This window comes from Lolium perenne, chromosome 5 (assembly GCF_019359855.2).
Source record: "Lolium perenne isolate Kyuss_39 chromosome 5, Kyuss_2.0, whole genome shotgun sequence".
NCBI lineage: Eukaryota > Viridiplantae > Streptophyta > Magnoliopsida > Poales > Poaceae > Lolium > Lolium perenne.
The window spans coordinates 127,321,766-127,441,849 of NC_067248.2; the positions used below are offsets into that span (position 1 = coordinate 127,321,766).

General features: G+C 42.8%; 3 protein-coding genes and 1 pseudogene across 3 annotated transcripts; 1 reads left to right on the forward strand and 3 right to left on the reverse strand.

The window, feature by feature from the left end:
• The first annotated feature begins 10,634 nt into the window (after positions 1-10,634).
• Positions 10,635-12,810, forward strand: LOC127299864 (uncharacterized). Its single transcript, XM_051329898.2, has one exon. The coding sequence runs from the start codon at positions 10,874-10,876 to the stop codon at positions 12,500-12,502; it is 1,629 nt and encodes a 542-aa protein (XP_051185858.1). The 5' UTR covers positions 10,635-10,873; the 3' UTR covers positions 12,503-12,810.
• Positions 12,811-33,495: 20,685 nt separating this feature from the next.
• On the reverse strand, positions 33,496-35,850 carry LOC127299865 (laccase-3). Its single transcript, XM_051329899.2, has 4 exons — positions 35,688-35,850; positions 35,177-35,573; positions 34,972-35,100; positions 33,496-34,838 (listed from the first exon to the last, which is right to left on the reverse strand). The coding sequence occupies exons 1-4, from the start codon at positions 35,796-35,798 to the stop codon at positions 33,691-33,693; spliced, it is 1,785 nt and encodes a 594-aa protein (XP_051185859.1). The 5' UTR covers positions 35,799-35,850; the 3' UTR covers positions 33,496-33,690.
• Positions 35,851-41,853: 6,003 nt separating this feature from the next.
• On the reverse strand, positions 41,854-44,258 carry LOC127299866 (laccase-3). Its single transcript, XM_051329900.2, has 4 exons — positions 44,074-44,258; positions 43,563-43,959; positions 43,341-43,469; positions 41,854-43,209 (listed from the first exon to the last, which is right to left on the reverse strand). The coding sequence occupies exons 1-4, from the start codon at positions 44,206-44,208 to the stop codon at positions 42,095-42,097; spliced, it is 1,776 nt and encodes a 591-aa protein (XP_051185860.1). The 5' UTR covers positions 44,209-44,258; the 3' UTR covers positions 41,854-42,094.
• Positions 44,259-60,470: 16,212 nt separating this feature from the next.
• On the reverse strand, positions 60,471-61,844 carry LOC127299867 (serine/threonine protein phosphatase 2A 59 kDa regulatory subunit B' gamma isoform-like; annotated as a pseudogene).
• Between the last annotated feature and the right edge of the window lie 58,240 nt (positions 61,845-120,084).

Here is a 120,084-nt window from a genome sequence, read left to right on the forward strand (position 1 = left end):
CTCCACATCATGAGAATCCCCAGAAGCTAACTTGTTGTCAACACCCGGATTTTTAAGTCCGGATGCCTATTATGTCATTCATCGCAATCCCAGGAATAATGTTGTTGCGAGGCATAATAGTCGAATATCATAGTCATCATTTATTACAAATCATATTGTCTTACAACTTGAATCACATGATCCATATTACACAAATAGTTGATCTATCGATCAACGAACAAACACAAGTTCATAGCGGAAGCGTAAAGATAAAGGGACTCTCTAGTCCACAGGCCAACGCTTGACGTCAGAAAACTCCTAGTTGTCGTAGGCGTCCTGCTGGTCATCTCCTTGGTAGTTCTGTTCATCTTCATACTCTGGCCATTTGAATAGCCAGGGACAAAGCCGTGAGTACTTTAAGTACTCGCAAACTAATACTAATGTAAGTGCTAACAATTTTAGTAAGGGGGTGCTAAGCTCTAGTTTAATTTGCATAAAACCAATTTTAGTTCACAAGTATTTGAGAAAGACTTATTTAGGTGCTAAACTAACTCAAGTGGGAACATTAGTGTCATTCCCACAATATTTGTTGTGATTCAAACCAGTCACCAATTCACCATTCATTTCACCAACATTTTCAAGAATCTGACACCGGAAACTGTATGGCCTTTCCAACCGTCTGTAACCGTGGACACGGCTATTCGAATAGATTTACACTCTGCAGAGGTTGCACACTTGTGCCACAACATTTGATTTCATCCGTCGGGATAACCCCGAATCATCGTAACACAGTACGCGGATCATCAACCATAACCTTTCACTTACAAACCCTAGTATGAGCACCTCTCCCCATGAGCTTGGCCTCCCAGTGAAGATCAACTGTCAACCTGGGAACTGCACAGGGCTTGGCCATACAATTCACCTAAATTCACATCATTTCTCAACAACGGAGGCAGCCTTGGCATAACCACTATGACGTGTGTTCAGAGGGAACCCATACTAAGATATATAAATTTCAAGTTAAGCCCTACCCATAATCAGGTATTGTGGGGGTACTCAAAAATTGGAAAGGTATCGCATCCAAACCAATATTAGTTTTATATCAAAAATTACTATCTTCTCTTGGTCATATTCATCTTCAAAAGTCATTCAATGGAATGATTCATCATTCCAAGGTTTCAAATTCAATTCAAGTCACATGTTCCCATCTAGAGTAGTCAAGTTTTTAGTATTTAGCACTAGCACTAATCATGAGGGGTGCTATCTTGCTTGACTAGCTTGAGACTAACTTTGCTACTCTAGTAATCTTCTTTACTGAGACCAAGTTAACTTATTAAAGTAACCCTTTAAATAAACAAGTAGCAACTTGTAAGGTAAAACTTGGGATAGGCTTGTGGTAAGAAAGGTAAGAATCATGGTGACTTGCCCCAAAGGGGCTTTGCACTTTGCAAGAATATTAGCTTGCCTTGGTAGTTCTCAAGGTTCTCCTCTTCCTCCTCTTGGTAGAATCCTTCCTCTTCCTGGTATTCTCCGGTGCTAGCGTCAAAATTCGAATACGAGGTATAATCACTCAACAAGTTCAAGAGCTATACTAATCACATCATCACTTCACACAAATTATGCTAGGCACACACTTAATACCATTAGGTGCATTGGTTTTTCTTTATTTAAGAAAAATAATTTCCTCTCATTACATATGTAGATGATAGTTTCCATATAGTTCTTGAGGAATAATTTCCTCTCATTGAAATATTCTTTAAGATTTAATTTCTCAAACAATCATACATGAATTCATGTTGACCTAAGTCAACCATTCATCATCATCATTTGAGAAAATGATTTAAATGAGGTAGAGATACCTCATACTATTTAACAATTTTACAAATGATTTAAAATCACCAAGTATTTCATGTGAGAGTATTTGACCAGGGTCTAAACTTCATATGAAAGTACTTGGGACAAGACTTAATGAAGTAAAATACTTCATATGATTTCCATAATAGTTTTGGACAATATTAATTAAGCAAACTAGCCATATTGTCCATTATTTAAACTAGGGCATGATCCGACAAAGTGACCACACCATTTTATTGCAGAAACAATTAGTGTAAGTTAAATGTGAGCTATTGGAGTTGGAATTAACTAAATATCTATTTTGGTTGATTTTTAAGATTTAATTGAATGTGCAAAAGTTCCTGAATTAATCTTTTTGTCACATTATTTCTACAAAAGATCTCACAGTGAGACCAGTGGCAAGTTGTAGATCTTTTCAGTAGCTTTCTAACAATATAAAGTTTGCTAAATTTGGCAGAGCCAAATAGATTCTATTGAATTTCAAAGTCAAGGCCAGTATTGAATTTAAATGGATTTGGAAAATTCAGATTTGAATTACTGGGCTGCGCGGGAAAACTAACTGGGCCGAAATGAATTTAACAACCCAAGTCCAGCCCACCACGTGTCCACGCACGCGTGGGCTGTCTGACGGTGGGCTCCACCCGTCAGTCACTCATAACGCCCGAAGCGGTACGAGCGATGTGGCGCGTTAGATTAGAACGGGATCGGACGGCGCAGGGCCGTCGTCATCTCCGGCGAGATCGAGCTACTGGCGCGGCGGCGGTAGGGGGTCAGCGAGCTCACCGTGGCTCCAGCTAGGGTTGGCAGTATGCGTGATGAAGGTGTAGACGACGGTGAAGCAGCCTGTAGCAGTGGCGGAGCTCGAGGTGGCCTGGATCAACGGCAATTTCTCCAGGGCTTCCGCGGCTCCGATCGTCCAATTGGGGCGGCTCCGGCGTCGATTGGGGTGGCTAGCGATGCGAGGAGAAGCAGGGATGAGAGGAGAGCATGGTGGTGTGCTTGGTTTGGTCCGGGGAGTCCTATATTTATAGGAGGGAGAGGGAGCTGCGGGGCAGGGTGAGGGTCGACATGGGCGCGGCGATTCCGGCGAGCTAGAGGGCTAGGCGATGACGCAACGGTGGTCACGAAGTTACGGCGAATCTCCGAGCGTCTACGGCGTGGCAAGGCGGGCCGTACGGTGGTCGGGTGAGCGCGTGTACTGCCGCGGCCATGGCGGGTGGGCGTGTCCTCTCCGGCGACGGTAGGCGCTAGGTGGTGACGCCAGCTTGTCCGGCGGACTCCGCGTGGCGCGACGGGTACCAGGGCGAGCGGAGGTGGTCGGGGTACGGCGGAGTACGGCGAACGACGCGTGCCCGGGTCGCGCGCGTCCGTGCGCTGGTGACGTCGCCATGCCGTTGGCGGCGTACCTGGAGCGTCGTGGGCGCGCTCCGTCCGGGTCGTGTCGGCGTCCTTTCGCCCAACAGCCTGTACTGGCGATCTCAGGAGATCCAGGGCGAGCTGTTTGGCATGGTGGCTCGGGCTGGAGAGGTAGGGAGAGAGGGGTGGCGCGTCGAGGGGGAACGTGGCCGGCATGGCCATGGCCACGCCATGTTTGGCCGTGTCCATGAGGTTTCCATGCATGGGCTAGGTGGAGTGGGGTCCAGGGGTCATGGCTGAGCCAATTGGTGCTCAAGAGATGGCATGGTTTGATCAAATTTTGAAAAGTGATGATCTTGCATTTGTTTCAAAGTCCCCTCTTTGCTTGCTCCTAACTTTTGATCCAAGATGATTTTGGTGTGATGATTCTTTATAGAAGTTGTTCACCTTGTTGTGTACTTGGATGACATGCAAAGAATGGGACTAGTTTAGTTTGAAAAATTTGAATTGCAAAGGCTCAAAGTAGGGACCAGATTATAAATTGCAGTTTTGACCATTATTCTATGTGATCCCATTTTGAGTTTGGATTTGATTTGTTTGGTGTTTATTTGATTCCAAAAGTTGTAGTAAGTGTTTAGTAACATAATACAACTAATGGTGGAGACCAAAATAATCTAGGGTAAAGATTTGCAAAAATGGCCTAAGCCATATGTTAGGGTTTTTAGGGTTTTATTCTTATTTGATTTCTTTCTCTTTTTGATTTATTTGGTTTGTGATCTTCACTTGATCACTTTAGGGTTTTAGATTTCATCACATAAACAATAGAACAATCATCATGGCATATCACTCAAAATGCACAAGTCCTATGCAGGGCACTATATGCAATTTTAAAAGTTTTTGTTGGTTCTGAATTTTGGATCTCTGGAATTCTTCTTCTCTCTTTTATTGAAATTTGGGATGTTACAAACCCTTCCCCCTTACAAAAGATCTCGTCCCGAGATCTTAAAGAAAAATTAGGTACTAAAGAGATCTGGGTATTCTTTCTTCATGTCTTCCTCCCGCTCCCAAGTGGCTTCGTCTTCAGTATGGTTGCTCCACTGTATCTTCAGAAACTTGATGCTTCGGGTGCGGGTGGTTCTGTAAGCTTCCTCTAAGATGCGAATCGGCACTTCGCGGTACGTCAAGTCTTGGTTGATTTCCACCGATCGTTGATCGATGTTCTTGAACACTTCGGTCTTCTCGGGGACTTCAAGGCACTTCCGGAGGAGTGAGATGTGAAACACGTCGTGCACAGCCGACATTTCTTCACGTAGCTCCAGTTGATAGGATACTTCGCCTCGGCGACTCAGAACTTTGAAGGGTCCGACATATCGGGGTGCAAGCTTTCCTTTCAGCTAAAATCTCTGCATTCCTTTCAGGGGGGGATACTTTGAGATAGACAAAATCTCCGATCTCGAAGGTCATCTCTCGGCGTCTCTTGTCGGCGCAACTCTTCTGCCTTGATTGCGCCGTCTTGAGGTATTCGCGGATCTTGTGTACCTTCTCTTCAGCTTCACGAAGAACATCAGGTCCAAAGACTTGGCTTTCTCCGACTTCCGACCAATTCAGAGGGGTACGACATTTCCTTCCGTACAAGGCTTCAAAGGGGGCCATCTGTAAGCTGGCTTGGTAGCTGTTGTTGTAAGAGAATTCTGCGTAAGGCAAGCAGTCTTCCCACTTGGATCCATATTCCAGTACACATGCTCTCAGCATGTCCTCCAGTATCTGGTTGACTCTTTCCGTCTGTCCATCGGTCTGCGGGTGATATGCGGTGCTGAAATTCATACGGGTTCCTAATCCTTCATGCACTTTCTGCCAGAATCTTGAGGTGAATTGCGATCCTCTATCTGACACAATCGACTTCGGGGTTCCGTGCAGGGCGACGATTCTGGAAATGTACAACTCAGCTAACTTCGGGCCTTGATATGTGGTCTTGACAGCGATGAAATGGGCTACCTTGGTCAATCTATCGACAACTACCCATATCGAATCATTTCCTTTGCTGGATTTGGGCAAACCTGTGATAAAGTCCATTCCTACAGAGTCCCACTTCCATTCTGGAATCTGTAGTGGTTGCAGCAGTCCTGCGGGTCGCTGATGTTCCGCCTTGACTCGTTGACAGATATCACACTTGGCGATGTAACTTCCTATTTCCCTCTTCATTCCATGCCATTCTTCATTAAACACATCACAACTTCACAAGGCACCAACGGAAATTACGACAAGCACTTGTTGCATTTCTTAATTTGATGTAGAATAAAAATCAAACATTCTTGAACAATGAGAAAATGATTCCATAACAAATGAAGATAATTTTATCTCTTCATGGGGAACAGGTGCAATAAATGATAAATAGCATGAAAATAAGATGTGGCAACCAACAAATGGTACTTACAGGTGGCTGCTACGTACAAAGGAATGGATCACAACTTGTGATCCATATCACCATAACAGCATACCGGAACATCGTTGACTTTTTTTATTTACTACCAATTCTTCTCTACAATCTTCGCCTTCTCAAATATGAACTTCCCTTGTACTTTTGCGGTTCCTCGTAGGCTCTCTTGTACTTCCAGCGAGCACCTCACGGCAATCAAGGGAGTGGATGCCAGCGAACATGTGAAGCCCCATCATGTGCTGGATGGTTTCTTTTGCCCCCGTAGTAACATTCATGGCTTGACGGAACATAAATGCATGTCCATTTCTCCCCCAAGGCCCAAACAGCGAAAGATCAAAGGATAGTATTAGCATTTATCCTCCAAACAAAATGAAAATTGAGATGCAAGTAATAAGTTCTTCATCTGAATAGATATATCACGGTATAGCGAGTTGTCAACAACTCATGTGACAGCCTCCCAGAAAAGACCACAATAACTCTAGTTAACTTAAACTCTCTATGACGCTACATGCACATTCATTGAAACACACATGCTTAACTCAACTACATAACACAAATGCAAGGTTACTATAATTTTTCAACAGCAAATGGCAGGCCATGCTTCTAGGATGATGCTTGATGGTGCAAAGATCTACAGAACACATTGGAAGCTTTAGATGCTTCAAAAAATCAGATAATATACAATTAGTAATCAACAATCAGGCTACTGGAAACTATATTATAATGTCATGAACGCAGCTGAACACACCAAAAAAAAGTCTATATAACAAATAATCAACGCCTCTACCTCAAGCTCAGCAAGTCATCAAAGTTAAACGCTGCACACAACTAAACTCATAAAATTAAACCCATGTGATCCGAGTCCAGCATGGGATATGAAAGTTGGCAATCAAGTTTCATGCTGTACTTTGGTTTAATGGAACCCAACGAACCAGTGCCAAAATACGGGATAAACACAATGCATGAGAAATTGCCACTACATCTGTGAGAGCAAATTAATCTTCTAATAATTATTTCCCAATAATTATGTGATATGTACAAAAAAATCAATCTGAAGATCAGCGAGCAACATTTCAGTCTAAAGATCAGTGAGGGCAAAGAATATTCATATGCTCCAATTATACATCTTTTTGTTCCTACAGACCTGAAGTACAAGCCATGCTACAACCTTCCTCTAGATAAGCATCATTTCTGAACCTTTAGTGATATGGAAAGTTTGACAGAAAGATATAACTAATGGAACTTTATTATATATTTTTTTAATAAATTTCCAAACATCAATGGATAGGGATCATAGAACTGCAACAATTACACATCTTTTCTCCTAGTTGCACATGAATTACACATGAAATTGGTGGCCGAGAATTAAGTTAATTCTAGGTTGACTGAGAATTAGCCGCATCCTTAATTTAAAACTTAACTATTTTGGTAGCCATGCAAAAAAGAATAAGAAAGTTCTTCATTCTTGTTTATGCAGCCATCAACATGTCTAAACACTGTTACAAAAACATGTCTAAACTCAAAACCCTGATTATGAAACCAACCTAGCCCGCAAAAGTGCCACCTGAACAGAGGGAGTTAAAGAGAGTGGCCCTGCATAATCAAAACATCTGCCCCAACCGTGTTGAGGTACAGGTCACAAAATTGAGGTGTTTATCAAATTTGGTGCAAACCAAGCTCTCAACTAAATACATTAACTTCCATTGGCTACGATTCCAGCATGAAGAAGGAAAATCTATCATCACTCTTATGTGCATACAAAAGAAATATCAATAGAGTGGGCAGCAGGCTGTAACGTGCATACCTGAAAATTATTCGCCATAGCAGAGGAGAAGGTAGATATTGCGTCCTTGACTACCTCTATTGTACACCTTGTCCAGCTCCCTATGCATGCACCCCTTCATCATGATCTAGTAATGTTGCACATGCAATGCACGTGTCTACTCCGATGATTAAAATTTTAGAGCACATTTTATATTTTCCTGAACATTTTGGATAATAATATGCATCTATGGTTAACAATAAGGAAAATACTAACGTGGACAGAAAAATTAGGCTAATACAATAAATTGTGTTAATATAGCAAATGCAAGAGTTAAGGTAACAGGTGGGAGTGCAGCAATGGAACAGAAGGCTGGCATAAGCTGGTGTAATATGATTCAGAATGCATCTAAAAGAAATGCAATATGTGCATGCCCTGCAAGGTGCTCTATCAAACCAGCAACAGCATAAGAAATCTTTACAACATCATATTTATTTTATAAGACCCTTTTTATTTTATGGCAGTCTGCTGCTTCAGGATCTCAGTGCAGTCTTGTGCCCATGCAAGCCATATTCCTTCAACCGATCTCGCCTACATCTGATGTAAGATAAAAGTGAGAATATTTGAAACTCTGTTAGTGAACTCTGAAAGAAAATCATGCATAAGTTTTGTACTTTATTTCTTGACCATGTAGAAGAGAACATAATACTACAATATGATAATTGTTTTGCTATACCTCTGAATAGATGAAAAGTAAAGTCGAAATCATCAAGTTACTGCAAGAGAAGACACATGGTGCTCTCTGTTGGACAATAGTGGAACATATACAGCAGTATCTGAAAACAGAAGAACAATAAGTAAAATTTCATACACCAAATGATTCGAATGGATCATCAGCTAAAGCTGAAGGGATTAATCATTTATGAGGTATATAATACCTGCAGTATACATTATACAATGATTCATATATGAGGTATAGTATTCTGTTAATCAGTATAAGAAAGGAGAGTCTGTACATGAGTTTGCCAATACTTTCAATTTGTCCACTTGCCCACAATTTCCTATAAATATAGCTCCACTATCATGCAGTCATACAATTAATACAAATAATTAAAAAAAGGCACTTAGGTATATATGGGTTTGAAAAGATCATAAGATTTTTCCATGCTTACCACCATCTATCTTTCAAATAAATTAGTTAACACGTAAGAAACCCACCCTTCAAATATATGTCAATCCAATGAAAAATATAATCCATCAGTACCAACTGAGCAGACGATAACAACAGAGATTATTAGTTTTAGGAAAACATGGAATTATCGATGATCGGAACAAGGGTGCAAACGGTAAATAGGGCAATTGAGCTTTCCCAGGGATCTAATGGATCTCTCGCCCTCAAGTCCGGATCATAAAGCTTCTGCAATATGAATCCGTAGATAAAATTTGGTACAATATCTACAATTGATGGGACACATAAAAATAAGGCATTATTATCAGATAAAAATATGGTTTAAAACTTTATCTGAACCAGACACCCTTCAATGTTTATACTTTCTGAATACTAAAGTAAATTATCGGCGATCATTATCAGTGTATGCGGACGTTGTGATAAGCAGGCTGTGTGTGCGGAGAGGCATACCTAGGGACACGCAGGCATTACTTTTCACACACATTCAACATCCCTTTTCAAACTTGAATGGCAAAGACAGCATTACCTAAGGATCTAAGACACCTAGACAAAACTTTGCAAATATTGAATTTGCTCCTCATATCTAAAATTCAGTTTAAAGGCTGAAATATATTAGAAGAATGCAATAGAGTTCTATATGTATTTAATTTAATCATTACATGAATATTTTTAACCATGGTATGGCAATTACAACAAAGTAAAATGAACTCATGTAATACACAGGTTAATCTAATGCTTTAATAAAAAAACAATTAGCATGTCAAGCCTGTACTATAAATGACAGCTGAATTGCCAGAATTGGTAGTCCAGTATAAATAATAGCAATGTCAACCAATGAATTAACTGAAACAATGGTGAAATAATACGTTGACAAAGAAGAAAACATATTTTGATTCAAGTAAAATGAGCAATGGGGTTTGCAATAAAAATATTTGGATAGTGGATGGATGTAGAGTGCATGTGATTTGCCCTGAGAAACCTTGAAGCCGAGTAGGCACATCCGCATATGGTATAGTCCTCTTCGCAAAAAAAAAAAAAGCATATGGTATAGTCCAACGCCATGAGCGTCTGTCTGAATAAAAGTCGTCTTGCAGATGAGAGCGGAAGGCGAAGGCAGGGGAGAAAGCATGAGGATGGGCCATCCGTCCTCGACAGGGAACAGGCAGCGCGCCGCCAGGGCGTCTCCTCGCTCTTCTTCCGATTCCCCATCCGTAGGAGCCATCTGAAAACGACAAAGAGATTACCCACCCACCAGATTACAGAGGCAGATCTTCTGTAGAAAATAATTACAGAATCAGAGCTTGAACGTGGCCATGAACAGAAAAGGAAATTAGCAATTGTAATCAACAAAAGGGGTTGAGTATGGCGGGCCGGGGCATACCCTAGCGGGACAGGGGGCTTACGTCCGAGGAGGTCGACCTCCGGCGGCGTTGGATAGTTCGGTGAGCGTGGCCAGTTTGGTGGCGGGCAGCGCGGGGGCGGGGATAAGGTCTAGTAGCGAGCAGGCCGGGCAGAACGGGCGAAAACTGCTATGAACGTGGGGACGTGGGGGATCACGAGCAAGCGGATATGTGACGAACTGACGGCGCTCAACGCGTTGAGTGCTCAACATTGGGCGGTTTTTGATCGTTAGATTCGCCTAGATGAACGGCCCAGATTATTTGGATCTGCCCCTCTCTCCCTTTTTATATTAGTGGAGATTTGGGAAACAAAAAACAGAATAGGCATTCCGAGGCTCCGTTTCCCTACACATGTTGAGCATGGAGGCACCGGGGGCAAAGGCAAGGCGCCAAAGCGCACGCAAGCAAAGACGCGAGTGCGGCGAGTTCGTGAGCGGAACCCACGGGCGACAGCAGAGGGTCCAAGAACCGCCCGCTTGTCCACTTCCGCCAATCATTGGGAGTGCCGCGCCGGCGAACATCCCGAGCTTCCCATCCTGACGCACGCAGCCACGCACGCACCTCATCCACACGTACGACGCACCACGTCCCTCTCCTCCACCCGACGTCTCCACGGCCCGGCAGGCCGGCACGAGCCGAATCGAATAATCCCGTCTCTCCGATGGTCTCTTTTCGGTTTCAACTCCCACCACCCCACCTCCCACCTTTGCTTTGCTGCCCACCCCTGTGACACTTCCTATGCGGTTGCAGCTGCGCAGCTATCTACCCCGCACTTTCCCGCTTCCCTAAAAACCACTGCCGCGCCGGCGCTTTTGACGAACGGAACCCAACCCCCATCACGCGCGCGCCCCCGCCGCCTCGATCGCGCTGCCACTGCCAATACCTCGGGAGCGAAGATGCGGAAGCTCATCACCGGCCGCGGCGGCGGGGAGAAGGTGGGGATGCTGGCGTTCGAGGTGGCGTCGCTCATGTCGCGGGCGGCGAGCCTCTGGCGCGCGCTCGGGGACGACCAGGTGGCGCGCCTCCGCGGGGACGGCGTCCGCCTCGAGGGCGCGCGCAGGCTGGTTGCGGACGACGACGCCGCTCTCCTAGCCCTGGCCCTCGCGGAGATGGCCGGCGCCTGCGGGGACCTCTCCCGCGCCGTCGCGCGCCTCTCCGCCCGCTGCGCCGACCCGCTGCTCCGCCGCTTCCCCGCGCTCTTCGCGGGCCTCCTCGCGTCCCGCGCCGACCCGCACGGCCTGCGCTACGCCGCCGCCAAGAAGATGGACCGCAAGGCGCGCAAGATGCAGCGCCTCGTCGCCGCCACGGGGCTCCTCTGCCAGGAGCTCGACGTGCTGGCGGAGCTCGAGCAGGCCGCGCGCCTCCGCCGCGCCGAGTTCGCGCCCGGGGAGGCCGCGCGCCGCGTCGCGCGCCAGAGGCACGAGGTCGACCGACTCCGCGCCGCCTCCCTCTGCAACCGGAGCCTCGACTACGCCGTGCGGCTGCTCGGCAGGTCCCTCTTCACCATCGTCGCCAGGATCATCCACGTGTTCGGCCTGCACCCCAAGACCCTCACCGCCGACGACGACTACCCCGTCGCCTCCCTCGGCGCGCGCCACTCCTTCTCATGGAGCAGCTCCTTCGCGGGGACCGCGAACTCCCTCGTGTACCCTTCCGATTTCGCCTCCGTCACCACTCTCCACAGGTCGACCAGCGCAGCGAAATCCGGCAAGGGCTCCCTGCTCTCCAGGAGCCAGAGCCTCAAGTGGCAGGTGCCCGGCAAGCGCCTCATCAGCTGCGTGGTCGGCGGGAGCAAGTCCCCGACCACGGACGGCTGGGTCCACTTCGACGACCAGGACCTCCCGCTCAGCTTCAGCGACGTCTCGCTCTCATCCAACGCCGACGATTTCAGCACCGTCAGCTGCCACGATTTCCCCGAGAGCGACGACGTTCACCACCACCACAACCACCCCAGCGCGAAGCTCACCACCTCGGTGTTCGAGTCCTCCTCCCACGACGTGCTGGCCAGCGCGCCGGAGACCACCCTCGGCGCGGCCGCCCTCGCGTCGCACTACGCCAACCTCGTCGTCTTCGCCGAGAAGCTCGCCATCTCGCCGCGCCACATCTGCGCCGACGAGAGGGACGCGCTCTACGGCATGCTCACCGACCGGATCAGGGCGTCCCTCCGAGCGCGCCTCTGGCGGCCCCCGTCCGCCGCCGGCAAGAAGAAGAGCGCGCCCTGCGACCGCGTCATCGCCGCCGAGTGGGCTGACACCGTGCAGGGGATCCTCGGGTGGCTGGCGCCGGTCGCACACAACACGGTGCGGTGGCGGTCCGAGAGGAGCTTCGAGCAGCGGAACGTCGGCTCCGGCACCAGCGTCCTGCTCATGCAGACGCTGCACTTCGCTGATCGGGACAAGACCGAAGCTGCCATCGTCGACCTGCTCGTTGGCTTGAATTACCTGTGGAGATACGGGACTGAGCTTTCTGCCAAGGCGAAACTGAAGTCAGCGGGCAACGATGTTTACCATGATTGCAGAGGCTGATGGAATTGACAACATGCTAATCTCCCAATTAGCATATTATTTGTGACTGCAGATGGCTGTCAAGTGTCAGCTGAATTGGATTATCTGGATTGGGAGTTAAGCACAAGTGGCATCTTTCAGGCGAGGAGATTACATCCCTTGTGATTTTGCTAGTACTTAATTCACTTGCTAGAAACAAACATCATCATCATATGCTTCTTGTAATCGATGTGTTGTTTTGTCCACAAGAGGAGTATTATATTAGTGCATACAGCTAGGTGCTTTGATGTAAACAAATAAATCAAGACAAATGTTAGTTCTGCAAAAGCGTTTGCCTAAGAGCATCTCTAATAGATGTTGTATTCTGCATCACAAAATGTTTTTTTTCGAAATGGGGAAATATCGCCCAGCTTCTGTATGCAAAGGATGCACACAGCTTTTTTTTATTAGATTATTCACAACACCTTACAAGAGTAATATAAAAGATCAAACTCGATGTCACCTCGCTAAACCTACAGAGGGATGAAGGGGGTGACAATTCACCAACTCACATCAACCAAAAACCAAATGCCTTCTCAGGCCGCCCAATAGCAGATGAGAAACACATCCAGTCAAGCAGACTCCCAGCATACGCCAATGCATACGCCATAGAAGTTGCTACCACCGTCTTTCTCGACTTCATCTTCAAGAGAGATCATCGCATTGACCATGTCAGGCCTGCCATCGATGCCGCCACGGCGCCAGACGACTCCACCATCCTGCGCGAGTCCATCATACTGCATCTGTCCCGAGACACCACTGCACCATGCCGCGGCAACTCGAGGACGCCGACACAGCGAAAGCACACCGCTCCACCTCAGCACCACCGCCATCTGTTGTCTGCTCAAAAACGATGCCCCCAACAGGGAAAACGGCATTGCGCGCCGTGATACGTCCAAAACGTATCTACTTTCCCGAACACTTTTGCTATTGTTTTGCCTCTAATTTGTGTATTTTGGATGCAACTAACACGGACTAACGCTGTTTTCAGCAGAACTGTTCTGGTGTCTCGTTTTTGTGCAGAAATCCAACTTTCGGGAAAATCCTCGGAATTTATGCAGAAGGCCCTATTTTCCCAGAATAATGACGGAGCCAGGAGGACAATTAAGGTGGAGGCCCGAGGGCCCCACACCATAGGGCGGCGCGGCCCAGGGGGGGCCCGCGCGGCCCTGTGGTGTGGCCCCCTCGGCCGGCCTCCGACGCCCTCCTTCGGACTATTTATCGGCCTCGACCTAAAAACGCACAGAGAGAAGTCGAAGTCGCCAGAAACCCTCCAGAACGCCGCCACATCGCGAAACTCCGTCGCGGGAGCCAGAAGTCTCCGTTACGGCACTCCGCCGGACGGGGAATTGGAGGAGATCATCGCCGCCATCACCGCCAACACCTCTACATCAACCAGCCATGTTTCCCCCATCCATGTGTGAGTAATTCCCCCGCTGTAGGCCGAAGGGGATGGTAGGGATTGGATGAGATTGGTCATGTAATAGCATAAGATTGTTAGGGCATAGTGCCTAGTGTCCGTAATTGGTACTTTGATGATATTGTTGCAACTTGTTATGCTTAATGCTTGTCACTAGGGCCCGAGTGCCATGATCTCAGATCTGAACATGTTATTGCTTCATCAAGATAATCATTGTTTATGCTCTTACCTATAAGTTGTATACACATGTCGCTGTCCGGAACCAATGGCCCCGAAGTGACAAGAATTGGGACAACCGGAGGGGATGGTAGCGATGTGAGGATCACATGTGTTCACGGAGTGTTAATGCTTTGCTCCGGTACTCTATTAAAAGGAGTACCTTAATATCCAGTAGTTTCCCTTGAGGCCCGGCTGCCACCGGCTGGTAGGACAAAAGATGTTGTGCAAGTTTCTCATTGCGAGCACGCACGACTATATATGGAACACATGCCTATTGATTGCTTTGTACTTGGACACCGTTTTATTATTATCTCGCAAATGCCCTGCTATGATTGTTACATGAGTTTCTCTCATCCATGCAACGCCCGTCATCCGTCCCCGTGCCTACGTATTTTAATCCTGCTTTGTTTACTAAAATCACTACCGCTGCCTTTGTTACTCTCTGCTGTTATTTCACTATCGCATCGCTATAAAACTGTTACATCGATAAACCCTTGCGAGCAAGTTTGTTTCAGTGCAGCTGAATTGACAACTCCGCTGTTAAGGCTTCCAAGTGTTCTTTGTCTCCCCTTGTGTCGAATCAATAAATTGGGTTTTACTTCCTCGAAGACTGTTGCGATCCCCTATACTTGTGGGTCATCAAGACTATTTTCTGTCGCCGTTGCCGGGGAGCATAGCTTTATAAGGAAGTTAACTTGGATTAATATTGTTCGCTGCAAATTATCCATAATTGGTAAACATCTCTATACTAAGATCGCCATATTACCATCCACTACAAGAAAAGGTACAATTCTCGAGTACCTCCGCTACACTTGATTCACCATCTCGTGATTGATAAACTTGTTTCACCGCCACATGCTTCACATGCTGGTACGTCCGCTGAATCTGAAAACTCTCATAATATTGATAATGTTTCTGCCGTGCTTGATGATAGTGGTTCGTTGGGATCCTTTCTAGATGCTACAATTGCTAGGTCTAGACAAATCGAAAATACCGAAACTCCTAATGCTACTACACTGTTAATTCACCCGAACTTGATTATTTTAGTGATGATCCCGATGAAGATTATGTGGAGCTTAATGATGATTTTATTGAAAAATGCAATGCTACTACTGATGCAAGAAAAATTAAAAAGTTGCTTGCAGAACATGCCGTTAGATATAAACTGTCCTCCGATCCTAAATTTGCCACATCTCCTATAAACATTAAGGATAAAGATTATGATTTTTCTCTTGATCTATCTCATATAGCTATTGTTGAGAAAACACCCTTTTGTGGTACTGAAAAAGAAAGTGCTGTTGAACACATGACTGAGTTATCTACTCTAAGTAGCTTGTTTTCTGATGATGTCAAGATGCGTACTTACTTTGTTGCTAAAATCATTCCATTCTCATTAAAGGATGACGCTAAAACTTGGTATAATAATTTGCCACCTAATTCTATTAGAAGTCCAAAAGAACTGCTTGATGTTTTCTTCCGTAAATACTTTCCTGCTAGTGCTCAACATATTGCTTTGCAGAGAATTTATAATTTTGACCAGGGAGATGAAGAGAAATTGCCTGAGGCTTGGGCGAGATTTTGCTCTCTTATTAGAGCTCGGCCTGACCATGATTTGGAAAAGCATGATTTACTTGATATATTTTATAGTGGACTAACCATTGAGTCTAGGGCATACCTGGATAGTTGTGCTGGTTGTGTTTTCAGAAAAGAACTCAGACGACGCTGAAGAATTATTGGCTAAAATAAGCCGGAATCATGATGATTGGACTACGCCTGAACCAACTCCAACGCCAATATTGAAGAAGAGGGGTTTAATTAAATTGAATGATGAAGATATGAGGGAAGCCAAGAAGTCTCTCAAGGAGAAAGGCATTAAATCTGAAGATGTGAAGAATCTTCCTCCCATAGAAGATATATGTGAGATAATTCCCCCTTCATCCATGATTGAGGTAAACTCCCTTCAACGCTTTACTAGGGAAGATATTCCGTATTCGAAACCTCCTGCACAATGCTTAGATGAGTTTGATAATTATATTGTTAAGCAAGAAAATTTTAATATGAGAGTAGAGAATCATTTAATGGAAAATTCTCGAGCTATTAGTGAATTGCATGATATTGTGGAGAGAACCTCCAATGATGTTAAGATGCTTGTTAAACATTTTCATATGATTCAAACTCAAATTGATCAACTCACTAAAGTGCAAAATGACTTGTTGGGGAATAATTCTAAAGAGAAACATGCTTATGAAGTAACAACTAGAGGCGGTGTCTCTACCCAGGATCCTCTATATCCTGAAGGGCATCCCAAAAGAATTGAACAAGATTCTCAACGCATTGAACCTAGTGCTCATTCTAGGAAGAAAAAGAAGAAGAAACATAAAAATGTTGTAGAATCCTCTGAACCTGTTAATGATCCTAATAGTATTTCTATTTCTGATGCTGAAACTGAAAGTGGTAATGAACATGATAATGATAAAGATAATGATAAGAATGATACTCCTGATAAAGAAGAGGTTGAAGAAGAACCTGAGAAGCATGCTAAAAATAAAAAGTACACTAAAGAAGATTTTATTGCTGAGAAACATGGTAATGAAAGAGAACCTTGGGTGCAAAAGCAAATGCCTTTTCCTGCTAAGAAACTAAAATCAAAGGAAGAAGAACACTATAATAAATTTTGTGATTGGATGAAACCTTTATTCTTGCAAATCCCTTTGACTGATGCTATTAAATTGCCTCCTTATTCAAAGTATATGAAAGATATTGTTACTAACAAAAGGAAAATCCCCAATGAGGAAATTTCCACTATGCTTGCTAATTATTCTTTCAATGGCAAAGTTCCAAAGAAGTTGGGCGACCCAGGTATACCTACTATTCCTTGTTCTATCAAGAATAATTATGTTAAAACTGCTCTATGTGACTTGGGAGCCGGTGTTAGTGTTATGCCTTTTTCTCTTTATAAGAGACTTTACTTAGATAAGTTGATACCTACTGATATATCTTTGCAAATGGCTGATAAATCTACTGCTATTCCTGTTGGTATATGTGAGAATGTTCCTGTTCAAGTTACTACTAACTGCTTGATATTAACTGATTTTGTTGTGTTGGAAATGCCTGAAGATGATAATATGTCTATTATTCTTGGGAGACCTTTTCTTAACACCGCAGGGGCTGTTATTGATTGCAACAAAGGAAAGGTTACTTTCAATGTTGATGATAGGGAGCATACCGTTTATTTTCCCAAGAAGATTGAGAAAGCGTGTGGAGTTAATACTATTTCTAATGTGAGAACTATCAAAGTGGGAACTATTGATTGTCCTATATATGAGCCTAAGGAAGAATATCAAACTCTTGTGATTGGATCCATATCAATACAATTCAAGGTAACATGATTGATTTGAGGTTTATTTCTTCTTATGCTATGTAAAATTTATTTGGTGACAAGACTTGATCAACCTTGTTAACAAATACCTTTTACATGCATAGAGAGGGTAAACAACATCTCTTTCTTCCTCCACTTGCTCTAGTTGCTGTAGCATTTTTAATTTGCAAGGTTCCTTAGTTAATCGAAGATTTCAAAAAATTTCCTGGCCAGTAATAATAAACTAAATACCCAGAAATGTGCGTTTTTCAAAGTTTTCAAAAATTCACAAAAATTATACCGTTGGTCCTATTTTTCGACGAGGCACCTGGGAGCACCAGAGGATGACCTGTGGGGCACCAGAGGGCGCCAAACCACAGGCCGGCGCGGCCAAGGAGGTGGCCGCGCCACCATGTGGTGTGGGCCCCTCTTTGCCCCACTTTGTCATCTCTTTCTCCCAGCACCTTCTCTCTCCCGAAAAAACTCGTACCAAGTTCCTCTCTCTCGCGTTTTTGATCCAGAGCTCCAGATTTCTCGATCTCTTTGCTCAGCCCAGATTTCTTGCTAAAATTTGGCACATTTGCTCCTTGGTATGTGACTCCTCCACCCATCCAAGTAGAATTTTGTTTGGTTGAGTATATCTTGAATATTTTGCTGCTGTAGGTAACATGTTTAGTGAGCTTGCATGCTTGTTCTAAGTGGTAGAAACTAGTTTTGATGCATGATTAGTACTCTAGCAAGTTCCTATGGTAGTTTCCCTCAATTATATGTCACCAAATCAAATTTTTATATTGTTTGTTGAAATTTCAGAAAATGGAGTGGAATAGATATCACTTGAAACAGCAAGAATTGGAAGTCCAACAAGTTATGAGAGTCAATCGTGAAGAGGGAGTATACCCCTTTTACTACCCATGCGCGGATTTTATGAGAAGCGCGGGAATACTTGAAGATGTTCAAAGTCTAATTTCTCGTGCAGGGCTGAGTGACTTTGTTGAAGGAGAGCCAAGACAATATGTAAAATTAACTATGTCTTTTGTGCAGGACTTCAAGTTCAATTGGTCGCGATCTAACCCCACGGTCCAGTATAAAATTTACAATAAAGCTGTCAACTTGCCATTTAATGCTTTTTGTGCATCAATTAGAGTACCGCAATGGGGGTCATGCGAGAAGATAAGGGGATCGCCGCAAGAACTCTTGGACCTCTTCAAGATGATTTGCGATGGAAGGAGATTCTTAGGGGATAATGGTAAAATCACCAGTATTCAGCTCCCGGCTATCCGCTACTTTGCCTATTTTATTACCAAATGCGTTCTTGCTAAAAAGATTGGTGGTAAACTTTCTATCCCGGATTTGGCTTTTCTAGCTGCGGCACTGCAAAATAGTAAGACTTATAATTTGGGGGCATTGATAGCTTATAGACTTGCTACTAACCGTGAGAAAGGTGGAATTTGTGGAGGTCTCATCGCCTCTCGTTTACTAGCTTTTCATAATGTAGAACCTCATCATTTTGATATTCCATTCCCCATAGAAAAACTTGACATAGCCTCTATGATTAAACATGAATTTGTTTCAGATTCCTCCAACTTGGGTAACCTGTTTTACAAGATGACATTTTATAAGAAAGTCTGGAGAATAACTAAGAAAACTGAGAAACTAGTAAGATTGCTGCTGTTTTGTCTAACCTTGATTCCAGGGGAGATTGGTCGGTCACAGAAGGTGCACTGGATGCACACATAGAGAGAGGAGGTCAACATGCAAGAGACGACACGGAGGTCGAGGAGCACCTCGACTCATCATCCGATGCAGCAAGTTCCTCGCATCAACATGGTGGATATGCGGAGCCTCCACGCTTTTCTTTTGCACAGGAACTTTACTATGACTACTCCATGGACTACCCACCGGCGAGGAACAACGACCCTCGTTGGGGTTGAACTCCACTTAGGCCAAAAGCCTAAGCTTGGGGGGAGGTATACCGGCATCACTCATTCTTTGCATATTATGATTGCTGGATACTTGTACATATTTGTTTTGTTCGTTTGAGTGGTTTTCTAATGAGAGGAAGATGATATTTGGGGAAGTGCTGCCTGAAAACAGATTCTGGACTGTTACTAGAAAAATTCGTGCGCACAGCCAGAGCGTTATTTTGAGCTGCCAATTTTTGTGCAGGTTCCCCAGGTTGTTATCTAACTTTCATTAGTTGAACACTTTTCGAGCTGAGCAACGTAAGATTTTTGTAAAAATCGATTTCTGTACTGCTGTCAGGTTTTGGCAGATTTCTGCCATCTCGCTTTTCTGTATTTCTTTTAGTTTGCTATTTCTTGTTTTTGTTTTGTTTCCTTCCCAAAACACAAAAAGACCAAAAATATTTCTGTTGTTTCTCTTCACCATTTGTTTGCTTTGGTTTCTTGCATTTGTTTCACTTTATTTGCTATTGCTAGTTTGCTATAAGAAAACCCAAAAAGATTTTGCTTTGTTTGTTTGTTTCCTTTTGTTCTTGTTTCTAATTCGAAAACACCAAAAATATTTGCTGTTCTTCTTTGGTTTGTAAAGTTCTTTATGAGTTCAATGGTCTTCGGTGGCTGGAGCGTGGTTTTCATTTCATATTATCCAAGCTACACAAGTGAAAAGGCAATAATGACGATCTACGACAATCTGATTGTGGTGAGAGGCTGGTATGAACTCTATTTGTTTTCATTTTTGTACATATACTCATCCATGTGAGCATGCTTAGTTGGTTCATGTGAGGTATATGTTATCTGAGAAAGTCTAGTAGTTTATGATCTCTCATGTTTAGCTCCAATCTATTAATATGAGTAGCATGTCATGGATGTTTGCTTGCATTGTTTTATTCATAAGTAAGTATGGCATTGTGGTATCCTCCTCTGAGTAATTCATTTATATCGACTTGGCACATGCTCACGCATGCATATGACTGAACCAAAGTCAATTAAGCCTCGATGATTTATATTGCTTCAGAGCTCTTGTATCACTTTTATGCCTCCGTTAATTTATTTTGCCGCAAGCATGATTATGACAGTTACTGCTCTCTTGATTTGTCGCTCCCTAGTCTATTGCTAGCCTTCACTTGTACTGAGCGGGAACGCTGCTCGTGCTTCCAAACACCTGAAAACCAAGTTGTTCCAAAGTGTCCACCATAAATACCTATGCATGGCATTTCAAACCATTCCAAGTAAATTCTCATGCGCTGCCTTTAAAACCTTCAAAATGCTTCTCAATTTGTGTTTATGTTTCATAGCTCATGAGGAAGTATGTGGTGTTTAGCTTTCAACCTTGTCATTTACTTTTGACGGACTCTCATATGGACTAGTGGCACATCCGCTTATCCAATAATTTTGCAAAAAGAGCTGGCAATGGGATTCCCAGTCCCGAATTAATTAACTTAAATAGACACTCCTCCATGGTTTGTGATTGTTGGACGGCACCCGAAGGATTCGGTTAGCCATGGCTTGTGTAAGAAAAGGTTGGGGGGAGTGTCATCATCATAATAAAACTAAAATAAAAAGGCACTCCTTCATGGTATGAGATTGTTGGCAGGCACCCGAGGATTCGGTTAGCCATGGTTTGTGTAAGAAAGGTTGGAAGGAGTGCCAAATAAATATGCAATAATTCATGGGAGCCGCTCTTGAAAGTCCGGTTGGCGAGGTAGTTGGTGTACCCATTACCATTCGTTGACAACAACAAACACCTCTCAAAATAATTTTACTCCTGTCTTTATAAAAATGAAAAGCTCTAGCGCATGTTAATCCCCTCGCTTCCTCTGCGAAGGGTCAATCTTTTACTTTTATGTTGTGTCTCCATTATTTCTTTGAGCACTATCTTGAGAGCGCAACTGTCATTCTTAGTATAATATGCTTGTCTCAAAATATGATTGATTGTGGTATAACTTTGATGCATTTATCTTTTGACAATCACTACTTCTAGTCTTTCTATGAACTCCAGAGGTGCCCGTGCATTTATGTTTTGCCAATCAAATACAGGCAAGCGAGATACCACTTTATCATACTCTCTTATGAACATTGCAATCCTGCTTATATACATGATTCATGATGCTTATTATTAATTGTTGGTACCTCTCCATGATTGACATAGCTCTTAGATGATTTTATTTGCATGTATCTCATTATGAATTGCTTAAGTACTAGCCATAGCATGAGAATATATACATCATATGAGCAAATGTGTTCGTGAAAGTTCTTTTATCGCTCAGTTGTTAACTGAATTGCTTGAGGACAAGCAATAAGCTAAGCTTGGGGGGAGTTGATACGTCCAAAACGTATCTACTTTTCCGAACACTTTTGCTATTGTTTTGCCTCTAATTTGTGTATTTTGGATGCAACTAACACGGACTAACGCTGTTTTCAGCAGAATCGTTCGGTGTCTCGTTTTTGTGCAGAAATCCAACTTTCGGGAAAATCCTCGGAATTTATGCAGAAGGCCCTATTTTCCCAGAATAATGACGGAGCCAGGAGGACAATTAAGGTGGAGGCCCGAGGGCCCCACACCATAGGGCGGCGCGGCCTGTGGGGCCGCGCGGCCCCGTGGTGTGGCCCCTCGGCCGGCCTCCGACGCCCTCCTTCGGACTATTTATCGGCCTCGACCTAAAAACGCACGAGAGAGAGAAGTCGAAGTCGCCGTAAACCCTCCGTAACGCCGCCACATCGCGAAACTCCGTCGCGGGAGCCGAAGTCTCCGTTCGGCACTCCGCCGGACGGGGAATTGGAGGAGATCATCGCCGCCATCACCGCCAACACCTCTACATCAACCAGCCATGTTTCCCCCATCCATGTGTGAGTAATTCCCCCGCTGTAGGCCGAAGGGGATGGTAGGGATTGGATGAGATTGGTCATGTAATAGCATAAGATTGTTAGGGCATAGTGCCTAGTGTCCGTAATTGGTACTTTGATGATATTGTTGCAACTTGTTATGCTTAATGCTTGTCACTAGGGCCCGAGTGCCATGATCTCAGATCTGAACATGTTATTGCTTCATCAAGATAATCATTGTTTATGGTCTTACCTATAAGTTGTATACACATGTCGCTGTCCGGAACCAATGGCCCCGAAGTGACAAGAATTGGGACAACCGGAGGGGATGGTAGCGATGTGAGGATCACATGTGTTCACGGAGTGTTAATGCTTTGCTCCGGTACTCTATTAAAAGGAGTACCTTAATATCCAGTAGTTTCCCTTGAGGCCCGGCTGCCACCGGCTGGTAGGACAAAAGATGTTGTGCAAGTTTCTCATTGCGAGCACGCACGACTATATATGGAACACATGCCTATTGATTGCTTTGTACTTGGACACCATTTTATTATTATCTGCAAATGCCCTGCTATGATTGTTACATGAGTTTCTCTCATCCATGCAACGCCCGTCATCCGTCCCCGTGCCTACAGTATTTTAATCCTGCTGTTTACTAAAATCACTACTGCTGCCTTTGTTACTCTGCTGCTGTTATTTCACTACTGCTACTGCTATAAAACTGTTACTACTGATAAACCCTTGCGAGCAAGTTTGTTTCCAGGTGCAGCTGAATTGACAACTCCGCTGTTAAGGCTTCCAAGTGTTCTTTGTCTCCCCTTGTGTCGAATCAATAAATTGGGTTTTACTTCCCTCGAAGACTGTTGCGATCCCCTATACTTGTGGGTCATCACGCCGCCATCGTCCGATCCGGGAGACCCGGGTCTAGGATTTCCCCCGGAGCAGCCCATGCGAAGAAACGCAGGCTGCAGAGACAATGCCTTCAACAAGGTAACGACGAAGCACGCCGCCATCATCCGCCATGACCGAAGTCCGACCGGCTTTCACCGCAGCTGCGCCTCGCCATCGGGGGCTTGGCGACGGATCGCGAGATTCGCCACGGCTAGCCACACAACTAGCCTATCTCCTCCGGTGAGAGAGAAGACCACCACCGCGGTGCCACGGCCAGTGGCACCAGACGCCCGTCACCTACCACCAGGTCGACAGCGTCTCCGCCATCCAGGGCCGCCGCCCTTGGTGCCGTGGTCCCAAACCTTGAGGAGGAGCAGTGCGAGATCCATCTCCATCACCGCTGGCCCGGCGATGCGGAGGCTAGGACGGAAGGAGAGGATCGCGCCGCCAGGTTCCGGGTCCGCTCCGCCGCCCCCATCACCGCCCGCCCGAAGGCCGCGGCGAGGAAGAGGAGAGTCGCGCCCCCAGATCATGGCCACGCCGCCGCCACCATCACCGACCGCCCGGCCAGGGGCCGCGCCGCCAACACCCTCCACGGGCCGGGGCCATCCCCCCATGCGGAGGCTAGCCTCCATCCGCCGCACGGAGAGATCACGCGAGGAGCCCCACCGCCCCAATCACCGGCCGCGCCCGGATTTGCCGGCGATGGCCTCCGGGGACGACGAGGAGGGTGGGAGGGGGAGGGGAGGACGGCGGCGGTGGCTAGGGTTTGCCGCCCCAGGTCGCCCAGGAGGGGGGCGACCCGAGCGGTTGTAACTGTCCAGTCACAACAGACGTGTAACTACTGATGGGCCAATCAGCTGCCACATCACAAAATGTGGTGATGCAAAATGATATAAGTAAATCAATTTGCCAAAAATTTACATCAGGAAAAACGTTCGCTGCAAAATACATCACCGCCACCGCCGGCCATGCCACCTCCAATTTTAACCATGAATGATGGTCACAAATGTATTAGCAACAAATAAAACTAAATGCATCATTAAGATCATCGCGCACATATAAAAATGGTCTTGACATCCACATTGCATAGCATATAAAATAGTTCACCATCGACATAGTTTACCAGAAACACATTCGAAATGCATAGTTCATAGTATAAAATAGTTCATCGACATAATGGACCACAAACACATAGTACATGGACATACTTCATGCATCATTGTCATTGTTGACCTCATTTGCATGTACATGCCATGGTGTCAGTAGCAACAAAAGTGTTGTCTCCGCCCATGCCACCTCCATTGCCGCTGCTCATGCCACCTTGTCCATGCCAATTCTTCCACCCGAACCGCTGGCCATGGCACCTCCCATTGCTCCTCCAAAGCCACCAACCATGCCACCAGCGCCGGCTCGTGGCTATGAAAACAACCATTTTTATTCGTGTTTAAATCGCATATTAAGTCAAGAAATTGATGAAATATCTCTCTAGCCTTGTTAATAATGACTAATTATTGCACAGATGTGCAAATCCTTGTTTTCAATGGTGTAGTACGGAAAAACAGATTTTTATCGCAAAATCTGGAGGAAAAAAAGGAAAGAATCATGAGTTGCCAATACTCACAAGTCAGGTGGGGTCCAAGAGGCGCATCCAGAGGTGTTAACGAGCCTGGAACTGCCTTGGCCTGGTCAATGGAGTAACTTTCGTTAATACGTCCATATATTTCGAGACTCCAGCGAGCGCACAAAGAGCCGACTTTCTCATATTGCATCAGAAACACCCCGAGGAAGATCCACCGCCTTTACCACCACCATAGTTCATCATCTCCATTTCCATCTCATCTAATAGTCATAGCCATAGCTTATAATTGGGATCTCCTCGTGATTGGCGACCTTGTAAGGATATTTGGTATTGATCTAAGTAATTCTACAATGTTTTCTATCATTAATCTTGTTATTATGAGTGAGCAGTCTTCACGGACTGCGGGTTAAGGATTAGCTTCGTAGCAATTATGTGCATCTAATTACATCAAAATATTTTGTGGTGATTTCATGGGATATTTTTATTTGTATCATTGTCTCTTACCTCAATTCAAGAACTTTTCAGGTACCCAAGCCCCGAGGATTAATCAAGGTTCGATGTGAGATATGTGGTAAACGGCCCCTACGCGTGAAACCCAGTGACAACAAGGGGTACAGTAATCGTTTAATGATCCACTTGGTAACAACGGTAACATCATCTTTATTAATCCTTTGGTTCGTATTTTACTTAATAATCGTTCATAGCCCAATGCTTCGTGGTATAACGGTTGAACCGATAAACTATATTTTATGCTTGTGGCTCGCAGGGGCTATAGTATTTATGGATGTGCTGCCCACAAATCCTATCTATTTTAGATAATTTACATATGAATGTACTTAACTTTATCGTTATCTCATATATATGCATAGCTGCGTGTGAAACTTCAACCCTAGCTTATCTCCATCCATCGACACAAACCAAGATACAAAATAAACTGGAAAAGTCTCGCAAAAAGTTAAAATAAACTGGCACGTCTTGTAGATGTTTCTTAACCAAGAACAAGTGCTTCCCAAGGCTCGATGAACCTAGGTCTTCTAGGGTAAAAGCTACTATACTGCATCCGTAATCCGGATCGAAGGTCAACCTTTTTTCTAGCATTGTTGTTGGGAAAGCAATTTCATTATCCTGGTGAGGTTACTAGAGACCTTGTTAGTTTTTTTTTTAGTTTATTTATGATTATTAATTTACTTGTTATCTATTGAAAACCCAAAAAAGTTAGTTACTTGTTTTATTAATCACCTTGTTGCGAAACACCCAAAAATTATCACTATGGCACAAAATAATCTTGGGTATTATGCTACCCCTAATGATGATTTTATGCATGCACCTGCCACTAAGCCCGTTATCACGAAGAACTATGAAATTAAGACTAAATTTTTAAGTTTAGTTCAAAAGCACCAATTTGGATGAAGTTCGTTTTGTTCCTCTGTGCATCTCCCAGCTCATCTGTTGAGGATTCAACGTTGCACTTTAATATATTTACTGAGATACCCGATATGATGCGCATAAAGGATGTTGGCCCCAATGTGGTCAAGTTGCATTTAATTCCTTTCTCACTTATAGGAAAGGCAAATTATTGGTTGCTAGCTTTGTATAAAGGAATTATTACTTCATGGGAGGAATGCACTAATATTTTTATGACTAAGGTTTTCCGTTCAGCTAAGACTATGAAACTTTGATCTAAAATTAGGCAGGAAGATTGCGAGCCACTAGCACTTGCATGCCAGAGGATGAAGGAATCCATAATGAGCTGTCCCAGCCATGGGATGGAAGGATGGTTACTTATCTATTTATTTTATAATGGTCTTAATCTTATGTCTAAGTCTATAATTGTTACTCAGCTAGAAGCACATTCATGGGAAATACGGTAGATGTCGCAGAACAACTTCTTGATGATATGCAGAGCAACCATGCCCAATGGCATGTAGAAAGATCCTCCTCAGTAAACGTGAAATCAATCACCGAGGGGAAAAATGGAGAGCTTACTGCAAATGCAGATGAGCTATTAAATATTATCAAGGGTCAGGAAGATACCCAAGTAAATGCCATCACCAATACTAATGTTATAGAAGTATACTTCATTGCCCATAATCCTTATAATCCTACATGGAAGAGTCAAAATTATGGCTCAAACTTTCAAAAGCAATATTGTAATCATGTAAGTGCTCCAAACAACAACAATTTTAATAATAGTAATGGAGCAAACCATGGCAATCTCCAACTTGAGAATTATTTCACATCATTTTTGCAAGTTCAAAATGAACCAAATAATATTCTTCGAAATCATGGAGAACCATGATGCAATTGTTCGTAAATCGTCTAATCAAGTTGTTCCTATTAGAAATGATGTGCACGCTCTATAGGAGAGAACAAAGACCGTGGAGGCACAATTGGGCAAAATATCTGAGAGCCAAACTCTCATACTTGCAAGGTTTTGCAGGAAAGCCCAAGCCAAATCATGTTGAAGAACTCAAGATGATAAGGGTTGAAAACAAATATGATTTCACTAAAGAGCTAGATTATAGCAATGTTCCATCTCGAGATTACACCGTGGAAGATCTCATTATTATAATCACCATGAAGGATCCCGGTATTAAAGAAGGTGATGAGACCATATACTGACAATTCATAAATGAAGTGGCCATAAAGGTAGGTTTTTGTTCCGTTTTTGTTGTTTTATTTTTGCATGCTAATAAGAGTGTTCAAAGATCCTATGTAGAGAGGAGAAGAACAGGTAAAATCTCGCTCCATTTTATTCACTAGCTTGTGGCCAATGGACTGCTAGTGTTATCATATATTTTTACTGACATTTTTGAAGTCTAGTTGATGTGCAAAGGCATGCAAAAAGTTTGTTGAGGAAAATCAAGTTTTGCATATTTACAGGGGCTTTATCGACCATCGGTACGGGCAGAGATGTTGTACCACATCGCGGATGAGAAGATATTCTGATTTTTATTGAAGGAGACTCAGGTTTTAACGAGCGCCAGTACAGACACACCCGACCATACCGCGCGCCCGACTGTTTCGGAAGAAAAACATCAAAACTACACAGACTGCGAGCGTAACAACCACTAGTACGAGCACACGCAGTTGTACCGTGTGCATGTACCAAGTTCATTGCCTATGAGAATGACCAACCCTCAGGTAATGGAACTCGGTACGGGTGGGCCGCAAATGTACCGCCTGCCTGTACCACGAATCGACCGCCATATGCACGTTCAAGGAGGAGGTAACTCTAACTAAAATCTCCAATATCTCTTTCTTCTTCCTCTCCACCTCAAAACACCTCATTTGTATCTTCACCTCCACCCATTTTTATCTGATTCTTCACACACCAACGACACAAGGTATGTTTCTCCTCCGACCCCTCACTTATTTGCATCAAAACCTTGATATTGATCAATCTCTTGCCATTATCAATCTAGACTAAGGTCTTGCCATGAACTATTTTTCTTAATGAGAGTGATTAATTTGTTATTTAGAGGAAATTATTTTGTAGAATGTGTAGAGGAATATTCATTGCCTATTTCTAGTGGATCAAAAAATTAATTAGATGAAATTATTACTTTTAGATCAACACAAGGAGCCGTTCACGTGCGGTAGCAGCACAAGATGTTACCCTTACATCAATTGGCATCGAGTTCACCAATGGTTTCCACCTCAATCGTTTCAACCATCTCAAGAACCAGGAAATTAAATTCACCAAATGGGCGTGTCCTTATACTCTCAACCAACTAGGCCTTGGCTTTGATTTTAATTTGCTTTGCAACAATGTTGGTTTATTTCATTTTCTCCTCCAGGATGCTGCCACTTATCCCCGGTTGACACTAAAGTTTCTTATCACTTTGTGACACATGGTGGGTCCGAGTTTTGCCTCCGAGGAAGATAGACTGGGATCCGACATCATAGCCTTCCATCTAATGAACCATGAGTATAACTTGTCCCTTGACCAATGTTTCCAATGCTTTGGAAACATCATCGACATCCGCCACACTAGATTCATTATAGATCACGCTAGCTTTCATGATAGATACCCCCCATACATTTATTTCAATAGGATGTGAATCTATGATCCTATTCCTAAGGGGAGTCAAAATGAATGTCCTCCAGTTTGCTATGTGTACTATGTTATTGCTAAAACCTTGCAGACCTATGGTTATTTCATTAGAGTTATGAGGAGGACATGATGATCCTGGCAAAAGTTGTTATCCCAGAATATAACTTAATGCTGAACTTGGGATCTCTTCTCTTATTTTATTTGGCGCATCACTCCTTCCAATCCCGTGGTCCCATTTCTTGCGGAGGAGTGATCCCCGTCCTCGCCAGAGCACTCCATATCAACATAGGTAACTTGCAACCGTTGGTAGGTATTCGTCATCTTGGTTTCACTACTCTTAATTCTTGTGGCATGGTTAGGAGGAGGCAAGGTAGATATTTTCTTAACATGCCTGGAGTTGATCACTTGATCGATGCTCCTTTATCTCACGGTCTATTCTCTATCGAGGATGGACGTTTGCATTATGATGCATAGGTTGAAGAAAATCTATCCCAATAAAAGGTGCCCCCAGAGGATGATGAAGTGGAAGAAGAACAAGCAGAATCCGAGCAGGAGCAGCAGCCGCCAAACCCCTACACCACGTATGAGTACATGTACGCGCTTGAAGGAAACATTGAGAATATGAGCAACCTCGCCATCAGCCTACGAAACTCCACCGCACACTTCTCGTCCCAGTTTGACCATTGGAGTAGTTAATGGAAGTTGGAGGACTTTGCTCCACCACCACAATGAGCATCCAGAGGGCTTGCAAAAGCCTAATTAAGCTTGGGATGAGTTCCCTAAGAAATTTGTTTATATAATAATGAGGTTGTACTACAGCTCCACGTGAGATTTGAAACACTCGTGTTGGACTTGCTCCAACACTTCATTTTTTCGTTTGTTTTCGTTTTTCGTTTGTTTTCGTTCTTCGTTTCGTTTATTTTTAGTACCTTGATTTTTCCCCAATCCTTTCTTTTCTTTAAACCCAATCTTCAAAAATACAAAATATTTTTTCCTTTTATATTTATTCAAATAAAGTATATTTCCATTTTCCTCTTTACTTTGATATTATTAATGAGAGTGATCTACTACGAGTTTTGAAGGAAGACATCACATGGAAGAGAATTGTGAAGTCACTTACGAGAGGTATGTCTTATATTTCCAACTTTAGAAGTTTAAATTGTGAAGTAACTTGCGAACGATCCTTAGGGCATGTTCAACGCTGGGCTCTTGCATGGGCGCTTGAGTAGAAAAAAGTAAATAAATATCCTAACAGAAAAGGCTAAGCGCCTGGATCTCCAACGGAAAACACTACTGCAGGCGCTAAAATGGTGGAGTTGGAGAACATTTTGTGCGCAAAAGAAGCGGAGCACCCGACATCTATTTTGGCAGCGACGATGGCCGAATTCCGGGAATCAATAGGGAATAGAGCATAAAGGACGCTTAAGATCCTAGCGCCTCCTTTAAGTGCTTGCATTGTATGCCCTTATGAAGGAAACTCTTGGATTTCATCTATTGAGTTGAGTGAACATTTGTAGCAGCAATTATATAATGGTTAAAAGTATGGCACTCTCATGCTCTGCATTGCAAACGGAAGATGAAACACCCTTTTCGACCATGAATGGTTACAAAAAAAAATCGTCCAAGTCTACATAGTCCGATTGAATTCACTAAGTTTGGCATGGTCTTGTTACTACTGAGTCGAAGTTCTTGGAAAGCAAAAGAATAGAAAAGAAGTACTTAATAGTCTTGACGTGGGTGCCAATGAGACACTCCATTTTTATGCTTCTTTCGACATTATCTCTCACACTTAATATGCTAATATGAATTTTTTAAAGTGTTTCTTGAAAAGCTGAGAGTTGACTAGAGGAATTGGAATATTTTCTTCATGTCTAGCTACTCATGCTTATAAAATCTTTATTATGATTGTCTTGATTTAACAAAGCTTGCATGATGTTCATGAGATTACTCTATCTATTCTAAGATTTCAAATGAAACTTGTTTTCTCGTTGTTTCAGTCTAAACATCGAGTTCCTTGTGATTTTTGGTTTCTTGCTTGACGACGATCAAGGTTTAAGCTTCGGGATGTTTATGGCTGTGAAAAAAAATCATTATTCGCATTTTACTCAAATATTAAGTCAAGCAATTGATGAAATGTTTCTCTAGCCTTGCTACTAATGACTAATTGTTGCAAATGTGTGCCAATCCTTGTTTTATATGGTGTGAGATACATCAAATCACATTTTTATGGCAAAATCTAGAGCAAAAATGGAAGAATCATGAGTTTTCAATACTCACAAGTCAATTGTGGTCGAAGAGGCACATCCAGAGGTGTTAACAAGCACTTGAACGGGCGGGGATCGTTCGTACCACGCGCCTGTACCACCTAGCACCGCCTTCGCTTGGTCAAACGGAGCAACTTTCATGAAGATGCCTATATTTTTCGAGACTCCAGTCTTCGCACAGAGAGCCACAATTCTCAGATTGCATTAGAAACACTCTGGGGATGATCCACCGCTTCACCAGCATCACAGTTCATCATCTCCATCTCCATCCCATCTCATTACTTGTAATTGGGATCTTCTCGAGATTGGCGACCTTGTAAGGATGTTTGGTATTGATTTAAGTAAGTCTACAATGTTTTCTATCCTTGATCTTGTTATTATGAGTTAATAGTCCTCACGGGATGTGGGTTGAGGATTAGCCTCTCGGAGCAATTATGTGAATATAATTACATGGGATTGTTGTGTGGTGATTTCATAGGAGATTTGTATTTATATCATTGTCTCTTACCTCAGTCGAAGGACTTGTCATGTACCTAAGACCCCAAGGATTGATCAAGGCTGGAGGTCAGATGCGTGGTAAGCGGCACCTACACGTGAAACCCAATGATATCAAGGGATACAATAGTCATTTAGTGATCCACTTGGGAACAATAGTAACATCATATATCCTAATGCTTTGTTTTGTATTTTACTTAATAATCGTTCAAAGTCCGGTGCTTCGTAGTATAACGGTGAGATCGAAAGATTGTATGCTATGTCTGTGGCTCGTAGGGGCTATAGTATTTAGGGATGTGGTGCCCACAAATCCAATCTATGAATGTGCTTAACTTTATCTTTATGACATATGTATGCATAGTTGCAGGTCGAATTTCAGCAAAGATTTCCTAGGCGTTGGTGGCGACCAAAGTTATCTTGTGCCTAGTGAGGGAAACTCCGCTCATGTTGTCGTGGAAGTGTATCTCCGGGGGGAAATTAGGCAAGGTACACATGAGATTGCGTTTCGATTTGACGAACCTAGAATAATTTGTTGTTTATTCATAATGATGATGTCTTGAAGGTAGACATGAGAGCTCACTCATTATTACTCTTCAAGACATACTTTCCATAGACTCGACCAATCTTTTGATCACTCCTTGAATAACACCTTGATCAACACTAGATCTTCTTCACTTTCTTCTTCTTCTAACCTTGAAGCCAACAAGTATGGCCTATGGATAAATCCCACAAGTATAACTCAATGTAAACATTACTCCATAGGGATTGTCATTAAATACTAAAACCACACATGTGGGTCCATGCACTTTCAATCTCCCCAAGCTTAGCAATTGATGACAATCACATCGAGGGGGTTTATATAAGTAATTTAAAGAACCAAACCGGTTGCACTAACATTAAACACTACAAAAGTACGTGATGTTCCTAGAACAACTATATATAGAGTAAACTCGCCCATAATCTATGCACTTATGAATAAATTTAAATTGTATTGTATACATTGCTAACTATTGTTGTTGGTGGAGTTTCCTCTATGTACTCAACCATGCAAACCAACAAACAAGATAGGACACAAAGAATGAAAGGGAATAGCTTATGCACAACCTAAAGCAAAAAAAAAAACCTTTAGACCCTCAAAATTTCTCCACCGTTGGTATCCATTGCCAAAATGGCCGGTTCCTCAATAAGGTGTTCATTTCTCATAAAATGAGTGAAATCAAATGCAAATATCCAACGATGAATACTCGGAGGAAATAAAACTATATCGATGATTAAAAAAAATTACAAAAAGATAGCATGGTGAAGAAGCTCCAAGAAATGAAGCAAGCAATCACAAGATCCAAATAACCAATTGGACAAAAAAAGATTTTTGATAAAAACAAAATTGTGCTCCAAAAAAGTAGGGAAGCGCCCCTATGTACATGCACAAATAATATTCTTTTGCATTTGAATACAATATGCACCACATCAAATTTTTACTCCATCTATATCATTTAGAAGTTAGAACACAAACCATGTGGAAGAGCGCATAGATATGAAATAAAGTTTAAAGTTGGATGTTTAATGTAAGCAACAAATAAAGTTTAACGTTGATTGAGCATTTAAAAAAACAACGTAAGCAAACTCTCAAACTCTCAGTGGAAGATGGTGTGAGAGAGAAGGCAAAGCTAAGTACATGCTCTTTTATTTTCCTCTTTAATTAAATCCGAAAAATACCTTCCTCTATTTTATTTGCTTGCTAAGTGTTGATGAAGTTGTGGCATTTCCACGGCAGCGTCACATTGGCACAGTTTTCTTTTCTTTTTTATTTTGTATTACTTACACACCATTGTCTCTGACAAACAACTTCGTCGAGTTGACAAAAAAAAAATCATTTGAGGATAGAACCACTTTTTTCGGAGAGCCAAGTCACTTTTGTGGAAAAGATTACACTTGCACTTAGCTAAATAGCCCAAATTGGAATGGAAATCCAAATTACAAAACCTAAATTCGAATCGCAAATAGTAGGTGGTAACATCATCACACTACTTACAACACAGACAGATTCACGTACGTTTCCGACCATGTACATTTGTACAGAAGTCACATGAAGAAAGGAAGCCTCTACAGACCGCAGATGGGCAGGTCGAGCGGCGGCGGCACCGTGGACTCGAGCTCGGCCTTGCCGTCCTCCACCACCAGCGCCATGGCGAGCCCGCCGGTGAGATGGGCGTCGATGTGGCAGTGCACCAGCCACACGCCCGGGTTGTCCGCCACGAAGCGTACCACGGCCCACCCGCCGACGGGCACGCCGATGGTGTTCCGGCTGGGCGGATCGACCATGTTGAACTTGGCCTCGTCCCGCCTCGGGTTGTAGTTGCCGAACCCCGTGGCGAGCACGTAGAAGTGGTACCCGTGGATGTGCATCGGGTGCTCCTCGGTGGCGAAGATGCCCGTGTCCTGGAATACGATCTGTACCACGGCGCCGAACTTGACGCGGTACAGCCGGGTGCCCTTGACGGGCTGCCACAGCGCGCGCGGGACGTTCTGCGAGGTGAAGTCGAAGATCACCGGCGGGGACGCCGGGAAGTCCTCGGTGAAGACGCCGGGGATGTGGTGGTAGTGCGCCTGCAGCAGCGACACGGTGTTGGGGAGCTGGAACGAGACGTTGTTCATGCTCGCGCCGAACCGGGTGTTGTTGGGGCCCTGGCAGAACGGGCCTGGCCGGCAATTGAACAGGCCGAACCCGATCGTGGTGAACACCTCCTGCGTCACTGGTCCGGGCACCTTCACCGGCCCCGGGCTCCGGATGCTGTTCGAGAACATGGTCGCCGCGTTCGTGTCGTTGTTCGCCGGCATATACGGGAGCATCGGTCCCGGCCCTGTGCGCCCCGGATGGCCCGAGGATCGGGGACGACCCTGTGGGCTGTTGGCGGCGCCGGTGCTGGTTTCGGCGCTGCCAGGTGCGTTCTTGTACTGGAAGATGGCGGTGGCTGTGGTGTTGTCGAAGGGGACGCCCTGGGCGGAGGCATAGACGCGGGCGGCGAGGTAGTAGCGGCCAGGGGCGGCATTGGCGGTGACGAGGACGTCCGTGGTCTGGCCGGGGCCGACGAGCACGACGTTGGTAGCGAAGGGCTTGGTGTACTGAGCGTCGGCGGCGACCACGGTCATCTTGTGGCCGGCGAGGGAGACGAAGAGCTCGGAGTTCATGGCCGCGTTGATGATGCGCAGCAAGTTTGTCTCGCCGGCGACCACTGGAATGATGCTCGTCTCTGTGGTGATGTGCAAGCACGGTACCAAATGTTTAGTGAAGAGATCATGCAAGGCCAACGTGTCAGCAGTAATTTCTGAACAAGCAAGGTAATCGATCCCTGATAAACGAAAGGGAACGGCGGACACACGTACCTTGGCTGGAGCACGGGAGGAAATCTCCGGGCTGGCCGTTGATGAGGATGGTGTCGGAGATGTTGGGCGGCGCGCCGGTGATCATGGACTGCCTGATCACCGAAATGGGGTCCCTCCTCCACCACTCCGCTGTGCACACAAACACAGATCAGAAACTAAGCTCATATGACATGATCAAATAACACCGATCAAGAAAGAAACATACCGAGCAGGACGGGGAACTCCTTGGCTGGCTTGGGGAACGGGTATGGCAGCCCCTTCTTGGGGTGGATGATGAGCGCGCCGTGGACGGTGGCACGGAGCCAGGAGCTGTGCGCGTGCCACCACAGTGTGCCCTCCTGCCCCTCGGTGGTGTACCGGTACGTGTAGCTGGAGCCCGGCCGGATGGGGCACTGCGTCACGAACTCCGGCCCGTCCGCCCACCCGTTGCGCAGCTGCCGGAGGCCGTGCCAGTGGAGGGTCACGTTGTACTGCGCCATGTTCACCGCCCTGATCACCAGCGTGTCGCCGCTGTTCACCTCGATGGTTGGCCCCGGGAACTGCCCGTTCACCGTGATGATCTTGTTCGTCTGGCACAGCCGCTTCACCACCGTCTCCTGGACCTGCGTGCATCACGACGGCGACGAGCACAAACACCAGGAAGATTAAGCACTAGCTAGGGATCAAACTCGATCAATTGAAGAAACAGCAGGAGCAAGTGTCGCTCCAAGACGTACCACGAACTCGTAGAAGCGCTCCTCGGCGAGGGTGCTGGGCATGATGAACGAGAGGAGAGCAAGAGCGGAGAGGCAGCAGCAGAAGAGCCTCGTGGCCATGGTCGCCTGCATTGCTCTTCCCGTGGCTACCTCTGCTCGACTGGTTCTGTGACTGCTAGGCGCTGCTGTGTTGTCTTGATGACAAAACGAAATGCGACACGGGCGACTATATATAGAGGTCGCTGGTCGCCGATCAAGGTCGATAAGCTAGCTAGCTGCTGAATTAAGCGCGGGCTGGGGTCGGTCAGTCAGTGCGGTTGTTTGAGATTTGGAAGATTAGGTTACGATTCCGTGCGATTCGTTGCCGCTTCCCTCCCTGCTCCATGGTTCAAAAATCAAAATGCTGACGGGGAGTTGTTGCACCCACTGGCGCCATGCGTTGCGTTTCACCATGCTCATGTTCATAGGAAGTGGAAATTGTTCCTACTCCTAACTCATGCAGAACTAGAGATACAAAGATCGGCTGGTGGAACAGCGACCACATTAACTCGGTCAATCGACAAGGTAGATATATCGCTGAAAAGGGATTCGTTTCCGCAGAGATGACCGATTCGTTACTGCAACGTCTCCCCGGAATGTATTGTTCATCGGTAATCTAAAGCCACGGCACTAAGAGCATCTCCAGTCGCGTCTCTCAAACCGTCCCCAAACGGTATCGGATTGAGCGTTTGGGGACGTGTTTTGTTCGTGCGGTGTTTGGGAACGTCGCTCTCCAGCCGCGCCCCCCAAACTCGCCCCCAATACTTAAAAATTAATTTTAATAGATAGAAGAAAATTCTTTACTAATATTCATATCGGTGCAACATAAACAAATTACATATAAAAACTTCAAAAAAAACATAATCAAATTACATATAAATTATTTTAAACTACTACTTCTTCTTCTTCTTTGATGATGGCCCCGCCTCGTCGTCCTCATGACGGGGGCGGTTCCTGCTCGTCACCTCTTCTGAAGAGGCGGTGTAGGTCGACGCGTCGGAGAAACTTGTGTCCTCCTCGTCGTCGCCGGTGCTCACCGGCTGCTCCTTGGCCTTGGCCTTGGCCTTGGCCTTCGCTTTCGCGTCCGCCTCCGCCTCCGCCTTCGCCTTCGCACGGGCACCACCGCCGTCGCCTCCTCAGACCCTTCCTGCTCCGCCTCCTCCTCCACATCCTGCCATTCCTCCGCGTTGTCCATTGGCGGCGGGGAATCATCGCCGCTGTTGGGCGTCTGGACTCTGTCCCACCAATGGCGCCATCTTGCCCTCGCTGGAGGTGTCAGATGGAATGTCAGAGATGTAGCTCATCGTGAGGAGAAGTTTAGATGAATGGCGGCCAGTTGAAGATCCGAAAGCACCTACGTACGGGTCTTATTGAGCGCGGATGAACGGCGGCGCAGAAGTCGAAGAGAGCGGCGGTTGCTCTTCCGAGGAGTTCGCGCAACAACTGCATCGTCGCTACGTAGGCGGCGGTTGAGCGTCCGAGCCGCTGACGCGTCGGGCCCGCGCCTCCTCGCCTCTCATTTCGTTGTGTCCGGCGTGCCCAGAGCGTCCCCTATGTAGCGGAGACGGGCTCGGGGCGCCGGACACCGTATTGAGCCGTGCCGGATAAAATGGATTTTGGAGCACGCGGCTGGAACGTTTTTTTTTGTCCGTCGCGTCCGAAATCGCTTTGGGGACGGTTACTGCTCTTACTATGGATCGGAGGGTCTAGTAGTTATCTAGTGTCAGACTGAGCTGGATCAGTGCAAAAGTATGGATCTAAACATTCTTCCAATAGAAGAATCAAAGCTTGTTTGACCTAGTATCACAGACAAGTGTGCCACTGGAAAATCTGAACCTGAAACAGACTGAAAACAAAAACAGTTACCAAGACAGTGCGCGCATCGGGCACCAGTTCAGCTGGAAAGCGCGACGCCTTTAACAATAGACAGTGAGAATTTGCAAAGTACGATCTCTCTCACGAGGAAGTCAAATGTCCCTCTTTTTCCCACGCCAACTGAGCAATTCCTCAGATTTCAGTGTTTAGGTGGCCAGGAGGCGACGCAGGTGCCATATGATTAGTTAGGGTCATTCAACAGCTTACGTACTAATTTCTAGCTCGTAACCATTAACTAATAGTAGTGACTTTCTCAGACAAATAACTAATCTCTCTCGACGGTCGCATCGCAGCACAGAGAAAGGAACATGTGTCGTCAGCATTTGTTAGGGAAATCCATCTGAAAGTATCCCATGCAATCTTATGAGTGAGATACGTACTATGAACTGCTCCCTCTGTTTTAAAATAGTCTACATTTTAATCCCAAAATTTGTTCTAAAATACTTTACATTCCAGCTTTTAGTCAACAGCAATACAGAAAAAAATATAATTTTGCTTCTTTTATTGGAGGTTGTTATTTTCAATTTAGCTTGAATTGATTGTTCACATATTTAAGTAGTACTAATAAATACAATATTAATTTATCTATTTTTTTAGAACATAGACTAAATCAGAACAGATGAAGTACGAAGGATTCAAATGCTTCCTCAGACTGATTTACAACATACAAACTGTTATGGCGTTTTTTTTTTTCCCTTTGGGATGGCAAGATCTCTTTTATTTGCAGAAAACCTTCAAATGCATATTGGAGTCACCACGTCGGTGCCGCCTTCTCCATCACCATCTGCAGCAACTTTTCATCATCCCTCACTCTAATTTCAAAAATGATGTAATATATTATTTTCTCATGATCTATTTTATCTCTATGTTGATATTTGAGTAGTGACTTGTTTATGACAATTATGGTATAGTTTAGAGCATCTTCAGCCGTATCCTCCAAAGCGGCCCCCCAAAAGCATTTGGGGCTCGTCGGACAAATTTTCGTTCCCAGCCGCGCGCCCCAAAGACTCCTTCCGTTCGGCGCCCCGATCCCATCCCTCGGTCCATATGGGACGCTCCAGGCACGCAGGTCAATAAAGCTCAAGTTTTATTTATGAGCTTTTGTATTATGTAATGTTTATATTCTTGATTAAATATTGTATTTGATATTCACTTTGAAATTCAAAGTGATTTGAATTTATAACTTGTGTTTGAATTATGAGTTCATTGTTTATATTGTGTGATGATTATTGTTAAATGTGTTGACACTTATCAAATGCAATCATTCCCCAAAGTAATAAGATACAAAAGAGATCATGTCGAAATTTCCCTAACTCACATTGCCAAACCCTAAGTGCAAAATGAGAGAGAACCTCGATCCCTCTTAGGTTTAGTTGCAATAAAGCGCGAAAATTTCCCCCGTTTTGCGATGAAATGCACATCCCATTTCTAAATCTACCCTTCGTTGTTCCTATGTTCTGGGTTATTACATAAATAAACTTAAATTTTATTGTATATATTGCCAACTACTGTTTTTAGTGGAGTTTCCTCTATATACTCAACCATGCAAAGCAACAAACAAGATAGGACCCAAAGAATGAAGGGTAACAACTTAAGCACAATCTGAAGCAAAAAAATCCAATTCCCTTAAACCCTAAAAAAATTTCCACCATTGGTTTCCATTGTCAAAATGGTCGGTTCCTCAATAAGGTGTTAATTTCTCGTAATATGAATGAAATCAAATGCAAATATCCAACGACAAATACTCGGATGAAATCAAACTATATCGATGATAAAAACTACAAACAAATAACATGGTGAAGAAGCTCCAAGGGATGAAGCAAGCCATCACAAGATCAAAAGAACCCATTGGACAAAAACAAGATATTATAATAAAAACAAAATGGTGCTCCAAAAAAGTGCGGAAACGCCCCTATGTACATGCATAAATAATACTTTTGCATTTAAATACAACATGCACCACATGAATTTTTTACTCCATCTGTACCATTTAGAAGTTAGAACACAAACCATGTGCAAGAGCGCATAGATATAAAATAAAGTTCGACGCTTCAAATAAATGACTGAACAACATGTAAAAAGACAACGTAAGCAAACTCTCAGTGGAAGATGATGTGAGAGAGACAATGCAAAGCTAAGGCGAATTTTTTTTAAATAATACGAAGCAAATACCGATTCCTAGTTGGCAGTGCATGGATTAATTTAGGTTTATTACGAGTGATATCTCCTGGCACTTCTCCCCCATTATTTTCCCGCCACCGCTTTCCCGCCATATCTTCTCCCTCTCCCGTTCACACCGCCGTGTTTCCCTCCCGCCCTTGGCGCCATCCTTCCCGCCACTTCTTCCCGCCATCGCAGCTCATTCGGAATGATATGGATGAATCTGAAGCTGGAGGGCCAACGAGACAATGTTTTCTATGCAATCAATTTGATCATTGGGACACTAATTGTCCAACCTTCGACACTGGCCCAGCAGGAAGGGGGCAGCGAGGCACAAGGGGACGTCGCGGGAGGGGAAGAAACTAGGCGGCGAGGCGCTACTTCGGAACTTATTTGTAATTTATGTAGTGAACAATGAATTTGTAATAAGTATGGAACTACTTTGCAATTTCAAATGTGAAACTATGTTACTGTAATTTATGTAGTGAACAATGAATTTGTAATAAGTATGGAACGACCGGCGGTGCAGCATTCTTGCCCTTCGAGGAGTTGGCACTCTTGCCCTTTGACGATGCAGCTCTCTTTGTCTTGCTGCTAGGCTCAAAGATATCATCGTCGTCCTCACTCTCAGCCGCCCACCGTTCTGGATATTTCAAATCCCTTTCCCTATCTTCTTCATTCTTTCATGTTAGTGACTTCCACTTCTCAATCAACCTGATAAGCTCACACCTTATTTTCCGTGGGCTGCGAGTAGGCATCTTCTTGACTGGATATCCATAGGACCAAGTCTCAAATTTCCTACCCACCTTACAGAGCAAGGTTTTTATAGGCTAGAAGGGATGACTTTCGGCGGGAAGATGTGAGCAGGAAAAATTGGGCAGGAAAAAGTGGTGGGAGATTTGGGCGGGAATAAATGGCGGGAAAATTGGGCAGGAAAAAATGGCGCTCCTCCTCAAAGAACGTTGCCCACGCACGCCGGTGTTTCTTCTCAATCTCCTGGCGCGCCAAATCCGGCTGCTCCGTGTCTATCCAGTGAAAGCATTTGCATAGGGGCGGGGGAGTCTGCAACACAAACAATAACATTAAATCACATTCATAAATAAATTTATGCCTACATAAAATTATATCGAAACATACCGGCGGCCTGGTGGACGACGAAGCTGAACTACGGGGTGGATCATGCTCATAGCTCGCACACATGAAAAATTTCATGCCGAACCAATCGGAGAAATCCTCCACTTGCTTAACATTAGCAAGACGGCCGCACCAACACCGCTCCGCAGTCACACTCGGGGGCAAACTTGCAGCCTTCGCCTTCACCGGCCTAAACTCCTGGTCAGAGAACGGCACACTCATGATGGCTAAGGGTGAGCCAACAGAAAAAAGAGAGGATAGAAGCACTTGTGCAGCAATGAGTGTCGATGCCTGCTTTTATAGGGAAAAATCCGAGAGCGTGGCGGAAAATATAGCGGGAGATGGTGGCGGGATAAATTTGGCGGGAGATGGTGGCGGGAAGGAGTGGCGGGAAGGATGGCTGGAAGAAGTGGCTGGAAGGGTGGCGGCAAGGGCGGAAGGGAAACACGGCGGTGTGAGCAGGAGAGGGAGAAGATATGGCGGGAAAGCGGTGGCAGGAAAATAATGGGGGAGAAGTGCTAGGAGATATCACTCGTAATAAACCTAAACTAAATTCATACACTGGTCGGATAGTAGCTGGCCGATCGGTCGGTAGCTGGCCAATTAGTCTGTAGCGCAGCAGCCGACTGGGAATCGGCCTGCTACTGACCGATCGGTCATTAGCTAACCGACCAGATCACACTTTTGCACTTTTTTGAAATCGCGCGCTATTTCTAGAATTAAATAAAAAAATCGTATTATTTAAAAAAAATTCGCCAAAGCTAAGTACATGCTCTATTATTTTCATCTTTAATTAAATCCGAAAAATACCTTCCTCTATTTTATTTATTTGCTTGCTAAGTGTTGAAGTTGTGGCATTTCCAGCGTCACGTACTTTTTGGCACAATTTTCTTGTCTTTTTATTTAGTTTTATTTTGTATTACTTACACACCGTGGTCCCTGATAAACAATTTGGTGGAGTTGATAAAATAATCATTCGAGGATAGAACCACTTTTTTTTGAAGAGCTCGATGTAATACCTCAAGTCACTCTTGTGGAAAAAAATTACACTAGCACTTAGCTAAATAACCCAAATTGGAATGGAAATTCAAATTACAAAACCTAAATTCAAATCGCAAACAGTAGGTGGTAACATCTCACAATACTTACAACAGAGACCGATTCACGTACGTTTCAGACCATGTACATTTGTACAGAAATCACAGGAAGAAAGGAAGCCTCTACAGGCCGCAGATGGGCAGGTCGAGCGGCGGCGGCACCGTGGACTCGAGCTCGGCCTTGCCATCTTCCACCACCAGCGCCATGGCGAGTCCACCGGTGAGATGGGCGTCGATGTGGCAGTGCACCAGCCACACGCCCGGGTTGTCCGCCACGAAGCGTACCACGGCCCAGCCGCCGACGGGCACGCCGATGGTGTTCCTGCTGGGCGGATCGACCATGTTGAACTTGGCCTCGTCCCGCCTCGGGTTGTAGTTGCCGAAGCCCGTGGCAAGCACGTAGAAGTGGTATCCGTGGATGTGCATCGGGTGCTCCTCGGTGGCGAAGATGCCCGTGTCCTGGAACACGATCTGCACCACAGCGCCGAACTTGACGCGGTACAGGCGGGTGCCCTTCACGGGCTGCCACAGCGCGCGCGGGACGTTCTGCGAGGTGAAGTTGAAGATCACCGGCGGGAACGCCGGGAAGTCCTCGGTGAAGACGCCGGGGATGTGGTGGTAGTGCGCCTGCAGCAGCGACACGGTGTTGGGGAGCTGGAACGACACGTTGTTCATGCTCGCGCCGAACCGAGTGTTGTTGGGGCCCTGGCAGAACGGGCCTGGCCGGCAGTTGAACAAGCCGAACCCGATCGTGGTGAACACCTCCTGCGTTACCGGTCCGGGCACCTTCACCGGCCCCGGGCTTCGGATGCTGTTCGAGAACATGGTCGCCGCGTTCGTGTCGTTGTTCGCCGGCATGTACGGGAGCATCGGTGCCGACCCTGTGCGCCCCAGATGGGCTGAGGGACGGGGACGGCCCGGTGTGCCAGGTGCGTTCTTGTACTGGAAGATGGCGGTGGCTGTGGTGTTGTCAAAGGGGACGCCCTGTGCGGAGGCATAGACGCGGGCGGCGAGGTAGTAGCGGCCAGGGGCGGCGTTGGCGGTGACGAGGACGTCCGTGGTTTGGCCGGGGCCGACGAGCACGACGTTGGTATCGAAGGGCTTGGTGTACTGGGCGTCGGCGGCGACCACGGTCATCTTGTGGCCGGCGAGAGAGACGAAGAGCTCAGAGTTCATGGCCGCGTTGATGATGCGCAGCAGGTTTGTCTCGCCGGCGACCACTGGAATGATGCTTGTCTCTGTGGTGATGTGCAAGCACGGTACCAAATGTTTAGTGAAGAGATCATGCAAGGCCAATGTCAGTAGTAATTTCTGAACAAGAAAGGTAATCGATCCCTGATAAGCGAAAGGGAACGACGGACACACGTACCTTGGCTGGAGCACGGGAGGAAATCTCCGGGCTGGCCGTTGATGAGGATGGTGTCGGAGATGTTGGGCGGCGCGCCGGTGATCATGGACTGCCTGATCACCGAAATGGGGTCCCTCCTCCACCACTCCGCTGCGCACACAAACACATATCAGAAACTAAGCTCCTTACATGATCAAATCAAAGTATCAAACCGATCAAGGAACAAAAGCGCGGGGAACATACCGAGCAGGACGGGGAACTCCTTGGCTGGCTTGGGGAACGGGTATGGCAGCCCCTTCTTGGGGTGGATGATGAGCGCGCCGTGGACGGTGGCACGGAGCCAGGAGCTGTGCGCGTGCCACCACAGTGTGCCCTCCTGCCCCTCGGTGGTGTACCGGTACGTGTAGCTGGAGCCCGGCCGGATGGGGCACTGCGTCACGAACTCCGGCCCGTCCGCCCACCCGTTGCGCAGCTGCCGGAGGCCGTGCCAGTGGAGGGTCACGTTGTACTGCGCCATGTTCACCGCCCTGATCACCAGCGTGTCGCCGCTGTTCACCTCGATGGTCGGCCCCGGGAACTGCCCGTTCACCGTGATGATCTTGTTCGTCTGGCACAGCCGCTTCACCACCGTCTCCTGGACCTGCGTGCATTGATCACAACGGCGACGAGCACCATACGCAGATTAAGCATTAGGGATCAAGCTCGATCAACTGAAGAAACAGCATGCAGGAGTAGGTGTCGCTCGAAGACGTACCACGAACTCGTAGAAGCGCTCCTCGGCGAGGGTGCTGGGCATGATGAACGAGAGGAGAGCGAGAGCGGAGAGGCAGCAGCAGAAGAGCCTCGTGAAACCTCTCGTCGCCATGGTCGCCTGCATTGCTCTTCCCATGGCTACCTCTGCTCGACTGGTTCTGTGACTGCTAAGGTGCTGCTGTTGCGCTGATGACAAAACGAAGTGCGACACCGGCAACTATATATAGAAGTCGCCGATCAAGGTCGATAAGCTAGCTAGCTGAATTAAGCACGGGCTGGGGTCGGTCAGTCAGTGCGGTTGTTTGAGATTTGGAAGATTAGGTTACGATTCCGTGCGGTTCGTTGCCGCCTCCCTCCCTGCTCCTTTCTCTCCTGTCTGCCCCGCCCCCGCACCATGGCTCAAATGCTGACGGGGAGTTGTTGCACCCACCGGTGCCATGTGTTGCGTTTCACCATGCCCGACCTTTTTAGTTTTTACCACTCATGTTCATAGGAAGTGGAAATTGTTCCTACTCCTACCTCATGCAGAACTACAGAATGTAGAGACAAACAGCGACCGCATTAACTCGGTCAATCGACAAGTTATATAGATCATCACCGCTAAAAAGGGATTCGTTTCCGCAGAGATAACTGATTCGTTACAGCACCGTCTCCGGCCGGGAAGGTATTGTTCATCAGTAATCTAAAACCACGAAACTTATGAGGGTCTAGTAGTTATTATCCAGTGTCAATCTGACCTGAATCAGTGCAAAAGTATGGATCAAAACCTACTTCTAGTAGAAGGATCAAAGCATGTCTGACCTAGTATCACAAACAAGGCCGCCACTGAAAAATCTGGACCTGAAAGAGACTGAAAACAAAAACAGTTACCAAGACAGTGCGCACATCGGACACCAGTTCAGCTGGAAAGCGCAACGCCTTTGACAATAGACAGTGCAAATTTGCAAAGTAGAATCTCTCTCACGCAGGAGATAGTATAGGCTGCTTGACAAAGCGAAGTCAAATGGCCCTCTTTTTCCCTCTCCAACTGAGCAATTCCTCTGATTTCAGTGTTTAGGTGGCCAGGAGGCGACGCAGGTGCCATATGATTAGTTAGGGTCATTCAACAGCTTACGTACTAATTTCTAGCTCGCAACCATTAACTAATAGTGCCTTTGTCAGACAAATAACTAATCTCTCTCGACGGTCGCATCGCAGCACAGAGAAAGGAACATGTGTCGTCAGCATTTGTTATGGAAATCCATCTGAAAGTATCCCAGGCGATCTTATGAGTGAGATACGTACTTTGAACTATGAAGGATTCAGATGCTTACTCAGACAGATTTACAGCATATAAACTGTAAGGTAACTTGGTGTTTTTTTTTTCCTTTGGGATGGCAAAATCTCTTTTATTTTCTGAAAACCTTCAAATGCATATTGGAGTCAGCACATGTGTTTTGATGATTACGAATGCAAGATTTCATTCTAAAAGATGCTTACAAATGCATTGTTGGATAATTAGTTACAATTTCCATAATTAATTCCAGAATATAAAACATGACTATAGCAGCTACTAACATGTGAAACTCGAACATACTAGATGTATTAAGGAACATGAACAGTAGCAGTGCATACACGCAACAACAACCACCGCTAAACGGATTGGAGCATGTGACACATACTGTTTTGGTGGAGGTGTAGCAGATGTCGTTGCAACGGTAACGTTGTTCATCACAACGTTGGTGAAGACAGGTCAAAGTAGACGATGTTGAAGACAACGGTAGGCAACACCGCCCGCTTTGGACGAAAGATGAACCGTGATGAAGAGCTTGAGCAATCGTGCAGAGTGCTTCCCAAAAACCTAACCATACAGGATCGCAAAGGTGAGTGGTTCCAAAGGCCTGCTCTCCCGTTTGCCGGTGCATGCCGACGGGTGGGATGGAATAGGCTACGATGGCGTCGGAAGAACAAAGAGGTGGTAAAACCCTAACTCGTGTATTAGATATTTTTCTGCGGCAGCTGGTGACATAGGCATCCCCAATGGGCCTGCCGAAGATGGTACCCGGGGTTTACTGAAGGCCCACAAGTCGAAGAATATGAAGATCGGAAGCCCAGTTAGTATTAAGGAAAGTTAGAGTTGTATTAGGAAATATAGAGACTTGTAATTTTACGGGACGGGTTAGAAACCCTCCCGGACTCTGTAACTTGTGTATTACGAATCCCTCGGCTCCACCTCCTATATAAGGGGGAGTCGAGGGACGAAGAGAGGATCGAATCAATTGTCAACAGAACCCTAGTTTCTTAATCGTCGAGTACTTTTCGGCTGAAACCTTCGAGATCTACTTGCCCTCTACTTCCAACGAAACCCTAGTCTACAATACGTAGGCATTGATAAGTTAATACCTTGTCAATTGGCGCCGTCTGTGGGGACTAGAGGCGACAAGGAGCTTATCCGTTGGGGAGGATCAATCTCGACGTTCAGTTTGGGACACTATACTATATAGGCTTAGAGGCAACATGGGCCCACGATCCAGGAGCGGCCCGATCCGACTAACTGTGACGCGTCCATCTAGAACTCTATTCGTTTTCTTGAACTGCAAAATAAAAGGAAAGTCTCGGCTCAAGGATCAATCCACTGAACACGAGCGTGCCGCGCGCACGCGCGCGTCATGTCGAGATGAACGAGCGAGGAGGAGGTGGAGCGCACGTGTTATACCCCTCTTCTCACTCAACTACTAGTGGTGGAACAGCCCGCCTTATAAGGTGGTCTAACTTCCTTCCAAATTTCCATGTGGTACTAAACTTCCCACCTCTTGTCACTCCCTTGTGAGATTGATATGTGCATTTTGCATCATTATTATTGCTACATATAGAGTTAGTTTTCATTGTTATTTGCCTTCATACATTGTTATTTATGCATTTTTAGATGATTTCCGGAACTTTCCTACAAAATCCCCTTCTTTGGTACTTAATTCCTGGGAGGCAGAAAACCTCTTTTTTCGTATTTTTGTTTTCACGAGTTTCTAGATCACAAAAAATCAGGGAAAATTACCTGATTAGTTTTTCACCCAAAGGAAGGCCATGAGCGAAAGAAGCACGCGAGAGGGGCCACGAGGTGCAAACGAGCACAAGTGGCACAGCCCAACTTCTTGGCCGCGCCACCCACCCTCGTTCGCACCTCGGACATCGTTTCGGGCCCCCTTTTATCCCAGACGCTCCGTTTCGCCCAAAAACCTAAGCCATATTTTTCCCGAGATTTATTGAGGCGGCGGCGGAGGCGAAAGTCCTCTCCTACTCCGGGAGAGGGCAGATCATGTTGCACCAGTGCCTCCGGTGAAGGGGAAAGCGACGACATCGACATCCCCACTCCTCCTTGGCTTGGGAGGAGGCATCTCCATCAACATCTCCACAACACCATCATCACCACCATCACCATCTACCATATCTCCCTATCATAGCTAGTTTGTGTTGAATTGAACCCCGGATATTGTTTTTAGTGTTGTTGCATGTTCGTGATTGGTACTTTGTCATTATTTGGTGGGGAGATTATATATTCAGATTGTGTTGGAACCATTATACCTCTGGTCCATATTATGTTTGTCACTTGTGAGTAGTTCCTCATGTTCCTGAGGGCATAGGATGATCTGGCTATGATTTTATATGATGTGCAATGAGTATTTGCTCAAGTTCTATCTTTTATGTTATTCTATGATGGATTTATGCGAATGTCTACTACATATTACTTCACCTATATGGGCTCATAGGGCTGCACTTTGATATAATGCATTAATGTTGACGGGGTCGGAATGACAGAAACCGTCTTCCAACACTATGGGTTGCATTAGAGGGGTTTATGTCGGGGACCCTAAATCTTATGGCTATGATGGGACATTTATGTCTTAATGATTCCTATACTTGCACATGAAAATGGCTCTAGGATCCATCATAAGGGGTGTATTTGCACATGTTTATGGCTGCACCTAATTAAGGCTCCACCCCTAATTGAATAAAGTTTGACAAGATATTTACCATGTCGTTTAGAACTCAGATGCTAGTGAATCCATGCCGCCCTCGGGAACTTTTATCTCATATAAGCACACACACACACTTTAGCTTGTCCTCTTGCTTCATAGAGGATTGGGCTTTTCTCACATCGGGATCATTTACTTATTTGCTATTTACTTTCCGCACTTTATTTTTATTGCAAACTATATACCCAAAACACCAAAAACCGTTACTTTATTATTGCTGCTTTCTTGTTATTTTTGTTCACCAATACCTTCAGATCCTCGTTAGTTCGACAACCTTTCTTTATTGAAAAGTACTACAATTGATGTCCTGCACTTGTGAGCCATCAGAGATGCCACCGGCTCAAACTCGGATAGGCTATCACATATGTCGGCTTTAAGATTTATAGGAAAATTTGAAATTTAATATGGGCCACTACATATGGGCCAAATATTTCAACAATCCTCCACCAGATATCAAATTCGTAATTAGAGATTTACCAATAATCACTACTTGTTTATATATATATATATATATATATATATATATATATATATATATATATATATATATATATATATATATATATATATATATATATATATACCAGCACTATTCTGCAACCGGTTGCAGAATAATATTCTGAGCACCGACTTGTACTTACCTGAACTTCCCATTTTCTTCAGAGCTACTGATTCTACTTCGTGTTTCCCAAGCATTTGTCGTAACTATGCAAATGATATACCGCTGGATAGATAATGAAAAACCACAACTTTTTCATGTTCACACTTTTCACAGATTTTGCACGGTTTAAATTTAATTTTGAAAATACGAAAACGCTTCTATATGGCCAGAAAACGAACTTTTAGTTCGGTTTTTGAATCGCTTATCGAAACTGTGCAAATGATATACCGTTGGCAAGATAATGAAATTGCGCAACTTTTTCATGTTTTATGTTTTTTCAAAATCCTCACAGTTTTTGAACAATTTTGAAAATACCAAAATTTGGACGTACTCAAAAAACGAGCGGACAGTAATTTGGATGATTTGTTTCAACCGTATATCGGAATGGTGCAAATGATATGGTGTTGGAAAGCTATGGACTAGACGCAACTTTCTTATTACAATTGTTTTCTCTAATTCCTTACAGTTTCGTAGAATAACACGAATTACTGTCCGCATTTATTATGTGACGGGCACCGAATGATTTTCCCCGCGATTTCCATGCGGTATATTTAAACAATGCAAATGATATACGGTTGGAAAGGTCTCAAAATGGCGCATCTTTTTCGTATCCACCATTTTTGCTAACTCCAAACGATTTGAAAGTAATTTTAGAAGTTTTGAAATCATATTTTCGGTATATTTTGTGGGATAACGGTTTCAATTTGATGGATTAGATCCATTTATTTGTTGTAAAATATTGTAGGTAATGAAATCAGACATATACTCTACCATATAAAGCTTTTGGTGACAATGATTGAAGTGGTTGGTGATCAAATCGATGAGATTTGGACAATAGATTTCCGCCCCATAAAAACAGAGCACTGAACTTCCCTCGACGTGAACTTGTACTTATTGGGAAATGCGGTTGTACTTCTTTGTGCGGTTTCATGAAAGTGTTCAGTAAAACAGAGCTATAATTTTCACCACACAAAATGTGCAGCAAAACCACGCGCATATGAACTTCTCGCGACATGTCCTTGTGCTTCTTGGCCTTCGTGGTTGTACTTCCGGAAATGTATCGATACTATTGTGTTTTACAATAGTTAAACATGTGTTTCGGAATGATAGTTTTAGATTTTCCCTAGACTCTATTTAAGAGATTCTGCACTTCGTGGATCTTAATATTTGAACTTCCCAACATTGATATGTGAACTTATGTGTGAGTATTTTCTTTCTACAATTTGCAGCTCCTGGAATTACTGCTTGTACTTCCTGTAGTCTCCGCTTGTACTTCGCGGAATAACTCCCTGTACTTCCTCGCGGATGATGGCATTATTTTGTTTTTCCTACATTTGAATTATGCCAGTTTCTTGTACTTCCTATATTAAGTGGGTGTACTGCTATTGACGAATGGTTGTACTTCTCTCCATCAACTATTTGAATTTCCTCTTGGGTTATGGGATTATTTTGTTTTTTTACACTTGGATTTTGTCGGTTTTCTTGTACTTTCTATAATAGGTGCTTGTACTTCTTGTGTCGAATGGTTGAACTTCCCGGATAACAGGGTTGACCTTTCTGTCGGAACTTACTTGAACTTCCCGTTTCTTCAGAGCTACTAATTATACTTCGAGTTTCTCCACCATTCAGCGGAATTGTGAAAATGATATACCGTTGGATACATAATGAAAACCCGCAACTTTTTCATGTTCACACTTTTCCCAGATTTTACACGGTTCAAATTTAATTTTGAAAATATGAAAACACTTCTATATGGCCAGAAAACAAACTTTTCATTTGATTTTTGAATCGCTTATCGAAACTCTACAAATGATATACCGTTGGATAGATAATGAAATTGCGCAACTTTTTCATGATTTACGTTCTTTTTAAATCCTCACAGTTTTTGAATAATTTTGAAAATACGAAATTCGGACGTACTAAAAAACGAGCGAGCAGTAATTTGGATGATTTTTTTCAACCGTTTGTCGGAATTGTGCAAATAATATGGCGTTGGAAAGCTATGGACTAGGCGCAACTTTATTATTTTAATTGTTTTCTCTAGTTCCTTGAAGTTTAAGAGAATAACTTGAATTATTGTCCGTCCGTTTTATATGACGGGCACCGAATGATTTTTCCCACGATTTCCATGCGGAATATTTAAACAACGGAAATGATATACGGTTGGAAATGTGTCAAAAAGGCACATCTTTTTTATATCTACCATTTTTTCCAAATATAAACAATTTAAAACTAATTTTACAAGTTTTAAAATCATGTTTTCGGTATATTTTGCAAGATAGGGACTTGAATTTAATGGATTAGATCCATTTATTTGTTGTGAAATGCATTAGATAATGAAATTAGACACATAATCTATCATATAAAGCTTATGGTGACGATTATTGTAGTGATCGGTGATTAGATCGATGAGATTGGCACAAAAGATTTCCGCCCCGTAAAAACATAGCACTGAACTTCCGTTTAGATGAACTTGTACTTTTAATTCAATGCAGTTGTACTTCTCGGCGTGGTTTCACGAAAGTTTTCAGTAGAACGGCTATAATTTTCTCGAACAATGTTCGTTTGAGGTCCATGACCATACTAAACATGTGTGTTTCCGAATGATAATTTTAGATTGTCCCTACACTCTATTTATGGGATTCTGCGCTTCCCGGGTCTTAATATTTGAACTTCACAATGTTGCTATGTGAACCTATGTGGGAGTGTATGTTCTTTGAATACTTTTAGTTCTTGTAATTACCGCTTGTACTTCATGTAGTCTCTGCTTGTTCTTCTCGGAATCAGAGCTTGTACTTCCTCGCGGATGACGTTATTATTTTGTTTTTTCTACATTTGAATTTTGCCGGTTTTCTTATACTCCCTATATTAAGTTGGTGTACTGTTCGTGTCGAATGGTTGTACTTCTCATCGTTAAGTATTTGAACTTCCTCATGGATGACATTATTATTTTGTTTTGCACTTCCAAAGCTGACCCTTTGTACTTTCCATATTCGCCGCTTGTACTTCTCGGAATCACCGCTTTTTCTTCCTGTGAGGTGAAAAAATTTGGATGTTTTTTTATTATTTTTATGCGCTACGAGGCGGGTCGAATATTCACACAAACTAATTAAGCGTACTTCCCAATGTTTGACATGTGTACTTCAGGAAAATTATATTTTACCACTTTACGTGTACTCTAAACTTCTAGAAAGACAAGACATGTACTTTCTAAACCAGATGTCTCGTCCTTCCAGACGCTACTGCTTGTACTTCCCAGCAGACATTTTAATTACCGACAAGCTTGATATGGAAGGAGAACCAGTCTAATATTCTGACTACCAACTTGAACTTCCCCGGACAACGGGTTGCACTTCACGGAATGATATACGGGTACTTCGTTGAATTTATCTAAACTCTCCATTTGTATTTATCATCTAGGCACAACTTGTACTTCTCGAAATCACTGCTTGGCGCACATAAATCACTGCGTTCTCTCCACCACACAAGGTCAATTTTTTTCCCTATATCATATGTATGTGTTTTGCATATAACGATAGTGCGAGTAAAATCTGGCAAGCAACACCTGAAGTTTCATTCGAATAAGAAAAGATGTGGAATGCCCCAGTAGCAGTTCCACGCCTCCACGCCTTTGGCCTGCTTGGCAGAAGCACTAGAGAAATGAACAACATGATCGGTTGATGACTAAGTGGCAGCAAAAATGCAGAAGACTAGCCTCTTCCTTGATATTTCCCGCACGGATCGGATGGACTTCACCACGGAGCATATATGTACTGCTTATACAATTATACCCAAAGTCTTGTACTTCTAGACACTATTGGGTGTACTTAATCTCCCGATTTTTGCCCTCTCCAAAATCAAAAACATGCACTTGCACTTCCTGCAATGGTGGGATTGAACTTATCTTCTGAACTTGCATGTACTGCCTAGCACAAGAAACAGAAAAATTCTTAGATAGCACCAAGCTGGGCACGAGTTGATGGATGGCACAACGACCTACAGCTTGCACAGGCATTCATCGGCGGCGGGAGTCCATGCCGGCATGAGCGGAATTCCAGGCAGCTGGAGCTGCAGAATTCCATGTGTGCCATGTTGAGGTGTAGAATGTATATGTACATCTTAAAAGTACACTTTCTGAAATACATATGACTTATATGCACTGCACAACGGTGATTTTTTATGCAATCCGCTGACAGACTTAGGTGCTACATATGCCTATATAACAAGAAAAAATCCAAAAGAAACAACCGGATCTTCATGCATGTTAGCGGGCCATCTGACAAAAATGTTGTTTGTCATCCCACGTTCTACTAGTTCTTAACAAGGAACAACAGCGCACACTTCAGTTAGTCAAGTTTACCGCAGACATCAATGCCATCTTGCAGGGAGGAGCTGCAGGCATGGGGAAGGAGGTTTAATCGCTACACGTTGGTAGAGAGAGGGTCGGTTGGATGGCAACTCGCTGGATTGTACACTTCCCATATCTAACATGTACACGTCCTAGCACTATAAGTTTTGCACTTCTCATCTGAATCAACCTAGACTGCAACGAACAGAACAAAATACAGAGGTTGTACAATTCTCATCTGAATCAATCTGAATCAACATGCTCTAGCCGTGTACTCTAGTTTGCACGCCCAAACTCACGTAATCAACAACTGCTTGCAGTATCTTCTGCAATCTTCTGTTATCGGGTCATTCAAAAAATAATTTACATTCAGCCTGAAATAATTGTGCTAAATCATTGCCCATTTTTGCAGACGTAGTAACCATGCGAACTGGCCTCTGCCGGCAGTAGACAACACTTCCTGTTCTGGGTGATCGGAGGGTGTATCACGTCAAGATCATCTACCTGTACTGCCCAAACAGCACTCCCCTACTGCCGATGAAAAATCATATGTACTTATTTCTGCAGAAAATCTTGAACATGAACATGGACTAAAACAGAACCTGTCAAAGAACAACACAGTAACTACGACCGACCCTATCTCTAGCTGAGTCGGGCAGTTCGTCACTGCAAAGCACGGGCGTGGTCGCCGTTGAACAGCAAAGTACACGCGTGGTCGTCGTCACCGCCGGAGGGAGCAGCGCATGGAGCCCAATCCAGAGGGGCGCAGGGCACGTGAGGTCGGGAAGGGGATGGATCGGACAGGTCGGCGATGGTGAGCAGTTCCCTGACGGGCGGTCGCAGGGGAAGATGGCGAAGCCGTGCAGAAGCGCGACGGAGGAAGCTGTGGCCGCGTCAGCGGCGAGGGAAGAAGGAGCGGCGCCTGTGGGTAGGGTTGGCGCCCGCGCAAGGGGCGGCAGCGTGTGGGTAGGGGAGCGGCGCGCGCAGCAGCGCGTGGCTCGCCGGCGGCGGGAGCTTGGCCATCAGGTAAGACGGTTGGGCGGCAGTTGTGGGGATGGTTGCGGAGGTCTGCGGCGGCGCTGATTGCGGAGGTCGGCGGCAGTTAACAGAGGAGGAGGCGGCGGCTGCGGCGGTTACCGGGGAGGCGGCGGCTGCGGAAGGAGGCGCTTGGTGGTCGGGGGATCATGGTAGGTGGGAGTGGGATGTTGGAGACGACCAGGGTGCGGGGGCATTTTTTTTGTTTGTTGGACGGTTGGAGAGCCCTTTTCCCGGATCGCGCCTCTTATACGACCGGCGGTGCTCAGAATAATATTCTGAGAAGGGATCAAGATTCCTATGGATTACAATGTACTCAACTAACGGAATTGTGTGAGACGTTTGCAGCCGTTTGCATGCTGGCCTGATTTGATAGATGTATTCTACATTGTACAATCTGAGGAAATGATAATGCAACCTGGACTGTAATGCACAAAAATCTACACTTTATAATACACATGATGCTTGCGTTTGCAACCTGGACTGTAATGCACAAAAATCTACACTTTATAATACACATGATGTTTGCGTTTGTTTCTACACTCTGAGTAACGTTCTTTAGCTTGCATAGCTACCCGTTACATGTAGAACAAATTTCTTTCTAGTGGACAAGAACTCACGAGACCAATTCAGATGCAGCAAACAACTATACAGGAGATTTTGCAAAGTGTATTGCTTCAAAATACAGTTCCAAAATATAGATGAGACTTGTGTTTCTTTTTCCACTCTGTGTATGGTTTGCTCTTTAAGTGTTACATCTAAGAGGTCGTTTGGTATCCATCATTTGGGCCTGGAATTCTGGAATTCATTTTGGAATTCCATAGGTGGGCTGTTTGGTTGTCACAGAATTGGGTCATCATTTCATTTAGGAAATCCAGCAAAATGACACCATGGGTAAACACAATTCCAAGCTGAGACCTGTCATTTGCAATTCTTGTGGAAGCCATTTACAAATTCAATATTGAATTATATTGTCATTTGCAATTCCTGTGACAACCAAACAAGTGTCCATTTCTGGAATTACAATGTAAATGAAATGAATGCATGTATTCATTTCAAAATGCTACAAATGAAATGAAAGCCTGGCTTCCAAACGACTCCTAATAGAAAAATGCATGGTATTACAGCTGAAATTTCATTCGAAACTACAAACATAGCTGGCGTTGGTTTTGGCATGTTGCTGGGTTGGTACTTTAACTTATACTATAGCTCATGCTACAGATGGAAACGCCTGCCATTTGTCCTCAAACCTAATTGTAATGGCCAGACGTGAAACTGAAAGCATCTATACTAAAATGGCCAGACGTAAAACTTTAATTAACTTCTTCATAGCAAGTGAAGGTAACCTGTAGCTCAATTTTACAAGACTAAAACTGAAACTATCTATACTTTTAAGAACTAGTCCTATCGAACTCATAGTTAGTTAGTAATTTGTCTAGGACTTGCGTGCCTGTATTTGAAATGACATGGACTTGTATTTGTATACTGAGTTTAGACACTTGCAAAACTGACAACAAGATAATACAGAAGAATGTTTCCCAGTTCAAAAAATACAAAAACGACTACACTTGCAAGAAGAATAGTACAATACTGTGCAAAATGACTATGCTTGCAAGCAAAGAGCATGTCATTACACTCGGAACTGCGTTTGAAATTTCAGTGATGGCTGGTGTTCAACGTTCGTTTTGGCATGCGATTGAGACTGCTTGCTCCCTCTCCATCTCCGGTTGGGCAGCAGCAGAGGTGCTGGCCCCGGGCCGCCGCCTTCCCCCGCACTCTGGTGCTGCCAGCCCGCACTTCCGTTGCCTCCTGCCCTTTGCACGCAATCTGACAAAGTGCATATCGTTGTCGGAGAGGGAGCTGCAGCCAGGGTCGTCCGGGTCGATGTCGGCGCCAGGAACGCGAGTGGGAGCTGGTGTCCAACGGTGCTCTTCCGTGGCTGGAACAGTGACTCCTCATCGAGCTCCTACCCGTTAGGCTGTTGCCGAGTTTGACGGTGGTGCCGACCGCGACCGTGAGCATCCACGGCGCGCCGTTGCCCACGGAGCTAATGGCCGGCGCGGCATTGCCGGCCGCGGCGCTGACGAAGATGTCGCGCTCCATGGCCTTGTACGTGGCGATGTCGATGAAGTCGTAGTTGAACTGCTTGTCGTTGGACGCGTTGATGGAGAAGGAGATCACGTTGACGTCGTCTTTCACTGCGGCGTCCAGCCGGACACGATGTCCATCATGGACAACACGCGCAATGGTTGGACGGTGGTGCGGATCACGTGGTCCGTGGTATCGGCCGCGACAGTAAGCATCGACGGCGTGTTGTTGCCCACGGAGCTGATGGTCGGCGCGGCATTGCCGGCCGTGGCGCTGACAAAGAACTGCACTACATGGCCTTGTACGTGGCGATGTCGATGAAGTCGTAGTTGAACTGCACGTCGTGGAACACGTCGATGGAGAAGGAGATCACGCTCACGCCGTCCTTCACTGCGCCGTCCAGTCCTTCTCCTGCACCTGCCGCCACATTGAAAGATTTGAGCTCTCCTCCTAAAATGTATTTTGATCGCAAGCATTAACAAAAATGAGAGGGGTGGGAGTACGTGATGATCATATCATCTGGGAGCTTGCCGAACATGTCTCCCTCGACAGCACACCCAGATGGGTATATCGCCACGGTCGTCTATCCTTCTGCATCCTAATTCTTCTTCCTCTTGTGACCATGCATTGGACTAGCACCAGCGGTAGCTAAATGGAGCTGGTAGATACAAACGGTGGAGACCTCACGTTGAAATAACTGTATGTCATATGGACTAGTATTTCGGTTGGTAGAATGGTTTGGATAAACGTTTGGACTTATGAAAATACACTTTCCTTGGAACTGAAGAGTGTGTATTACAAAGTGTATTACATGTCTTGCCGTGGATTCAAAATTTGAAAAATGTGCTCCTGGCCAGCTGTGTGAGAGACGGTGTTAGCTTGATCAGTTTGTAGATTGTGCTCTCGATTGTATATCCGGTGTAATATGCAGTAGATCGGACGGCTGCTGGGGTGTGCATAGCTAGCCACCATGGTAGCCCACTATTTTGGATATATATATATAGGACGTGGTTTTGGTACGTAACCAAACCCGGGCGCTAGCTATCATCACCGTCCATATGCTTTGGGATTGGTACTTCTTTTCTCTCACTAGTTTGTAGTGTGAGCCATGAAAATGGAGTGAAAAGGGGATTTCTCTCTCCTAGTTTTTGTCACGTGGACCACTGGTGTGCAGGATTTTGAATCATGTTTCTGTTTTAGTGTACATTGTGACCTGAGCATCCATTTTGAATCCGAATTCAACCTATTTCTATAGCGTTGTGCAGGTCAATGGGCCATAGACGTGCAGTGATTTCAAACCAGAGCGTTACAGATCAGTAGTATCTAGCAGACGGATCCATTGCCTATTCCGGTAATTTATCGTTCAAACTAGCCTGCGTTCTCAGGTTGTATCTGACTGGTATTGATAGCTCGGGTCGGTACTTCAAACATTATGATTCCGGCTAACCCATGCTCTTGTGATGACCACTCATCTTTCATCCTGGACGAAGACAGGATAAAATCGTGTCATGTCCACTGACCAACAACCGAAAGTATGTGCTAATGCACAGACCAATTAATCACCTCATTTAGTTCTTTTGTATGCGCTTGTTCTTGTGGGTGGCTCTGATTAAATTCAGTATGGTATGCGAGGCCCAAGAAGCAAGTGTCCTGCCTCATACGTTAATTTGTGTGCCGTTCGTACAATTTTAACGTAAATGCGTACGAGTTTTACGACACTGGAATTGGAGTTTGTAATATGAGGCAGAAAGCACGTGAACTCTAGTGGATATAAATCACTTCAAAACTACCTACTAATTTCATGTTCCCATGTAGTTACCGTAATACATTTTGTGTACACTTCAAGTGACTCAAAACATAACCAACTTCCAAACTTCAAGTGACTCAAAAATATAGCACCAATCGTCGATTTAAGCCGCACCTTCATATATACTTCTATCGGTACCTCGAGTATAATGCACATGATACATCAATACAACAAATCTTAAAAAGCACCTAGTTTCGATATATGTTGCACCTCATTAAGAGAGCATTATGTACCTTGGATATAGGATTTTGTGCTTACGGGGTTAGGATTTTCAGTTATATTAGTGCACCAATATGCTCTTAAAAATCACACCGAGGGTAGATATATTTCGTACATCGCCAATATGGCATTCAGTACCTCGAGCACAAGGCAAACCGATACATCAGTGCGATAATCTAACAAAAGTGCCTAACTCTGATATATACCGCACCTACGCAAGAGAGCATCGAGTACCTTGGATTTAGGGTACTATGGTTTTATATAGGGTTGTATTATAGGGATTAGGGTGCCTCGACTAGTACTCATCCGGTACCCGATGGTAAAGAGAATCGGTACCGATAATTCAATTGTAACAAACCTTGGTTAATGTATGTGATGTACTAGTCTAAACTAAGCACCAACCACCGTTTTAAGCCGCACCTTCATATATGCTTCTATCGGTACCTCGACATCAATACAACAAATCTTAAAAGGCACCTAGTTTCAATATATGTCGCACCTCCACAAGAGAGCATCGAGTACCGACGATTCAATTATAACGCACCTAGTTTCAATATATTGTTGATTAAAGCCGAACATTCATATATACTTCTATCGACACCTTGGTTATTTTCAGTTATATTAGAATTCGGTACTTAGGGTTTAGGGTTTTGAATTTTTCTTCAAGCACCTTGATTAGGTATATGTCGTACCTCACTAATATATAATTCGGTACTTACGATGCGGAGATATGAAATATTATACAAGCACCTACATTGAGGTAAGCCGTACCTTCATTATATGGCTATCGGTACTCGTACAACAGCACCTAGTTTAGGTAACTCTACTAACAGATCATTCAGTACTTAGGATTTAGGATTTTGAATTGCTCTACAAGCACCTTGATTAGGTATATGTCGTACCCCGCTAGTTGTTCGGCACCACAAATTAGTTGTTCAAGCACCCTTCAAAAAAAAAATCCGGCACCAAAACTGCCTAAGAGCATCTCTAACAGAACCCGAAAAAGTGGTTTTCAGTCTTCCGAAAACGATAGTTCATTCGAATTTGGCAGTGGCGCAGATTAGAAACCGTAAAAATGGAACTGAAAAGCGGAATTTGAAATGGCGCGGGTAATTATGCGATGATCATAGTTCGACATCAAATTGATGCTCCGATTGAGCATCAAAACATACATTGTTCGACAAATTAAAGCTACATTACTGGTACACCGACACCGAGGGTAGGTATATGTCGTACATCGCCAATATGGTATCAACACCACAACTTAAATGTTGAAGTACCTCATCTAAAAGTACTTCCGATCCAGGTTGAAATAGCAAAGTACCTAATAAACTAATAATCACACATGCAAATCGGATGTCACATGTCATTTTATATATCAAGCAAATTATTCAGCATCGGAATTTTAATATTCTAGCACCCTCCTAACAATTAATACATCAATCACTTTGGTTAAATCGTTATCTACGATATCGCATATCATTCATATGTCGATCTAATTATTTAGCACCACAACTTAAAAATTGAAGTACCACATCTAAAAATACATCCCACCTAGGTTAAAATACCAAAGTACCTAATAGAATAATAATCACACTTGCAAATCGGATGTCACATGTCTTTTTATATGTCAAGAAAATTATTGAGCACCAGAATTTTAATATTTTAGCACCCTCCCAACAAATGCATCAAGCACCTCGGTTGAAACAGTAAAGTGCATAGAACTTAAGTAAATCGTTATCTGCGATATCACATGTCATTCATATGCTGATCTAATTATTCAGCACCACAACTTAAAAATTGAAGTACCCCATCTAAAAATAAATCCGACCTAGGTTGTATTAGACTTCAGCACAACAGAAAATGAACGAGAGAAAAAAAGAAGCAATCTTCCTTCACAAATTGACACAAGAAGCTGAACCTGTACTTTTGAGCATCACAAACTTCAGTATTTCTCCTTTGAGAGGGAAAATTAAAATCTAAACCGAGAACTAGAGCAGGTATTGCGGTGATAGATTTGTCCACACGAAAACCCATCACAGAGACAATAAGATGCATCTACCAGGAGGACGAGGTATGTAGCTAGCATCCACCCAATTGTATAAGCATGGTCAAAAGTGAAGCACCCACACCGGATCTCCTCTAAGATGATTTTTGCCCAAAACTTCAGGCACCAGCATTTATATAAAACATGGTAAGCACCATTCACAATTCACAAAGATGCGAAGTAAAAATGCAGAAAAAGAAAATGCATTGACAAGAAAACTGTCTCTTCTTTTCTCACGAACTGGACAGGAGGAAAAATTGTGACGCAATACAACTATACGCGTATCCCCCTCCAGTACATATCCAAAATTTGCTCGTACAGAAATTGCAATAGCGCTCTTTTCACATACTCTGAAGAAATTAAAAACGAACTAAGCCAATCCGGAAACTGGGAGCTGCAGCTGGTGGAGCAGCGCGCAATCCGGTTGTGTATGGGTACAGCGATGGCGTCGAACTGGAGCTGCTCGAGCGCCTCCACGATCTCCTCCAGCTCGTCGATGAGCAGCACCTCCTTCTGGCGGTTGGTGACCGGCCACCGCCGGAGAACCCATCTACGACGGCGCAGGCGAGCCCGGGGTGCTTGTGCAGGAACGGCAGCACGCAGTAGACGAGCTACGGTGGTAGGCGTGGAGCCACCGGTACGGTGCAGCGGCAGCAATACCCGCATCGGGAACCCCGGTGCTCCTCCTTGAGCGGCACCATGAAGCCGTTGATGATGCTCCCGCATATCTCCAGCACCTCGCAGACGCCGGCGGCGCCAACGACCGCGGAGCGCGGAGGAGGAGGACAGCGACGAGGCCTCGTTGGTGAATCGGAGGAGGGCATGAAGGCGCGCTCCAGGGTGAGCTTGGAGAGTGCCAGGAGGGCGGTGAGGAAGCGCCGGTCGACGTGCGCGCGGAGGGACTGAGCGTCGGTGGCGGCGACGGCCGCGAGGAGCACATCGTAGACCGAGCCGAGGTGCGGGCAGGAGCAGCAACGCCGCAGCGGCTCCTCTGCGTCGGCGCCCGCCTCGGCGAGAGGGCACCCGGAGGACGGCGGCGGCATCGCGTGGAACAGGTTCGCTGCGACCATCTTCACCAGCGCCGCCATGACCCGGTGGTCCAGCCCCACACAGCGGCGTGTACTTGGCGAGGTGGGCGCGCTTGAGCTCCCACACGACCGCGCCCTTGCACCGACGGCTACGTCGGAGAAGGTGGGGACGCGACAGCAGGAGTCGATCTTTTCGATGAGGCTTTCGGCCTCGGGCTCCGGCGACGGCGGCGGGATCTTGACCGCGGCGGCGGAAGACGAACACGGGGCTGGGCGCGGGAAGACGAACACCGTGAGCATGATCTCGCCCAGCTCGGCGGGGCTGAAGCGATGGTCGCCGGCGGTGTGGAATCCCTCCTCCACCTGCTGGTGCATCTTGTGGTCCTTGAGGCTCACCGGCCGCAGCATCTCCCTGGCCATGCGCTCGAAGAATGGAAACAGGGTGCCTCCTTTTTTGCCGCTCTCGATAAAGCACAGTAGGGAAAAGTAAAGATGGGATGGAGAGAAAAGGTCTGTACGACCGTGGTACACATGCAAGCTGAAAGAATCTGCATGTTGACTGTGGTAGAACCGACGAGCACAACGGCTCTCTGCACAGAGCGACCAGGGCGTGGACAGAGTGGCCTGCTGGCCTGACGCTGTCGTCGCCTGCAGGACATCGATCCACTAAATCGGCAGATGCTAATTTGGAAATGATTCCCCTATTCTTCCCATACTCTTAGCACAGATCTTGGCACTCATATGAACGGCAACCATAGCTAGCACCGGGGTAAGGTTACGTACCAAAACTTTTGTCTATATATATATATATATATAGGTCTGCTATTCTCGAACCGGTTCGAGAATAACTATTCTCGAACCCTTTCTGAACTTCCGGGTCTTTTCCTAGTGAACTTCTCGACGGAATACCAGAATTGCATGTTCGTGCGGACAGTATTTTCATGATGATTTTCAAACCGCTTATCGGATTGATACGTATAATATACCGTTGGATTCGTACGGAAATTTCGCAACTTTTTCATGTTCATTGTTTCCCCAAATTCTGTATTTTTTAAAAGTAATTTTAAATATACAAAACAACGTTTTCGCGGATTTCTCTATTTTCGTGCAGTTTTGGGGTTCTAGTTTTCAAACAGTTTATCGGATTGATGCGTATGATATACCATTGGAAAGCTATTGACTAGGCGCACCTTTTTCATGTACAACATGTTTCCAAATTCTCTTTGTCTTAAGAGCAGATTTGAAAATATGCGATTCCGCTTTTTTAACTTCTCGGTTTTTCATACTGTTTTTTGGGTCTTATTTCCGAACCACTTGTCGGAATGTTGCAAATAATATTGCGTTGGAAAGATATTGACTAGGCGCACCTTTTTCATGTTGAAGGTTTTTTCATATTCTAAACTGTTTAAATTTAATTTTCGAAATACGCAAAAGCGAAGATAACGCCGACACAAGAACATTTTGAAATTGGCTCATCTAGATTAATTACGTGTGTCATTGCAGGGTGTTAGAGTATTAATAGAGTTATATTAGTGCTAATTGTATGTAGCGCCGGTCAATTTGCGGAATAAGAGGTCGTACGGACGATTTCTATACGTATGATTTCCGCCCAAAAAAAATAGAGTACATGGAGTTGCTTGATTATGGAAGTGAACCTCCGGATATCTGTTAGTGAACTTCCAATCATGGTATAGAAGTTACATAGATGCTCAAAATGAACTTCCGACATGTTCAAAGTGAACTTTCGTGCTCGGAACAAAGTGAAGTTTGACAAAAGCAAATTTCCGGCATGTTCATGGTGAACTTCCTCCGCTTACAAAGGTAAGATTGACAAAAATAAATTTCCAGCTTGTTTAAAGTGAACTATGGCTTGGTAGAAAATGAACTTCCACTTTTTCAGAGAAGTGTACAACGCATAAATATATTAACTTCCACTTTGGTAGAATTGTACAACCAAAAAAAAAACTACAGGCGGAGTGAATTTCATCTTGGAGACGAAGTGAACATATACAAGATAAAAATGTAAACAATTGTAGTTTCTGAACTTGAGATGCTACCAGATATTCAATGACTACAGATTACAATTCAGAATAACTCTGCCGAGGCATGTCTCTAAACTTCACACATGCTGGTCTCTTTCTGAACTCCACGACTCTATTTATCTGAACTTCACAACCAACTGTGTTCCACAGAGTAGGTGTCGTGCACCTTTATAAGCTAGAGTGGAGAAATCACAGCAAGCCATTAACCTATTTTTATCCCTACAATTTGCAATACATCGCCCCAAAACAAGCTAAGACATGTATTAATTGCAGAACTAAGAATCGACGGTTCAGAGGACATGCATGTGAATCAGCGGCTAAACATCAGCGTATTGTAGTTTTACGCCCCGGCGGCACGCACAGGACTGTCAGGGTATGCGCGTGTGGACTTCCCGGCTACGCACAACGGACTGCCGAGGGAGGCACAATGAACTCTTGTGGTGCTCTACTTGCAGTTAGGGCTGTAGAACAATATCACATTGGAATCTGTAACAAGAATTACTTCTAATTAGCAATTGCTAGCACTGAAAAATAGTAAAAATGATAGATAAGAGACACGCGGCAATAATAAAAATGGCCATTCATCAGTTCTCAAAATACCACATGCATGGCTATATTTTTTGTTTACAAAGAGGGATCAATACCAGACTTGAAAATAGAATAGGAACAGATGGTACTGCACTGCAAACTCCCCAAAATCACGCAGCGGACAGCCGAAGAGGCACAGTTAACATACCTAAAGATATAACTTCACATGCTCACTGCGGAGAGCGGCGTGAACTACCGCAGCGGGGCATGTGAACTCCTGTGGCGGCGCTTGTCCCGTGTCGGCTGTGGCTATGCGGGAGAGCCGGAGTTCATGGTGACACTGCCAGGAGTACACGCATGAACTAGCAGCAGTTATTTTGCATAAAAAATGGTTGTCTATAGGTAATGAACTATACTAAAGGAACAAACTCGATAAGTTAGGATATTGGCATAGCTACTGAACCATCTAATGTTATTTATGCACCTGTAAAATGCATATCTTTCAGCTACCAAAAAAAGGTTGATAAATGCTACAGAAAATTAGCTAAGGCATCATCCGTTTCCTGAATTTCAAACTTCCTTTTTTTTGTCAGGAATCATAACAAGTCAACTGCCACTCTACTTGACAAAAAATCATCCAGAATCAGCGTTTACTGTCTTTCATAAATTGGAGGTTGCAACATAAAAATACTTCACACTTCATATGTTTCAAATGGTGAATAAATCTAAATGAAATTCGGTTATATATATATATATATATATATATATATATATATTGTCTAGCATAATAATAGTTTGTAAGAGCAAGCTACTTTGCACAGATTATCACCGCTTCCAGAATAAATGAGATTTCCATTTTCATCAACAAATGCTACTGTGTTGACCTCGGACTGAAATATAAAATAATTCAGAGTGGAAGCAAGCAAGGATTCTATTATACTGAATTATTTTTACAATTTCTGAAACAAACTTCAGTTTTTATGCCTAGCGAACTTCATTTTATTTGCAAAGTGAACTTCACTTTTAGACCTAATGAACTCACGTGATCTTTAAGTTTGTTTCATAGATGAATAAAATGAAATTTCTCAATCTATATATAATGCACTTTCATCTATGAAACAAATAATGACTTTAGTTTGTTTCATGGATGAATAAAATGAACTTTTACACCTAATGAACTCACTGTGATCCTATGTTACTCTGAGACGGCGACGCCATCACGAGCATGCATCCTCTTGCAGTTCAGAACCCATCCTCATACAGGTTCAGATGTGAACTGCACAAGTGTCAGATGTGAACTGTATCAGAATCACTAGATAGAGATGGCATCCTGGTCATGGTAAACCTGCCAATAATTAATAAGCATAGAACAACTTTTTCAACAATGTTAGACTGTAAGTCATTATGCTTTTAAAAAGTGCCAATAAAATCCAACTTACTATGAAGAACTAGATAGTCAAATAACCAAGGCAATACGTGAAATAGGAAAACTGAACTTCTGAAGATATATGAATCTAACTCCACACAAAATAGAAGCGAACATATTAGACGAACTACTGAAAGAAAACATTAACATATCTGAATATTGTAGCTGTGTTGCATCAATCATAAAGATAAATATTATCATTCACTATATTAAAACAAATAAGTGTAACTATAATATTCGAATTGTTTACTTGCATATATGCAGTAAGATTAGATAATCAAATGTCTCAAAAGGGACATGCCATGGACATGTGTTCCAAATATGGAGATTGAATCTAGAGTTAACATCCGCTATAGTTGCATGCAAGTATGCCTGCATATAATTGAAAATAAAGTGACTAACTATCATCAAAAAAACAAAAGGTAATGATAAGGAAAAAACACAAGGAATCTAGTAGCAACCATCCTACTCCGAATCATCCAGTGAACTCGCACAAATGTAAAACAAGCAGTATTGATTCTTTGGAAAATGATACAGAAAACAAAGGCAGCTTCTAAGTAATAGTCTTAGAAGCTGAGATATTAAATGATAAAATACATCATCCTAGTTCTTATACAAAAGAAAAATGTCAAGTAATTTATATGGACCAGCATTTTAACAAGAGTGAACTTCTCTGCTATTCTAAAGCCAACTTTTTGTAAATTAGGAGTGTCAACTGTCAACATAGACAGGTATATTTCGGTGGAAAATTACTCCAGAAATATAGTTCTCCTAATAAGCATACAAGCATTTTTTTTATGAAGTGAACTTCGGCTTTTCAGTAAACAAACCTCTATTGCTTGACAAGTGGACTTTATTTTTCACATTAAATCAGACTTCTCTTGCAAGTCAAATTGAATTGTTTCGACCAAAATATGTATACTAAAAAGATAAACTTCCTTTCACGTAGACAAATGTGCACTTCCAGGAAATTACAATGCGAACTTGCCGATAAAATGGACAAGGCTAAATCCCAGAGAAAAAAGAGGTGAACTTCAAGCATGATTGTAAAACAAACATCAACAAATTCATGAACTTCACATTCATGTCTATCTGAGCGTCACATTTATCCATTTGTGAACTTCAAAATTCAGTTAACAAAAAATTTCAAATCGGAAAGACCAATTTACCTAGCAGGAATATCTAAACTGAAGTAGCAGGGAGATGTGAAATTTACCAATTAGGAGATGTGAACTCCACATATTAGAAGAAGTGAACTTACCAATAGAGCTCGTTGGAGGGGTCGCAAGAGAGGTTTCACAAATGTAGTCTCATGATCTTGGCCAAATAGGGAGTTCACACTATTATCAGGAAAGTACAAAACGCGATGGTATGAATGGTAGAATGTAACATAAATTAACTAAGAAAGGAACTTCTCTATGTACATGTAGTGAACTTATCTTAATGCTTACTTGCTTCCATGGCATGGCACATTGGTTGCATCCGAAATGATAAGACTTTGAATCTAAATTAATAAATATTCAAAAGAGTGTTATGGTCATGACCTTGAACTGAATTTCAGAACAAACATTGGACAGAACTTCAGAAGAATATAAAACTAAACCTCTGGAAAACACATGGTCATGACCTTGAACTGGATTTCAGAAGAAACACTAAATAGAACTTCGTCAGAATACAAAACTGAACCTCTGGAAAGCAGTACTCTTGTTTCTACATAGCAAACTCAGCAGCTTACTGAGTAAAGGTTTTACTAGCTATAAGCAAACTGGAGTTCTAACTTTTAATACAGAGAACCACGAAAGTATGAAGAGTGAACTACCATTTTCCCTGTTTTCACATGATCCAGAACTGCCATTTTGTCGAACCTAATATGAACTTCAAAAGAGTCAAGAACTGAACCTTAGAAAGGCACTAATATGAACTTCAAAAGATGTGTGACATACAGGGCCATGGCATGGTAGGTTGAAAAAGGCATCAGCACCCAGGAGACGCCTTTCCGTTGCTTCCTCTTTGTCACTCAAACCATTGCCTCAAGGAAATGCTCCAGCTCAGGCTCCTCTAGACACGCCGGCTTTTAAAAATTCCAAACTTTTAAAATATCTCCATGCTTATTAATAAAAGTTAGCAGCTACCAACCAACCAGCAAATCAATAAAATGTTTTCAAGTTTAAATAATAACTCCTACAGTTCACAGTGAACTTCTGTTCCCTGCTTTATTACAGCGAGGTTTTTTGGGGCGGACGAATTTAACTTCCTGATAAGAATTAATGAACTTACCGCACAGGGAAAAGTGAACTTTCAATGCTAATGTAAATCCTCGCTCTCAGACATGACGTAGCCATCAGAGGTAGAGAGACGTATAATCAATTAGACAGATGTAGCATGCTCAGTTGCTGAACTTAGATCAAGTGGATTTCCTATTACAAACACTTACATCAGTGCTGCAATTTTGTGATTACACATTTTTAAACTCCCAGGTCAAGTACACAAATTCTACTAAGAGATGCTAAAATATCACTTGCAGTTTAAGAGAACATGTGAACTTCAGATGCAACCAATGGAGTCTAGCAGAATGATGCTGCCTGACAGACTAACATTCTGAGCAAGGTGGTTGACGTACAGTGGCCAACATCGGCAGTCGGCACTACATAGGAGCAGTATTGAGGAGCACCATCTGAACTCCTTTTAAACAACAAAATAATTCACCCATGATATCCGAGCACTGCTCAATTTCTCACATCAACTGAACTTCACAAGTTCATCATCTGAATTTCATGCTTTGAAGACAGTAAACTACATAGTTCATCTGGTAAGAGGAATAAAGGAAGGGGCGGTGTTGCTGGTTACCAGGGCGCTGTGCTGACGTAGAAGCGACAATAGAGAGGCGGGCACTGCTATTGTGTGCATGGCGTGACAGCGTTGGTCCATGGCCGAAGGAAGGTTATACTATTGATTTGTGGGCGAGCGCGGAGCAGCAGTACACTGAGCCAGCGCTGACTGCAAGGAAATTATTTAGATGAGTTAAGGTATGTACTCTAAGGACATTCACCACTAAATAATCAGCAGTAGTCCTGTAGGCAGACCTACGACAACAGAAAAAACAATTATGGGAGAGAATCAATTAGAGAGAGTACGGTAGCATGCTGTAGAATGTACACCATCGACTAATTAGTATGTAAAATCACGGAGACAACAAAAACAAGATTGAACCTAACCACATCAAGAACTACCAGCGCGCTAGTGAGATAGCAGGAGTAAAAATCGAGTCTCTTGCGCACTACCTGAACGAGAACTCGTTTATGCTGCGCGGGAGGCACTGATGCCGTGTGCTGCCGGTGAACTACCATCCGTCGGGCCGACGGACTGCCACGCGCGGCGCTTGAGATCGCAATTTCGCAACTGCGTTGGTGGACTCCCACATCCGGTCAAGCAAGTTCAAGTGGGGGATCTTCTTCCCCATCTCCGGTGGCTCCTCTGACCCGGCACCGGCCGGAATCGAGGCCATCCAAAGGCGCCGTGGTGGGAAGTGCGGTCAGGCGAAAGTAAGAGAGAGGAACACCTCCGGTAGAGCTGGCGCAGCGCCCAGGCGAGGCCTCCGGTCTGGCGCACGGGGAAGCTCTTCAGGGCGCACATGGGGATCTGGTGGGAGGTTTGCGGGACGGCACTTACGTTAGGTCTACGGGGAGGCGGGGCGGAGATCTCCGAGGCGGAGAGGGGAGGAGTTCCTTGCCGGCGCACGGCGGGAGATCGCCGGAGCGGCGCATCGGGGTTGGGGGCGATGCTAGGATGTCGGGTTGGGGAAGTGGAGAACGTGCGGGTGGCCGGAGATGTAGAGGTTCACTTACGGCTAGGGTAGCCGGTTTTTCTGGTTGGGCTCGGTTCGGGTTTAGAAGGTCTTTATTTAGGCTAGGGGTTCGAGAATAGCTATTCTAGAACCCCTCTTAAGGGGGGTTCGAGAATAGTTGGGCTATATATATATATATATATATATATATATATATATATATATATATATATATATATATATATATATATATATACTAGTGTTTCAGTAGAGACTTCCGCCTAGAATTGTAAGCTACATCCATTCACACTTGAACAATGGAGCAGCCATGAATTGCAAGTTTTGCGTGAATGGTTTCACTCAAAGTCATAACTAGTACATGGCTGCCAGTAGCCTACCCCGCGGGTGAAGCATATACGTCATACTTCGTGGTCTCTTCATGAGTTTACTAGGATCACCCCAATCTCATAGATTGCAATGTTTAACAATCGGACTCATATATGTATTTTCTTTCAATAATGCTCTGTAGGACAAAATCTTTGCTAAAATAGCCAACAGAATCACATTAAGGCATGTTGCCAACCTGCCTTACAATCATTCAGAGTTGTGCATCTTCACATAGAGAAGGTTAGAGAGAACTCTCATCAATTAAACCACTAGCTTGTGTTTCCCATGTCCTAATTCACGGGATCTCCGATCACAAAGGTAGAGTTACTACTATGGTGTAATATCTACGGGTCTCAAACTCATCTCCCTCGATGCACTTTATATCACATTACATGATAGTCCCTTCATAAAGGGATCTGCCAGGTTTTTGTCTGTTTGAATATATGTAACAGTTATTACTCCAAAGTTTCACAATTTTCTGACAGATTTGAAACGTCTCTTTACGTGCCTTGATGACTTCGCGTTATGCTTAGAATTGTTCACTTTGAAAATTATTGTTTAATTATCACAATTCAGTTGGATTATCGGAACAGGTTTTTCAAACACAGGCAAGTCCATCAAGAACTCACACATCCATTCTGATTCAAGAGTGGTTGTGTCTAAAGTAGTAAGTTTTGCTTCCATAGTTGACCACGTCAATTTGGTTTGTTTGTAAGATCTCCATGACATCGTGCCACCTCCAAAGGTAAATACATACCCACTAGTGGCGTAGAGATTATCTATGTCAGAGATCCAGTTCGAATCACTATATCCTCCAGCACAGCTTGGTGCCCCAAATAGTGAATCTCATAACTCATTGTACGACATAGGTTGTGCATGACCCTATCAAGTGCATGCCAATGATCAGTACCGAGTTTGACATGAACCTACTCAACTTGCTAACAACAAAAGAGATGTTGGGTCTAGTCGTGCTCGCTAAGCACATGAGTAAGCCAATGATTTGAGAATATCTCAATTGATCTATGGCAGTTCTCCGGTTCTTAGGAAGTGCCACACTGGGATTATAATATGTTGGAGATTTCTCAATATAGTCGAGCCGGCTTAAGATCTTCTCAACATAATGAGATTGCATTGAAGTAATCCCATTCTCGTTCTTAAGCAACTTGATGTTTAGAACCACATCAGCTTCTTCCAGATCTTTCATATCAAAGCTATTTGACAAGAAAGACCTGACCTCGTTTATTACTTTCATGTTTGTACCAAATATAAGAATATCATACACATACAAACACAGTATATATAACACCTTCGCCCCCACCATGACGTAAATGCACTTATCAGCCTCATTAATAGCAAAGCCTACAGAAGTTAAAGTTCTATCAAACTTCTCAGTCATTGCTTATGTGCATGTTTCAGGCTATATAAAGATTTCAACAACTTGCACACATTTCTTTCTTCACCTTTCACTACAAACCCATCAGGTTGATTAGTGTAGATTTCCTCTTCCAACTCTCCATTAAGGAAAATTCTCTTTACATCCATTTGATGGATGATAAGACCACAAAAGGAAGCCTTGGAAAATTGTACTTGAATGGTAGTTAGTCTAGCGACAAGCGAATAGCTGTCAAAATAATCTTCGCATTCTCTATGTGTGTAGCCTTTCGCTACAAGTGGTGCCTTGTACTTCTCAATAGTACCATCAGGTCTTAGCTTCTTCCTGAACACCCACTTACATCCCACAGGCTTAAAATCACGGGGTCGTTCTGATAGCTGCTAGGTGCCATTAGAAAGAATTGAATCCATCTCATTATGGACAACTTCTTTCTAGTCATCTACATCAGCAGATGCATATGCCTCTTCAATGGACAGGCATATCATCCACAAGGTACATAATAAAATCATCACCAAAGGATTTTTCAACCTTGTGTCTCTTGCTCCATGTAGGAGCTTCATTGACATCCTTCTCAGTGACATCCTCATGTGATTATTTAAAATACACATTATATGTACTAAATTCATGAATTATCTCAATAGAAATTCTAGCAATTCTATGCATATCTTTCATAGGAAACATATTTTGAAAAAATGTTGCATCATGATATTTCATAATAGTATCAACATGTATATCAGGTACCTAAGATTTAACTACTAAAAATCTACAGCCTACGCTCCACGGAGCATAACCTAGAAAGATACAATCCAATGTCTTCGGTCCAAGTTTTCTCTTCTTCGTAATTGGAATATTGCCTTTCGCCAAACATCCCACGTGCACAAATACGAAAGTGATGGTTTTCTCACAACCCACTCCTCGTAAGGGGTTTTATCTTTACTCTTGTTAGGAACTCTATTCAGGACATACCATGAAGTCAACAAAGCCTCCCCCATCATGCTTTTGTTAAACCAGCAGTGGCTAACATGGAATTCACCAAGTCCGTCACCGTGCGATTCTTCCTCTCGGAAAACCCGTTTGATTAGGGCGAGTAGGGGGGCGTCCTCTCATTTATAATACCATGTTTCTCACAAATTAAAAACAAATTTAAGAAAAATATTCACCACCATGATCCGACTTAAGATGCTTGATCTTTCTCTCGAATAGTTGATTTCACCTCTGGCCTTATAAATTTTAAAGTAGTCTAAAGCTCCATCTTTACTTCACAACAAATAAACATAGAATAATCAAGTAGCACCATCAATCAATGTCATGAAATATCTATTTCCATTGTCAACACACCATTCATCTCACATAGTTCAGAATGTATGAGTTCTAGAGGTGCCAACTTTCTCTCCTTGGCCACCTTGTGAGGCTTCCAAGGTTGCTTTGATTGCACACAAAACTATGGCACTTATAAATTTTAGCAATGGTGAAATTCAAAATTAAACTCATACTGGATAGCCGAGATATTAAACCAAAACTAATATGACATAAACGAGAGTGCCAAACACTGTTATCATCATTAACCCCGCCATAAATATGGTTCACTCACTTATTGCTAAAGTATGAAAGGGAAAATAGGAACAAGCCTCCACACTCGCAACCTTTACAAATAAATTTTGCAAACTTGGAAACAACTACTTTATTCGACTCTAACATAACCTTAAACCCATCTTTGCATAGAAGGGAGCCGCTAACGAGATTCTTGTTCATAGCAGGGACATGTTGTATCAATTGATGTAGAGGTTGGGGTTTATCCCCCTTATAAAAAAAGCAGGGACATATTGTACGTTCCTCAGCTGCACGATCTTCCCTGAAGTGAACTTTGGATCTACCTTGCCAACACCACGAACAGAAGCATGTGACCCATTCCCCATCAACACGCAAGAATCTTAGGCGACCTAGTAAGAAGTGAACATAGAGATGTCAGCACACACATGAACATAAGCACGTGTATCAATCAACCAACTTGGAGAGTGAAATACCGAAAGAATAATAAATAGATTGTCGTACCCATCAGCATTGCTAGCGGTCACAGTTGACACTCTTCGCCTCTTACTTGCGGTCTGATACGTTCCAAACGTATCTATAATTTTTGATGTTCCATGCTCGTTTTACACCAATTCCTATATGTTTTTCTCACACTTCGTTGCACTTCTATACATTTTCCAGCACTAACCTATTGACAGGATACCACAGTGCCAGTTGCCTGTTTTCTGCTGTTTTGTATTTCAAAAAATTTGTACATGAAATATTCTCAGAATTGGATGAAACAAAAGCCAAAGATCTTATTTTTCCATAACGAAGACGAAGTCTGGAGGAGAGACGAAGGGGGCCACAGGGTGTCCAGACCATGCCTAGGCACGGCTTGGACCTGGCCCGCGCCTAGGGGTGGTCTGGGCCCCCCTGGCCTCCACCAACCTCGCCCTTCCGCCTATAAGAAGCCTCCCGACGCGTGAACCCTAAATCAATAAGCCTCTGCCCACGAAAAGTTCCGTAGATCCTCCGCCGCCGAAGACAAGATCGGGGGGACAGAAGTCTCTGTTCCGGCACCCTGCCGGGATGGGGAATTGCTCCCGGAGCCATCTCCATCGACTCCACCGCCATCTTCATCGCCATTGCTGACTCCCATGATGAGGAGTGAGTAGTTCTCCCTCGAGGCTGAGGGCTTTACCGTAGCTATGTGGTCTATCTATCTCTCTATGTATGATCTTTATGTGATCATGAGCTTTATAATCTAGTTGAATAAGTAGATGTTATTCTTCAACTATTGTGCTACTCAAGTGGTTTTATTATGTGATCTCCGGGGACACCTTGTCCAACGTTGTGAAGGTGACAGTGTGCACACCGTGTTTGTTTCTTATGCTTAATTTATAGAAATACTTATGAATTGTGGTGACTAGTTAGTACCATATTTGTATGCTCAAAGTGACAGCGTGGGGTATCCATAGATTGGGAATGTGAACTTCAAGGAATGCTTATGCAGACCTACGCAATGAATTTGTGTTTATTATCAAACCGGAGAGTGGTTCAGAGTAGCGTAGTGAAGTGATAATATTTATGTATTCAATTATGGCATCATTGTTGAGAGTTTCCACTAGTGAAAGTATGATACCTAGGCCTTGTTTCCAACTATTGAAACACCGTTTACAACCAGTTCTGCTACATGTTTGCTTGCTGCCATTTTTATTTCAGATTGCAATTACTACTACAATCATCCATATTACTTGTATTTCATTATCTCTTCGCTGAACTAGTGCACCTATACAGCTGACAAGTGTATTGGGTGTGTTGGAGACACAAGAGACTTCTTGTATCGTAATTGCAGGGTTGCTTGAGAGGGATATCTTTGACCTCTACCTCCCTGAATTCGATAAACCTTGGGTGATCCACTTAAGGGAAACTTGCTGCTGTTCTACAAACCTCTGCACTTGGAGGCCCAACACTGTCTACAAGAATAGAATCGTGCGTAGACATCAAGCTCTTTTCTGGCGCCGTTGCCGGGGAGGTAAGGTAAAAGGTACTCGCATCCTCTGGCTACTAAGTCTTTTAGTTGCTGGTGAGTGCTCGAAGTTATTTCCTTTAGATTCTGCAATTATATCTTTTTGTTTCTTGTTTTTATTTTCACTAGTTAGGCTTAATGGAAAACAACAACAAAATTAGAGAGCTTTATAGTGTTTATCTTGAGTTAGGACATGAGGTGTTTGAAGCGAAAATTAAAAACCTATGGAGCTTTATTTTCATGCTAATAGTAATGTTATTGGTATGAGTTCTTTGAACACCTTTATTGCTAATGCTATGGAATAGTCTAAGCTTGGGGAAGCTAGTTTTTATGAAAATGTTCTTTTCAGTTCCCCAACTTTAGAGGAGGAAATTTCTTATGATGATACTATGCCTCCAATATATGATGATTACAATGATGATTATGTTATTTTCAGTCCACCTACTATTAAGGAGAAAATTAATTATGATTACAATATGCCTCTTATATTTGATGATTATGGTGATGAGAATAATAATGATAGCTATTTTTTGATTTGCACCCACTACAATTAATAAGAATGACTATGCTTATGTTGGGAGTAGTAATTATTTCATGCATGTGGCTCATGATAAGAATGTTTTATGTAATAGTTGTATTGTTAATTTTATTCATGATACTACTGAAAGTTATTACGAGAGAGGAAAATATGGTTGTACAAGTTTTCATGTTATTAAAACACCTCTCTATATGTTGAAAGTTTTGAAGTTACTCTCGTTTTATCTTCCTATGCTTGTCACTTTGTTCTTTGTGGATTTATTTATGTACAAGATTCCTATGCATAGTAAGTGAGTTAGAATTAAATGTGTTTCATATTTTCTCCTTTGTGCTCTCTTTTGCTTCAATTCATATTTCTTATGTGAGCATCTTCTCAAACTACTGAGCCTAGCTGAAAGGCGTTAAAGAAAAAAACACTCTTGGAGATAACCCATGTTTAATTTCTGTAATTTTTTTCTTTTGTTGAGTCTTGGAAGTTATTACCTTTGTAATAACCTCCCCTTATCATTTTTATTTCGTTTTTGTTCCAAGAATAGCCTCTAGTAGGAAGAAAGTAAGATTTGGGGAAGTTGTTGTCCTGAAAATAGATTCTGTGTTGTCACCCTAAAAATTCGTATAAATAGCCAGAGCGGAATTTTGAGCCCAGGTTATTATCTAACCTTCCTTAGTTGAACACTTTTCGAGGCAACAGAAGATTTTAGAAAAAATCGATCTTTACATGTTCTATTTTGACAGATTTGTGCTACTATTTGCATTGGCCTCTTAATCTCTTTATTTTTTAGTTCTTTTTATCAAAGAGATTTTTGAAGAGTTGCTACATTAGCTAATGCTTTAATAGATGTTTGATATATGTTAGAACCGAACCCAAGTGAATTTTTTATTTTCACTACTAATGCTGCTAATAAAGATTCGTGTGAAGTTTTGTATGAAGGAAGTTTTCAAGTGTAGGGAGAGAACAATGATGCGATGAGATGAAGAATGGAGAAAAGCTCAATCTTGGGGATGCCCCAGCACCCCAAGAAATATCCAAGAGGTACAAGCGTCAAAACTTGGGGATGCCCAAGGCATTCCCTCTTCATCAACAAAGCAACATGTCATCTCTCTATGCGCTATATTTTTATTGCTTCATACGCTATGTGTTATTTTTGGAGCGTATTTATTTTTGTTTTTCTTGTTTTGTTTTGTTTTGTCTGTAGCATGTGGTTGTATCCCGATATATTTGTTTTGGAGAAAGACACGCTCCGTTTTAATTACATCGAAAGCTCTAGTTTTCACTCTTATTGTTCTGCGAGTATTCTAGTTTCATAGTACTGCGTTTAGCTCTTGTTCTTTCACTCGAATTATGTTCAGAGCACGTTAGTATTATTTATTTATATATGATTAGCTCTATGGTCTATATTATTTTTCATCTCTGAGAGTTATTTCAAATAAGTTGATTGGTGTTGGAGACGAGTAAAATGTTTCATGACTATAGTGATGCAAAAGAAAGCTTGTCTAGACTGTGGCATAGACTTTGGCATGTCATGTTGGATGTTATTCTTGTCATGTGCTTAGTATTTATTATTGTAGCATGAATTGTCTCAAATAGCTAAGAGTGCATAATGTGTTATTGAAAGAATCATGTTTTGTTTCCAATCATACAAAGCATAATATTGTGGTATTCTCCTTTGATGTTTTATTGGGTTGACTTGGCACATGCTTATACCATGTTATGACTATAACCAGTCAACTAAAGCCTCTATGATCATTTAGTTTTTGACTTGTAATATCACTTTTTTCTTTGATTGATAATGTTTTATCGCTATGCATGATTATGACCATTATTGCTCTTTTAGTTGGTCGCTCCCAGTCTTTTGCTAGCCTTCTCCTGCACTGAGTATGAGCTCTACTCGTGCATCCAACCATCAATAACCAAAGTTTGCCAACTATATCCACCATATCTACCTATTAGCATTGTTGCTATTCCAAGTATATTCATCATGTTTTTATTTATCTTCCAAATTAAATTTTGGCATGAGAAAATAGTCAGTAAAGCTCTCACGAACTTGATGGCACATTTACTTTCTTGCACTTAATAAACTTGATCATTGTGACTATCTTATGAAGTTTATATGTTTGCAAATTGCAAGTTGGGAGTTAGCACAACCATGTTTTCATGGGGGACGCTTTCAACATTGCACTTATTCATATTTAGTTGATGTTATGTTCTTTTGTCTATGGATGCCTAGCGGTGCAAAATAAAATGGAAACTTGTAAGTTCATGAAGTTTGTATATGTGTTAGAGAAACGTCTGGGCCGCTAATCTAAGTCATGCATCATTCATGGTGGAAATTTACATCAAACCATAGTGAGCATTCTATGAAGCATTTTCAATAAAAAGCTATATCCATAGTAAATAAAAAGATTGCTGAGATGTTCATTGTCTGTTTATCTTGTCATTTTGGCATGGGATTGCTCCTACAAGAGTACTTCCATATCATCGGGCAAGAGGTACCCCGTTGCCGGTTCTCAATGATACATTTATACTGACAATGACAAGAACTTATTTGGGACCTAAGTTGAGTAGCATGAGGTTTAGGTACTCGTATTTAAGGGGCATGAAATTTTCAACTTGTGATTTGTCAAGCATATATCTCATATTTGCCTCACATTAACTTTAACCATTCAAGATGCTTATGATAGGGGCAATGAGAGCTCAAAGCTAATGAGTACTATACTTTTTGGAAGGTTTATAAAACTTGTTAATCTTGCTTACTCTGCAAAGAGTCTCTCTTTTACTTTTATGTTGAGTCTTTACCTTCTTCTTTATGCACCAATTAAGAGAGCATAGTTGTCATTCTTAGTTCAATGTGCATAGTCCCAAAATTATTATTGATTGCTTCATGATCATGACTATTGTTTGTTCTTAAATTATTTGTATCTAGTCACACTTTGAACTTTGAAGGTGTCCTAGAATTTATGTTTTGCTACTTCAAAAAGTACATGTTGAGTACCACTTTGTTATGTTGACTCTATGCTCATAAACAAACAGTTGCTTTCAATGCACTATTATTCATGATTCTTTTGTTTGAGTTACTCTTCATGTTATAACATAGTTGTTAAGTTCTACAGAATTAACTATATCTATCATGCCTATGTTAGAGTATTTTGATCCCACCTCACAATGCTTTATAATGCTTGATCAAGATTGTGTTTGCTTCATGTCACCTCAAAAATTATTTTGTTATCACTTACCTACTCGAGGACGAGCATGGGTTAAGCTTGGGGATGCTGATACTCACGGTGGGGAAAAAAACCGATGACCGAAGACCGAAACCAAAAAGACCGAGACCGAACCCGAAAAGACCAAGACCGAAATGACTGATAAAAAATTGGATAGAAAATTTTATAGACCGAATTTAGTTTGGTCAATTCGGTTATTTATTCCAAGTAACCGAATAGATCGAACTGACCAAATTTTTCGTGAGACTGCCCCAATCATTAGAATTGTGTGATGTGCGTGAGTTGTGGTATTCTTGAATGTTGATCAAACTTCTCTAGGATTTTTAAATTTTTGTTTAGATTGTTCAATGTTTGCTCCTACCAACTGATAATAATATATGCAATAAAAAACGTCCAAAATACATCTAAAATATTGCTAATTTTTTACTAAATAATGTCTACTATATGTGTTGACAACATTGACCATGATTTTTGGTCATGACCGAACCCGAACCCGAATTTGTCGGGTAGTAAAATGAGCAAGTATATTCGGTCTTCATTTTTTTATGACCGAATTCTAAATAAACCGAAATACAAAAACCGAATTGTCGGTAATGACCGAATGCCCACCCCTAGCTGAGACGTTGCAAACTTATCTATAATTTTTGATAGGGATTTCTATTTTCGTGCCCTCGGGTTCTTAGTTGTACTCAGTTTTCCCCAACTCCTTAATTTTTCCTCAGTTTTTCCAAGCCATTGTCTGAAACCCGCAGAAGGAGCTCGGACGGTAGGATTCCCGTTTAGTTGACCGTTCCGTGCTGACGTGTGGGGTCGCGTCGTGTGGGACCACGTCACATGGGGCTAGTAGAAAGGGACCGCGTGGGACAGGACGAGACCGCGTTTGGTTGTACGTGAGCAGGAGCTGGGTTCTGTCTCTCTCGGCCCAAATTGGCATCCCTTTTTAACAGCACCTTTTCCCCCCTCTCTCTCTTTTCACCAAATTAGTATCAAATCTAGAGAAGCTTCTATTTATGTATTTTTCTTTAATGATTGTTGCCTTTTGGCCCTCGGTTTTTGTCCAATATGGTAACAAATCTAGTACCAAATCTAGAAGCTAGTATATGCTAAATTCACAGTAGCATAATAAATCACGAAAACTAAGTATAATACATAAACTGCATACATCAGCCAAAAGCAGCCAATAACGATGTTAATGTTCACGACAAACTAAGCTGAAAATAATACAAGACGCAATGTATGGCCAACATGAAGACTAGGATACCCCAGGATGAATGAATCTGTTCTTCATTCAGCATATATTTCTTCGTCGCTCCATTCCTGTATCTGAAGGAAATATTCATTAAACTCCTTCTGTTTACAGTGTGCAGCCAATACATCCTCCAAACGGTATGACCTTTGTTCATTTCTCCGATCGTAGTTTGCTAATCTATCCACACGTAGTGGCCACTCATTCCAGGCCTTTATATCATCAAAGTACTCTCTGATATAACCCAAATCCGTGTAGTAGATGCAGTCAGGTCGAAGTGTTGGGTGCACTCTGGTGTCTACGGAGATACACCGGAGATAATGGACGAAGAAGGCACGACTGCCAATGTTACTGATGACATGGAGAGAGCGGCTGATGGCGTGTAACTCACACGTTCGTTGGGAACCCCAAGAGGAAGGTATGATGCGCACAGCAGCAAGTTTTCCCTCAGAAAGAAACCAAGGTTTATCGAACCAGGAGGAGCCAAGAAGCACGTTGAAGGTTGATGGCGGCGGGATGTAGTGCGGCGCAACACCAGGGATTCCGGCGCCAACGTGGAACCTGCACAACACAACCAAAGTACTTTGCCCCAACGAAACAGTGAGGTTGTCAATCTCACCGGCTTGCTGTAACAAAGGATTAACCGTATTGTGTGGAAGATGATTGTTTGCAGAAAACAGTAAAACAAGTATTGCAGTAGATTGTATGCGATGTAAAGAATAGGACCGGGGTCCACAGTTCACTAGAGGTGTCTCTCCCATAAGATAAAAGCATGCTGGGTGAACAAATTATAGTCAGGCAATTGACAAATAGAGAGGGCATAACAATGCACATACATGTCATGATAAATATAGTGAGATTTAATTGGGCATTACGACAAAGTACATAGACCGCTATCCAGCATGCATCTATGCCTAAAAAGTCCACCTTCAGGTTATCATCCGAACCCCTTCCAGTATTAAGTTGCAAACAACAGACAATTGCATTAAGTATGGTGCGTAATGTAATCAATAACTACATCCTTAGACATAGCATCAATGTTTTATCCCTAGTGGCAACAACACATCCACAACCTTAGAACTTTACATCCTTTGTCCCGGATTCAATGGAGGCATGAACCCACTATCGAGCATAAATACTCCCTCTTGGAGTTAAGAGCAAAAACTTGGCCAGAGCCTCTACTAATAACGGAGAGCATGCAAGATCATAAACAACACATAGGTAATAACTTGATAATTAACATAACATAGTATTCTCTATCCATCGGATCCCGACAAACACAACATATAGTATTACAGATAGATGATCTTGATCATGTTAGGCAGCTCACAAGATCCAACAATGAAGCACAATGAGGAGAAGACAACCATCTAGCTACTACTATGGACCCATAGTCCAGGGGTGAACTACTCACTCATCACTCCGAAGGCGACCATGGCGGTGAAGAGTCCTCCGGGAGATGAATCCCCTCTCCGGCAGGGTGCCGGAGGAGATCTCCAGAATCCCCCGAGATGGGATTGGCGGCGGCGGCGTCTCAGTAAGGTTTTCCGTATCGTGGCTCTCGATGCGGGGTTTCGCGACGAAGGCTATTTGTAGGCGGAAGGGCAGGTCGGGGGGCCACACGAGGGCCCACACTATAGGTCGGCGCGGCCGGGGCTTGGGCCGCGCCGCCCTATAGTCTGGCCACCTCGTGGCCCCACTTCGTCTCCTCTTCGGTCTTCTGGAAGCTTCGTGGCAAAATAGGACCCTGGGCGTTGATTTCGACCAATTCCGAGAATATTTCGTTACTAGGATTTCTGAAACCAAAAATAGCGTAAAACAAAGAATCGGCACTTCGGCATCTTGTTAATAGGTTAGTTCCAGAAAATGCACGAATATGACATAAAGTGTGCATAAAACATGTAGATATCATCAATAATGTGGCATGGAACATAAGAAATTATCGATACGTCGGAGACGTATCAGCATCCCCAAGCTTAGTTCTGCTCGTCCCGAGCAGGTAAAACGATAACAAAGATAATTTCTGGAGTGACATGCCATCATAACCTTGATCATACTATTTGTAAACATATGTAATGAATGCAGCGATCAAAACAATGGTAATGACATGAGTAAACAAGTGAATCATAAAGCAAAGACTTTTCATGAATAGCACTTCAAGACAAGCATCAATAAGTCTTGCATAAGAGTTAACTCATAAAGCAATAAATCAAAGTAAAGGTATTGAAGCAACACAAAGGAAGATTAAGTTTCAGCGGTTGCTTTCAACTTATAACATGTATATCTCATGGATAATCGTCAACATAGAGTAATATAACAAGTGCAATATGCAAGTATGTAGGAATCAATGCACAGTTCACACAAGTGTTTGCTTCTTGAGGTGGAGAGAAATAGATGAACTGACTCAACATTAAAAGTAAAAAGAATGGTCCTTCAAAGAGGAAAGCATCGATTGCTATATTTGTGCTAGAGCTTTTATTTTGAAAACATGAAACAATTTTGTCAACGGTAGTAATAAAGCATATGAGTTATGTAAATTATATCTTACAAGTTGCAAGCCTCATGCATAGTATACTAATAGTGCCCGCACCTTGTCCTAATTAGCTTGGACTACCGGATCATCGCAATACACATGTTTTAACCAAGTGTCACAATGGGGTACCTCCATGTCGCCTGTACAAAGGTCTAAGGAGAAAGCTCGCATTTTGGATTTCTCGCTTTTGATTATTCTCAACTTAGACATCCATACCGGGACAACATGGACAACAGATAATGGACTCCTCTTTAATGCATAAGCATGTGGCAACAATTATTATTCTCATATGAGATTGAGGATATATGTCCAAAACTGAAACTTCCACCATGAATCATGGCTTTAGTTAGCGGCCCAATGTTCTTCTCTAACAATATGTATGCTCCAACCATTAAGGTGGTAGATCTCTCTTACTTCAGACAAGACGGACATGCATAGCAACTCACATGATATTCAACAAAGAATAGTTGATGGCGTCCCCAGAAACATGGTTATCGCACAACAAGCAACTTAATAAGAGATAAAGTGCATAAGTACATATTCAATACCACAATAGTTTTTAAGCTATTTGTCCCATGAGCTATATATTGCAAAGGTGAAGAGTGGAAATTTAAAGGTAGCACTCAAGCAATTTACTTTGGAATGGCGGAGAAATACCATGTAGTAGGTAGGTATGGTGGACACAAATGGCATAGTGGTTGGCTCAAGGATTTTGGATGTATGAGAAGTATTCCCTCTCGATACAAGGTTTAGGCTAGCAAGGTTATTTGAAACAAACACAAGGATGAAGCGGTGCAGCAAAACTCACATAAAAGACATATTGAAAACATTATAAGACTCTACACCGTCTTCTTTGTTGTTCAAAACTCAATACTAGATATTATCTAGACTTTAGAGAGACCAAATATGCAAACCAAATTAAGCAAGCTCTAGGTGTTTCTTCATTAATGGGTGCAAAGTATATGATGCAAGAGCTTAAACATGAGCACAACAATTGCCAAGTATCACATTATCCAAGACATTTTAGCAATTACTACATGTATCATTTTCCAATTCCAACCATATAATAATTTAACGAAGAAGAAACTTCGCCATGAATACTATGAGTAAAGCCTAAGGACATACTTGTCCATATGCAACAGCGGAGCGTGTCTCTCTCCCATACAGTGAATGCTAGGATCCATTTATTCAAACAAAAACAAAAACAAAAACAAACCGACGCTCCAAGCAAAGCACATAAGATGTGACGGAATAAAAATATAGTTTCAGGGGAGGAACCTGATAATGTTGTCGATGAAGAAGGGGATGCCCAAGGCATCCCCAAGCTTAGACGCTTGAGTCTTCTTAGAATATGCAGGGGTGAACCACCGGGGCATCCCCAAGCTTAGAGCTTTCACTCTCCTTGATCATATTGCATCATACTCCTCTCTTGATCCTTGAAAACTTCCTCCACACCAAACTCGAAACAACTCATAAGAGGGTTAGTGCACAATAAAAATTAACATGTTCAGAGGTGACACAATCATTCTTAACACTTCTGGACATTGCATAAAGCTACTGGACATTAATGGATCAAAGAAATTCATCCAACATAGCAAAAGAGGCAATGCGAAATAAAAGGCAGAATCTGTCAAAACAGAACAGTTCGTAAAGACGAATTTTAAAATGGCACCAGACTTGCTCAAATGAAAATGCCCAAATTGAATGAAAGTTGCGTACATATCTGAGGATCACGCACGTAAATTGGCTTAATTTTCTGAGCTACCTACAGGGAGGCAGGTCGAAATTCGTGACAGCAAAGAAATCTGAAACTGCGCAGTAATCCAAATCTAGTATGAACTTTACTATCAAAGACTTTACTTGGCACAACAAAACACTAAACTAAGATAAGGAGAGGTTGCTACAGTAGTAAACAACTTCCAAGACTCAAATATAAAACAAAAATACTGTAGTAAAAACATGGGTTGTCTCCCATAAGCGCTTTTCTTTAACGCCTTTCAGCTAGGCGCAGAAAGTGTATATCAAGTATTATCGAGAGACGAAGCATCAACATCATTTTCACAATTTATCCCATTGGGTACCTTAGATGCTCCCTTATCTATAGTGGTTTTAAGAGCTTTATCGACTTTGGGCCTATAATAGTTTTTTGGTTTAGCCCCTTTAGAGATATACATGAACCTTTGCTCCTTTCCCACATAAGCTTTCTCTCTAAACTTTATAGATGAAAAGGTTGAACCCAATGTTCCCATAGCCTCTTCTAGTTCACTAATCCTTTGGGTTTGATTATCATGAATAGCACAAGATTCTAAGATGGCGATTCTCTCATTAATTCCACCTAGAGATTTATCAAGTTTATCAGTGCTATCAAGTAATGCTTTCAAAGTAGTATCAATAATTGGAAGGTTTTGCTCTATGGTTTCCAATTTTTTCATAACATCCTCAAGAGAGGTTTCAATTTTAGTTTCATTAACAGGTGGTGTTCCAAATAAACTCTCAATAATGCAACTAGCTTCTAAAGCGGGAGCGCCTAGGAAGTTACCTCCCGCGAGACAATCAAGAACATATCTATTCCAACTAGAGATACCTACATAAAAATTCCTGAGCAGGATAGTGGTGGAGTGTTTCTTAGTGCACCTACTATGAGCATCACTAATTCTATACCAAGCATCTTTTAAACATTCTCCCCCTTGTTGCTTAAACGAACGAACTTCAACTTCAGGATTACTCATTTTAGCAGTAGTAAATAAAGCAAACTAGATAAAGTAAATGCAAGTAACTAATTTTTTTGTGTTTTTGATATAGAGAACAAGGCAGTAAATAAAGTAAAGCTAGCAACTAATTTTTTTTGTGTTTTGATATAATGCAGCAAACAAAGTAGTAAAATAAAATAAAGCAAGACAAAAACAAAGTAAAGAGATTGGAAAGTGGAGACTCCCCTTGCAGCGTGTCTTGATCTCCCCGGCAACGGCGCCAGAAAAAGAGCTTGATGGCGTGTAACTCACACGTTCGTTGGGAACCCCAAGAGGAAGGTATGATGCGCACAGCAGCAAGTTTTCCCTCAGAAAGAAACCAAGGTTTATCGAACTAGGAGGAGCCAAGAAGCACGTTGAAGGTTGATGGCGGCGGGATGTAGTGCGGCGCAACACCAGGGATTCCGGCGCCAACGTGGAACCTGCACAACACAACCAAAGTACTTTGCCCCAATGAAACAGTGAGGTTGTCAATCTCACCGGCTTGCTGTAACAAAGGATTAACCGTATTGTGTGGAAGATGATTGTTTGCAGAAAACAGTAAAACAAGTATTGCAGTAGATTGTATGCGATGTAAAGAATAGGACCGGGGTCCACAGTTCACTAGAGGTGTCTCTCCCATAAGATAAAAGCATGTTGGGTGAACAAATTACAGTCAGGCAATTGACAAATAGAGAGGGCATAACAATGCACATACATGTCATGATAAATATAGTGAGATTTAATTGGGCATTACGACAAAGTACATAGACCGCTATCCAGCATGCATCTATGCCTAAAAAGTCCACCTTCAGGTTATCATCCGAACCCCTTCCAGTATTAAGTTGCAAACAACAGACAATTGCATTAAGTATGGTGCGTAATGTAATCAATAACTACATCCTTAGACATAACATCGATGTTTTATCCCTCGTGGCAACAGCACATCCACAACCTTAGAACTTTATGTCACTGTCCCAGATTCAATGGAGGCATGAACCCACTATCGAGCATAAATACTCCCTCTTGGAGTTAAGAGCAAAAACTTGGCCAAAGCCTCTACTAATAACGGAGAGCATGCAAGATCATAAACAACACATAGGTAATAACTTGATAATTAACATAACATAGTATTCTCTATCCATCGGATCCCGACAAACACAACATATAGTATTACAGATAGATGATCTTGATCATGTTAGGCAGCTCACAAGATCCAACAATGAAGCACAATGAGGAGAAGACAACCATCTAGCTACTACTATGGACCCATAGTCCAGGGGTGAACTACTCACTCATCACTCCGGAGGCGACCATGGCGGTGAAGAGTCCTCCGGGAGATGAATCCCCTCTCCGGCAGGGTGCCGGAGGAGATCTCCAGAATCCCCCGAGATGGGATTGGCGGCGGCGGCGTCTCAGTAAGGTTTTCCGTATCGTGGCTCTCGGTACTGGGGGTTTCGCGACGAAGGCTATTTGTAGGCGGAAGGGCAGGTCAGGGGGCCACACGAGGGGCCCACACTATAGGTCCGCGCCGCCCTATAGTCTGGCCACCTCGTGGCCCCACTTCGTCTCCTCTTCGGTCTTCTGGAAGCTTCGTGGCAAAATAGGACCCTGGGCGTTGATTTCGTCCAATTCCGAGAATATTTCGTTACTAGGATTTCTGAAACCAAAAACAGCAGAAAATAGTAACTGGCACTTCGGCATCTTGTTAATAGGTTAGTTCCAGAAAATGCACGAATATGACATAAAGTGTGCATAAAACATGTAGATATCATCAATAATGTGGCATGGAACATAAGAAATTATCGATACGTCGGAGACGTATCAGCGGCTCGCAATGTCCATGATGGCGCGTGATGCACAAGTCCGTTGGGAACCCCAAGAGGAAGGTGTGATGCGCACAGCAGTAAGTTTTCCCTCAGAAAGAAACCAAGGTTATCGAACCAGTAGGAGATGAAGGCCACGTGAAGGTTGTTGGTGGAGGAGTGTGGTGCGGCGCAACACCAGGGATTCTGGCGCCAACGTGGAACCTGCACAACACAATCACAATACTTTGCCCCAACTTAACAGTGAGGTTGTCAATCTCACCGGCTTGCTGTAAACAAAGGATTAAACGTATGGTGTGGAGAATGATGTTTGTTTGCGAAGAACAACAGAGAACAGAGATTGCAGTAGATTGTATTTCAGATGTAAAGGAATGGACCGGGGTCCACAGTTCACTAGTGGTGTCTCTCCGATAAGTTAAATAGCATGTTGGGTGAACAAATTACAGTTGGGCAATTGACAAATAGAGAGGGCATAGCAATGCACATACATATCATGATGACTACTATGAGATTTACTTAGGGTATTACGACAAAGAACATAGACCGCTATCCAGCATGCATCTATGCCTAAAAAGTCCACCTTCGGGTTAGCATCCGCACCCCTTCCAGTATTAAGTTGCAAACAACAGACAATTGCATTAAGTACTGTGCGTAATGTAATCAACACAAATATCCTTAGACAAAGCATCGATGTTTTATCCCTTGTGGCAACAGCACATCCACAACCTTAGAACTTTCTGTCACTGTCCCAGATTCAATGGAGGCATGAATCCACTATCGAGCATAAATACTCCCTCTTGGAGTTACAAGTATCAACTTGGCCAGAGCCTCTACTAGCAACGGAGAGCATGCAAGAACATAAACAACACATATATGATAGATCAATTAATCAACTTGACATAGTATTCCATATTCATCGGATCCCAACAAACACAACATGTAGCATTACAAATAGATGATCTTGATCATGATAGGCAGCTCACAAGATCTAAACATGATAGCACAAGAGGAGAAGACAACCATCTAGCTACTGCTATGGACCCATAGTCCAAGGATGAACTACTCACGCATCAATCCGGAGGCGGGCATGATGATGTAGAGTCCTCCGGTGATGATTCCCCTCTCCGGCAGGGTGCCGGAGGCGATCTCCTGAATCCCCCGAGATGGGATTGGCGGCGGCGTCACAGTAACTTTTCTCGTATCGTGGCTCTCGGTGATAGGATTTTCGCGACGGAGAGAATATATAGGCGAAGGGGCAGAGTCGGGGGATGCTCGAGGGGCCCACCCCATAGGGCGGCGCGCCCAGGGGTGGGGCCGCGCCCAGGGGTGGGGCCGCGCCCCCCTAGGGTGTGGCCGCCTGGTTGCCCCTCTTCGTCTCCTCTTCGGACTTCTGGAAGGCTCCGTGCAAAATAAGACCGAATTCCGAGAATATTTCCTGTGTAGGATTTCTGAAACCAAAAATAGCAGAAAACGGGAACTAACGCTTCAGCATCTTGTTAATAGGTTAGTGCCGGAAAATGCATCAAAATGATGTAAAGTGTATATAAAACATGTGAGTATTGTCATATAACTAGCATGGACCATAAGAAATTATAGATACGTTTGAGACGTATCAGTCCACACGGTACACCAATGGTGCTCGACCTTCCTCCAAATACATGTTGTCCAACAACACAAGCATCAGATCACCATCCGACTTCACAAGGTAGAACTTGTCATTTCCAAGTTCTGGAAATGAAAATAGTGTCTCCATTTTGATAGTGCTCGCGCGCTACTCCAACTGGACATTGTTGGTGCACACTAATCTTCCGGACTCAAAATTGTCCACATCTATTGCATACAGTTCACCATTGAACAGGGTAATGCAACGCAGACCATGGTGCTCGATCGAGAATCTTCCTTCTCCCCAATCTTCATCTATACCCTTAGTTGGAGTGCTCGCATCGACCCAAGCAATTTCCTCCGGGTAATGTATGGAAATGAAGACCATAGTCGGGGACTTCATTACATCGACTGACTCCACAAAAACAGATGGCATATGCGCCTCAAACATAGTGTTCAATGTCTTTGTGAGTGGGTTCAGAAGCCGTATCTTTTGCAACTGGTTCTTCTGGGAAATCACAATTACGCCATGGCAAAAGCCGACAAAGTAGTATCTAAAAGATATTGATGAAGATAACATTCAGCACTAAGATGTTTACGATTGAAAATAAAAAAGATTAACTCTATAGATCTGGAGGAATTTGAACCTTGCATGAACTTCTGTTAGATCGATGGTGATATAGCGGGATGTGCGGAGGTGGAGGAAGGTGAACTCAGCGGCGCGTGGAAGGGCGTGTTCTACCATGATCCATTCGTGTAGGTGCACGTCGGACTCAGGTAAACCTGAGCACCAATTTGCACAAACTTGCCTCAAAGCAGAGTAGGTGTCCATGTACTCCTCTTTCGCCAGTAAGAAGTCGCCGATCTTGTGAAGTGGTCCGTCAGCCGTGAGAGAGACCCAGTTCACGGAGGCGCCGCGCTTGGATGCGCCGCCCTCGGAGGCGCCGAGCTTGGCGGCGATGGGCTCGGATGCGATGGGCTCGGCGGCGATGGGCTCGGATGCGACGGGCTCGGCGGCAATGGGCTCGGAGGCGACGGGCTCGGGGGCGACGGCCGTCGGCGCATTCTTCTTCTCCATCGCCGGCAGGGGAGCACGCGTAGGGCGGTTAGGGTTTTTTCCTTCGATTTGAAGAAGTTGATGGGACGTGAGGGGCGTGGTTGCGTGCGTGAGGGAGAGAGAGGGGCTCTATACAGGCACGTGACGGTTGGTCTCGACAGTTTCTCAAAAAAGCTAGACGTTTGGTCTCAACACGTGCACAGCCTAACCGCTGCGCACCGCGACACGCGTCCGTGGTTACGTATCCTCAGTTCTACCCTCGAGTCTTACAGTGGAAAAATATCTGTACTCAGTTTTCCCCTCGAGTACTGATACTAGCTAGTGCAATATACTCAGTTTTACCCTCAAGTGGCTGGTCATCAGAGAGTCAACAAATGGGATTAAGCTATCTAATTGAGTCATTTCATGCGCAAAAAATACCAAAAAAGATAAAACCATAGTGGCACTTACTCATGGAGTCTTCTTACGTGACCTGCCACGTTGGGAACCATAACAATCATACATAAATCAAGTTTTACTACAAATTGCTACCTCTCAAATCACCTAGTAGCTATGAAGGTGCATGGCTTTCCACAATAAGCTCTTCCCAAAACAGCTTTCACCAAAACATACTTTGTCTCAATGAGGCCACAATTTTCACACCCATGTATATTTGTATTGCAAATAGTTTGAGGTAGGCCAAGATGGGTTTCATTGTACAAAACATGCATTTTCCATTTTTTAAATCTCATATTTGAATCCCTTAGTATGTTTATTACTCACGTGCCCTTGGTTTCTTGATACTACTCAGTTTTGCCCTCTCCCTTCACAAATTCTCACAGACGCCCAACCTTTCCCTGATTGGTCTAGCCCTTGTCACGCGGATCGTGCCCGTCGACCATTGATCGTATGATCTAACAGGAAGGATAACCCCTCTCTCTCTCTCTGATCGGGGCCACCACCCTCTCTCTCTCTGATCGGAGCCACTATAATTTTTATGCCTAAAAAATTATACCATTGGATTCATATGCAAAAGAAGTTTCCAACGATATAATGTTTGTGATATATATTTCATATTTTGTTGACCAAATTAATGTGCAAAGTTCTTCTCAAATCACGAAATGTGCTTATAAACTGTTATGGAGGGAGTAGCCATTACTTTTCATGCAAAAAATGATAAACCATCACCAATTTGCTGTAGGCATTACTTTTCACGCAAAAAATGATAAACCATCACCAATTTGTTGTAGGCATTACTTTTCACACAAAAAATGATAAACCATCACCGATTTCTTGTAGGCATTACTTTTCACGCTGAAAATGATAAATCATCACTAATTTGTTGTAGGCATTACTTTTCACGCAAAAAATGATAAACCATCACCGATTTCCTGTAGCCATTACTTTTCACGCAAAAAATGATAAACCATCACCAATTTCTTGTAGCCATTACTTTTCATGCTAAAAAAGATAAACGAAACAATCTATCTATCTCTGTATTTGAAGTTTGGGAGGGTTCACCATCTACTTATGTTAACTTTCGAGGTTTTGACCTAAAAATCAACTACGTATTATAAAGAAAAATAAAAGTTCAAAAAAATGTAAAAACAAAACAATATACCTATATTTGTATAGAAGATCATCTGTATGAAATTTGAGGTCATTTAGAGAAGGTCGAAAAAACCTAACTTGTTACAAAAGCTGGTTTCAGTGAGACCAAACGGCATGCGCTTAAGCAAAGTGATTTTTTCGAACATCTCCAAATGACCCCAAATTTGCCATACATGGTGCCATACATGTAACAACAATGAATATCTAAAAATTGTCAAAAACTTTTGCCGAACCGTATAGCTCGATCTATAAAAAAAAAACCTCACCATGGTGCCAGTAAAAATTTTAGTTACAAACTTTCGTATTTTACCTAACCTTCAACAAGAAACTTGTTTCAAATTCATTTTGGCGTACAAGAAACAAATCCCACCTTGATTCGAACACCACAGCCTCCAAACGATGCTGATGTCGATATCGGCATGGTCAAAACAGCTATGCTCGCCGCCACTTCTAGGTCACCGTCGGGATGCACCCTCAATCCCGTCCCCTCATTCGATCACTGACACACCAGAGATACCACCGAGGCCAATGCCGAACGTACATGCTGATGCCAATGCCAAACATGAACGCCGCTGTGGGCACGACCACGCCGCCCCGCTATGTTGGACGCCACACACCACCGCGAGGTCTTTCCCTTCCCCACCACACTCCCCTAGCACCCATCTATACACGCAAGAAAGGAGAGACACTAGTTATCTCTACATTGCTCGCATTTGTGTCTGACACCGTCAGTCGAAGTGTTGAGGTAGTCGTTGATGTCCTCGACCATTTCTTCTCTTCTTTGCATGGCTAAACGCGTCTAGTTCATATCTATCTAATTCGTATGGTCTCGCCTCGTGCAGTTCTTTGTGGACGTCGATCTCATCTCGGCACCCCGCAGGCCACCTCCTACATGCCATCGCTGTAGAGCTCCGTTTAAAAATCTAATCCTACCCGTGTATTGTCCCTTGTGTCAGCGTCATGGCCCCACTTGTCATTCGATATACCGAAGCCCCACTCGTCCGCGTTTTGGTCAGGGATACGGCGATGCTTACGGTCAAACAAAGGTGGATGGTCTGACGTGTCTTTGCGGGCTCTACGTGGCCACACTAGTCAGCAGATAACGGTCAAAGTTGTTGACCCGTCGGGCTAATGGCCGTTCTAGCACTTGTGAGGGTTTCAGACAAAGGCTTTGGCAAAACTGAGGAAAAACTAAGCGGCTGGGGAAAACTGAGCACAACTAAGGACCCGAGGGCACGGAAATAGAAAGCCCTTTTTGATACTCGATGCTTGTTTTACACCAATTTCAATATGTTTTGCTCACACTTCGTTGCATTTTTATACATTTTTCGACACTAACCTATTGACAAGATGCCACAGTGTCAGTTCCCTGTTTTCTGCTGTTTTGTATTTCAGAAAAGTTGTACAGGAAATATTCTCGGAATTGGACGAAACAAAAGCCGAAGATCTTATTTTTTCCATAACAAAGACGAAGTTCAAAGGAGAGACGAAGGGGGCCACAGGGTGGCCAGACCATGCCTAGGCGCGGCCTGGCCCTGGCCCGCGCCTAGGGGTGGTCTGGGCCCCCTGGCCTCCACCGACCTCGCCCTTCCGCCTATAAGAAGCCTCCCGATGCGTGAACCCTAAATCAATAAGCCTCCACCCACAAAAAGTTCTGTAGCTCCGCCGCCGCCGAAGACAAGATCTGGGGGACGGAAGTCTCTGTTCTGGCACCCTGCCGAGACGGGGATTTGCCCCCGGAGCCATCTCCATCGACTCCACCACCATCTTCATCGCCATTGTTGACTCCCATGATGAGGAGTGAGTAGTTCTCCCCCGAGGTTGAGGGCTTTACCGGTAGCTATGTGGTCTATTTATCTCTCCATGTATGATCTTTATGTGATCATGAACTTTATAATCTAGTTGAATAAGTAGATGTTATTCTTCAACTATTGTGCTACTCAGGTTTTATTATGTGATCTCCGGGGACACCTTGTCCAACGGTGTGAAGGTGACAGTGTGCACACCGTGTTTGTTTCTTATGCTCAATTTATAGAAATACTGATGAATTGTGGTGACTAGTTAGTACCATCTTTGTATGCTCAAAGTGACAGCGTGGGGTGTCCATAGATTGGGAATGCGAACTTTAAGGAATGCTTATGCATACCTACGCAATGAATTTGTGTTTATTATCAAACCGGACAGTGGTTCAGAGTAGCGTAGTGAAGTGATAATATCTATGTATTCAATTATGACATCATTGTTGAGAGTTTTCACTAGTGAAAGTATGATCCCTATGCCTTGTTTCCAAGTATTGAAACACCATTTACAACCAGTTCTGCTACATGTTTGCTTGCTACCATTTTTATTTCAGATTGCAATTACTACTTAGAATCATTCATATTACTTGTATTTCACTATCTATTCGCCGAACTAGTGCACCTATACACCTGACAAGTGTATTGGGTGTGTTGGGGACACAAGAGACTTCTTGTATCGTAATTGCAGGGTTGCTTGAGAGGGATATCTTTGACCTCTACCTCCCTGAGTTCGATAAACCTTGGGTGATCCACTTAAGGGAAACTTGTTGTTGTTTCACAAACCTCTGCACTTGGAGGCCCAACACTGTCTACAAGAATAGAAGCGTGCGCATACATCACCTTCACGGGCTTGTTGAAGGCGGACTTGTTGTTCCCTTTGCCCTTGCCATAGGGTTTCTTCTACACCATATTGGCGCTATACTGACCCTCTCCTTTCACAATAGTGTCCTTGGCCCGAGCTATCTTCTCAACATCAAGAGACTCTATCAGGTTTTCAACCGATATCTTCTGTCTCTTGTGTTTGAGAGTTGTGGCAAAGTTCCTCCATGAAGGGGGAAACTCCGCAATAATGCATCTAGCCACAAACTTGTAAGGTAATGCACACTTAAGGAGTTCGAGCTCTTTCGCAACGCATTGTATCTCATGAGCTTGTTCAACTACAGAACGTTTGTTCACCATCTTGAAGCCATGAAAGCTCTCCATGATGTACAGTTCACTGCATGCATCGGGTGCACCGAATTTAGCATTCAGTACATCCCATGGCTCTTTTCCTTCTCTTATGTGCATGTACACATCACACAGACGATCAACAAGAACAATCCGAACACATCCAACAAAGAGAGTATTGGCTTCCTTGAACTTTTTCTGATCTTCGTCAACTATCCCTTATTAACTTCAAACACTTTCAAATAAGTAAGCCAGAGTGTGGCCTTAATCTGCCACCTCTTAAAGTGCACACTGGTAAACGTATCCGGCCTCAGCGCATCAGCAAAACCAACCATAGTTAACTCAGGAAATTGCCTAGAGTTAGGTTTTTGGATTGTTGGATAATTAGGAAAAATTTCCATGATTAATTCCAGAATATAAAACATGACTATATTAGTTACTAACATGTGAAACTCGAACATACTAGATGTATTAAGCAACATGAACAATGGCAATGCATACAGTACAACAACCATCACTAAACAGATTGGATCACGTGACACATACCGTTCTGGTGGAGGTGTAGCAATTGTTGTCACATCGGTAAAGGTGTTGATCACAACGTTGATGAAGAAAAGTCGAAATAGACTGCATAGAACATGATGGTAGGCAGCACCGCCCGACTTGGACGGAAGAAGACCCGTGATGAAGAGCTTGAGCAATCGCGCAGAGCGCTTCCCAAAAACCTAATTCGCCCTCTCCCGTACAAGATCACAAAGGCGAGTGGTTCTGGAGACCCGCTCTCCCGTTCGCCGGTGCACGTCGGCGGGCGGGATGGAGTAGGCTACGGCGGCGGCGCAAGGACAGAGAGGTGGCAAAACCCTAACTCTTGTATCATATATTTTTCTGTGACAGCTGGGAAAGAGATTATATAGGCTCATGAAGCCCTGGGCAACGTGGGCCACGCCCACATTGCACGGTTCAAGTCAGTTACTGATAGCCCACGATCCGAGAGCGACCTGAATCGACTAACTACGACACGTATGTCTATGACTCTATTGTTGGAGATATGCCCAAAGGCAATAATAAAATGGTTATTATAATATATCTTTGTGTTTATGATAATGTTTGCATACCATGCTATAATTGTATTAACCGAAACATTGATACATGTGTGTTATGTAAACAACAAGGAGTCCCTAGTAAGCCTCTTGTATAACTAGCTTGTTGATTAATAGATGATCATAGTTTCATGATCATGAACATTGGATGTTATTAATAACAAGGTTATGTCATTATGTGAATGATGTAATGGACACACCCAATTAAGCGTAGCATAAGATCACGTCATTAAGTTCATTTGCTATAAGCTTTCAATACATAGTTACCTAGTCCTTTCGACCATGAGATCATATAAATCACTTATGCCGGAAGGGTACTTTGATTACATCAAACGCCACTGCGTAAATGGGTGGTTATAAAGGTGGGATTAGGTATTCGGAAAGTATGAGTTGAGGCATATGGATCAACAGTGGGATTTGTCCATCCCGATGACGGATAGATATACTCTGGGCCCTCTCGGTGGAATATCGTCTAATTAGCTTGCAAGCATATGAATGGTTCATAAGAGACCACATACCACGGTACGAGTAAAGAGTACTTGTCAGGAGACGAGGTTGAACGAGGTATAGAGATACCGATGATCAAACCTCGGACAAGTAAAATATCGCGTGACAAAGGGAATCGGTATAGTATGTAAATGATTCAATCGATCACTAAGTTATCGTTGAATATGTGGGAGCCACTATGGATCTCCAGATCCCGCTATTGATTATTGGTCGGAGAGAAGTCTCAACCATGTCTGCATAGTTCGCGAACCGTAGGGTGACACACTTAAGGTTTGATGTCGTTTTAAGTAGATATGGAATATGGAATGGAGCTCGAATGTTGTTCGGAGTCTCGGATGGGATCCGAGACATCACGAGGAGGTTCGGAATGTTCCGAAGAATAAGATTCATATATGGGAAGTCATTTTCCGGGGTTCGGAAAAAGTCCGGTGTTTTGACCGGAGCTTCTAGAAGGTTTTGGAAGGACCGGAATAGTTCGGAATATTATGGAAGGTTCCGGAAGTGTCCGGGACGACCCGGGATGTCTAAGGAAGTCCGGAGGGTTCCATAATAGGTGCAACCATGTTGCCTTAAGGGAAAATGAGTCTTTCCTTAATGCAATTTCGGAATTGGCAAAAGAGTCCGAGTAGGACTAGGTTTTCGGAACCGGAAACCTATCGGAACTCAGTCAAACTTGGGGGCAGGTTTTTGGACGACCCAAGGGGCTTGGACACCTATTTAAAGAGGCCAAGGGGCACCTCAAGGGCACCTCAAGTCGCAGCCCTAGCTCCCCAAGTCGCAGCACCACCCTGCGCCCAAACCCTAGCTACTCCCTCCTCTTCCTTCTTCTCCCGCAACGCTTGCGGCGAAGCCCTGCCGGAGATCTCCACCACCACCGTCACCACGCCGTCGTGATGGCGGGATTCCGAGGAGGATATACTACTTCCGCTGCCCGCTGGAACGGGGAGGAGGACGTCGTCTTCATCAACACCGTACGTGTGACCGAGTACGGAGGTGCTGCCCGACTGTGACACCGTCAAGATCTTCTACGCGCTTTTGCAAACGGCAAGTGATCGACTACATCCACAACAAGATCTAATCTCGTAGGCTTTGGAAATCTTAAAGGGTTAGTCTCGTGATCTTCTTGTTGCTCCCATCTACTAGATTGCATCTTGGCTTCGTTTTCGTTCTTGCGGTAGGAAATTTTTTGTTTTCTATGCTACGAATCCCATCAGTGGTATCAGAGCCGTGTCTATGCATAGATTGGTTGCACGAGTAGAACACAATTGTTTTGTGGGCGTTGATGCTTTGTTGTCTTTAGTTCGTATACTTTGCATCTTGCGGCATGGTGGGATGAAGCGGCTCGGGCTAACTTTACATGACCGCGTTCATGAGACTTGCTCCACGTTCGACATGCAACTTGTATTGCATAAGTGGCTTTGCGGGTGTCTGTCTCTCCCACCATAGTGAAGATTCAATTTACTCTTTCTATTGACAACACTAGTATCACCGTTGTGGTTCATGTTCGTAGGTAGATTGGATCTTACTCGAAAACCCTAAACCACGTAAAATATGCAAACCAAATTAGAGGCGTCTAACTTGTTTTTGCAGGGTTTGGTGATGTGATATGGCCATGATGTGATGATGAATATGTATGAGATGATCATTATTGTATTGTGGCAACCGGCAGGAGCCTTATGGTTGTCTTTATATTTCATGTTGTAGTATTATTTCAAAGTAGTTGTAATAGTTGCTACACACGGTGAACAACCATGAAGACGGCGCCATGGACCTTGACGCTACGCCGACAATGATGGAGATCATGCCCGTTGATGATGGATATCATGTCTGTGCTTTGGAGATGAAGATCAAAGGCGCAAAGACTAAAGGGCCATATCATATCACATTATGAATTGCATGTGATGTTAATCCTTTATGCATCTTATTTTGCTTAGATCGCGACGGTAGCATTATAAGATGATCCCTCACATTAATATCAAGATAATAAAGTGTTCTCCCCTCGTATGCACCGTTGCTACAGTTCGTCGTTTTGAAGCATCTCGTGATGATCGGATGTGATAGACTCTACGTTCACATACAACGGGTGTAAGCCATGTTTGCACACACGGAATACTTGGGTTTGCTTGACGAGCCTAGCATGTACAGACATGGCCTCGGGACAACGGAAACCGAAAGGTTGAACACGAGTCATATGGATGATATGATCAACATGTTGATGTTCACCATTGAAGCTACATCATCTCACGTGATGATCGGTTTTGGTGTAGTGGATATGGATCGTGTGCCACTTAACAACTATGAGGGATGTTGTATTAAGTGGGAGTTCATTAGTAATTAGATTAAAACTTGAACTAATTATCATGAACATAGTCTGAGTAGTATTTTGAATTAAATTTGTAGAATTGGCATCCGTTTTCTACCATGCGCTAGTCTTGTAATTGAGATAGAAATAATGTTTAGTCTGACAAGTAACCTTACGGACTGGTACCATATTGTTAAAGAATCAAGAAATGATTAAGTCCTATTGCAAACTTTTAGTAAACCTCACATTGCTGATTCAAAGAACAATGGTTTCAATTAGTACTTAGAATCATCTTGTCTCCGTGAAACTTGATGTTCAAATCCGTTTGAAAAGTAAGGAGCTGAAAAGTTTGTTTTCAGAAATAAGCGAGGTATGAGATATATGTGATATCTAAGACCTTGTTGCAAGATGATAGAATATAATTTGGTGAGACTACATAAACTCATAAGTTTTATCTCCCAAGAAGTGCTTTCTTTATAGCCATTAAGATGGGCTCAGTAATTTTAATGATGCTCGCACAAGAAATAAGAGTTGAAGTAAAAGAGAGCATCAAGAAGCAAATTCAAAACACATTTAAGCCTAACCCACTTCCTATGAAAAGGAATCTTGTAAATAAATAAGTCATGTAAGCATAATGCAATAAGCGTAGGAAGGCAACACAAGCGCAACTTCAAGATTCTCAACATAAAGAGGGGAAACTTAATATTATTAAGATGCATATAACCATGTTTCCCTCTCTCATAATAACTTTCAGTAGCATCATGAACAAACTCAACAATATAACTATCACATGAAACATTCTTATCATGAGCTACATGCATAAAATTATTACTCTCCACATAAGCATAATCAATTTTATTAGTAATAGTGGGAGTAAAACTACCATAACCATCATTGTAATCATCATAAATTGCAGGCATGGTATAATCATAATAAACTTTATCCTTCATAGTAGGTGGCACCAAAATACCACTATCATTGTAATCATCATAAATAGGAGGTAAAGTATCATCAAAGAAAATTTTCTCCTCAAAACTTGGGGGACTAAAAATATCATGCTCATCAAAACTAGCTTCCCCAAGCTTAGAATTTTCCATAGCATTAGCGACAATGGTGTACAAAGCATTCATACTAATAACATTCCCATTAGCATGCATATAAAGTTCCATGGGTTTTTTGATTCTCTCTTCAAACACATCATGTCCTAATTCAATATAAAGTTCATAAAGATCTCTCATTTTGTTGTTGTTTTCCATTAAGCCTAACTAGTGAAAACAAGAAACAAAAAGATATAATTGCAGGATCTAAAGGAAATAGCTTCGAGCACTCACACACCGGCAACAGTGCTAGGAAATAGCTTAGTAGTCGGAGGATGTGAATACCTTTTACCTTACCTCCCCGGCAACGGCGCCAGAAAATAGCTTGATGTCTACGCACACTTCTATTCCTGTAGACAGTGTTGGGCCTCCAAGAGCAGAGGTTTGTAGAACAGCAGCAAGTTTCCCTTAAGTGAATCACCCAAGGTTTATCGAACTCAGGGAGGTAGAGGTCAGAGATATCCCTCTCAAGCAACCCTGCAATTAAGATACAAGAAGTCTCTTGTGTCCCCAACACACCTAATACACTTGTCAGATGTATAGGTGCACTAGTTCGGCGAAGAGATAGTAAAACACAGGTGGTAATATTGCAGGAAGTAAAGATGCAGTAAAACAGTAAACAAGCGATGTTTGCAGTATTTGGAAACAAGGCCTAGGGATCATACTTTCACTAGTGGACAATCTCAACATTGATCACATAACTGAATAAATAAATGCTACACTCTCTTGTTGGATAACAAACACCATTCATTGTGTAGGGCTACAAAAGCACACCTCAAGCCGGAGTTAACAAGCTCCACAACTTCATAAAGGAAACACACACGATGCGCACACTGTCACCGTCACACCGTGGAGAGTGAATCCGGAGTTCATATTAAAGTAACCTCTAGAGTGTATAATAGTGCTACTCTGGATAACTCTCCTAATGGAATCACTAATCGTGTAGTGGCTACAAAAGCTCCGCTCAGAGTTCATCAAGTACTTGACAAACACCACTCATAGGGATATCCACGTCAAATCATAAATCCAAGATAATATATTTATCATAGTGATAGTTAACTTCACAATCTACAAGAGATCACAATCATAACCTACGCCAAGTACTACATGATGCACACACTGTCCACTTTACATCATGAAGAAGGAATAGAATACTTTAATAACATCACTAGAGTAACACATAGATGATATTCAACTAGATCACAAAGCTCATGTTCACATAAAGATCACATGGGAGAGAGAGATGAACCACATAGCTACCGGTACAGCCCTTAGCCTCGAGGGAGAACTACTCCCTCCTCATCATAGGAGACAACAGCGGCGATGAAGATGGCGGTGGTTGATGACCCACAAGTATAGGGGGTGTATCGTAGTATTTTCGATAAGTAAGAATGTCGATCCCAACGAGGAGCAGAAGGTGTTGACAAGCAGTTTCGATGAAGGATTCACTGTAAATGCTCACAGACAAGTGTTCAGGGGGTTTTGATGTAACAGTTGAATAAAGTACGAGTAAGTAAAGTGCGAGAGTAACAATTGCAGCGAGTGGCCCAATCCTTTTTAGCACAAAGGACAAGCCGGTTTGTTTACTTATAATGACCAAACGTTCTCGAGGACACATGGGATTTTAGTCTAGTGCTTTCGCTACATACGGCTAAATAATCTTCATTGTTATGATAAGTGTTGTGTGGGTGAACCTATGCTAATGTACCGCCCTTCCTAGGACTAATACATACTTGTGATTATACCCCTTGCAAGCATCCGCAACTACAAGAAAGTAATTAAGATAAATCTAACCACAGCCTTAAACTCTGAGATCCTGCGATCCCTCCTGCATCGATATACCAACGGGGGTTTAGGTTTCTGTCACTCCGGCAACCCCGCAATTGGCAAACGAATACAAGATGCATTCCCCTAGGCCCATAAATGGTGAAGTGTCATGTAGTCGACGTTCACATGACACCACTAGAAGAATAACACCACAACTTAAATATCATACCATTGAATATTACTCAACCATAGTTCACTACTAGCATTTAGACTTCACCCATGTCCTCAAGAACTAAACGAACTACTCACGAGACATCATATGGAACATGATCAGAGGTGATATGATGATAAATAACAATCTGAACATAAACTTGGTTCAATGGTTTCACTCAATAGCATCAACAACAAGTAGAGATCGATACCGGGAGAGTTTCCCCTATCAAACAATCAAGATCAAACCCAAATTGCTAAGGCGGTGACGGTGTCTAGCGGTGGAGACGGCGGTGATGATGGTGGAGATGATGATGATGGTGATGGTGATGATGTCCAGCTCGATGACGGTGACGATGGCGTCGATTTCCCCCTCCCGGAGGGAATTTCCCCGGCGAATTCCTGCCCGCCGGAGAGCTCTTTTCTCTCTGGTGTTCTCCGCCCCGCAGAGGCGGCTGTAACTCTTCGCGAGGTACCCTCTGTGGCTTAGGTTTTCGGGACGAAGGGTTTCGCGAAGAAAAGGAGGCAAAAGGGGCTGTGGGCCCCCCACACCACATGGTGGCGCGGCCAGGCCATGGGCCGCGCCGCCCTATGGTGTGGGCCCACCCTGGGTCCACCTGGCTCCTCCTTCTGGCTTCCTTCGTCATCTTGAAAAATAGGATTTTTGGTATAATTTTTTCTTCCACAGTTGATCTTCCGAAATATTGCGTTCTGACGGTGCTTTTTCCAGCAGAATCCTGGCTCCGGTGCTTGATCCTCCAATAATGATGAAACATGCAAAATAGATGAAATAACATAAGTATTGTGTCCCAATATGAAATATATCAATGAATAACAGCAAATTATGATATAAAATAGTGATGCAAATTGGACGTATCAACTCCCCCCAAGCTTAGACTTCGCTTGTCCCCAAGCGAAACTGAGCTCGATAAACAGGACCACATGTTTATGGAGTGAAGAGTCGATAAATAAAATACGGACAAGAAGCATCATATTCATTCGCACAAGACATTATAGTAGTCAACTTCCTCATATACTCAACTTGAAACAAGTATAAGGTAATCACAAATAAAGGTGCATAAGAAATCATAATTGGTGATGGCAAACTTCGTTCTTGGTCAGAGAACAATTAACAGATTATACTTATCTCATTGAGCAGCGCTCTCATGTTAAAGTTTATAAGGCACAACTTGCATACTCAATCATAATGGTCTCTTCATGATCATTGATAACTTGCAAAGCTATATTCATTCAGATAAAACTTGTACTAAACAAGGAAGAATAAAAGACATGACGAAGCAAATCACAATATAATGGTTTGATCACAACTACTCAAATGCTTGCTTGAGATGGAGGGAAATAGGTTTACTGACTCAACATAAAGTAAAAGACAGGCCCTTCGCAGAGGGAAGCAGGGATTAAATCATGTGCTAGAGCTTTTTCAGTTTTGAAATCATATAAAGAGGGTAAAAGTAACATTTTGAGAGGTGTTTGTTGTTGTCAACGACTGGTAGCGGGTACTCTAACCCCCTTGCCAGACAAACCATCAAAGAGCGGCTCCCATATTATTTTCATTTTATGTAGCACTCCCTCCAACCTTTCTTTCACAAACCATGGCTAACCGAATCCTCGGGTGCCTGCCAACAATCTCATACCATGAAGGAGTGCTTTTTTTATTTTAGTTTTATTATGATGATGACACTCCCCCCAACCTTTGCTTACACAAGCCATGGCTAACCGAATCCTTCGGGTGCCGTCCATCAATCACATACCATGGAGGAGTGTCTATTTAGTTTAATTAATTTGGGACTGGGAATCCCATTGCCAGCTCTTTTTGCAAAATTATTGGATAAGCGGATGAAGCCACTAGTCCATTGGTGAAAGTTGCCCAACAAGATTGAAAGATAAACACCACATACTTCCTCATGAGCTATGAAACATTGACACAAATAAGAGATACTAAGTTTTGAATTGTTTAAAGGTAGCACATGAAGTATTTACTTGGAATGGCGGAAAATACCATGTAGTAGGTAGGTATGGTGGACACAAATGACATAGGTTTGGGCTAAGGTTTGGATGCACGAGAAGTATTCCCTCTCGGTACAGGTCTTTGGCTAGCAAGGTTAATTAGCAAGCATAAGAGTCGAGGGAAACAAACAAATATACATGTGATAGAAACAATCATGCATCTTCCTTGTAAGCACAAACAATTTTAATTTCATAATAATAAGCTATGAGCTAACAAGAAAGAAAGACAATGAAACATCTACATGTATTTCTCTTTTCTACTTAACCCTCAAAGTGTTGTTGCTATTGACCAATGCTAAGTTTGCCAAAACCAAATAGATTTATTCAATGCTCCCAAAGTGATACCAATACTAACAACAAGGTAAATCATATGATAGAGATTGCAAACTAAAATAAGATGTGCAATATGTAAATGATAAGACTTCTCATTAATATTCCATAACGATAACTCACACCAAGGGATACATAGATAACCAACTAAAGGAGAGATACTTCCAAACTGCAACCCATCTTATATGATAACTTCCCTACTCATGATATGACACTACTTGACAGTAAAAAGTAAAAGATAGTGATGATGTGATACCGCGGCACTCCCCCAAGCTTGGAACAAACCAAGGGGATGCCAATACCGATGATGAATTACTCCTTCGGCGATGGTGGTGATGAATTCCTGACAAGCTTCTCAATAAGCTCCTGAAGCTCATCAATCCTGTATGTGAGATTGCGAATCATCTCTGAATTGTGCTCGACGCGGTTAAGGAGTCTGTCCGACGGCGAGTCCCAGCTCTTGGAGTTATTTCCCCACTCTTCAGCCTCAGGCTCCTTCCCTCCTGCAGTGTTAGAACGATCTATATCCCACTGGCTAGGCAATGCTGCCTTTGGAGTCCCTTCAATTTGATTATTGAAAATTAGATTGTGGAAGGGATGGTGAATGCCTGATAGAGATGTTTTCGGAGCTAGGTAATGATGTGGAACCGCTCCTCCAGTGCGAATTCTTGCGCTCTTGTTTGCACTAAAAGGGTTGTCCACCACCTTGATGCTTGCGATGGTAGCACGCGGGTGTGCGCGCGAATCTTCCTCCACCTCTTCTTCATCCTCTTCCTTGACGTCCTTGTCTTCCTCTTTCCACCCAAGATCTCGATCATCTTCATCCGGAAACTCCTTGCCCTTGTTCTTGGAGACCATGGTGCTTCTAAACTGAAAACAGATCCTGGCAGAAACAGCTCGAAACAAAACACGTCGAGAAAACGATATACGGACCTCCAGGGGTCCGGGGGATTATATAGCAAAATTTTTCACGACAAACGGAAAGTACCAGATCGAACCAGAGTCGGAAAGGGGCGACGAGGCGGCCAAACCATAGGTCGGCGCGGGCCCAGGTCAGGCCGCGCCGCCCTATGGTGGCACCCCCTCGTGCGTCCTTTCCACTCCGTTTCGAACTCGTAATTTTTCATATTTTCCAAAAACAGCAAAAATATTGTTCGGAAAGTAAATTGCGTATTTTTCATTACCAGTACTGTTACCTATTCAAAGTCGAGTTCTGGCGGACTGTCAATTTGCCCTTTGATGAAAGCCTCCGGTGTTTCCACTTGAATAATATCAACATCAACATTATAGGAATCACCTGTGATATAATGCTTGAGTCTTTGTCCATTCACCACTTGCGTAGCATTGCCTTGGAGAGAGCTAATTTTGATTGCTCCTGAACGATACACCTCCTCGACAACATATGGTCCTTCCCATTTCGAGAGTAATTTCCCTGCAAAGAATCTGAGACGAGACCGATACAATAGGACTTTATCCCCAATATTAAATTCTCTTTTGATAATCCTTCTATCATGCCATTTTTTAACTTTCTCTTTAAAGAGTTTAGCATTTTCATAAGCTTCACTTCTCCATTCATCTAGAGAACTTAATTGCAACAACCTCTTATCACCAGCAAGTTTAGGATCTTTATTTAATTCTCTAACAGCCCAATAAGCTTTGTGCTCTAGTTCTAAAGGTAAATGACAAGCTTTCCCATAAACCATTTTATAAGGTGACATTCCCATGGGATTTTTATAAGCAGTTCTATAAGCCCATAGTGCATCCTTCAATTTACTAGCCCAATTCTTTCTAGTTTTATTAACGGTCTTTCCCAAAATAGATTTAATCTCTCTATTTGATAATTCTACTTGACCACTAGTTTGAGGACGATAAGCAGAAGCAATTCTATGATTAATACCATACTTAGCAAGAGTTTTTATAAAACCTCCATGAATAAAATGAGAACCTCCATCAGTCATAATATATCTAGGCACTCCAAATCTAGGAAAAATAATGTCTAAAAGCATTCTTAAAGAGGTCTCACCATCAGCACTTTTTGTAGGTATGGCTTCCACCCATTTAGTAACATAATCAACAGCAACAAGTATGTGAGTGTTACCTTCTGAAGAGGGAAAAGGTCCCATGAAGTCAAATCCCCAACAATCAAACGGTTCAATAACAAGAGTATAATTCATAGGCATTTCATTACGTCTGGAGATATTACCAACCCTTTGGCATTCATCACAAGATAAAATAAACTTTCTCGCATCTTTGAAGAGAGTTGGCCAATAAAAACCTGATTGTAGAACCTTTTGCGCGGTTCTTTCTCCGGCGTGATGTCCTCCATAAGCACTACCATGACATTTACTCAATATCTCTTGTTGTTCATATTCGGGAACACATCTTCGCATAATATCATCCACTCCTTCTTTATATAAGTGTGGGTCATCCCAGAAATAATGCCTCAAGTCATAAAAGAATTTCCTCCTTTGCTGAGCTGAAAAGGTTGGAGGCAAGTACTTGGAAACAATAAAGTTAGCGTAATCAGCATACCAAGGACTGTCTCGCGAGCTCACCTTTATTACAGCCAATTGTTCATTTGGAAAACTATCATTAACAGGAACAGGATCATAAGCAATATTTTCCAATCTAGACAAATTATCAGCAACAGGATTATCAGCACCTTTCCTATCTACAATATGTAAATCAAATTCTTGCAAAAGAAGTACCCATCTAATAAGCCTCGGCTTAGCATCTTTCTTTGTCATAAGGTATCTAATTGCAGCATGATCAGTATGAATAGTAACTTTTGAATCAACAATATAAGATCTAAATTTATCGCAAGCAAATACTACAGCTAATAATTCTTTTTCAGTTGTAGCATAATTTCTTTGAGCAGCATCAAGAGTTTTACTAGCATAATGAATAACATTCAGTTTTTTATCTACTCGCTGTCCAAGAACAGCGCCTACAGCAAAAGCACTAGCATCACACATAATTTCAAATGGTAAGTTCCAATCACGAGGTTCAACTATAGGAGCAGTTGTTAAGGCTTTCTTTAGAGTTTCAAAAGCTTCCTTACAATCATCATCAAAAACAAATGGTACATCTTTTTGAAGAAGATTAGTAAGAGGTTTTGAAATCTTGGAGAAATCTTTAATAAATCTCCTATAAAACCCAGCATGACCAAGAACACTACGAATACCTTTAACATCCCTTGGATAGGGCATCTTCTCAATTGCTTCAACTTTAGCTCTATCAACTTCAATACCTCTCTCAGAAATTTTATGTCCCAATACAATTCCTTCATTGACCATAAAGTGGCATTTCTCCCAATTAAGAACGAGGTTAGTTTCTTCACATCTCTGCAAAACTTTATCAAGGTTTCGCAAGCAACTATCAAAAGAATTCCCATATATGGAAAAATCATCCATGAATACCTCTACAATACTCTCACAAAAACCATGAAAAATAGCAGACATGCATCTTTGAAAAGTAGCAGGAGCATTACATAAACCAAAAGGCATGCGTCTATAAGCATAAGTTCCATAGGGACAAGTGAAAGTAGTTTTCTCTTGATCTTTAGCTTTAACAGCAATTTGTGAAAACCCAGAATAACCATCAAGAAAACAAAAATGAGTATTTTTAGACAATCTTTCTAGCATTTGATCAATAAATGGTAAAGGGTAATGATCTTTCTTAGTAACTTTATTAACTTTTCGAAAATCAATGCACATTCTATACCCTACAACTACTCTTTGAGGGATGAGCTCATCATTATCATTAGGCACAACAGTCATTCCTCCTTTCTTGGGAACGCAATGCACAGGACTAACCCATCTACTATCAGCAATAGGATATATAATACCAGCTTCAAGAAGTCTTAATACCTCATTCCTTACCACTTCCTTCATCTTCGGAATTAGACGACGCTGATGTTCAACAACAGGCTTTGCATCATCTTCCATATTAATAGCATGTTGGCAAATAGAAGGAGAAATCCCTTTCAAATCATCAAGAGTGTAGCCAATAGCTCCTCGGTGCTTCTTCAATATTTCCAATAACCTTTCTTCCTCAATCTCTGAAAGCTTAGAACTAATAATAACAGGATATATTTTCTTATCATCAATATGAGCATATTTAAGATTATCAGGCAAAGGCTTTAAATCAAAAACATGATCTTCCTTTGGTGGCGGTGTTGTACCCAAATCTTCCACCGGTAAATCATGCTTGAGAATAGGTTGGCGAAGAAAAATTTCCTCAAGCTCATCTCTTTCTTTCCTAAAAACTTCACTCTCGCTATCCTCCAAATGTTGCTGCAAAGGATTATTAGGAACAAGAACAATAGATGCACACTGTTCCATTTTAAAATCATCACTAGGCAAATCAGCTTTATAAGGAGTTTTGGTAAATTTAGAGAAGTTAAACTCATAAGATTCACCAGCAAATTTAGTCAAAATTTTCTCTTTCTTGCAATCTATAATAGCTCCACAAGTATTTAGAAAAGGTCTACCAAAAATAATAGGACAATAATCACTAGCAGCAGAACCAAGTACCAAAAAGTCAGCAGGATATTTAATCTTACCGCATAAAACTTCCACATCTCGAACAATACCAATTGGAGAAATAGTTTCTCTATTAGCCAGCTGAATGACCACATCAATATCTTCAAGTTCACAAGAATCAATTTCGTGCATAATCTCCGTGTAAAGCTCATAAGGAATAGCACTAACACTTGCACCAATATCACATAATCCATAATAGCAATGATCACCAATTCTAACAGATAGCATAGGAACACTAGCTTGTTTGGGTTTATTAGGATGTGAAACAATATTAGAAGCATCTTCACAGAAAATAATATGACCATCCTCCACATTTTCAGTCACAAGATCTTTAACTATTGCAACAGCAGGTTCAACTTTTATTTGTTCTTCAGGTTCTACAGGTTTCTTTTCACTTTTACGGACCGCACTATTTATAACAGAGTACTCCTTCATTTTAGCAGGGAAAGGAGTTTTTTCAATATAAGCTTCAGGAATAACATGATCAGCAGTTTCAACTACAACGCATTTATTAATAGATGAATCAATTTTATCTTTATACGGTTCATGATACTTATCAAAATTCTTCTTTGGCAATTCATAATGAGAGGCAAAAGCTTTATAAAGATTTGCAACAACTTGAGAATCAAGACCATATGTAGCACTCATATTACAAAATTTATCAGTATCCATAAAAGCTTCAATGCATTTATAATCATAAATTATACCTGATTCTCTATCCTTGTCGTTCTCCCAACCTTCAGTATTTTCTTGAATCCGATCAAGAAGGTCCCTTTTAAACTCTTCTTTGTTGCATGTAAATGATCCAGAACAAGAAGTATCCAGCAAGGTCTTGTCTTGAAAAGAAAGTCTTGCATAGAAATTATCAATAATAACATTACCAGGAAGCTCATGAATGGGGCATTTGAGCATTAAAGACTTCAACCTCCCCCAAGCTTGGGCAATACTCTCTCCATCATGAGGCCAAAAATTATATATGCGATTCCGATCCTTGTGAATTTCACTTGGAGGATAGAACTTAGAATAAAACCGGGGCACAATATCATTCCATTCAAGAGAATCCCCATTATCCAGTAATTTATACCAATGCGCCGCTTTACCAGACAGCGATAAAGAGAATAGTTTCTTCCTCACTTCATCCATAGCAATACCTGCACACTTGAATAAACCGCATATTCATGTAAGAACAATAAATGATCTCCAGGGTGGACAGTTCCATCCCCTTCATAGCGGTTATCCATAACACGTTCAATAATTTTCATAGGTATTTTATATGGTATCACTTTCTCACCTGGCGCCTCATCCACTACCGTTGCAGTAGTAGTAGATTTCCCAAATAAAAATTGAAGAGAAGATCTCTCCATAATGACTTATAGCAGCAGGCAGAAATAAAATCAGCACAAAAAGTAAAGGTTTTCCTTACCAATTCCACTTACCAATAGCGCTTCACTCCCCGGCAAAGGCGCCAGAAAATAGTCTTGATGACCCACAAGTATAGGGGGTGTATCGTAGTATTTTCGATAAGTAAGAATGTCGATCCCAACGAGGAGCAGAAGGTGTTGACAAGCAGTTTCGATGAAGGATTCACTGTAAATGCTCACAGACAAGTATTCAGGGGGTTTTGATGTAACAGTTGAATAAAGTACGAGTAAGTAAAGTGCGAGAGTAACAATTGCAGCGAGTGGCCCAATCCTTTTTAGCACAAAGGACAAGCCGGTTTGTTTACTTATAATGACCAAACGTTCTCGAGGACACATGGGATTTTAGTCTAGTGCTTTCGCTACATACGGCTAAATAATCTTCATTGTTATGATAAGTGTTGTGTGGGTGAACCTATGCTAATGTACCGCCCTTCCTAGGACTAATACATACTTGTGATTATACCCCTTGCAAGCATCCGCAACTATAAATCTAACCACAGCCTTAAACTCTGAGATCCTGCGATCCCTCCTGCATCGATATACCAACGGGGGTTTAGGTTTCTGTCACTCCGGCAACCCCGCAATTGGCAAACGAATACAAGATGCATTCCCCTAGGCCCATAAATGGTGAAGTGTCATGTAGTCGACGTTCACATGACACCACTAGAAGAATAACACCACAACTTAAATATCATACCATTGAATATTACTCAACCATAGTTCACTACTAGCATTTAGACTTCACCCATGTCCTCAAGAACTAAACGAACTACTCACGAGACATCATATGGAACATGATCAGAGGTGATATGATGATAAATAACAATCTGAACATAAACTTGGTTCAATGGTTTCACTCAATAGCATCAACAACAAGTAGAGATCGATACCGGGAGAGTTTCCCCTATCAAACAATCAAGATCAAACCCAAATTGCTACGGCGGTGATGGTGTCCAGCGGTGGAGACGGCGGTGATGATGGTGGAGATGATGATGATGGTGATGGTGATGATGTCCAACTCGATGACGGTGACGATGGCGTCGATTTCCCCCTCCCGGAGGGAATTTCCCCGGCGGATTCCTGCCCGCCGGAGAGCTCTTTTCTCTCTGGTGTTCTCCGCCCCGCAGAGGCGGCTGTAACTCTTCGCGAGGTACCCTCTGTGGCTTAGGTTTTCGGGACGAAGGGTTTCACGAAGAAAAGGAGGCGAAAGGGGCTGTGGGGCCCCCACACCACATGGTGGCGCGGCCAGGCCATGGGCCGCGCCGCCCTATGGTGTGGGCCCACCCTGGGTCCACCTGGCTCCTCCTTCTGGCTTCCTTCGTCATCTTGAAAAATAGGATTTTTGGTATAATTTCCTTCCACAGTTGATCTTCCGAAATATTGCGTTCTGACGGTGCTTTTTCCAGCAGAATCCTGGCTCCGGTGCTTGATCCTCCAATAATGATGAAACATGCAAAATAGATGAAATAACATAAGTATTGTGTCCCAATATGAAATATATCAATGAATAACAGCAAATTATGATATAAAATAGTGATGCAAATTGGACGTATCAGTGGTGTCGATGGAGATGCCTTCCGGGGGCAATTCCCCGTCCCGGCGGCGTGCCGGAACAGAGACTTTTGCCCCCCGAACTTGGCTTCGCGATGGCGGCGGCTGCGTAACTTTTCTCGTCCCGTGGCTTATTGTTTTAGGGTTTTCGCGACGGAGGCTTTATATAGGCGGAAGGGCAGCCTCGAGGGAGTCCTGGTGGAGCCACACCATAGGGGGGCGCCCCCCTTGGCCGCGCCGCCCTGTGGGGTGGGGCCCCCAGGGCTCTCCTCTGGTGCCTCTCTGGCTCTCTGGAAGCTTCGTGGAAAAATAAGATTCTGGGCGTTGATTTCGTCCAATTCCGAGAATATTTCGTGTGTAAGATTTCTGAAACCAAAAACAACAGAAAACAGGAACTGGCACTTCGGCATCTTGTTAATAGGTTAGTTACGGAAAATGCATAAAATCATTATAAAGTATGAATAAAACATGTAGGTATTTTCATAAAACTAGCATGGAACATAAGAAATTATAGATACGTTGGAGACGTATCAAGCATCCCCAAGCTTAGTTCCTACTCGCCCTCGAGTAGGTAAACGATAACAAGGATAATTTCTTAAGTGACATGCTACCAACATAATCTTGATCAATACTATTGTAAAGCATATGAAGTGAATGAAGTGATTCGAAGCAATAGTAAAGATAATGACTAAACAACTGAATCATATAGCAAAGACTTTTCATGAATAGTACTTTCAAGACAAGCATCAATAAGTCTTGCATAAGAGTTAACTCATAAAGCAATAGATTCAAAGTAGAAGGCATTGAAGCAACACAAAGGATGATTAAGTTTCAGCAATTGCTTTCAACTTGTAACATGTATATCTCATGGATAGTTGTCAACATAAACCAATATAACAAGTGCAATAAGTAAACATGTAAGAATCAATGCACACAGTTGACACAAGTGTTTGCTTCTAAGATAGAAGGAAGTAGGTAAACTGACTCAACATAAAGTAAAAGAATGGCCCCTTCGCAGAGGGAAGCATGGATTACTATTTTTGTGCTAGAGCTTTTATTTTGAAAACATAGAAACAATTTTGTCAACGGTAGTAATAATTCATATGTGTTATGCATAAGACATCCTATAAGTTGCAAGCCTCATGCATAGAATACCAATAGTGCTCGCACCTTGTCCTAATTAGCTTGGATTTACATGGATTATCATTGCATAACATATGTTTCAACCAAGTGTCACAAAGGGGTACCTCTATGCCGCCTGTACAAAGGTCTAAGGAGAAAGTTCGCATTGGATTTCTCGCTTTTGATTATTCTCAACTTAGACATCCATACCGGAACAACATAGAAAACAGATAATGGACTCCTCTTTAATGCATAAGCATTCAACAACAGATAATATTCTCATAAGAGATTGAGGACTGGTGTCCAAACTGAAACTTCCACCATGATTCATGGCTTTAGTTAGCGGCCCAATGTTCTTCTCTAACAATATGCAAACTCAAACCATTTGATCATGAAAATCGCCCTTACTTCAGACAAGACGAACATGCATAGCAACTCACATGATATTCAACAAAGGTGTAAAAAGTTGATGGCGTCCCCAGAAACATGGTACCGCTCAACAAGCAACTTATAAGAAATAAGATACATAGCAACATATTCAATACCACAATAGTTTTTAAGGCTATTTTCCCATGAGCTATGTGTTGCAAAGATAAAGAATGAAATTTTAAAGGTAGCACTCAAGTAATTTACTTTGGAATGGCAGAGAAATACCACATAGTAGGTAGGTATGGTGGACACAAATGGCATAGGTTTTGGCTCAAGGTTTTGGATGCACGAGAAGAATTTCCTCTCAGTACAAGGCTTTGGCTAGCAAGGTTGTTTGAAGCAAACACAAGTATGAACCGGTACAGCAAAACTTACATAAGAACATATTGCAAGCATTATAAGACTCTACACTGTCTTCCTTGTTGTTCAAACACTTCACCAGAAAATATCTAGACTTTAGAGAGACCAATCATGCAAACCAAATTTCAACAAGCTCTATGGTAGTTCTTCATTAATAGGTGCAAAGTACATGATGCAAGAGCTTAAACATGATCCAGTTGAGCACAACAATTGCCAAGTATCAAATTATTCAAGACCATATACCAATTACCACATGAAGCATTTTTTTGTTTCCAACCAAATAGCAATTAACGAAGCGGTTTTCAACTCCGCCATGAACATTAAAAGTAAAAGCGAAGAACACTAGTGTTCATATGAAAAAGCGGAGCGTGTCTCTCTCCCACACAAGGTATGATCCAATTTATTCAGAGAACTAAGATAACAAAATGAAAATAAAAGCACACAGACGCTCCAAGTAAAGTACATAAGATGTGACGGAATAAAAATATAGTTTCACTAGAGGTGACCTGATAAGTTGTCGATGAAGAAGGGGATGCCTTGGGCATCCCCAAGCTTAGATGCTTGAGTCTTCTTGAAATATGCAGGGATGAACCACGGGGGCATCCCCAATCTTAGACTTTTCACTCTTCTTGATCATATTGTATCATCCTTCTCTCTTGATCCTTGAAAACTTCCTCCACACCAAACTCAAAACAAACTCATTAGAGGGTTAGTGCATAATAAAAAATTCACATATTCAGAGGTGACATAATCATTCTTAACACTTCTGGATATTGCACAAAGCTACTGAAAGTTAATGGAACAAAGAAATCCATCAAACATAGCAAAACAGGCAATGCGAAATAAAAGGCAGAATCTGTCAAAACATAACAGTCAGTAAAGACGAATTTTTCTGGGGCACTTAACTTGCTCAGATGAAAAGGCTCAAATTGAATGAAAGTTGCGTACATATCTGAGGATCACGCACGTTAATTGGCAGATTTTTCTGAGTTACCTACAGACGGTGCTGCTCAATTTCGTGACAGTAAGAAATCTGTTTCTGCGCAGTAATCCAAATCTAGTATCAACCTTACTATCAAAGACTTTACTTGGCACAACAATGCAATAAAATAAAGATAAGGAGAGGTTGCTACAGTAGTAACAACTTCCAAGACACAACAAAACAGTAGCAAAATAAAAACATGGGTTATCTCCCAAGAAGTGCTTTCTTTATAGCCATTAAGATGTGCTCAGTAATTTTAATGATGCTCGCGCAAGAAATAAGAGTTGAAGTAAAAGAGAGCATCAAGAAGCAAATTCAAAACACATTTAAGCCTAACCCACTTCCTATGAAAAGGAATCTTGTAAATAAATAAGTCATGTAAGCATAATGCAATAAGCGTAGGAAGGCAGCACAAGCGCAACTTCAAGATTCTCAACATAAAGAGAGGAAACTTAATATTATTAAGATGCATATAACCATGTTTCCCTCTCTCATAATAACTTTCAGTAGCATCATGAACAAACTCAACAATATAACTATCACATGAAACATTCTTATCATGAGCTACATGCATAAAATTATTACTCTCCACATAAGCATAATCAATTTTATTAGTAATAGTGGGAGTAAAACTACCATAACCATCATTGTAATCATCATAAATTGCAGGCATGGTATAATCATAATAAACTTTATCCATCATAGTAGGTGGCACCAAAATACCACTATCATTGTAATCATCATAAATAGGAGGTAAAGTATCATCAAAGAAAATTTTCTCCTCAAAACTTGGGGGACTAAAAATATCATGCTCATCAAAACTAGCTTCCCCAAGCTTAGAATTTTCCATAGCATTAGCGACAATGGTGTTCAAAGCATTCATACTAATAACATTCCCATTAGCATGCATATAAAGTTCCATGGGTTTTTTAATTCTCTCTTCAAACACATCATGTCCTAATTCAAGATAAAGTTCATAAAGATCTCTCATTTTGTTGTTGTTTTCCATTAAGCCTAACTAGTGAAAACAAGAAACAAAAAGATATAATTGCAGGATCTAATGGAAATAGCTTCGAGCACTCACACACCGGCAACAGTGCTAGGAAATAGCTTAGTAGTCGGAGGATGTGAATACCTTTTACCTTACCTCCCCGGCAACGGCGCCAGAAAATAGCTTGATGTCTACGCACACTTCTATTCCTGTAGACAGTGTTGGGCCTCCAAGAGCAGAGGTTTGTAGAACAGCAGCAAGTTTCCCTTAAGTGAATCACCCAAGGTTTATCGAACTCAGGGAGGTAGAGGTCAGAGATATCCCTCTCAAGCAACCCTGCAATTAAGATACAAGAAGTCTCTTGTGTCCCCAACACACCTAATACACTTGTCAGATGTATAGGTGCACTAGTTCGGCGAAGAGATAGTAAAACACAGGTGGTAATATTGCAGGAAGTAAAGATGCAGTAAAACAGTAAACAAGCGATGTTTGCAGTATTTGGAAACAAGGCCTAGGGATCATACTTTCACTAGTGGACAATCTCAACATTGATCACATAACTGAATAAATAAATGCTACACTCTCTTGTTGGATAACAAACACCATTCATTGTGTAGGGCTACAAAAGCACACCTCAAGCCGGAGTTAACAAGCTCCACAACTTCATAAAGGAAACACACACGATGCGCACACTGTCACCGTCACACAGTGGAGAGTGAATCCGGAGTTCATATTAAAGTAACCTCCAGAGTGTATAATAGTGCTACTCTGGATAACTCTCCTAATGGAATCACTAATCGTGTAGTGGCTACAAAAGCTCCGCTCATAGTTCATCAAGTACTTGACAAACACCACTCATAGGGATATTCATGTCAAATCATAAATCCAAGATAATATATTTATCATAGTGATAGTTAACTTCACAATCTACAAGAGATCACAATCATAACCTACGCCAAGTACTACATGATGCACACACTGTCCACTTTACATCATGAAGGAGGAATAGACTACTTTAATAACATCACTAGAGTAACACATAGATGATATTCAACTAGATCACAAAGCTCATGTTCACATAAAGATCACATGGGAGAGAGATGAACCACATAGCTACCGGTACAGCCCTTAGCCTCGAGGGAGAACTACTCCCTCCTCATCATAGGAGACAGCAGCGGCGATGAAGATGGCGGCGGTGTCGATGGAGATGCCTTCCGGGGGCAATTCCCCGTCCCGGCGGCGTGCCGGAACAGAGACTTCTGTCCCCCGAACTTGGCTTCGCGATGGCGGCGGCTGCGTAACTTTTCTCGTCCCGTGGCTTATTGTTTTAGGGTTTTCGCGATGGAGGCTTTATATAGGCGGAAGGGCAGCCTCGAGGGAGTCCTGGTGGAGCCACACCAAAGGGGGGCGCGCCCCCCCTTGGCCGCGCCGCCCTGTGGGGTGGGGCCCCCAGGGCTCTCCTCTGGTGCCTCTCTGGCTCTCTGGAAGCTTCGTGGAAAAATAAGATTCTGGGCGTTGATTTCGTCCAATTCCGAGAATATTTCCTGTGTAAGATTTCTGGAACCAAAAACAGCAGAAAACAGGAACTGACACTTCGGCATCTTGTTAATAGGTTAGTTCCGGAAAATGCATAAAATCATTATAAAGTATGAATAAAACATGTAGGTATTGTCATAAAACTAGCATGGAACATAAGAAATTATAGATACGTTGGAGACGTATCATAGGTGAATATTTTTCTGAAAGTAAATGGATCTATGAAATTGATGGACTTGGATGAAATATCCTTGAAGAAGCTCGACTTGTTGAAAAGTAGTTTACAACAAAGTTCAAAGAGTTGACTACAATAAGATTAGATCTTCTGTAGCAATGCTTATAGTCTATGTGGATTATTCTAGTAATCGCAACATATTTCTTTTATGAGATATGCTAGTAGGATGGCAAAATACATTACTTAACAGAAGTGTGTATTAAATGTGTATACAAGCTAGATACAACCGAGAGTTTTGTTAGTCCGTGGAATACTAGATAGGTATACGAACTTCAATTGGATGAAGTGAGTATCACGAAGTTGGAATCTTCACCGGATGAAATAGTCAAAGAGTTTTTGATTTCATCAGAAACGATGAAGATGCTTGCATTTGCAAGAAATTAAGTGGGAGCGCTGAGACATATTTATAATACTTTATGTAGATGACATATAGTTGGTTATAAATGATGTAATTATATACTTGGTTATAAAAGGTTTCATTGAGAATTAACTTCAATGAAAGAATATGGACAGAAACATATTTAGTGTCAAGATCTATGAAGATAGATTGAAACACATAATAAGTTTAAGTCAAAGTACATAGAATGGATATTGAAGTAGTTCAATATAGAAATATTAAGAAGGTGTTCTTTCATGTGAAGGTTTAACAAGACTTGAGCGTATTTGACACTCGATGAGTAAAAACACATGAGTGATTTTAGATCACGAATAAAATGTAAAAAAAAATCAGATGTCCTGTGCTCTAAAAGGTTAGGAACATATACCAGAATGATTCAGATGATGATCATTGGACAAACAGTAAGAATATCCCTGAGTACTTTAGAAGAACCAAGGATATATATATATAGTTTTGTATGGAGAAATGACAAACAAATCGCTGTAAGGTGTTGCACCGATATTGGTTTTGTCACATATAAAAATAAAATTTCAAATCTCAAATTAGACTAAGTGTTGTTTAAAAGGTAGCACAATGTGCTAGAAGTTGTCTATGCTAGATTTAGATGAGTTCTAAATATTGTGACGGATTCTACAAACAAAGGCAGAGTATGTCATTGTTTTGACAATGACTGAGGATGTTAAGTCAAGAAGTTCTTTGAGAACTTGGTGTAGTTCCGATAGTGTCAGAACTTTGAAGCTATATTGTGTGTGACAATATTAGTGACATATTTCAGACCGCGGAATTAAGGTTCCACCAGAAGACCAAACATATTTAATGCCGACTCATTTGGAAAATGAGTGATGCGTTAAGACGCAAATGAATTGCATAATACATACGTTTCTGAGCGTGTCAGATCCGTTGACTAAAACCTCCCCCGTGAGCAAAACATGATAAAGCACCGGAAGGCCAAGGTGTTATATCTTTACAAATGTAAACTAGATTATTGACTCTAGTGCAAGTGGGAGACTGTTGGAGATATGCCCAAGAGGCAATAATAAAATGGTTATTATAATATATCTTTGTGTTTATGATAATGTTTGCATACCATGCTATAATTGTATTAACCGAAACATTGATACATGTGTGTTATGTAAACAACAAGGAGTCCCTAGTAAGCCTCTTGTATAACTAGCTTGTTGATTAATAGATGATCATAGTTTCATGATCATGAACATTGGATGTTATTAATAACAAGGTTATGTCATTATGTGAATGATATAATGGACACACACCCATATAAGCGTAAGATCAAGTCATTAAAGTTCAACTTGCTATAAGCTTTCTATACATAGTTACCTAGTCCTTCGACCATGAGATCATGTAAATCACTTATACCGGAAGGGTACTTTGATTACATCAAACGCTACTGCGTAAATGGGTGGTTATAAAGGTGGGATTAGGTATTCGGAAAGTATGAGTTGAGGCATATGGATTAAAAGTGGGATTTGTCCATCCCGATGACGGATAGATATACTCTGGGCCCTCTCGGTGGAATGTCGTCTAATTAGCTTGCAAGCATATGAATGGTTCATAAGAGACCACATACCACAGTACGAGTAAAGAGTACTTGTCAGGAGACGAGGTTGAACGAGGTATAGAGATACCGATGATCAAACCTCGGACAAGTAAAATATCGCGTGACAAAGGGAATCGGTATAGTATGTAAATGGTTCAATCGATCACTAAGTTATCGTTGAATATGTGGGAGCCACTATGGATCTCCAGATCCCGCTATTGGTTATTGGTCGGAGAGAAGTCTCAACCATGTCTGCATAGTTCGCGAACCGTAGGGTGACACACTTAAGGTTTGATGTCGTTTTAAGTAGATATGGAATATGGAATGGAGCTCGAATGTTGTTCGGAATCTCGGATGGGATCCGAGACATCACGAGGAGGTTCAGAATGTTCCGGAGAATAAGATTCATATATGGGAAGTCATTTTCCGGGGTTCGGAAAAAGTCCGGTGTTTTGACCGGAGCTTCTAGAAGGTTTTGGAAGGACCGGAATAGTCCGAAATATTATGTGTAACACCCCAAATTTCAATGAAAAAGAAAGTTAGAGAATTCCAGAAATACAAAATTTCAAACCAACAAAAACTTTTCTTTGGCATATAGTACCATGCATAGGACTTGTGCATTTGAGTGATATGCCATGATGATTGTTATTACTTGTATTTGTTATGCTCTAAAACCCTAGAGTGATCATGTGAAGATCACCAACCAAATAAATCAAAGTGGAAGAAATTCCCATAATTGAAAAACCCTAAAAACCCTCACATATGCCCTATGGCATTTTTATAAATTTTGACCCTAGACCTATTTGGTCTTCACCATTAGTTGAATAATGTTACTAAACACTTATCACAACTTTTGGAACCAAGGTTTCACTTTTCAAATAATTTTCCAACACATTTCCCACTCACATGTGATGATGACCAAATCTGCCAATTTCAGTCTGATCACCACTTTGAGCCCCTGCAATTCAATTTTCCCAAACCATTCTTTGCTAACTCCTTGCACCATTTCAAAGTCAACATCAAGGTGAACAACTTTGATGAAGACCACCCTGCCAAATTCATCTTTGATCACTAGCTATGCTCACCCAAAGTGGCAACTTTATAATGAGTTCAACAATCTTCACTTAGCCATTTTGGGCCATTTTTGGAAATCCAATTTTTCCACCACCACCTCAACTCATCTCTGGTCAAATACAACTTATCTCAACACTCACATTTCACAAACATTCACCTTTTGAATTATTTCCATTTTGGATATTTTTGTATTTTCCAAAATTGAACACTATTCCTACACTATAGCAAATAGTGATCTACTCAAACTAACCTACTCTAACCAACCCCAAATGGTCCCCTGGTCCCCTCTCTCACTAACCCCAGCATAGAAACCCTAGGGAGGGAGAGAGAACAAGCATGGCATGGCCATGCCGGCCACATGCCGGCCATGCCGCACCTCCCCCTCTCTCCTTCATCGCCGACCCTGGCCACCATGTCCTTGCACTCCACCTCACTCTACTGAATCGCCTAGCACCGGCCGTTGTCGAGGAGGAGCCCTGCATTGGCCAGACCAGCACGCGTCCATGGCGCCCTGGACGCCGCTCGCGTCGAGCGCGTGCACGCCGCGGACACACACTGGCCACGCGCCACGCCACGACCTCGAGCACCCCCTGGACCCCCTGCGAACACGTTGAGCGTCACCGTGACACCGCAGCACGCCCAGACATGCTCTCGACCACGACCCGCAACCGCCGTCGCCGGAGAAGAGAACCCTGGTCCGCCGCGGACGCGACGGACACGGAAGCAACGCGACCAACCTAGCCACCGCCCGACCCCGCTGTCGCCGCCAATAGCATCGCCAGGAGCCGTAGAACACTGCCACCACCTCGCCTAGCTCGA

Coding starts and splice junctions, on each gene's coding strand:
- LOC127299864 (XM_051329898.2), top strand. CDS start 10,874: ATGCGGAAGCTCATCACCGGCCGCGGCGGCGGGGAGAAGGTGGGGATG.
- LOC127299865 (XM_051329899.2), bottom strand. CDS start 35,798: ATGCAGGCGACCATGGCCACGAGGCTCTTCTGCTGCTGCCTCTCCGCT. Junction 35,574..35,687: donor AGCGCTTCTACGAGTTCGTG/GTACGTCTTGGA, acceptor TGATGCACGCAG/GTCCAGGAGACGGTGGTGAA. Junction 34,839..34,971: donor CCTCCCGTGCTCCAGCCAAG/GTACGTGTGTCC, acceptor ACATCACCACAG/AGACGAGCATCATTCCAGTG.
- LOC127299866 (XM_051329900.2), bottom strand. CDS start 44,208: ATGGGAAGAGCAATGCAGGCGACCATGGCGACGAGAGGTTTCACGAGG. Junction 43,470..43,562: donor GGAGTTCCCCGTCCTGCTCG/GTATGTTCCCCG, acceptor TTGTGTGCGCAG/CGGAGTGGTGGAGGAGGGAC. Junction 43,210..43,340: donor CCTCCCGTGCTCCAGCCAAG/GTACGTGTGTCC, acceptor ACATCACCACAG/AGACAAGCATCATTCCAGTG.